At 49.8% G+C, this 141740-nt stretch overlaps 3 protein-coding genes across 4 annotated transcripts; all 3 read right to left on the reverse strand.

The window, feature by feature from the left end:
* Positions 1-2227: 2227 nt before the first annotated feature.
* Positions 2228-56595, reverse strand: Dnai2 (dynein axonemal intermediate chain 2). The gene is made up of 14 exons (XM_041636174.1): positions 56573-56595; positions 55964-56042; positions 29511-29710; positions 26902-27063; positions 25845-25966; positions 23768-23910; positions 21420-21533; positions 16110-16249; positions 14450-14572; positions 9037-9260; positions 7826-7961; positions 6836-6982; positions 5154-5381; positions 2228-2872 (listed from the first exon to the last, which is right to left on the reverse strand). Exons 3-14 carry the CDS (start codon positions 29691-29693, stop codon positions 2759-2761), a joined length of 1836 nt encoding a protein of 611 aa, XP_041492108.1. The 5' UTR covers positions 29694-29710; positions 55964-56042; positions 56573-56595; the 3' UTR covers positions 2228-2758.
* Positions 43448-93356, reverse strand: Ttyh2 (tweety family member 2). The gene is made up of 14 exons (XM_041636175.1): positions 93189-93356; positions 79621-79793; positions 75128-75239; positions 69168-69388; positions 65090-65185; positions 64591-64663; positions 59839-59908; positions 59536-59591; positions 58762-58854; positions 58480-58572; positions 57735-57877; positions 56766-56951; positions 55964-56042; positions 43448-45197 (listed from the first exon to the last, which is right to left on the reverse strand). The coding sequence occupies exons 1-14, from the start codon at positions 93315-93317 to the stop codon at positions 45123-45125; spliced, it is 1599 nt and encodes a 532-aa protein (XP_041492109.1). The 5' UTR covers positions 93318-93356; the 3' UTR covers positions 43448-45122.
* Positions 93357-97729: 4373 nt separating this feature from the next.
* Positions 97730-102138, reverse strand: Rpl38 (ribosomal protein L38). 2 transcript variants are annotated; one of them, XM_041635984.1, is made up of 5 exons: positions 102027-102138; positions 101819-101852; positions 101667-101727; positions 98105-98227; positions 97730-97797 (listed from the first exon to the last, which is right to left on the reverse strand). In XM_041635984.1, the coding sequence occupies exons 2-5, from the start codon at positions 101819-101821 to the stop codon at positions 97772-97774; spliced, it is 213 nt and encodes a 70-aa protein (XP_041491918.1). In that variant the 5' UTR covers positions 101822-101852; positions 102027-102138; the 3' UTR covers positions 97730-97771. The 2 variants fall into 2 exon arrangements, with proteins under 2 accessions (XP_041491918.1, XP_041491919.1); XM_041635985.1 differs by having other exon boundaries at positions 101986-102037.
* Positions 102139-141740: the final 39602 nt, after the last annotated feature.

Below are 141740 nucleotides of genomic sequence, written 5' to 3' on the forward strand. Positions count from 1 at the left end.
TCAATCCCCTGTTCCCAAGTCAGGATCAGGCGGTTCTTCCTTGACTCTTTTCACTCTACAAAGGTTTACCACCACAGAGGGAAGCAAACAATAGCTGTCAGGTGCATGAGGCCAATGAAGGACATTGCAATAAGGCTGGTAACAGGGACACCATATGCATAGAGCTCTCCCAGCCCCTTGCCCAGCACTGTCTGCAGGTTCTTTTCTTCCCACAGTCCGTTCTGGAATGCCATCTTATCCACAGTGGCACCTTCTGTACCACAGGAAAGGATTTTCAGGCTCTAGCAGGTGACTGGCTTTTGCAAGCACAAAACAAAGACTATTCCAGAAGAGCCAAAGAATGTTCTTCTGCTTTGATCTCAGAGTGGCAGCCCCTCACAGGGACAATCAGTGCCCAAGTCAACAAATAGCCTCATTGTCCCCCTCCCCAAGAGCTCTCCATTTGATTGATTTTGCTTTCCAAATTGGGATTCTGCACCCTGACTCCATCTCATTTTGCTTGTTTGTGTGAGAGGGTCTCTTATAGACCAGGTGGCCTTGAACCTGATGTGTAGCTCAGGCTGACTGTGAATGTCTGATTCTTCTGCTTCTGCTTCCTGAGTACAGGGACTGCTGGTGCGCCCCCTACCCCTTGGTTTTCTGCAGCGCTGGGCAGGCACTACCCCAGCTTTCTACTGACATATTGGACAAAACCACTTTTTTTCTGGTAGGAGTCTAGAGTCCTGGGAACTCTAGAATGCTGAGCAGTGTAGCACCCAGGCCTTTCTATGTGAAATGCCAGGAATAACTCACTTACCAGGGGTGTTAATCAAAATGTTCCAGATGTGGACAAATGTCCCAGTGCAGCAAAATCCACCCTACAAAGAACCACACCTTTGAGAAGAAAGTACCTTAGGGCAGCAAGGGTGGTCCCTGTGTCTCCTTCTGTGAGGAACCTTCTGCTTCCTGCAGTACATTTTGCCTGCGGAATGGGTGCAGCAGCTGGCAGGGAGCAGGGCCCCAGCTGAGCCCACTCTTGAGGTTGGAGGATGGCGCTCAGAGTTCAGAGTGTGTGATATACACTCTGATCATGAACAACCCTGAGCTGAACGCTATTGTTTGCTTTTACGAGACCCAGAAGTTCTTCCTTCTCTCTGTCACCTGCCACATTGGTGATGCGTGGGTGAAAGATGGTGAGTGAGGACCTCCCTGGACTCCTGTGAAGATTTAACCCTCAATAAATATGAACAGCGATTACTGACTTCAAAGTCTAGCCAAATGCAGCAACTTAGTGTCCCCTCACTGTTTTGGGCAAAAGCAATGGCCCGGGTCTTCCCTCCACAAACTATTCAAACGCTAGTCTGTGGAGGTCAGAGGTCAACTTTGAGTGCCACTCATTTGATTTTGAAACAAGGTTTTTCACTGAGCCTGGAGCTCACGGATTTGAGGTTGGCCAGGAAGCGAGCCCCAGGGATCTGCATCTGCCCGCCTCTGCCTGCCTCCACCTTCCTAGTGCTGGAATCACAAGTACTTGACAACATGCCTGACTTTGGTACGTGGGTCCTCATGCCTGCACAGCAAGATTTGTAATGACTGAGCTAGCGAGAGCTAGCTAGCTCCCTGGCCTTTCTTTCTGCCTTTCTTTTTTGTTGTTGTTTTTGTTTGTTTCTGTGTGTAGTCCTGGCTGTCCTGGAGCTCTTGCACTCACAGAGATCCATTCTGCCTCCGCCTTCCAGATGCTGGGATTAAAGGTGCATGTCACCATGCCCAGGCCATAATAGTCCTACTGCAGGTACTTTGAATCTCTGTTGATGGTCACAGAATCCATGACCCTCTGGGACTTGTATGGGTACAGAGCTGGCTCAGAGGTGCCTTCTACCCACCTACTACTGTATGTAGCCATGGTTCTGGGGCCCAGCCCAGTACCTAACCCCAAAGGGCCTACTATTCTTCATAGTACCTGGCACACAGTCAACTGACTGCCTGATGCCCTTGTCTCTGCTCCATGCCTCAGAAGCTGTGACCAGGTAGCTCTCCTAGAGCCTCGGGTTCCTCTTTGGTAAAATAAGGACTGATCAACACAAACCTTCTTCTTTGGAAGAACTATATGAGGTCAATAAGGGGCCCCGAGTGTAGAAATTCATAACAGACATTGACTGCTGTTATCACTGATTTAATTTTTATAAAAAGCATAGCAATAAAAAGCATGAATGTACAAGGAGAGCCAGGTCCATCTACCTATTTTCTCATAGACCACCTTCACGTGGCTGCGTGTCAAGATACCCCCTGGAGTTGCCTGGAGAGGCATTGGAGAAGGGGACAAAACTTCTGTTCCTATTTGAAAGTAGGTGAGGGGGATGGAGAGGGAGAAAGAAACATGCCACTCTATAGGTGCTCTTGGGGCCCCTGTACCATGGGGGCAAGCTCAGCTGAGCTCTGGAAGCTTCTAGAGAAAGGCACCAGTAACTCTTAATTGGGGAACCTGGGATAAGCAGAATCTAGGGCTATATCTAGAGTCTAACTGAAGGCTATGTGCCCTGAGCTGGAGTGAGCCACAGGGTAGCTGAAGCCGGAGGAGCTAGCCCTATCCCTTCCCCCCACTAAAAAGGGGTGCATGCAGGGCTCCGCCCCAGTATGGGGCAGTGACTGTCTCTGATCTGTCCCCATCAAGAATTGTCGAAGAAAGAAAGAAACTCAGCTTTTCCTTGTCAGAGGAGGTGGCATCAAGAAGAAGGTTCGCAAAGGACACAAAGGGACAGCGCTTTGGGCAGATGCTGCCCTAGGTGAACACCTCCTCCTCTCTCTCTTCACCAGCTTCTTCGAGTGCTTCCTCCTCCTCGGCATTTTCTTCCAACAGTTCCTCTTCGCCCTCTGTCTCTACACTTGGCTTTTTCTTTCAAAGCAGAAACAGAAATGTTGGTGAGGGGCAGGCCCTCCCTATTCCCCAGAGGTAAAACCCCGAAGGCCAAGGGCAGGGAGCTGCTGGGAGCCCAGAGAGGAAGTCCCTAGGCATTGATGGTGCCCGCTCCAAACTGGCCCAGCCAGTGCTCAGAGCCATGGGATGGAGAAGGCAGGCAAGACCTTGGGAATCTAAGAGCCAGGCTTCTGCCACTTGCAGAGTAGGTTACCTTGAGCCTCCTTCACATGGGGCACCTTGCTACCCTCACCTGTGATGTAGGCATGACACCCTGATGGCTGGCCTTAGAGATAAGGGTGAATGGAGATAGCGTATAGAGACACCTCCGTCATGGGTAGCCCCTCCCCGCTTTCATTCTTCTGAGACCAACTCTTGCAGTATAACAGCCTGGCCTCAAATTCTGGATTTTCCCTCCCCGGGTCCCCGCAGTGCTTGGGTTACAGGATGGATTATTTTTCTTAGCTCCCGAGTGATGCTCTCTGACCCCCCAGAGTTTCAGACTAACTGTGGAGACTTAAGAGAGGAGGAGGTATGGGGTGGGCAAAAGAGGAGCTGAGTCTGCGAACCTCAACACCTTCTCCAGTTCAGCATCATCGAAAATGTTTAAGCTTTGTAAGTAAAGCTTTTCAGGATGTAGGACACCAAGCACAAGCCTCTTGACTGCCTGGCACTGTAACCTTTGCTTTCTGAAGGATGGGGTGGACCGGAAGTGATAGATGAGAAGAGGGACAGAGAGGCGGGACTCTAGTCCAGCCTGTGCTGTAAATGGGTGCTCCCCTCCCGCTCACATGCATGGCTCGCAGCCAAGGGCTAGCGGTATACAAATGACATCATGAAATCACTCCCTGTCCTCCAGAAGTGGGAGGGAGACAGAGAAAGTGGCGCCGAGGAAAATGAGGTACTGAAGAGATGGCTCAGTGCTTAAGAACACTTGCTCCTCTCGCACAGAATCTGTATTCCGTTCCTAGCATCCATGTCAGATGGCTCATAACTACCTCTAACTCCATCTCCAGGGGATCCCACACCCTCCTCCTGTGATATCGCCCTCCTGCCTGGATCTACATCCAGTACAGGTGTGACAGGTGTCATGATCCCACCTGGTTTGTGGTTTGATATTGAAGATGGAACCCAGGAATTTAGGAATGCCAGGAGAGCATTCTAACAACTGAGCTATATCCCAGGCCCTTCTAAATAGTTGTTATATTTATCTAGTGTGTGCATGTGTATGTGTGTGTGCTCAGTCACATGCGTGATCATGCACATGACCTGAGTTCCACAATATCCTGGTTGTAGTTAGAGGACAGCTTGTGGGAGCTGGTTCTTCCCTTCCACCACGTGGGACAGCTCAGATCATCACCAGCCTTGTAGTTAGTGCCCTTACCCATTAAGCCATCTTGTTAGCTCCACTAAAACATTCATTATATTTGTTTGTTTTTAGCGTGTAGGTGTGTTTTGCTTGCATGGATGTCAGAATACCACATGCATGTCTGGTGTCCACAGGGGCCTGGGGAAGGCATCGGATCCCCTGGAGCTTGAGTTGAGTTAGACAGTTGCCTGGGGTCCTCTGGAAGAGCAGTCAGTGCTCTTAACCACTGAGCCATCTCTCCAGCCCCTCCCCCTAAATGCTTTTTAGACACAAGGGCTCCACACTTTGTCTTTGGACCCCAGGACACAACTTAGAAGAGCAGGCACGGGCGTGGCTGGGCTTAATTGCGTTCCTGACATCTGGCCCTTGTCGCCTTTCTATCTGGACTCTTAAGAACAACGCCGCAGAGGGAGAAGACCCTTTTCCCCTGTGTCCCCAGAAGGTAACCAGGCGCCATCTTCACAGTGCTTTCTTCTCTTTCTAGATGGCAACTGAGGCACTGGGAAGGAAGATGAGAGGCCAGAGGACAAAGGCAGAAAATGCTGTGGGCTGGGGCCGGGGGTGGGGGCAGTCACAGGCCACACTCCTGTCGCCTAGTTGGGTTAAGCCAGAACAGTGCACAGACTCTCAGGGTCCTGATTCAGGGGGCACCTTGCATGTTGAAGACGAGCCCTATCATGGCAAAGAAGAGGACAGCAGGAGGCAGGAAGCTCTCTCTGGTGTCTCCTGGGAGACAAATCTCAGACAATAGGACTAAGTCCACCCTCTTACCAGTGGACACTCAAGATTCATCCAGGAAAGTTACTGGCTCCAGGTCACCCAGGAGGTCAGAAGTCGGGCAGAACTCTGTCGCAAACCCCAGCCCACCCATATCCCTGCTGAGGTACTTACAGGCTTCGGTTTCTTCTTCAATGCCTCCACCTCCTTTCTCCTCAGCTCTGAGAAGATGACGTCGAAGAATTCCTCTTCGGCTTTGACAACTAGCTCTTCAAGGTTCAGGGCCATCTCCTCATCCTTCTGGTCATCATCCTTGCCCTCTGCCTTGCCTTTCTCCTTCAGCCGCATCTCACGGTGTCTGGCCTCCAGGATCTTTTCCCGCCGGGTCTCACGTTCAAACATCTGGGGCAGAAGTTGGAGAGATGGCTCAGAGTTTAAGAACACTGACTGCTCTTTCAGAGGACCCTCTTTCAATTCCTAGCACCCACATGACAAGTCACAATTGTCTGTGAACTACTGTTCCAGGGGACCTGACACCATCACACAAATGCACATAAAATAAAATTAAATAAATTATTTAAAAAATATCTCCGTGTAATTATTTGGGGAGCTGATGGTCTTAGAAGAAAGTTTGACAGCATGGACTACTTGGCAAAACATTGTCTAAAAATAAAATCTCTGCCGGAGCTGAGAGATTTATTATGTATTGAACTATTCCCTATGAAATTAAAAAGACATCAGCAATAGTTACACATCAAGAAAATTTGTAACTGAAAATACATCTCAGATTATGTGAACTTTGCACACTTGCTTTTGTTTATTTGTACTCATGCACTGGAAAAAAACAAATGAACAACTAAACCAGATCTGGTGGCGCACGCCTTTAATCCCAGCACTCGGGAGGCAGAGGCAGGTGGATATCTCTGTGAGTTCGAGGCCAGCCTGGTTGACAGAGGCCAAGCCAAGGCTACAAAGACACTGACTGCCTCGAAACAAACAATTACACATTTGCTTATATGGCTAGAGACGTTGATCAGCTGTTAGAGTGCCTGCCTACCAGAGATCCAGCTGAATAAATGTTATGGTGGCATATACCAGCAACTCTGCGATTCTGGAGGCAAAGGCGGGTGAATCAGAAATTCAAAGGCATCCTTGAGCAGGGACACTGAGTTACTCAGTTCCAAGGCACCCCCAGATACACAGGCTACAGTGAAGAATGTCCTTTGGAGTAGAAAAGATGATGATTTTGGTCCTCAGCTCAGGAGCGAGGGCTCAGCCTCAGGCACTGCCAGGAGGCAAGCCAAACCTCAGCATCAAGAATTTCAATCCCCACTGGACGGTGGTGGCATATGCCTTTAATCCCAGCACTCGGGAAGCAGAGGCAGGTGGATCTCTGTGAGTTCGAGGCCAGCCTGGTCTACAAGAGCTAGTTCCAGGACAGCTAGAGAAACCCTGTCTCGAAAAAAAATTTCAATCCCAGTGTCCCCCCCATACTGTTGGGGAATGAGCCTAGGGTAGGGAGAGGGGTAGTGCTGGATCTCAGTGGCTCTGTCATCAGGCAGGTCACTTCCTTTGTCGTCTTTGTGGATGACTAAAGCCTTCAGCGGATTGGCTCTGCTGCCAAGAAGTCCCTTTGTTCTACCATCAAACCACTTTGATTTACAGCCGAGAAGCTAAAGCCTGGGCATGCCGGGTGACCTGGCCAAGACTACTGAATGCTAGCAGCGGAGCTAGGGCAGACTGACAGTTTGGTGACACCATGCTGCCCTCACCAACCACAGCAACCCGTTTTTTCTGCCTTGGTCTCTACAAGCAGGTCAGGACGTGTACAGAGTGGGCCCTGTCCTGGCACTCACGGAAGATGCTATGTTCTTCTCGTTCCTCTGCAGGGTGGAGAGACTGCTGGAGACCTCCAGCAGAGTGGTCGTTCCAAGCTGGGAGCCACAGGCGATGAGACACCCCGTGTCCTGGACCCGGAGGCAGAAGAGGGCCTCATCACACACCTGTTGAAGGGGGTCAGCAGAACCAGGTAGGGTGGGAAAGAAAACCGAAGTCACACACACCCTATTATCTGGGCCTGTTGGAACACCCCTAGCAATACACCCTTCCACGGTGGATGAGGTTCATGCCAAGACCATGGTCTCCAGCCTCATTGTTGGTCTAGCTCTATTCCTGCTGTGGATTGCTACGCTCCCTGGCCTTCCATGGCCCCAGCCAGTGGGGCTCAGCTGCAATCTGCTAATACAGGATGATGGGGGAGCCGCAGAGAAACTGAGTATAGAGGTCTGAGTATAGGGATCACCACTGGGGAGGGCAGAGAATGTTTTTCTCTTAAGATCGCCCCTGTTTTACTGTTTGAGTCACGCAGCCCAGGTTGGTCTTGAATTCACTACTTAGACAAGAATGACCTTGAACTTCCGATCCTATGGCTGCACCACCTTACCTGGTTTCTGCAGTGCTAGAGGCAGAACCCAGGCCCTTGTGCACACTAGACAAAGAGTCCTACCTACGGAATAAACTTGTTTCTTGTGGTCCTGGCATGGAACTCAGACTTGACGGAGGCAAAGCAAGTACCTTGTCACTGACTGGCACCTCTAATCCTTCCCTCCTGGTTAAATTCCCTGGGGTGATTCTTCAACATCAGCACAGCTGTAAGTCCCCTGGCCCCTCCCTTCTGCAGGAACCCATGGTCCCAAGGCCAGAGTGCATCTGGGCAGAAATCACATTACCCAGAGAGACACTGTCCAAGTGCCTCTACCAAGGAGCAGCAGCAACAAGACACACATACATGCCCCCCAACCCTGGACCCCTCTAGGGAGGACCCCAGTGGGAGGGGGACATGTGACCTTCAGGCTGAGGGCAGGGTCACACTGCTTGAACACCAGGTCCCAGATATCCAGGGTCCCATCCATCTTGGTAGTGAAGAAAACTGCTGGTCTCACAGGGCTCCAGGCTCCATCAGAGAGGTAAGCCATGTGGTACCTGTAGGAGCCAGGGTCGGAGTCAGAGCCTGTGGTCGGGGAGGGCTGAGGCTGCTTACAGCTCCTCTCACTGGGGCTCTCCCAGGACCCAGGGCCTCTGAGTCCTTCTGGGCAGGAAGTTCTTTCTTGGGCCTGACCTCTAGAATGCCAGCCTCACTCATCTGTGGGTCTCAGGCTGAACTTTGCAGGGACCTGGGGGTGTGGCTGTTCCCCATGGGCTGGCTGAACCTCAGTGTTTCTCACTATGTCAGACCTGCTGGAACTGGGATCCGCCATGGGGTCCCAGGAAGGACACTCCCAGAAAAGTCCACAATTCTGAGATGGGAGTTGGCTCTATTTCCTCCTGGTCCTTGTTTGGATCTTCAAAAGCTTGTTTGGTGAACAGGAAATACTTTGAATAATTTTAAAGATATATATTTTTATGTGTGTGTTTGCATGTGTGCAGGTGCATTCATGTCACGGCAGACATGTGGAGGGCAGAGGACAACTTGCAGGGGTCAGTTTTCTCCTTCCCCTAAGAGGATTCTGGGAAGGAAACACAGGCTGTCTGGCTTGGTAGCAAGTACCTTCATCCACTGTGGCGTCTGACCAGGCCAAACAAAGATTCATTCCTCAAAGTGGATTAAAGCGGGTGGAATATTTTTAAAATTCTCTCCTCTCTCTCTCTCTCTCTCTCTCTCTCTCTCTCTCTCTCTCTCTCTCTGAGTTTTCTTCTGAACCCATTCTCCCTCCCCCAAAGAGGTACAGCTGAGGTTAAATTGTTGGGAATATTATCTTAAGGTGTGTTGTTTTGTTTATGGTGCTTTGTTTAACTCTGTGAAGCTGTGATTCTTTGCCTGTCTAAAACGCCTGATGGTCTAGTAAAGAGCTGAATGGCCAATAGCGAGACAGGAGGAAGGACAGGCAGGGCTGGCAGGCAGAGAGGATAAATAGAAGGAGAACCGAGGAAGAGGTGCAAGAGAATAAGGAGAGGAGGACTTCAGGGGTGAGTGCTGGGATAACAAGCACGAGCTACCATACCAAGTGTCTGAAGTGGCCCCCTGTGTCCCCTCTGCTCCTCTGTGACCCTCTCTTACCTGGTCCACATGATAGACGACTCCCGACTGTCCTCAGACCATATGCGGGCTGTCCAGTCACCAACAGTCAAGAAGTTCTTTGGGTAGAAGGGGTTCCTCTGGAGGGCGTAGATGGGGCCGTGGTGGCCTGAGAAAGTACAAACGATCTTCTCGGCTGCTGTCTTGGCCTTGCGGTTGCAGGAGATAACGATGCCCTGCTCAGTGCCCACCATGAACTTGGTTGGCTGTGGAGGGGACAAACAAAAGACAAAGGTGTTATGAGACATGGGCTCTAGGCTGGACCCACGTGACCTGCTGCCTGTTTCAGCTCTGTTCAGGCTGAGTCCCATCCCGCTTCCCAGCCTCTTCGGGACTATTCCTGGCTTAATAAGGGCTTCCTTGGCTCGTCTGGTCTCTAGAGGGTCATTAGGAGGCCCCTCCACAGGCATCAATGCACGAGAGAGAGAGAGAGAGAGAGAGAGAGAGAGAGAGAATATGTGTGTGTTGAAAGTGCTTTTGTGTGTGTAGGCATAAAGAGTCCAAAGGAAGCTTTGGCTCTCTCTCTCTCTCTCTCTCTCTCTCTCTCTCTCTCATTCTTTTGAGGCAGGGTCTCTCACTGAACTTAGAGTTCTTGTTTTATAGATGGGCTGGCAGCCAGAAGGCCCCAGTCTCTCTCCTGTCTCCGTTTCCCCCCAGCACTGGAGTTAAAGGATAGTAGGTTGCCATGAAGCCACCTCCCCAGTCCCACTAAGCATTCTGTTGTAAGGATTTTGGATATTTGTTTATGTGTAGAATGAAGAAGGCCCAGCATGGACACAGCGTGGCTCTGATCATGCAGAAGCCTTCTCTGACACCACAGGGACATTGTCTACTCTGGATATCACTGTGAACTCAGACAGGTGCCAGACATCACTCAGAAAGCCACCAAGTGGTCAGTGATGCAAGTCCCCCACCTCCGTCTGTGAACTCCAGGAGCTGTCTTTCTGTTCAGGGTGCCTCCTCCCTCCCACCAAGCCTGGAAACTTGCCTGGGATCATTTGGGGGTAAAGTTCTGTCTCCAAACAAACAAACAAACAAACAAAACAACCAACCAATCAGGGACCGGAGATGTGACCAACAGCATTCGCTGCCAAACCTGCCAGCCTGAGCTTGGTGCCCAGGACCATCAGTGCAAGGAGAGAACCAGCTCCTGCAAGCTAAGTTGTCTCTGAGCCCTAATTCCACAGGTACATTACACATACGTGCACCAGGGCATGGGTGCGTGTGCAAGCACAGACACACAGACACAGACACACTCACTCACAGAGAAAGTTAAAGTGAACTTGTAAAAATAAAATTAAAAACAAAATAAGAAAAGGGCCAGGAAAGCAGCTCAGTTGGTAGGGAGGTTGGCTGGCAGGCGTGGAACCCCAGTTCCAACCTTGCACAGTGGGCGTGTGGTGCATTCCTGCAATTCTGCAGTCAGGAGGGGAGGCAGAGCAGAAGTTTCAGGTTACCCCCAAATACTTAGCTTGAGGCCAGCCTGGACTAAATGAGACCCTGCTTTAAAAAAGGAAAAGGAAAGGAGAGGGGAGGGGAGGGGAGGGGGAAAGGAGAGGGGAGGGGAGGGGAGGGGAGGGGGAAAGGAGAGGGGAGGGGAGGGGAGGGGGAAAGGAGGGAGGGAGGAAGAAAAGAAGGCAGGCAGACAATTGCTGTATGACCCTTCTCCTTCCATGTCCCCATAGTAGGCCAGGCCATCGAGGTAGAAAGAGTGATGAGGTCTTAGGGAGAAGGAAGTGGGGAGCTGTTGTTCTCACAGGCACGGGGTTTCAGTTTTGTTTTGTGTTTGTCCTGGCAGGAGAGTTATTAGTTATTGGGGAAGAAATCATATGCTTCATTGAACATTTGAAAAATCAGAATGAGTGCTAGGTAAAGAGGCTTGATGGGATTTTTTTCCCCCTTCCTTCCTTCCTTCCTTCCTCTTTCTTTTTCTTTTTCTTTTTCTTTTTTTTTTTTGGAATAGGGCCTCACTGTACAGCCCTAGCTGTCCCAGAACTTGCTGTGTAGACCAGAATAGCCTTGAACTCCCAGGAATCTGCCTGCCTGTGCTGGGATTAAGGCATAAACCACCAAGCCCAGCTTCACCAGAAATTAAAAAAAAATACCAACTCCTTTGAGGACGAGCCATGTTAAAGGTGAGTCAGCAGAACCCAAACAGCTACAAGGAAGTACAATCATATTTATCAGTAACATAGGAGGCAGGGCTCCTGCCCACCCAGGCTCTGTCTGTTCTGTCCCAATGGTAAATAAAATGTCATATCTTGATAAAGAACTTCAGCTTTGAGAGATGGGGAAATTCTGGAGTCCATGGTGGGGATGGGCTGTATGACACTGGATGGGGCACACCGGATTGGCCTTTCAAGGTGGATAAACCAGACCACACCTGTGGGGCACACCGGATTGGCCTTTCAAGGTGGACAAACCAGACCACACCTGGGGGGGCTCACCTGTAACCCGGCACTAAGTGGTGGAGGCAGGGGTATCACAAGTTCAAGGTCATGGGTCTGGGAGATGGCTCAATGCCCTAACTGTCAAACTGGACACCTTGAGTTCATCCCCTCACGCGGTAAAGGGGAGAACTGCCTCCCACAGGTTGTCCTCAGGCATTCACAAGAACGACTCCCACCAAAAATAAATACTTAAAATGTAATATCTCACTCTCTTCTTTAAGTTCAAGGTTGTTTATGGCAAAATAGTAGATTCAAGTCAAGCCTGGAATACAAGGGACTTGTCCAAAATAACTAGTTAAGAGGGGTTGGAGTGATGGCTCAGCAGTTAAGAGCCCTTGTTGCTCTTGCAAAAGACCCAAGTTCGACTTCTGGCATGGACACGGTGGCTCACAAACATCTATGACACTAGTTTCGGGGTACCCTCTTCAGGTATGAGATTTGTATGTGGCACACACAAATGCAGGCAGAAAACTCACACACAAAAATGAATCTTTAAAATAAATGAAGAATAATAAAGAGTTAAGAGAGGAGGAGCTGGCAGTGGTGGCACCCGCTTTTAATCCCTGCACTCAGGAGGCAGAAGTAGGTGAATCTCTGAGTTCAAGGCCAGCCAGGGCTACACAGAGAAACCCTGTCTTGAAAGAGTCGGGGGTGTAGGGGGCGAGAGTGTAGGTGGTAATTTTATGAGTTTTTACAAAGAATTTTAAAACATGCGTAGAATAGAAGATGGCTTAGTGTTAAAATGTTGAGCCCAGGTTCAGTAATCAGGAGAGTCAGAGAGAGAGAGGGAGAGGGAGAGAGAGAGAGAGAGAGAGAGAGAGAGAGAAGAAGAAGAGGAGGAGGAGGAGGAGGAGGAGGAGGAGAGAAGAGAGAGAGAGAGAGAGAGAGAGAGAGAGAGAAGAAAAGAGAGAAGAGAGAGAGAGAGAGAACAAACTAAGCTACTAAGTTGGGCATCGGATAAAAAGACCAAATTTGGGGGGTTCTGAAAAGCAAGTTAGTAAGCCAGCTACAGGGCACCTGTAAGTGGCTAGGTACAAGCCACCCAGCCTGTTTGCCTCAGACGTGACATTGGGATGGAGATAGGATCAGAGCTGGGGGGCTCAGGTTCCAGCTTTACCATGTGCCAGGTCACTCGGTTTACTGTCACCAAGAGTCCTCTTGACTATGGGGAAGCGGGGATAAAATCAAGATCTCAAAGGAGCATGGCGGCTGCCCTTGTCTGGCAAAGGCTGCGTACTCAGGGACGAGCATGGAGAAGAGGGGACATTGCACATAGCATGTGGCCTAGAAATCCCAGCTTTGGGACACAGTGTCTTACTGAACCCTCCCAGACAGGCTCTGAGTTCAGGGCCTCTTCCTATGCCATGGTGCAGGGCAGTAGGTTTGCCTTCCGCCTTATCACCCCAGCCTTGAGCTCTGGCCAGTGTCTGAGGATCCCCAGGGCAGGTGTGAGAGCCACACAAGGTCCTAGGAGTGATGTGACAGGAGCCTAAGCAAACAGTGACACCCCCAAGGCACAGGTGGGGGGACAACAAACCTGAACCTCAGCAAGATGTAGAGGAGGAACCAGTCCACGCCAACAACCACCTGGAAACGTGGTTTTCCTGCCTTATTTATTGAGTGTTCATTCTCACGACTGCTCTGTTAAACTTCAAGCTTTGTGCTTTTATTTTATTGGTTTTAGGTTTTGTATGTTTGAGACATGGTCTTATTGTGTACTTCTGGCTGACCTAGAACTCTCAAATTTTCAAAGATTCTTCTGCTTCTGGCTTCAACTTTGAGTTTTTATTTTATTTTTTTTAGTATTATTATTTAGTATTATTTTTTCTCTGTGTAGCCTTGACTGTCCTGGAACTTGCTCTGTAGATCAGGCTGGCTCGAACTCACAGAGATCCACCTGCCTCTGCCTCCTCGGTGCTGAGATGAAAGGTGTGTGCCACCACCACCACCTAGTGAGTTTTTATACTTTTTATTTTTTATGATTTATTTGACTTTATTTTATGTGCAATGGTGTGAAGGTGTCAGTTTGCCTAGGAACTGGATTTACAGGCAGCTGTGAGTTGCCATGTGCGTGCTGGGAATTGAACCCGGGTCCTCTGGAAGATCAGTCAGTGATCTTAACCGCTGAGCCATCTCTCCAGCACCTGGCGAGTTTTTAAATTTGTATTTATCATCATCATCAAGATGTATGTGGGGGAGGGGCATGTGTGAACGTGCGTACCATGACATCCTATGTATACATAGAGGTCAGAGAACAACATCCAGGAGTCGGTTTCCTTCCGTAGCGGGATCCAGGAATTGAACTTGGGCCCTCAGGTTTGTGCATTAAATGCCTTTACCCACAGAACCCTCTTCGCCAGCCTCTTGTTTCTGTTTTGTTGTTGTTTTGCCTTTTTTTTTTAAAAAAAAAAAAACAGGACCTCAAATTTGCTATGCATGACCTTGAACCCCCAATCTTTCTGCCTCCAGCTCACAAGTGCTGGGATTACAGGCATGTAACACCATTCCCTGCTTCTGGGGTTTCCATACCGTCTCTTGTCACTTGAGAATTGCCAACCCTGTCTGTGCTGTGGTTTCCCAGGCTCCTGGGCTACTCCTTCCTTCCCCAACACTTCTTTCTTCCCCTGAAGAAGGGAAGCGACCAGCCTAGGGCCTCAAATGACGTCGAAGCAGTGTGTTTACTGCTCCTGGCCAGCGACCTTCCCCTGAAACTGTGCTTTTCTGGTTTTAAAGCTTGCCTCTGCTCAGAAAGGCCAATCTCAAACCAGTGAGAGAGGCGGTCTTCGTGGTGGTGCTCTGCTGCCCCCTGCTGGAATATATCGGTAAAGTCTTCACATGGAGCAAGGCTGACTCAGAAGGGGCCTCCTCCCTAATCTCCTACACCAGCCCGGTCAGCCCACAGTCCCACAAGTGAAGATGAGAAAGACAGAGCAAGAAACACCCACCAAAGTAGACTCGAACTCCAAGGAGATGGCTCCCAGGGCGTTCTCCAGCTGTTCCTTTCTGGAGATGTCCATGATGACCACCTCGGTGGGCTCGCTGATCTTACGGATGTCCCACCACATGACCTGGCATGGAAAGGCGACTGAGACCTTGAGGACCCTGACTTGTGCCTCCCATCCAGGGCCTCAAAGGATGTGGGGCCAACGAGGACAGACATATTTGTTAAGACACACAAAAGCAAACTCTATTCAATTCAGACGCCGGTACAAGACCTGTTCCCGCCCCCTCCCCCATATAACAATATCTAGCAAGATGAAAATGGGACCCAGGCATGGTGATATGTGCCTGTAATCCCAACATCCAGGAGGTGGAGGCAGTAAGCTCAGCAGTTTGTGGCCAACCTGGGCTACATGGGACCCAATCTCAAAACAAAACAAAAACAACCAAAGCAGGGCTAGAGAGACAGCTCAGAGGTTAAGAGCACTGGCTGCTCTCCCAGAGGTCCTGAGTTCAGTTCCCAGCAACCACATGGTAGCTTGCAATCATCTGTAATGAAATCTGGTGCCCTCTTCTGACCTGCAAGTATACATGTAGGCAGAACACTATATACATTTTAAAAAAACAAAACAAAAATCACCACCAACAACAACTAAAACAGGCTAGCATTCTCACGGCCAGCAATATATACTATAGCTTTGCCTGTGTACGTGTACGAAGATGTGGGCACAAACACATACTTCTCACTATTCCTTTTCTGACGCTAACAAGACTTAAAATCTTAAACAAATCACAATAAACCTACACTAAGCAGTCGTCGGGCACAGAATCACGCTTCATAAAATTTGAAGGGGCTGCTGAGGAGGCTCAGGGAACACAGCAGGGTGCAGACAGGTGTAAAGTGTGCAAGATGGGGGAGGAGGGCCAGGCAGTGGTGCTGGTGCACACCTTTAATTCCAGCGCTCGGGAGGCAGAGGCAGGTGGATCTCTTGAGTTCAAGACCAGCTTGGTCTACAGAGTGAGTTTCAGGACAGCCAGGGCCACATAGAGAAACCATGTCTCAAAAAAAAAAACAACAAAAAAAAAAACAAAAACAAACAAAAAAAGAAAGAAGAAAAAAGATGGGGAGGAAGAACAGAGAGATGGGTGTTTGACTACACAGAGAGCATCTCTCAGGGCAGACACAGAAAACTGACACAGGGAGGGAGGGGCTGGGAGGCTGTGGTTAGAGGAGACATCTCAGAGACTGCCCTTGCCTCTTTGGAATTGTTTACTATTCAGTGTTAAAGGGAGAGAATTTAGGGCTCAGCAGGTAAAGGTGCTTGCTCCAAGCCGAAGACCTGAGTTTGATCTCTGGTACCCACACAGGCACCTTGACACACACTATTGCCCCAAACAAGTTGTCTTTCTTTCTTTCTTTCTTTCTTTCTTTCCTTCCTTCCTTCCTTCCTTCCTCTCCTTTCCTTCCTTCCCCCCCCTTTCTTTTTTAAAAGGAGAGGGCAGGAGATGTAGCTCAGGTGTAGGACACCTCCCATGCACAAAGCCCTGGATTCCAGCCCCGGCGTTGCACAATCAAGCAACGAGGGAAAGCAGAATGCAAGGCACTGTTCTCTGGATGCTTCTCGTGGGCCCTCCTCTCCTCTCCAGGGTCCAGCCAGGTGGTACCTGCCCATCCGTGGATGCTGAGAAGCATTCGGTGCCTGTCTTTGACTGCAACCAGATGGTGCCATACACTGGGTCTCGGTGGCTGAACTCGATGGTGGACAGCTCTGCCACCAGGCTGCCCTTCCGGGTGTCCCAGCAGGCTGGCAGGGGAGAAGAGGAAGCTGTGAACTGAAGTTCCCAGAAAAGCAAACCGACCGAGCCTGCAGTAAGGCTTTTCTGTGACTGAGGAGAGTTGAAACTCTTGAGTTTGAGGTCAGCCTGGTCTCCATAGTGAGTTCCGGGACAGCCAGGGCTACATAGTGAGATTTTTGTCTCAAAATAAACAAGTAAGTCAGAAGAAAATGCCATCAGATAGCGTGTGAGGCCTGTAACAGGCTTCCTGGACTGTTGTAATCCTGTTATTGTCACTGATATTTGGCAGTGGGAGGTAGGTGTTCATTTGCTTTGGTTTTGGTTCCTTGAGACAGGCTGGACTCACTCTATAGCTAAGGATGGCTTTGAACTACTGAGTCTCCTGTTTGTCCCTCAGGAGTGCTAGGCTTACAGACTTGTGCTGTCACCCGTGGCTCCGCCACTGCCTCTGATAAAAACAGTGGTTAGTGGTTTTCCGTTGAGCCTCTAAGAACTTCGGGAAACCATTGTCACATTGTTACTTAGTATCTGGTGTAACCTGTCCATGTTTCCAGACCACGGTCATTCAAGTTTAACTCTAGAATTAGCTGTCTCTCATTTCCCTTTCAGGAGAGAGCTGTGTTTGGGGGTTGGTTGTGTGTGTGTGTGTGTGTGTGTGTGTGTGTGTGTGTGTGTGTGTGATGGGACTCCTTCCCCAGTAAGGAACTGAACTGGAGGAATGTTGTTTCTCTGAGTTTGAAATTTGAGAATCAGGGCTACATTCAAACATTCAAACCAGCCTATGCTCTATACTAGTCCCACACACTCTATGCAGAGACTCCTGGAGTTCAGGATTCATTCATTCCATTGTGTTCATGTTCTGAGACCTTTCTACGCCCTGGTGAAGCTCCCGGGTGTGGACCAGGTTTGGTGCAGCAGCGGGGATGGGAGGTACAGAAGGTGGGCTGGTCAGGGAAGATCAGCAGGGGAAGTTGGCGGAGAGCTAAGGTGGAGGGTAGGGCCAGTCAAACAAAGGGGGTGAGGAAAGAATCCAAGGCAGGGGAGACACAAGCAGAGGCCCTGAGGTCAGAATGTGAGCAGAGCACCCTGCTGCATGGACACCGTGCTGCAAGAAGCTCACGGAGGGGCGGCTGGAGAGATGGCTCTGTGCGCAAAGGGTATTATCACAAAGCCTGAAGACGTGGGTTTGATTCCCCGAACCCACCTGGGAGCTCACAACCATCTGTGAATCCAGTTCCAGGGGATCCGTTACCTTTTAACTAGACAGACACATGGTCCACAAAATAAATAAATCTAAAGAGAATTAATAATGAATGGTGATAAACAAAGGGCTTATGGGACAGCTCCTCAGGGAGAGGAGCCCATTACAGCCTGAAAACCTGAGTTTAGCCCCTGAGATCCGCACGGGAGTAAAGAACCACCTCGATCCAGTTGTCCTCTGATCTCTACAGGCATGCGTGATATACATGAATCCCTCTTAGTTGGATTTCTATTGCTGTGAAGAGACACTATGACCATGGCAACTCTTGTAAAAAAAAAAACAATGAACTGGGGTGGCCTGTTTATAGTTCAGAGGTTCAGTCCCTTATTATCATGGTGGGGAGCATGGTGGCATGCAGGCAGACATGGGGCTGGAGCTGAGCCTGCTGCATCTTGCAGGCAACAGGAAGTCAACTGAACACTGGGCAGTATTCTGAGCATAAGAAACCTCAAAGTCTTCCCGACAGTGACACTCTTCCCCCAACAAGGTCACACCTACTCCAACAAGGCCACACCTCCTAATGGTGCCACTCCCTGAGATTATGGGGGCCAATGATATCCAAACTACCACACCCTCCAACATAACACATTTTTAAAATGTAAATTAAAAGTTAGAAAAGAGGTTTGGAGACATGGCTCATTGGTTAAGAATGTTTGCTGTTCTTACAGAGGACCAGAGTTCTGTTCCCAGCTTCCACATTAGATGGCTCATGACTCCCTGCAACTCCTGCTGCAGAGGATTTGGTGCCTCTGACTTCCTGCAGGTGCCTGCACGCAGGTGTGCGTACCCACACAGAGACACACACATGAACCTCCTGCAGGTGCCTGCACGCAGGTGTGCATACCCACACAGAGACACACACATGGACCTCCTGCAGGTGCCTGCACGCAGGTGTGCGTACCCACACAGAGACAAACACACATGGACCTCCTGCAGGTGCCTGCACACAGGTGTGCATAACCACACAGAGACACACACATGGACAACATTTTAATGATAAGAACGACAGGGCTGGAAGATGGCCCAGTGGTTAGGAGCATTTGTTGCTCTAGCAGAGATGGATCTTGATGCCTAGAACCCACAATGGACAACTCACAATGCCTGTATCCAGCTCCAGGGGATCTGACACCCTCTTCTGGCCTCCTCTGACATCCCTCCCAACACACACACACACACACACCCCAAAAAACAAACAAACAAAAACTCCTAAAAGAAGTTTTAAAAAGAAAAGAAACAGGGCTGGAGAGATGACTCAGAGATTAAGAGCACTGGCTGCTCTTCCAGAGGACCTGGGTTCAATTCCCAGCACCTGCACAGCAGCTCACAAGTGTCTGAACTCCAGTTCGGGAAGATCCAACACCCTTACAAAGACATACATACAGGCAAAACACCAATGCACATAAAATTAAAAAGAAAGAAAAAAAGAAAGGAAACTCACAGGCACGCTCAGGTTTCTGCTGTGACCCCCCCCCCCCAAAAACCTCCTTTGTGCTTTGCCAACAAAGGGATATAGCCTGCCTGCTTCCTGCCTTGAAGTGTCTGGCTTACCCTTCCTCCTGGGGGCCATCAAGGGCCCACATACTTACTTAAGAGCCATTTCTGGGAAAGATGATTTTGTAAACCAAGGACCATACTTACTTGCCCATCATCAGTTTTGACCTAGTAGCCCCCAGGTCCAAGGCTGTTGACCCTGGCCTGGCCTGGCCCAGAAACGTTTCAAGACGAACTTGCTCTATAAAGCAGTGTTCCAGGATGCGCACTGTGATCCTGATGTCACAGCTGGAGTCTCCTTGCTATGGGAGCAGGACCCCCGGGGCTGAGCTGATCTGAGCCAGTATGAAAGGCCGCTGAAAGGGGTCATGAATAATGAGCGAGGAGGGTTGCTGAATAAGTCATGGCAGCAGCTTGGCTGCGGTGCTCATGGCTCAGACAATGGATAATATGGCAGGGAAACATATGGCTTTCTTTATGAAGCTACGGGGGAAGTTCTCACCCCGCTGGGTAACAGCTTTCCAGGTGGGGCTTGTTGGGAGAAAGAGCACAGAGCACCCAAACCCCTGTAGGAAATCCTTAAGTAAGCCTGATACATGTTCCAGATTGTGCCTCGGTTCGTCATTGGGACTTTAGGAAAAGGAACCCCCCCCCCCATAAATAAATAGACATCCCCAGGTGTTTAGGTGGGACCTAGCTGGAGGAAGTGTGTTGTAGTGGGGGACAGTCTTATTTAATGCCCAAACCCTTTGCTTCCTGGTGGGCCCACATGAGAAGCCCCTTTTGCAAGCTCCTCCCCAACCAACTCACTCCAGTTGCCATGCTCCCCCCACCCCTGCATGATGGACTGCTCCCTCGGGAATCTTTCTACCCTTCTCTCCCCTGGTCTCTCTCTTCTCTGGGATGCTGTATCACAGCAATAGGAACTGTAGCTAACACAGGAGGCGACGCTTCTGACGGCATGTGCAAACCCAGCGTCGCCCACGCTCATTCCACGTAATTTTCCAGACCCCTCTCCCTAGACGGGACTGACTCCACGATGGCCCTCACATTCCTCCATGACCGACCCTGAACCTTGAGTTTATTTGAGCTTTAAAACAACAACAACAAAAACTAGATTTGCTGGGGCAGTGATGGCTCACTCCTTTAGTCCCAGCAACCAGGAGGCAGAGGTAGGTGAATCTCTGAGTTCCAGGCCAGCCTGGTCTACAAAGCAAGTTCTAGGTGTTGTTCCCTTGCAACACTACAACTCCCAACATCCCTCTGGATGGTAAGCGCGGGACACATTTCCCAGAAGCCTTTGCATCCTCCGTTAAAAGCAAGGACAAGCCACGAGTTCGCCCCTTCCCTCCCCTTCTTAACCCTTCCCTTTGTCCCTTCCTTTCACTTTTCCTAGTGTGTTTTCCCTCCCCATTAAAAAGTGTACCTACCACGTGGTACCGCCGCGTGTCTGTGTCTTTTCCCTGCGTAATCGTCTTTACCCCATAGGACAAACGGGAATTAAGAACAACACTAGGACAACCCGTGCTACACAGAGAAACCTTGTCTTGAAAAACCAAAAACCAACCAACCAAGCAAAACCCCTACACTTATTTATTTATTTATTATGCATGTATACGTGAGTGGGTGCATATGTGTCGTGGCACACATGTGAAGGCCAAAGGACAACTGGTCTCCGTCCACCATGTGGGCGGCACAGGTCAGCCCAGGTCTTCAGGCTTAGGGGCAGGCACCCTGACCAATGGAGCCAACGGTTGCGGGATATTTGATCACACTGGGAGCCCCGAGATTGCATTATTTACTGGAAAAACCTGTTTGGAGTTGTGGTGTGGCTTGACCCTAGCACACACCCTTAGTCCAAGAGCTTTCTGCTTGAATATTGTAAACAGGATTAAATAAAGCCTGCTGTAGGTCAAGAGGGGAAGCAAGCAACCACTCAACCAGTTGACAGGAAGTGAACATGGGATTATCAAGAAAAAACCATAGTAAGAGGGAATCAAGAGGATGGATAGAGAGGTGTACAGGAAGTAAAAAGGGGACAGTCTGAGAAGTCTGGTAGGAGAAGGCGGGAGGCTTCCACTGAGAAAATGATGCTTTTTCCTCTCTGAAAAAGCGTTCATCCCAGCATTTGGCTCCCAAGTCTTTATTGGTAAAATCAATTAATTGAGATCTTGTTAAAGACAACAGTCTCCCTGACCTGAATTATAATTTCTCAAACCTTCTTACTGCCTGCTAGTTAGTGTTAGACTTACCTGAATGAGCATGACCGGCGGCTAGACCAAAGTGTCAGTAAACCTTGACTCCCAGGGGACTGCAGTGTTAGCTTCCCTGAATGGTCCGCCTGCTAAGTCCAGGCTGTGCCCTGGTGGCCTGTGGGTTAGCGACATCCTGCCTGGTTGCTGGTGGGGGCAGGGAGGTCTCCTTACCTATCTGCCCATTGTAGCAACCCCCTAGGAGCACGTGGGAATCCTTAGGGTTGTACTCCAGGGTGACGAGAGGAGAAGATGGTTTCAGGGCAATTTCAGGTCTGTTGGGGTTTTCTAAAACAAAGAAGGAGGAAAAAAATCCATTAGGCCAACACAGAGAAAGGGCAGGGCCGACCAGTTCAGCCGGTGGGCTCTTTGGTCTAAATCTTGGCTAGTGCCTTTATTTGGGGAGAGAGAATCAGGATTGGATGTGTGTTCGTATATTAAATTCCAGCTCTAGGAGCTGGAGAGATGGCTCAGAGGTTAAGAGCACTGATTGTTCTTCCAGAGGTCCTGAGTTCAATTCCCAGCAACCACATGGTGGCTCACAACCATCTGTAATGAAATTTGGTACCCTCTTCTGGCCTGCAGGCATACATGCAGACAGAACACTGTATACAAAATAAATAAATCTAAAAAAAAAAAAATTCCAGCTCTAATCCATTTCCCAGGTTTGGTATGAAATGAAATTTTTATCCTAAGGCGGAAGGAGTGGAGGAAGTCTGAGTGAGTGAAATCCTGAGTGTGTGTGTGCATGTGTGTGTGTGTGTGTGTGTGTGTGCTGTTGACACAGGCACAGTCATGCCAAGAACCCCAGGGAGGAAGACTTCACCCCCATCCCATGTGGCGGAGAGGGGGGAGGCTCAGAGGGAAATGGTACCACTTCTCTCAGCTGACTTAGAATGAGTGTGGACAGAGCGTGCAGAGAATATCTACCATAGCTTTCTCCTCGCCAGATGCTTACAAACTGAAGACAGCTCGTCTACGGAGATGGCTCCTACCGAGATTCCCTAAGCCTGCCTCCTTGGTTTGGCTGCACACAATGACCTTACCTCTTTGTTTATCTGTACATGCTAACCCCGTACCCTTGTTCAGCTGTGTGTAATAGCCCCACGTTTCTGTTCAGCTCTATACCACAAAGACCGTGCTTCCTCAATACTGTGACTTCTGCAGCCGAGAGTCCAGACCGCCCGCCTCAGCTTTCCAGTGTGTCTGTCTGTGTTTGTCTTTTCTTCGTTCCTTTGCTGCTTCAGCCAGCTCCAAGTCCCTGGGCCCATGGACTAATGGCACTGAGGTTTTATATAAAGTCTACTCTTGGGGCTGGAGAGATGGCTCAGTAGGTAAAGGTACTTGCTGCCTAAGCCTCAGTGACCCGAGTTCAGTCCTCGGAGACCAGAAAAAGGAGGAGGAAGAGAAATGACTGCACAAAGTGGTCGTCTGACCTCCACGTGTGCACCATGACACGTGTGTCCTCCCACAAACAATATCTACTCTTTTCAAAAAATCTACTCTGTCAGTTTCCTCCACCCAGGTTGGAGGACCAGGGTTGAAACTCCATGGAGTCACCTGGGTGAGGGCAGCGGTCAAAATTCGATGAGCTGCCTAAAGGAGCGGGTGCCAGTTCTGAGTTGTGCCTATACATTTGCTGACTGTAGAGAATGGTCTGTCACCATCTGCCATGAATAAAAGGCAAGTGTCAGGAAAGGCGGGATAGTTTCCCTCCGCTTGGGCCCCTACTTGGTCAAGTAGTAATCCTTTTGCTATGGGGATCCCATGGATCTGGGATCCCAATGGATCTGGGTCTTAAAGCCCCAGATTAACAATCTGGAGTTGGGCTGGGGAGTAGCAACCCTAACACTCACAAGGCTGTGCAATCCATGCCTGGTGCGGAAGGCAAATGTAGAGTGGACCGGAACTTTCTGGGTGTGGTTTGGGTCTGTGGAGATGTGCCTGTCTGCTCCCACATGGAGAAGAGACAAGAGCCCTCCTCCTGCCCCTGGTGCCCCCTGACAGTGTGTCTTGGACCCCCTTTGTTGGGGAATATTATTTTAAGGTGTGTTTCTTTTATTTATGCTGCATTTGTTTAACTCTATGAAACTGTGTTGCTTTGCTTCTCTCAAACACCTGATGATCCTAAATAAAGAGCCGAATGGCCAATAGCGAGGGAGTAGCAAGGACAGGCAGGCTGGCAGGCAGAGAGAATAAATAGGAAGAGAAGGAAGAGGAAGGAGCAAAAGAATAAGGAGAGGAGGACACTGGGGGCCACCCAGCAAGCCATAAGGTAGTCAGGATCATTTAAGAAAAGCTGGCAAGAAACAAGCCAAGCTAAGGCTGGCTGGGCATTCATAGCTAAGAATAAGCCCCTGGGTGTGGTTTATTTGGGAGCTGGGTTGTGGGCCCCTCAAAAAGCCAAAAGAATAAAACATCAGACAACACCCCTTGTTTTTTACTCTCGGCTCCCCAAGTTTTGCTGGCCTCTGACCTGGCCCCTCAGTCCTCCCTGGTCAGTAGAACCACCTCTTTCTCACCCAGGTCCCAGACGTAGGACTCATAGCTCATGCCCATGGGGGCCCGCTGGAAGTTCAAGCAGGAATAAGCCACTGCCAGCTTCTTGTTGCCATCGGGGTGCCAGGAGAGGTGTGTGGCTGTCCGCTTGATCTCCTGAGGGTCCCTGGAGGGAGAGCAGGCAAGGCAGAGGATTGGAGGGTAGGGTCCCCCCCGCCAAAATCTGTGTCTATCGGATTCCTTTTCAAAATAATCCAAGTAGATCTAAGCAAAGACATTCTCTTTGGAAATGATGTTGCCAGGTTAAAGTTGGACTCCTGCCTGTAATCCACAGCTCTAGAGTCCAGTTTAGGCTACAGAGTAGATAGGCCTGTCTCAGACAGACAGACAGACAGACTGACAGACAGACAGACAGATTAGACGAAGATGAAACCCACAAAAACCCCAAAGTTGACAAGACTCCCTTAAATGGAAAGTCAATCCCAATGGCTCCACCTAGAGGAAACAGCCAGGGATGCAAATGAGTGAGATACAGGCTAATAATATATCTATTTTTCAAGGCAAGATCTCACGTATCCCAGACTAGCCTTGAACTGAGGAGAACACTGAATTTTTGGTCCCCCCTTCAAGTTCTGAGAGAATAGGCATGCACCAGTGCACCCAGTTTATAAGGTACCGGGGATTGAACCCAGGGCTTTGTACGTGCATGCTAGGGCACACCAACACAGGTGGTGTCCTCAGCAAGACAGTGCCTGTGTAGCCCTGGCTGAATAACCCTGGTTGGCCTAAAAGTCACTGTGTAAATCAAATCAAAGATCCTCCTGCCTCTGCCTCCCAAATGCTGGTCTTAAAGGCATGTGCTACCATGCTGGCCTAGTTTGACACTTTTATCTAATGAAAGTTTTGACTGTGAGTCTGATTCCATGATTATCAGCATAAAAGAGGTAGGGAATCCAGCCACTTCACTACTTGGTCTTCGCCCAAATGAGTTCAAAACTCCTGTCCAGCTAGGCATGACAGCACACACCTACAACCCTGACCCCAGTCCTAACAAAACAAAAGGGGGATCTGGGGACATAGTTCACTTGATAGTCTCTGCCTGCATGCATGAAGCCGCGAGTTTGATCCCCACATAAAACATGGACTCTAATCCCAGCACTTCGGAGACAGACAGAGGGATCAGGAATTCAGGAGTAGTGTTGGCTACATAGTGAGTATAGACTAGCCTGAGATACAGGACACCCTGTCACAGAAATAAAGAAAAGGAAATAAAAAAGGGAAGGATGGAAGGAGAAGCGGGGAGGGAAAGAAAAGATTCAAAGAAACAAGACCGCTGGCGAGAGGAAGAAGGCAGACGAGGGCCACAGAGTGTACGGCATTGTGCGTCATGTGGACGTCGGTGGTGATGGAGAGATCGGTGGGTGCCAGGAGCTGGAGGGCAGGAGGGTGAATAGGGAAAGCAGTAAGGACTTGTTAGGCAGTGAGAACCTGCTCTGCACTGGAGCTTGGTCCAAATCCAGACTGCGAGGCTCAAGAGTGCCCCCTAATGGAAACCACGGCTTCTGCATGGTGGAGATTTGGTCGATTGGTTTGCTGGCTCTTGATTTTTTTTTTTTTTTTTAAGACAGATCTTATGCATCCCAGGATGAAGAAGTATCAGAGCCTGAGGATGGCCTTGAACTCCTCATCTTCCTGCGACTGGCCTAGAACTCTCTCATTCCTCCTGTCTCAGCCTATTGAGTGCTAGGACTACAGGAGTGTGAAGTATCACACAGGCTTGAGAGAAATTCCGGGTTTGCTGTGCAATTCGTGTGGGAGTGACGTGAGAGCTCTCTGCCCTCCTGCTCAGTTTTGCTGAGAGCCTAAAACCGTGTGAAAAGCTAAAGCCAATTACTTTTCTAAAGATTTGTTTATTTCATGTGTACCAGTGTTTTGCCTGCATGGATAGATGTGCCTCACACGCATGCCTGGTGCCTGTGTGGGCCAGAGAGGGTATCAGATTCCTGTAGAGAGCCTAAGTTTGGTTCCCAGCATCCTCATTGGGCAGGCCATCTGTCAATCAGCTCTAAGAGGACCCGGCACCCCTCCCTCTGGAGCTACCTGAAGACGTTGATGGTCTTGGCTGAAGGGGCCTCCTCAGTCACCTCCACAGCCTCCTCATCATCAAAATACTCCTCGTAGATGTCAATGGCGTTGTTCTGCTTGATGCAATGCTCCATAATCTGTGGAGAACCCAGAGTTCTTAGCTATAAGGAGAGTTCTGTCCCAGCCCAGCCCAGCAGGGCTATCCTGCAGCCCGAGATGGACAAATGTGGAGTGGTCCCTGCCCTTGTTTCTTGGGAGGGCATCACCTCTAAAGAGTTACAACTGGTTCTTGGGGACACACTCATACAAGCATGGCCCACAGAGCACTTACGTCAAGGACAAACCACTCCAGAGGCCCTCCCTGTCATTTCTGATGTTCAGCAAGGTCTAGCCCAAGCCCAACACCCTTCCTGGAAACTTCTTTGATTCCTTCAGCAGGAAATCCCCTCCTTATGCAGCAAATTGACAAGTCCCTGTCTCTGACAGGGTTTCTTTTGATAGTATCTGGTAAAGTCTGTGTGTCTGTCTGTCTTGAACTCCCGGAGTGAATTACAAACTCTTCGGCAGGAGGCATGTGAGCTTCAATTTGCAGCCTCTGCCGTGTCTGACTGAGATTTAAAATTAGTTTTTTGCATGAATGAGCATTATTGACTGATTGATAGGCTCTTTTGGGGTACCCTTTACCCAAGGGGCTCTTTGCATTTTATTTATTTATTACTATTATGATGTGTGCCTTGTTTTGGGGATATGTGCTCACCATTGCACATGTGTGGGGGTCAAAGGATACCTCAGAGGAGTTAGTTCTCTCCAGCTATCACGTGAGTTCTAGAGCTCCAACTCAAGTGGTCAGCCTTGGTGACAAGGGTTTTACCCACTGGACCATCTTGTCAGCCCTCTTCCAGCATTTTAGACTCTCTAAAACCTGCTTGGCTATAGGCCTTTAGGGCCAGCAATGGGGGTCCCCATTCCCTGGCTGGGAGCAATGGGAGCCTACAGGGGGCTATGCACAGCCTAGGCACAGTCCGAGGAAGGGGAGCTGGTGTCGGACAGCTGGAGCTGGGGGGAGCCTGACCGAGCCCAGCTGCATGACGGCATTGATGTAGTTCTCGTCTTTCTCCACTTTCTTCCGGAAGCGGATGGTCTGCTCCAGCTCCTGGGGGTTCACATCCTTGGGCCAGCCCCCCTCGATGTGATTAACCCCACAGCTCTCCATCTCAAACCTCTCCGTGTTGGCCTAAACAGAGAACCAGAGATGAGAAGATGTTGCAGGTCTAAGCAGTCATTTCTGCAAACCCAGATCCCGGGATAATGGCACCCTGAGCTCTTGAGGGGGTGCTGAGGAAGGCGTGCAGCACTCGGGAGGCAGAGGCAGGTGGATCTCTGGGAGTTCGAGGCCAGCCTGGTCTACAAGAGCTAGTTCCAGGACAGGCTCCAAAACCACAGAGAAACCCTGTCTCGAAACAAACGAACAAACCAACAAAGTGAGGCCCGATGTGGTCCAGCAGCACGATGTTGACAGCTTTGTGGGGGCAATGGTGTTCATGGAAAACCCAGTTCCATCTTTAGCTTTTATTTGTTGTTGTTCTTTTCGAGTCGGAGCTTCTCTGTAGCTTTGAAACTGGTCCTGGAACTTGCTCTGTAGACCAGGCTGACTTCGAACTCACAGAGATCCACCTGTCTCTGCCTCCCAAGTGCTGAGATTAGAGCGTGTGCCACCACTGCATCCATCTTTCTCTGGAACAGGTCCAGGAGCCCAGCCAACCATCCTGGGTCCTGGGAGCTATTGTATTAGCAATGATTAATCCCCCATCCTTTAGCATCACAGAGACTGCAAATCAACAGCAAGTCAGAGCACGGGCTTGCCCTGTGCATTCTGGGGAGCAGGCAGAACAGTTTTCTCAGCTAAAGTTGCCTTCCTGACTCCTCCCCCCCCTCCTCCCAGCCTTCCCAACCCCCATATCCTTTTATTTATTCATTCATTTTATATTTGAGGCAGGGTCTCATGTAGCCCAGGTGGACCTCAACCTGTGTAGCTTAAGGATGACTTTGAACTTCTGATCCTCCTGCCTCTGTTTCCAGAGTGCTGGGATTATAAGCATATATTGCCAAACTTGATTTTATTTTTTTATTATTTATTTGTGTGTTAGTTTGTTTGTTTTGAGACAGGTTCTCACTCACTATGTAGCCATAGCTGGCCTGGTACTCGAGGTGTGTCAGTCAAACTGGCCTTGCATTCAGAATCACCTGCCTCTGCCTTCTGAGTGCTGAGATTAAAGATGTGCACCACCACGCCTGGCTCACATTTGGGACGGAACCCAGGGCTCTCAACGCATGCTCAGCAAGAACTCTTCCAACTGAGGGTCATCTCCACACAGTGTGCTGCAGCCATCACCTCTCTGTGGCTCCACAACTTTTCAGGATCTAGCAGGGAAGGAATCCCCATGCCCATTAGCTGGTTGCTCCATCTCCTCTCTGCATTAAGCTGGCTCTCCTAGAGTGAGAGACTACAACTGGAGAGCCCTGGGCAGTGTGCTATTCCATGAGCACTGTCATTCTGGGTCTGGAAGCAGCGGTCAGGCTGGGAATGCGAGATGCTCATTCGCGTGAGTCATCAAGATCGCTCACGCCCACAAGACTATGAAGGTGTTTGGCCAAGTCATGTGAGACTTTCACTGGCTGACCCCAGGATGAGATGGGCTAGCTCTTTCCACATGATTCTCACTGTGACTGACAGGATCGGGGCTTGATCTCCTACTTCACAGGCACACAGTGTTCCTGGAACCCTGACCCATTCCAGTGAAATTTTTCTATGTAACACTTCCTTTATCTCAAGACCCCCTGAAAAGGGCCAAATGCCCAGAAAGACTCCAGTGACATCTTAGAGGTCTCAGAAGTCCTGGGAGGAACATTTCAGTTCTAGACATGTCCAATCTTTTTGATATTGTAATAGGACCCCCACCAACACTGTCATTTACAAAGTTCATATTCGGTAACCATACGGTCAACTCTCTTTCTCTCTGTCTCTCCTCCCCCTCTCTCTCCCTCCCCTCACCCCCTGGACAGAGAAATAGATATAATCTTTAAAAAACAGAATTGGGAGATAGAGGCAAGACAATCAGAAGCTCGAGGTTATTCTTGTCTTGGCAAGTTCAAGACCAAGCTGGGGTGCAGAGACCCTCTGCCACAGACATCAAAAAAAAATCACACGTACAAAAAAAAATCTAATAATGCTTTAAGTAGATTTGCCAGTTTGTGTTGGGCCACATTCACACCTGTTCTCAGCCATATCTGGACGTGAATAGGCACAGGAATCGACCCAGCCGTCCTAGGAGATGTCATATCAACAGTGATTAACCCTCCATCCTTAACCGGGCAATGGCGGTGTATGCCTTTAATTCCAGCACTTAGGAGGCAGAGGTAGGTGGATCTCTGTGAGTTCAAAGCCAGCTTGATCTACAGAGTTAGTTCCAGGATGGTCAAGGCTACACAAGAACCCCTGTCTCAAAAGAAAAGGAAAAAAAAATCCTCCATTCTTCAACATCACAAATACTGCATTCAGAGCGTGGGCTTGCCATGTGCATTCCGTGGACACACCTGCTCTGGCCCAAGTAGAGCTGGTGGTATCTATTGATGCTAGCACGGAGGTGAGTCTTGGGCCGGGTCTCTAGGGCAGGAACTCACCTCGTGTTCTGACATACTGGCCGAGCATTGGATGCCCGTGTCCACTGGGTTCCGCTCCACATACAGCGCGGCCAGCTCAGGGTTGGGCGAGATGTCGATGTTCAGCTCAGCCTGGCGGTCTGAGAAGTTGCACTGTTTCCCAAACTCGCTGCGCTTCTTGATGTACACGTAGACGATCTCCATGGTGATGGCTGCAGCGGCTGCGGCGGGAGAGAGGAGAGTCTGAGACTGGTGAGGTGTCCCACCCAGAGCCTGCTCATCTCCTCAGGTCCCACCAGAGGCAGGGCCGTGTTTTTGCATCTGGTTGGCAGGAAGCCAGGTTGGGGAATCCCAAGGGATCTTTCCAGAAGCTACACCTGTATTTTCTTCAAAAACAAAACAAAAACAAAAAACCCCAAAACATTAAGGGACTAAAGAGATGATTCAGTGGTTAAGAGCACTGGCTGCTCTTCCAGAGGACCCTGGGGTCCATTCCTGTACCCGTGTGGCTGCTCATAAGCACTTGTGACTCCGGTTCCAGGGGACCCAACATCGCCTTCTTCTGGCCTCCATGGGTAGTGCACACTCAGGCACCACCCTCTACCCCCACCCCCACAATCTTTTAAAAATAATCCCATTCAGTGGGACACTTTGAAGGTGGAGTCAGGAGGATCAGGAGTTTAAAGTCATCCTAGGCTACATAGCAAGTTCAAAACCAGTCTGGGCTACACGCGAACCTGTCTCAAAACAAAAAAGCAATAGAAGTAAAACAAACCAAAACCAAAACCAAAATCCCTCATCCGAAACCAGGTGTGATGGTTCACACTTGTGCTGTGTTGGCACTTGGAAGAAGGAAGGAAGCAAGAGGACCGCCGTGAGTTCAAAGACAGCCTATGATTCGAAAGCAGCCTGTCTAAAATGGGCCTGGAGAGATGACCAGTGGAGGATGGAGTTTGGTTCTTCAACTCTAACTCCAGCTGAGCCGGTGCCACCTTCTGGCCTCTGGAAACATGTGTGTATGTGCCAGCCTCTCCCCTCACACACACACACACACACACACACACACACACACACACACACACACAGAGCTAAATACATCTTATCTAAGACAGGGTCTCACTGGCCGGCCTGGAACTAACCACATAGACCAAGCTGCATTAAAACTTGCAGATTCACCAGCCTCTGCATCCCGAGTACTGAGATTTAAAAGCATGAGCCATCATGTCCAGAAAAACAAAATCTTTAAAGAAACAAAACAAATCAAGACAAAAATCTCCTCAAACAACAAGAATAGTTTAACTCACCTGAGTGCCAACGGTATGCTAAGTATAGATTACATTGTGTGGTCCTTGCTCTTGCCCTCCAAGGTGGGCGTTGAAAGCATCATTCACTTGAACATTCAAACCTTCAGATGACTTTCCTGGCATCACACAGCTGTCAAGTAAGTAGCCCAGGTAGTTTGCCTGGCTTCAGAGCAAACTGGCTTCTTACCCATGAAATTACCGACTTTCTGTTGAATCAATACACTTGCTGGGAGGCAGGAAGCAATATTGATGACTGTAACGTTGAGCCAAACCCACTACCACACTCAAGATTTGAATAACATGGTTCACAGATCAGAGAGACCTGAACCTCTTAAGAACCCCCAGCCACTGGCACAACTGTTCAGAAGGCTTATCCATGCCAGCATGCCAGATTAAAAGGCTCTACACTGCCTTTGGTGGCCACACGGGGAGGCACAGAATGCCTCCTGCATCCCTTTACCTGTGTGTGTCTGTGAGCCACTTTGAAAAGGGACAAAAAGCCAGGTGGCTTCTGGAACTGGACAGCCACTGATTTGTGATACTTGATCATGAGAATCAAGAACTGGGCCAGTGAGCTGTCTCGGCGGGTACAGGTAGTACAGGCCGCATGACCGGAGTTCAGTCCCCGGAGCCCATGGAGGAAGGGAGAGGACCATCTCCAACAGGTCACTCTCTGATCTCTACACATGCATGGGTATTGGAGAATGTTATTTTAAGGTGTGTGACTTTTGTTTATATGCTGCATTTGCTTAACTCTGTGAAGCCGTGATTCTTTGCCTGTCTAAAACACCGGATGGTCCTGATAAAGAGCTAAATGGCCAATAGCGAGGCAGGAGCAAGGATAGGTGGGGCTGGCAGCCAGAGAGGATAAATAGGAGAACGGAGGCTGAGGGGGAGCAAGGAGAGAACAAGGGGAGGAGGGCTTCAGGGGCCAGCCACTCGGCTAAGAGTGAAAGTAAGGTACAGAAGTAAGAAAAGGAAAAAGGGGGCTGGCGAGATGGCTCAGTGGTTAAGAGCATTGCCTGCTCTTCCAAAGGTCCTGAGTTCAATTCACAACCATCTGTAATGAGATCTGGTGCCCTCTTCTAGCCAGCAGGCATATATGCAGGCAGAATATTGTATACTAAATAAATAAATATTTAAAAAAGAAAGAAAGAAAAGGAAAAAGCCCAGAGTTTGCAAAAGGTAGTCAGGATAATTTAAGAAAAGCTGGCTAGAAACAAGCCAAGCTAAGGCTGGCCATTCCTAAGAATGAGCCTCCATGTGTCATTCATTTGGGAGGTGGGCCCCTCAAAAAGTCAAAAGAATAAATCATCACACAACACATGGTGCCTTGCACAAGCACACACACATACACACACACTCTAAATTAAAATAAATAATTGTAAAGCAGGCAGACAAGACCCTAGAGTCCTGAGCCGGGTTTCACCAGCAGTGTGCCCTTGGCTGGGTGACTGAGTCTTTCTAGGGCTGACCTGCAGCTGCCAAGGTGCCACCGGCACACATCACAATGTGAGGAAAGGTCTCCTTATCAAAGTGCCTGAGAACACAGAGAGACAATGCCAGCTGCCCTGTGCTCAGCACAGAGAGACCTTCTAACCCTGCACATTAGGAGGCTGAGTACAAGAGGCTGGCCATCCAGGGCATCATACAGTGGACACTGGACTTCGGCTTGAGCTATGTCCCCTGTCTGGTGTTGAAGGGGTGACTGGGTGGTTAACGGCACTCACTGCTCTGCAGAGGACTGGAGTTATGTTCCCAGGACCCACATGACGCACGACAGACAAGCGGGCCAACACACATACACATAAACAAAAATTAAACTTTCCCAGAGCCTGGGGAGATGGCTTAATGGTAAAGAGAACTTGCTTTTCTTTCAGAGGACCAGGGTTTGGCTCCCAGCACCCACATGGCAGCTCTCAACCATCTGTAACTCCAGTTCCAGGGGATCTGATGTCATCTTCTGACCTCTGTGGGTACCAGGCATATATGCAGGCAAAACATGCATACATATAAGATAAGCAATTTTAAAATGATGTTTTTAAAAATTAAAAGATTGAGCTTGGCGGTGGTGGCACACACCTTTACTCCCAGCACTTGCGAGGCAGAAGCAGGTGGATCTCTGAGTTCAAGACCAGCCTGGTCTATAGACTGGGTTCTAGGACAGCCAAGGCTACATAGAGAAACCCTGTCACAAAATCGCCCCCCACATTAAAAGATCCTATCTCAAAGACACAGATAAGGTGGGGAGAGGAAAGAGAGGAAGGGGAAAGGAGAGACAATTAAATGAATTATGCACTAGACATGCTGGTGTGTCTATACACTCAGCACTGAAGAAGCAGAGGCAGGAAGATTACTGCAAGTTCGAGGCCAGCCTAGTCTACAGAATGAGTGTCGGGTTAGTCAGGGCTACACAGTGAGACTTCAACTCAAAAAAAAAAAAAATTTTAATATCAATCAATAAACCAATCCAATCATGGGTAATGAAGGCAGTGACGTCCTGATGAAAAGAGACACATGACCGATGAGACAGAACCGAAAGCTCGGGACTAACCGTTCTTGTTTCCGGTCAGCTCATCTCTGACAAAGCATTAGGGGATGCAGCAGGGAGGGATGGTCTTTTCAGCAGACGGTGTTGGGACAACTGGGCATCCCCTAAGAAAAAGATCGGCAAGAGCCGTACCTCATACCATACGCAACAATGAACTCGAAACGGGCTGTGTGGTTTTAAATGGAAGAGCAGAAACTATAAGACCCCATGACTATAAAGGAGTTGGACCCAAAAGCTTTAGCTGCTGAGTCCTGGACACTGAGAGGCTGAGAGCTGGGCACGCCTATCTAGCAGCAGGTGCTGGGGTGGAAGGGAACAGCTGGGGCAGGGGACGAGGAAGGAGACGGGGTGGGGTTAACTCCCCAGTCTCTTGGCATCCATATAGTGCTCCTTGAAGGAGCATGACCTGCTAGGCATGGAGACACACGCCTGTAATCCCAGTACTTGGGAGGTAGAGGCAGAAGTTCAAGGCGAACGTCAGTGACACCATTCAAGGCCAACAAAACTGTAAAAGCTTGCTTCTAACCACTCCCAGAGCCAACACAAACCATACTTGTGGAGAAAGTAGATTGGAAAGTCTCCCTTAAGGGTGGGAGCAATGTCTCAGAGGGCAGCAGGGTGGTCAAGGCAGCAGTCTGCATACGGGTGCCCCATATCTTGGTTCTGTGTGGGTGAAATTAAAGTCTTGGGGGAAAAGAATGCAAAAGAAGGGGCTGGAGAGAGAGAGCTCAGCAGTTAAGAGCACTGTCTGCTGTTCCAGCCATCCTGAGTTCAATTCCCAGCGACCACATGGTGGCTCACAACCATCTGTAATGAGATCTGGTGCCCTCTTCTGACCTGCAGGCATACATGCAGACAGAACGCTGCATACATAATAAATAAATATTTTTTTTATTTTTTAAAAATATTTATTTATTATGTATACAATATTCTGTCTGTGTGTGTGTCTGCAGACCAGAAGAGGGCACCAGACCTAATTACAGATGGTTGTGAGCCACCATGTGGTTGCTGGGTATTGAACTCAGGATGGCTTAAACAGCAGACAGTGCTTCAGGACCTTTGGAAGAGCAGGCGATGCTCTTAACCACTGAGCCATCTCTCCGGCCCCAATAAATAATTTTTTTAAAAGAAGAATGCAAAAGAAGTCAATTAAATTCCCTGTCTTCCGCCAGTCCTGGCAAGCACCCGTGCCTCCCAGTCCTGGCAGCTGGAGCCGGGCAATTAGGGGCTGTCTCCCTCCGTCTCCGTTTGCTGTGGCACAGCTGACTCCTAAGGTGACAGAAGGACACTTCAGAGAATGAGAAAATCCTGGGAAGAAAAAACAAAAACAACAACAAAAACAAAAAACAAGAAACAGCCTCTTCAGCCCCAATCAGACTCTGACAGCTTTGCTCTGTCCTTGGTGTTTCCCAAGGCCAAGGCCTCTTGGAGAACGGAGGCTTTGTCCTGTGTCTGGAGGCAGACAGAGGGGACATTTAAAGGCTAGCCTGGTGACAGGAAGACAGCACATTCAAGGACCCTGCTCAGGCTCTTTCCTAACAAGCTAGCGAGGTGAAGATAAAAGACAAGGTCAGCCAAGGCTGCCACAACAGTCTTTCCCCTCTTTGGGGAGATAAATGCCGCAGGGTGGGGCTTCCCCAGGGTCTGAGCAGGGTGTGTGTGTGTAGCAGAGGGGACCAAGAGTATTACTGTTGCCTAGGAGTGTCAGGGGGAGATTGTCCCTATGGGAGTCTAAAGACCCAGAAGCATGAAGAATCATAGTCTACCCCCGACCCACCCCTACTGTGAAATATGGTCTACTCTACTACCGACCTACACCCAGCCCCAACAACTCCCAAACCCAGAATCACAAAGAACCTCTTTAGCCTGGTCCAAACACCAAAACATGCATGCATTTTCTGCACCCTCCTGGGGAGCGTCAAGGTGGATCCTTCGCCCAATAGCAAAATAAAACTTGCCTCATGCGAGGATGATGAACAGAAAGCATGGTATACAGCTGGGAGGTGAGCCCAGGGAATGGCAGGAAGCAGGGGTGTCAGTGCCGGAAAGAGGCCAGGAGGAGGGCCAGCCTTTGTCCCTTGGGGCAGCCCATCTGTGTGCCCAGAACAGAGGAGCCTTGCTTGAGGTAGGAACGCAGAAAGAGGGCTCTTTGCGTCATCCCCATGTCTCTGAGAACCTTCTGGACTCGGTTAGAAAAATGTTTTCATGACTCTAATGGGCATGCTAAGGCCAGCTCTCACACTGAGGGGCAAACAAAAGAATACATTTACATATGGTCCCTGTACCCGTGTGACCTCCCACCATCACTCCCTGACCTCACTAATCTTAAATTGATTTCATTTATAATGGGGGGGGGGGGGGATATGTGCACACAAGTGCAGTGAGGTGGAGGCCAGAAGTGTCAGATCCCCTGGAGCTGGAGCTGCTGAGCTGTGAGTCACCTGATGTGGGTGCTGGAAACCGAACTCCAGCCCTCTGCAAGAACAGTACTTGCTCTTAACTGCTGAGCCATTCCTCCAGGCCCCTCTCTTAATTTTTTGAGATAGGTTCTCACCCTTAGTCCAGCTGGCCTGGAAGCTACTAAGTAGTGTAGGCTGACCTCGGACTCTTGGCAATCCTCCTGCATTCGCCTTTCGAGTGCAGGGATCACAGGCGTGTGCCTTTCCCTCTCCATCCTCTTAATTGAAAGCCCCATCCTCCCCGGGCAGAACGTTTGCTTCATTCACCTGAAAGCCCGAAAGAAGTCCCGCCCACTCCGGGACACAGTCGGGGTTAGGGCCTGGTAGGATAGTAGTGCAGAAGGCAAAGTACTTGGGGGTTGCAGAAGTCCTGGAACTTGGAGAATATTCCGGGCAACGAGGATTAATGCAGCGGGAAGAGCGCTAGGGAGCGCTGGTCCTCATTCCAGCATCTCCTAGAAGCAATCTCCTAGGTTTGCGCTGTTGGTGATTATTACCCTTTGGGACTCTTCCCTCCTTTCGCCGGGTTTCTTTTCAGGCTTGGACGTCCTCCCGAGCTTAAGTACCTGATCTAGGCTCAGTTTATTCTGCCACAGCGCTCCCGGGAAGCACCCAAGCCACGTCCAGGTCTCCAGAGCAGTTCAAACGGCTGGGAGTTGTGGAGTTTCCCCGTTGCCTAGCAACCCCAGCCGGGGCCGACACGGGCCGTTCGGAAGGTGATCTGGAGCACGTGACAATGGTCATGCTGGTGGGAGGCAAAGCCCTTATCTCCTCCCTTATCTGGAGGGAAGTTAACCAACTTGTAAACAGCACTAGTGGTCCTAAGGACTTGGCCAAAACGCTTACCCAAGGCTGCAGTTATGTGTCCGGCGAAGTCCTCTGAAAACGCAAATCAAGTGGCCAGTGGGTGGGAAGCTCTGTGCCTGGGCTCGTGAAAGCCTGCTCTGTTCAGTCCTTACGGTGTCTGGTTTGTCACTGTTCTCTTCTGCTGCCATATCCCATGAACCACCACCCTTCTGAATATATCTCCAGAATGGAAATTCCTCGAGGGTCAGACTGAATATATGCATGGCTTAGCTGTGTGCTTGGCACATAGCGAACATGGTTCACTGCATGAATGAAGGAACCGATGGAAGTATGAATGACACAGTGAGACGCGTATTTCTCCTGAGCTTAAGACAATGCAGTGAGAAAATGCGGGAGGGGTTAGAAAACCATACCGAGGGCCGGCAAGATGGCTAAGTGAGCAGTAGGCGCTTGGCTCAAAAACCTGACAAAATGAGTTCAAATCCTAGAAGGCACATAGAAGCAGAAAAGGGGAATGGATTCCACAAAGGTGTCCTCTGACCTACACCTGCCAAGGTACACACCCACAATAATAATAATAATGATAAATCAGTAATTTAAAAAAATTAAAGAAGGGGGGGGTTTAGTCCTACATCTAGATTGGTGAGATGGTTTAGTGGGGAAAGAGGCTTGTCACCACAGCTGATGACCTGGGTTTGTGCCCCTGGACACACATGGTGATGGAGAGAGCTAACTTCCCCAAGCTGTCCTCTGACCCTCTGACCTCCATATTTGTGCATGCATGCTACATGAGTGTAATGAATGTACACACACACACACACACAGAGTGATTTGCGACAGACTAGCTCAGCTGGAGCACTGGGACTGACGGGACAGGGTCTCAGGAAGAGGTGGGTAAGGAGTTGTCAAATGACAGATACCAGACTTAAAGGAATTGTATCTGAATGTGTCTTTACTAGACATGAGGCTCATTTTTTATGTATAGAAAAGATTGTTTAACAAAACAGCATGTATTGTTTTTTATGTGGTATAGAATATTTTTAGAATTCTTCTATTAGATACATGAAAACAGATTTTTATCAGACAGACGTTTTTGGTGTGAATCTGTGGTCAGTCTTGCCAGACATGGCTTGGCATTAATTTTGATATAAGTCATTATCGAGGTTTTGAATTTATGGCATTTTGAGCTAAAAGCAAGTGGTTGAGGTTGACAGCCACACAGTCTACGGTCTTTTTAGAAGAACTTTATTTTTATATTTTTAACTTTTTTTTAACCATCCCCAGAACCAATCTTAAGAAGTTACAGGCATTTATTTTTCTTATTTTATCTTATTTTTGCTGAATTTGTCTTAATTTTAATAAGCATCAGATTAAACCTGGAAACCTTTTTATCTTGAATATTAACCCATCTTTTTTTTATTAGCATCAGATACTCTTGTATATGGCAATGACTCATTAGTAAACTCTATTTAACATAGTAAGTATTAAACATACTATTTTTTGGGGGGGGGATGGACCAGACTCTAGTTTTTAGGCCTGAAGTACAAGGGCTCCAGTGCAGGAAGCACAGCACACAGACACCTTCTCTGTGGGCATTCTTATTGAAGCTTGTGCCACATCTTACAGGAGAGACCACGCAGACTCCGCAGGAGGTGGCGTGACTTGAAGAGAAAGAAAGCTACAGAATCTCATATAACTTCCCAGAAGGCCCTAAGAGCTTTTGGAGCTGGGGACCCTAGACTGGTCATTTATTTATCGTGTACCTGGTGATGGTTTGAAAGAGACTGGCCCCCCACAGGCTCACAGATGTGCATGCTTAGTCCCCAGTTGGGCAAGCTGGCTGGAAAAGCTTAGGAGGTGTGGCCTTGTTGGAGGAGGTGTGTCACTAGTGGGGAGTGGGCTTGGAGGTTTTCAGTATCCACACCAGGCCCAGCGTCCCTCTCTTCCTGCTGCCTACGGATCAGGATGCAACTCTCCAGCATCATGTCTGCCCACATGCTGCCATGTTTCCTTCCGTGATGATTACGGACTAACCTCTGAAACCATAAGCAAACCCCCCGATTAATAATCGACCCATGACTTAAGACATATTCTTTCAGTATCGGGATTGAACAAGGCCTTGCCACCGAAAGGTCAGAGCTCTACCAGTGAACTGCATCCCCAACCTGAGTTTCCATTTCTGGGGTTTAACTTTCTACATCTTCACAGCAGGAGGACAGTGGCAGTTTTCCGGGGTATCGGGAAAATGCGCCATCAGACACCGAGGAGAGCCCAGCCCGCATTGCGGCCCGGCCAACGCTGTGCTTGCCGCTACAGGCTCCAGAGGATGAGGTGAACCTGAGGCCAGGCGTGGGCACTGGAGATTTGGATGAAGCCAGGCAAAGAATGAGTCACCAAGATGTGGGATATGGGGTTGGAACTGAGCCCTAGAAAGTGGTTTTGAGTTGCAGGGGATGGAGCGGGGAGTGAGTCCCGGAGTGGGGGTGGGGCATGATGGGAACCAGAGGAGCGAGCTGAGCAGTTCCAGGCTAGAGCAACGTGGCTGGCTGGGGTTGCAAGCCGGGGCCCCTCTGATGACGCGAGGATAGGGAAGCGGGGGTGGAGTGTAGATAAGAAAAGGGGGTGGGGGAAATTGGACTCAGTCGTTTTTATTATGACAATGATGTTATCCCCGGCTTCCCACCCCACACCACCCTCCCTTCCCCTCACTCAGACCTGTGTAGAGCCGACCAACACTGGCTCACTCACTCACTCTTAGCTCTTGAGCTCTTGGCAGGTCCAGCTCAACCACCATGGGAGGCCAGCATGAGGTCATATAATTAGACTATTCAGAAAGTCCTACTTTTTTTCTTTTTTCTTTTTTTTTCTCAGCTTCTCGAATTTCTACCCAATCACAGCGTAACTGGCCACAGAAATTCTTTGCTTAGATCAGCCCCCGCCCTGGACAAACTCCAGGCAGGTCCCTAGTCCATTACAACCCACCACTGGCTTCCTCCCCCACTTTCTCATTTTTAAAACAGGGTCTCACTTAACTGGGCTAGCTTTGAACTTCTGATCCTCCTGCTTCCACCTCCTAAGTGCTGTAAGTACAAGCCATCACACCAGGCCTTAGAACTCCTCTACAGAAAGATTTCTTAGTGGTTTATATCCGTGTATATTAATAGTCCAGGGTTAGGGCTTTCATTATACATATATGCATGCATGTATAAAAAATGTACTTTGATCATATCTACTCCCCATGACCTTCTGCTTTCACCATTTTTTGTTGTTTTGTTTTCTGTTTTTCTAATTTTAAAATGGAGTAAAACCATGATACCATACTTCTGTGGTACAGGCGAGAGAATGAGAACTTCAAGGTCAACCTTCCACACTAGATTTGAGGCCACGCTGGGCTGTATACGACTGTCTCAGAACAAACAGCAAACAAAACTAGACCAAGTTGGGTGCCTTTTAATCCCAGCACTCCTGACCAGGCTGGTCTGGTCTACATGGTGAGTTCCTGGTTAGCCAGGGCTATAGAGTGAAAACCAAAACCACCAGACACCACACACACACACACACACACACACACACACGCACGCACGTACACACACACTCACGCACACACACACAGAGAGAGAGAACTAGCTAAAAAGGAAGCACAAGATCATGGGAGCCTTGCCCACAAAAGCTAACCTGTATCCAAGCAATCAGAGCTGGTTCTGCTACATGGCAGAACCATGGAACCTGGAAACTCCACCCCAGGCCCATGACCACGTCTTCCCAGACACCCATACCACCCTAGAATTCAGAGAAAGGAAGGGGCCATCATAGAGTTAGGCTTTGTGGGTTAGGAGGCACAGATCAACGTTCTCACAGGGGCTGGCAAGGACGGTTCCTATCTGACTGGGCAGTGGGCACTGCTGGCCTCTTGAGCACGGTGTAGAGCGAGGAGGGAGTGCCGAGCTGAGAGTGTAGCTCAGTGGCAGAGCGGCCACCTAGCATGAGCAAGGCCCTGGGTTCCATCTGAAGCACTGGGGACAGTGGTTTAGGACATCTGTTCCCAGGGAAGCCTGAGCTCACTGAGGGCCTCGGTGGAGTCTGCTTTTTCCCCGGGGAGCAGGCTACATAGCCGTCCTCTTCCTCCAGCTGGCTCTTCCTGGGTGACAGTCAGACAAAGCTCAGCGGTGGACAGTGAAGGGTGACTTCTGACCACCACATACTTTCCCTTGGCGTGCAGCTAGTGTGCAGTTCTTTCCCGGGGCAGAGAGGTGACACAGGGCTGACGTGACCACCCTTGGGCTTGTGCTCTCAGAGTCACCTTTCTGTTTTTATTTTAAATAAGAGTACTAAAGTTTTGAGTTTATTTTATTTTATGTGTATGGGTGTACTGACCGCATTTCTGTCTGTGCGCCATGTGCAAGTAGTACCCACAGTGTGTCCAGGAGAGGGCGTTGGCACTCCTGGAACTGGAGTTAAAGAGGGTTGGGATCTACCATGCGGGTACTAGGAATTGAACCCAGTTCTTCTGGAAGAGCAGCCAGATGATGAGCGGCAGAGAGACGGAGCCTTCTCTCCAGTCCTGGCCTTCCTACTCCTCGCAGTCCTTCTGCAACTCAAGCTTCCTCTAGTTAGCAGAGACCATAAAGGCCCCCACAGCCTACGTCACACCTGGGTGCTGAGAAGCAATTTTCCCCCAAAATCAAACTAGTTATGGGAGTTCCCATACCGTTCTTACTCATCTTCTCACCCAAGGCTGTGGGTTCCCCAGGGCCGGCAGAGCCCAGGAAAAGCCACAAGAGCACGTGTCCACTTCTGGGTCGCTGAGCTCATCTGCATGTGACGCTCAGCTTCTCCCCTCAAGCACCCCCAAAGGTTCGAGCAGCTTGCCCAGGAGCTCCGCGTGTTCTAGGAAGTTGCGGAAGCTCAGCTGCAGGGGTGTGAAAGGTCACTCTGCCAGTGGGGAAGCACCAGACTGGGGGCTGCTGAGCCAGCAGAGACTTGGGCGGGGGTGGGGGGGGAATGGCTGCCCCAGAGGAATGGATCCAGTCATCCCTGTCCTGAGAAGCAACCTTTGAAGGCAAGGTGCTCGGGAGTACACAGCACAGACCCACGGATGGCGACTGGAGGAGCGCAGTCTGGGCAGCTCCTGCCTGACCAGAGTCACCCAGCATGGGGTCCAGGGCTCTGTGCGAGACACATGGTTCTGTCCTCAATCCAGATCCTGACTCTTTTTTTTTTTTTTTTTTTTTGGTTTTTCGAGACAGGGTTTCTCCAGATCCTGACTCTTAATGCACCTGTTAGAACTACTGTTTTATAGATTTTCTCTGATGAAAAATTTATATCAATACCAGGGAGGATTGCTGGCTCCCGATGAACACTCAATAAAGACTGCTTACTATAGCAGCCTGATGATCAACAGATGACCTTCAGAGAGAGCTTTGGAGAAAGCCCAGAGTAGAAACGGGGCTTAGCCCTGGTCTGTAAGAGGGGCTACAGGCAGAGATTAGGGAGGTGGCTCACATAAGAAGATAAGAGCTCTGTAGCTTTGGAGCCTGTCCTGGAACTAGCTCTGGTCTGGAACTAGACCAGGCTGGTCTCAAACTCACAAAGATCCTCCTGCCTCTGCCTCCCAAGTGCTGAGATTAAAGGCGTGCACCAACACCCAGCCAGATAAGAGCTTTTGCTTTGTAAGCACAAGGACCTGAGTTCAAATCCCCAGCACCCACCTTAAAAGCCAGGTGTGACATGCCTGTAACCTTAGTGCTGCAGTGGGGGAGACGGGAGTGTTTCTGGCTGACAGACTATTGAGAGACACCATCTCAAGGGGATACGTTGGGGAGGGGGTAGAGCAGAAGAGCCAATGTTTTTTGTTCTCTGGCGTATGTGCAACACACACACACACACACACGCAAGTAATGGCGCACACACACCCCATCACCACACAAACGAAAAAAAACAAAACAAAAATTAGGCAAAGGCCACAGATCCCTGTGACCTGAAATAGTCATTCAAAGCTTCCCCCCCCCTTTTTTTTTTTAAAAAAAAAAAGATTTCATAGCTAGATGTGGGAATACCTTTAGTTCTGGCATTTGGGAGACAGAAGTCGCCAAGTCTAGTGTGGTCTACAGAGTGAGTGCTAAGACAACCAGGGCTACACAGAGAAGCTCTCTTCCAAAACACAAAGCAAACAAAAAATGTTTTTATGCTGGGCATAGTAGCACACACCTTTTGGTTTCAGGTCTTGAACAGTAGAAGCAGGCAGATCTCATTGAGTTCTAGGCTAGCCTGGTCTACACAATGAGTTCCAGGTCGACCAATGCTACATAATGAGGCCTGTGTATGAATGTTTTCCTTCACGTATGTTTGAGTGCCCATGGAGACCAGAAGAGGGCATCAGGACTTCTGGAACTGAAGTGTCCGAGGATCATGGGTTGTCATGTGGGTGCTGGGAACAGAACCCGGGTTCTCAGCAAAAGTAACAAGTGCTCTTAACTACTGAGCCATCTCCACAGCTCCAAGATTTGCTTAGTTTCTATGTATGCGTATATATGTCTCTCTGTGTGTATATCGTATGTATGTGGTTATCCTGGAAGATCAGAGGGAGGGCAGTGGATCTCCTGGAGCTGGAGCGAGCTAGGAGGGCTATGAACTGCTTGACGTGGGTGTTGTTCAGATCCTCTGGAAGAGCTGCAAGCACTCTTCCCTGCTGAGCCATCTACCCAGCTCCTCACAGCCCCCCTCCTCGCCTCTCACTGAAATCTGACACTGCTGCTGGAGGAGCCTCTGTGGAGAGGGCTTGCACCCTTGCTAGTCCCCCAAAGCTTAGCAAGTAAGGGACGCCATCAACCGCACATCTTAAGAGAAGTGGTTTATTTCTTGGCTCAGGTGAGGGCGAAGCCGTTTCAATCAAAGGTTTGCCCACCCGACTCCTGTAGAACCCGGAGGAGTTTTAGTTTGATGTACATGCATTAAAAAAGTCCTTCCGTTGCTGCAGAGGAAACATTAGAAGCAAATGCCTTGAGGTCACAGCCCAAGATCTGCACAGGACACAGACAGGCGGCTCACAGTATGCACGGGTTAATAGGAGACACAGTGAGGCCGGCGCCTGGCGGCTTGGCTGGGAGCTGTCAGTGTGAAGACAGCGTGGCTCTTCTGAAAAGGAAATGGTCCTGTCACACACGATCACCCAGGCCCTGCTTGGGTGTGCAAGGCCACGGGGCTTTAGTGTGTCGTGTACTCTGTGTTGGCAGAAAGCTGGAAGCACCAAATAGCCTAACCTGGTCCCCCAGCAGGCAGGACAGGGATCATTAATTATTTTCTCCTAGCCAGGAAATGCCTATTCTTCAGGATAGAGAAAGCCCTCAGCCTTCTTAGTTATCACGTCTATCCCTTTACAGGGCCCCAGAATTTCCTTCTTCAGCCATCTGGGACATGTTGTCTCAGTGATCTTTATTAAAAAAAAAAAAATGACCTGGGCTTGATGGTACACCTTTAATCCCAGCACTTGGGGGCAGAGGCAGGTGGATCTCTGTGAGTTTAAGGCCAGCCTGGTCTACAGATTGAGTTCCAGGACAGCCAAGGGTACACAGAGAAATCACGTCTCAAAACCCCCCACCCCGCAAAATCTGCTTTAACCCCAGGACTGTGCAGGCAAAGGCAGGTGGATCTCTATGAGTTCTGGGCCAAGGCCCGCACCAAAACAAAAAACCCACAACCCACTTCCCAGCGTCTCCTGCAGATCTGGAGCACGGCTTATGTGAGAGCCAGAGTTGGAAACAGGTGAAGGGCCTGAGCCGGTCTGAGGTGCCTGTGAGGGAGGTATGACTCTTTGGATCATCAAAATGTTTTAAAATACTGGGAACAAGAGTTTGGCTGCTTTCAAAGTGTCCGTTCATACCTGAGACTGTCCCTGCCTGCAGCTGAGACCTGGCTCCAGAATGGAGGTGGCTGGTGGAGGTGAGAGAGGCAGAACGTGGCAGGCTTCCTCCCCTGTTCCTGCCCAAGACTGCCAGACTGCAGTGCCCAGCTTGAAGCCACCCATCCCCTCTGGGAAGTACTCGTAATGCTATCCTGTGGGCTAGGCAGAGTCTGCGTGGTCCCAGAACCGTGTGTTCTCCTAACACACTTCCAATTGTCACCTGCTGGGAACCGAGGACAGAGTAACTAACTGGAAGGTGTGGCCAGGGCTTAGGGCCACTCTAACAAGAGCCAGGGCCCTATGGCAGGACCTTGAGAGAATGGAGCTCTTCGGCAGGTGGTCCCCTCCTCACTGCCCCTCTCCTCTGCTGAAGGTGGGACTTAAAGGGGGAACTGAACCAGGCCCTGAGCCCTGGGGAGTCCCAGGATAGAGAGCTTGGCTGGAGGCTGGTCTTGTCCACCTGTGGCTCTGGTCAGGAGTACCAGCTGTGTCCCTGCTGCCACAGGAGCCTGCCCGTCTGGGAACTTTTCAGTTTCTGTTACAGAAACACAGCTGGGATCTGCATTTGCTGAAAACCAAGCTGGCAGGAGGCGGCAGGTACCCTGGAAGCTGCTACGATGGGAACTCGTAGTGTCTCAGGTGCTCATCTGCCACGGACATGTAAGTGGCCCGCATGCTGGGAGAGTACTGTGGAGGAGAGGAGGGGCAGTGAGAACAGGGTACAGTTCGCTACTGGGTCAAACTGAAATTATACAGCCTGCCTTTCTCTCTGGGGATGCTGGTTCCACACCCAAGGATTCAACTAACTTTGGATCAAATCAAAGCTACTGAAAAATCCTGTATTACGCATGTCTGTACTTTCTGGTTTTCTTCTATTGTTTCTGTTACTTATTTGCTTAGACAGGGTCTTACTTTGTAGACCAGGATACCTGGAACTCCCTATGTAGCCAGGTTAGGCTCTAACGCAAAAGGGTCTTTTGTTCTCAGCCTCCAGAGAGACATTATGTATGTGTGTCACCACACTCAGAGGCAATGACACCAGTTACATGGAAAATAGCACATCATTCTACATGAGGAGCTTGAGCATCGTCGGAGTTTGGTACCCTTGGGATTCCTGGAGCTGGTCCTCTGTGTACATAGAGGGGGCACTTGCACCATCGAAGATGCCGGGAACTTCTCAGGGGATGACAACCTGGCCAGGTACAGCAGTCAGACACGGTGTTTTTATCATAAGGTATCGTGAAGCTTGGGGGAATACCAGGGTGGCGTGAGAAGCTTCAGGTCTACTGATGCCTCAAGTCTGACATCTCTCGGGGGGGCCCCAGGCTTTAGCCTCTAGCCTAGCACATGCACACAGAGCAGGAATCCTCCTCTTCCCACCCCCACCCCCAGGCTGCACTCTCACTGAGGCACAGCACTGGGCTGTATCAGGTGCACTAGGGACATTCGGAACAGTTAGCAGCCGCAGACGGAGAGGCGCAGGTCCACAGATTCCAGGAACCAGGTCCGAACGCATCCCAAGTGTGCATAGTGGGTGTGTAGTTGCTATCTGCCCTTCTTTTCCCCTTGAGACAAGGTCTTTCATTAACCTAAAGCCTGCCCAGTAGGTGAGGTTGGCTGGCCAGTGAGCCCCAGGGATTCACCCATCTCTACTCTCCAGTGTTGAGATTACAGTAGAGACTCCACACCTAGCTCTCTTTTATGTAGGTATACATTTTTATATTTTTATGCTTTTTATAATTCTGGAGGCTCTAATTCAGGTTCTCACAAGGCATGCACTTTCCTGCCCAAACCGTCATCCAGTCCCGGTCTATACATTTTACCTTACCTGGGACTTGGCGGAGGTCTTCTAACCTCTCCTGGCCTCTATTTCCCCACTTGAAAAAAATGGACCTAAAATAATACAACAAGACCCCTGCTACAAGGGTCTTCAAATATCTAGGGGGCTTTAACATCCCCACACTCGGCCCACACCCACCAAGATTTGTTTTTCCCTGTATTAGGTAGGGTACAGAAAATAGAAAACCAAACTGTCAATAGCAGTTTTAAAGCGTGCTGCTCTGGGAATTCCAGAATTGAAGAAGCTGGGGCACGTGTGCAAACCCAGCAGACACTGTGGGAACACCAGAGACCTTGACAAGGGACCGAGAGGCAGCATTTCCGCTCCTTCTGTGAAAATGTTTAGACTGATTTTATCTGTAGGAGTGCTTTGCATTTGCGCGTGCATTTGCTCCACATGTGTACCTGGCCTGCAAAAGTCAGAAGAGGGCATTGAACCCCTGCAACTCGAGGAACAGGTGCTGTGAGCCTCCATGTGGGTTCTGAGAACTGAACCTGTTAAAGAGGAGGCAGTGATATTTGCTGCTGATCCACCTCTCTGGCCCTGGGACTCTGCCTCCATCTATCCATCCTTCCTTCCTTCCCTCCCTCCCTCCTTTCTTCCTTCTTGGTGATTTTTTTTTTTTTTTTTTTTTTTTTTTTTTTTTATTTTAATTTATTTATTTATTAAGAATTTCTGCCTCGTCCCCACAACCGCTTCCCGTTTCCCTCCCCCTCCCCCGATCAAGTCCCCCCCCCCCCTCATCTGCTCGAAGAGCAATCAGGGTTCCCTGACCTGTGGGAAGCCCAAGGACTGTCCACCTCTATCCAGGTCTCCTAAGGTGAGCATTCAAACTGCCTAGGCTCCCACAAAGCCAGTACGTGCAGTAGGATCAAAAACCCACTGCAATTGTTCTTGAGTTCTCAGTATTCCTCATTGTCCGCTATATTCAGCTAGTCTGGATTTATCCCATGCTTTTTCAGACCTAGGCCAGCTGGCCTTGGTGAGATCCCAATAGAACATCCCCATTGTCTTAGTGTGTGGGTGCACCCCTCGTGGTCCTGAGTTCCTTGCTCGTGCTCCGTCTCCTTCTGCTCCTGATTTGGACCTTGAGATTTCTGTCCGGTGCTCCCGTGTGGGTCTCTGTCTCTGTCTCCTTTCATCGCCTGATGAAGGTTAATATTCCTGAGGATGCCTATGTGTTTGTCTTTGGATTCACCTTATTTAGCTTCTCTAGGAACATGAATTATAGGCTCAATGTCCTTTATTTATGGCTAGAAACCAAATATGAGTGAGTACATCCCATGTTCCTCTTTTTGGGTCTGGCTTACCTCACTCAGGATAGTGTTTTCTATTTCCATCCATTTGTATGCAAAATTCAAGAAGTCCTTGTTTTTTACTGCTGAGTAATACTCTAATATGTATATATTCCATACTTTCTTCATCCATTCTTCCGTTGAAGGGCATCTAGGTTGTTTCCAGGTTCTGGCTATTACAAACAATGCTGCCATGAACATAGTTGAGCATATACTTTTGTTGTATGATAGGGCCTCTCTTGGGTATATTCCCAAGAGTGGTATTGCTGGATCCAGGGGTAGGTTGATCCCGAATTTCCTGAGAAACCGAAACACTGCTTTCCAGAGTGGTTGCACAAGTTTGCATTCCCACCAGCAATGGGTGAGTGTACCCCTTTCTCCACAACCTCTCCAGCAAAGGCTATCATTGGTGTTTTTGATTTTAGCCATTCTGACAGGTGTAAGGTGGTATCTTAAAGTTGTCTTGATTTGCATTTCCCTGATCGCTAAGGAAGTTGAGCATGACCTTAAGTGTCTTTTGGCCATTTGAAGTTCTTCTGTTGAGAATTCTCTGTTCAGATCAGTGCCCCATTTTATAATTGGGTTGATTAGCCTTTTACGGTCTAGTTTCTTGAGTTCTTTATATATTTTGGAGATCAAACCTTTGTCAGTTGCAGGGTTGGTGAAGATCTTCTCCCAGTCAGTGGGTTGTCTTTTTGTCTTAGTGACAGTGTCCTTTGCTTTACAGAAGCTTCTCAGCCTCAGGAAGTCCCATTTATTCAATGATGCCCTTAGTGTCTGTGCTGCTGGGGTTATACATAGGAAGTGGTCTCCTGTGCCCATGTGCTGTAGAGTACTTCCCACTTTCTCTTCTATCAGGTTCAGTGTGTTCGGACTGATATTGAGGTCTTTAATCCATTTGGATTTGAGTTTTGTGCATGGTGATAGATATGGATCTATTTTCATTCTTCTACAGATTGACATCCAGTTTTGCCAGCACCATTTGTTGAAGATGCTCTCTTTTTTCCATTGTATACTTTTAGCTCCTTTATCGAAGATCAGGTGTTCATAGGTTTGTGGGTTAATGTCAGGGTCTTCTATTCGATTCCATTGGTCGACTTCTCTGTTTTTATGCCAATACCAAGCTGTTTTCAATACTGTAGCTCTGTAATAGAGTTTGAAGTCAGGGATGGTAATGCCTCCAGACAATCCTTTATTGTATAAGATTGTTTTGGCTATCCTGGGTTTTTTGTTTTTCCATATAAAGTTGATTATTGTCTTCTCCAGATCTGTGAAGAATTTTGATGGGATTTTGATGGGGATTGCATTGAATCTATAGATTGCTTTTGGTAGAATTGCCATTTTTACTATGTTGGTCCTCCCAATCCAAGAGCAAGGGAGGTCTTTCCATTTTCTGGTGTCTTCTTCAATTTCTTTCTTCAAAGACTTATAGTTCTTGTCAAGTAGATCTTTCACTTCCTTGGTCAGGGTTACCCCAAGGTATTTTATGCTATTTGTGGCTATCGTGAAAGGTGATGCTTCTCTGATTTCCCTCTCTGCTTCCTTATCCTTGGTGTATAGGAAGGCAACTGATTTTTTGGAGTTGATCTTGTATCCTGCCACGTTACTAAAGCTGTTTATCAGCTGTAGGAGTTCTTTGGTAGAATTTTTGGGGTCGCTTATGTACACTATCATATCATCTGCAAATAACGAAAGCTTAACTTCTTCCTTTCCAATACGAATCCCCTTGATTTCCTTATGTTGTCTTATTGCTATTGCTAGAATTTCAAGCACTATATTGAAGAGGTATGGCGAGAGTGGACATCCTTGTCGTGTTCCTGATTTTAGTGGGATGGCTTTGAGTTTTTCTCCGTTCAATTTAATGTTAGCTGTTGGCTTGCTGTAAATAGCTTTTATTATATTTAGGTAGGACCCTTGTATCCCTATTCTCTCCAAGACCTTTATCATAAAGGGGTGTTGAATTTTGTCGAATGCTTTTTCCGCATCTAGTGAAATGATCATATGGTTTTTTTCTTTCAGTTTATTTATATGGTGGATTACATTGATAGATTTGCGTATGTTGAACCAGCCCTGCATCTCTGGGATGAAGCCTACTTGATCATAATGGATAATTTTTCTTATGTGTTCTTGGATTCGGTTTGCCATTATTTTATTGAAGATTTTTGCGTCGATGTTCATGAGTGAGATCGGTCTGTAATTCTCTTTCTTGGTTGGGTCTTTTTGTGGTTTTGGTATCAGGGTAACTGTAGCTTCATAAAAGGAATTTGGCAATGACTCTTCTGATTCTATATTGTGAAATACCTTAAGGAGTATAGGTATTAATTCTTCTTGGAAGTTCTGGTAGAATTCTGCATTGAAACCATCTGGTCCTGGGCTTTTTTTCGAAGGGAGATTTTTGATAACCATTTCTAATTCTTCGCGAGAAACCGGTCTATTTAGATCATTCACCTGGTCTTGGTTTAGCTTTGGTATATGATACTTATTTAAAAAAATGTCCATTTCTTTTGTATTTTCCAGTTTTGTGGCATACAGGCTTTTGTAGTAAGATCTAATGATTCTCTGAATTTCCTCTGTGTCTGTGGTTATGTCCCCCTTTTCATTTCTGATCTTATTTATTTGCGTGTTCTCTCTCTGTCGTTTAATTAGTTTGGATAGGGGTTTGTCGATCTTGTTGATTTTCTCCAAGAACCAGCTTTTTGTTTCATTGATTCTTTGGACTGTTTTCTGTGTTTCTATTTTGTTGATTTCAGCCCTCAGTTTTATTATTTCCAGTCTTCTACTTCTCCTGGGCGCGTCTGCTTCTTTTTTTTCTAGAGCTTTCAGGTGTGTTTTTAAGTCCCCAATGTATGCATTCTCCGTTTTCTTTAAGTGGGCACTTAGTGCTATGAACTTTCCTCTTAGCACTGCTTTCATTGTGTCCCATAGGTTTGAGTATGTTGTCCCTTTATTTTCATTAAATTCAAGGAAGACTTTAATTTCTTTCTTGATTTCTTCCTTGACCCAGGCGTGGTTCAGTAGTTGACTGTTCAGTTTCCATGAGTTTGTCGGTTTTTTGGGGGCAGCGTGGTTGTTGCCTTCTAACTTTAATCCGTGATGATCTGATAAGACACAGGTGGACACTGAGATTTTTTTGTATCTGTGGAGGTTTCCTTTGTTTCCGAGTATGTGGTCAATTTTTGAGAAGGTTCCATGAGCTGCAGAGAAGAAGGTATATTCTTTCCTATTTGGGTGGAATGTTCTATAGATGTCTGTTAAGTCCATTTGCTTCATTACCTCCAATAATTCTCTTAATTCTCTATTAGGTTTCTGTCTGATTGACCTGTCCCTTGGAGAGAGAGGTGTGTTGAAGTCTCCTACTACTAGTGTGTGTGGTTTGATGTCTGCCTTGAGTTCTAGTAATATTTCTTTTACATAAGTAGGTGCTTTTATATTGGGGGCGTATATATTCAGGATTGAGACGTCCTCCTGATGAATTGTTCCTGTTATGAGTATAAAGTGACCGTCTCGGTCTCTTCTGATTGATTTTAGTTTGAAGTCAGTTTTGTTAGAAATTAGTATGGCCACACCTGCTTTTTTCTTAGGACCATTTGCTTGAAACACCTTTTCCCAACCCTTTACTCTGAGTAGGTGCCTGTCTTTGTGGTTGAGATGTGTTTCTTGCAAACAGCAGAATGTTGGATCCTGTTTTCGTATCCAATCTTTTAGCCTGTGCCTTTTTATAGGTGAATTGAGCCCATTAATATTAAGTGATATTAATGACCAGTGGTTGTTTACTCCGGTTATTCTTATTGCTTTTGGTAGTAGAGATTGTGTGTCTCCTTTCTTTGAGATGTGCTCGTGAAGGGCCATTAGATGCCTGGGTTATTGTAGGCAGTGTTGGCAGTGGTGGATTCCTTGGGTTGCGATTTTCCTTCTATTACTTTCTGTAGGGCTGGATTTGTGGCTACGTATTGTTTAAATTTGTTCTTATCCTGGAATGTCTTGTTTTCTCCGTTGATAGTGAACGATAGCTTGGCTGGGTATAGTAGTTTGGGTTTGCATCCATGGTCTCTTAGCTTCTGCAGAACCTCTATCCAGGACCTTCTGGCTTTCATAGTTTCCATCGAGAAGTCAGGTGTAAGTCTGATCGGTTTACCTTTATAAGTTACTTGCCCTTTTTCTTTTGCAGCTCTTAATATTCTTTCTTTAACCTGTATATTTTGTGTTTTGATTATTATATGGCGAGGAGATGTTTTTCTTTGATCCAGTCTGTTTGGTGTTCTGTATGCTTCTTGAATATTTAAATGAATATCTTTCTTTAAGTTGGGAAAGTTTTCTTCCATAATTTTGTTGAAAATATTTTCTGAGCCTTTGAGCTGTGACTCTTCTCCTTCTTCTATTCCTATTATTCTTAGGTTTGGTTTTTTTATTGTGTCCCATAGTTCCTGAATGTTTTGTGTTGAGAATTTGTTGGCTTTGCTGTTTTCTTTGATCTGTTCGTTTATTTTCTCTATGGTGTCCTCAGCATCTGAGAGTCTTTCTTCTAGCTCTTGGATTCTATTGATTATGCTTGTTTCTGTAGACTCAGCTCGTTGGCCTAGATTTTCCATATCCAGCTGGTCCTCAGTTTGTATTTTCTTCTTTGCCTTCATTTCAGTTTTCAATTCTTGAACTGTTTCCATTACCTGTTTGATGGTTTTTTCTTGGTTTCCCAGGGTATCATGTACGTATTTACTCATTTCTTCAAACTTTTTGTTGTACTTCTCATCCATTTCTATAAGGGCATTTTTTACATGTTGTTTAAGGGACTCTATTATCTTCATAAAGTCGATTTTTTCCACTTCTTCTGTGTTAGGTTGTTCAAATACTTCTGTTGTAAGATCATTGGGTTCAGATGTTTTCATGTTGTTTTTCGGATTATTGGGTGAGTTCTTGCCTTGGCGCCTGCCCATCTCCTCCTATTGATCCTATCCAATGGATCCTTTAGAAACCGGATCAGGTTTCCCTGCTGGCCAAGGGCTCCGCTTACAAAATGCCCTCACTCTCTTTTGTGTTTCCTGCTGCAGGCCAAGAACCCTCTCACCCCTCCGAAGGATCTTCAGGACAGGACCAGGCTCCCCTTGTGCCAGTGACCTGGCCAACCAAAGGCCTACCTCTTTGATTCAATTGTAGTAGGGCGATCTGCTCTCCTTATTGCAGCCTGTCCCAGCTGCTTGGGTCTGGCCACCGCTCAGCCGCGTCTGGCGCCGCCGCCGTGCTGCCGCCGCCGCTGCGCCGCGTCTGGCGCCGCCGCCGCTGCGCCTCCGTGCGTCTGGCGCCGCCGCCGCTGCGCCTCCGTGCGTCTGGCGCCGCCGCCGCTGCGCCTCCGTGCGTCTGGCGCCGCCGCCGCTGCGCCTCCGTGCTGGTGATTTTTTTTTTGAGACAGGCTTTTAGGTTTCTCTGTGTAACAGTCCTGGCTGTTCCAGAATCTGCTTTGTGGACCAAGCTGGCCTCCAACTCAGAGATCTGCCTACCTCTGCCTCCCGAGTGCTGGGTGGGACTGAAGGTGCATGCCGCCACCACCCAGCCAGACATGTTACATTTCTTGACAAGCTCATGACTGCTGCTGGTCTGCTGACCCCAGGGACCTTTCTGAGGTCTAGGTCCCACACAACAGCAAGCATGCCACTTGGGGTAGGATGAGGAGTAGAAAGGACATGGAGCGCTTCTTCAGGTGGCCCAGGGCATCTCCATGAGGTGATCTTGTCTCTCAGACACACCTACAATATCTAATGATGCTCCAATTGTCACAGCAAGATTGAGGGTGGGATACTACGGACATCTAGCAAGCAGAAGCCAGATAAGCATCCCACAGCGCACAGGCCACCTTCAACACACAGGGCCATCCTGTCCATTAGAACACTGGGACCGCTGAGCAAGGCAGCCTGAGAGTGCTGGCTCTCCACTTTGGCTCCCAGGCCTCCAGCATCAGCTTTGCCTGGGTCCCAGCCCAGATTCCACAAGCCCACAGATTCCAGTGCACACACAAGCATGAGACCCACCCCCTGAAAGCAATAGTCCCCAAACTTGCCTGTTAAATTTGTTAGACTTCAAATCTCCCAGGCCACTTCCCTGGGAGGGTCTGTTTCAGCGAGTCTGAGGAGAACCCCCGTGCTGCTATTTGTTGTGAAATGTTAAAGATGTGTTGCATTCTTTTATGCTATGTTTGTTCGACTCCGTGAAGCTGTGCTATTTTGCCTGCCTAAAACACCTGATTGATCTAATATGGGCTAAACAGCCAATAGATGGACAGGAAAGAGGAACAGACGGGGCTGGCAGGCAGAGAGACTAAATAGAGAAGAGAGAGGAAAGGAGGATCAAGGAATGAGAGGAGGAGGAGAGAGGACTCCAGGGGTCAGCCACCCAGCTATACAGCCAGCCACGGGGTAAGAAGTAAAGAAACGTATATAGAACAGAGAACGATAAAAGGCCAGAGGCAAAGCCAGGTGGTGGTGGCGCACGCTCTTAACCCCAGCACTTGGAGGCAGAGGCAGGCGGATCTCTGTGAGTTCGAGGCCAGCCTGGTCTACAGAGTTCCAGGACAGCCTGAGCTACACAGAGAAATACTGTCTCGAAAAATCAAAAACCAAAAAACCAAAACAAAACACAAACACAAACTCTACAACTATTATTGTAAGAAAATGACAAGGGGTCACTGCTTTGGACCAGGAATCGAACCTGAGTCCTGCACTGGGCCAGACTGAAAATCAAGATGGAGTCACTCACGCTAAAGTGCCACATGACTGAGAACAGCCAGGATTCCTCGAAATGGGTCAGTTTCAAGCGGGGCGATCATGAGGTTCCCTCTGCTTTAATCCTTACCCAGCAGTAAGGACTACAATGATCTCTTTTACAAGACAGAACTTTGAAAAGACCAATCAGAATTTTGTTCCTTGTTTCTGCTCTCCTTGGTCCTTTGCTATCCGTAAAGCCCATCTCTTGGGGCTAAGGGTATAGCCTGGTGGTAGACAGAGGATGTGTGAAGTCCCGAGTTCTAGTTCTCAGCACCAATACCACCCCGTTCAGGGCTTACAAGAATACCGCTGTTTTATGGGATGGGAGAGCTTAGAGCTGAAGATAAAGACAGTGAAGATCTTGAACCCAGGAATCTTCACAGTCGCCCTGAGTTATTTTTGCTGGGGTCTAGGAAAGGGTCTGGAAACACAAGAGAGATTCTGTGGAGACAGAACTAAGGGGAAGACACTTTCCAGGCTGAGTCGTTGGTGGCCTTGCTTCCTCTCACTCACCCACTCCGGTGACTCTGGAGGGAGGTGGAGGCACAGGCAGAACCCTCTCCACCTCACAGCTTGGGCTGAGAGTTCAGAGACGGCACATGGGGTGGAGGGCAGCCAGTTGTGCTGTGTTTCCTGAGATGTGTTCCACATCCTCATCCTGCTGGTTTCCATGGACAACAGCATCAGTACCCATCTCTCCAGATATCCCCAGCAGGGACAGAGGGTGGGACTCTTCCTCTGAGGCTGGCTGAGATGGGACAGCTGGTAATCACCTTTGCCAAGGCAATGAGGGCTGTTCCGTCCTCCAGCCTTGCAAATAAGGTCAGCTGTTGTTTACCTTGGTTGAGGACGTGGCGAGTGGCCTGATTGTCTCAAACAGAAGGTAACCTAGAAATCCCTTTTATTTACAATCGCAGTATAGCGATTAATTCCTTTTTCCCGCAGTAGATTTTCCCAAATCATGTTTGGCTTAGATTAATAATAAAGACAGCCTGTGTCACTGGGGCCTGACAGCTGGAGGGAGAAAGAACCGTCTAGAAAGCTGACTAGCAGAAGGCAGGATGGGATTTTAAAGGTGCAGTCTCTAAGTCACTACTACATAAACCACGGGAGGCGCAAGCCTGTGAAGCCCGCACTTGGGGGTAGGGGCCGGAGCATCAGAAGTTCAAGGACAGCCTTGGCTATACAGTGAGCTATGAGTTAAGGGGCCCCCTGACTATGGCATGTATGAGAAATTTGCTTTTCCCTCTGAGTGAAAACAATGACCAGACAAGCATGTTACTCTAACTACAGGGTGGATTTATGATGGGCCAGTGGGACAAATGCTCTTTGCTGGTCCTCTTGATTGAGGACCGAGGCCATTTATCTTGAGGACAGCTGTGCAGGGTGAGATTGTTTTGTGTCTTTATGTCCCGTGGCACGTGAGGCAGCCTGCTTTGATACTTATTTGACAGCAAAGCTGTTGCCTTCTTTTCTATCTCTGTGGGGATCACGCACTGTGTTGACAGGTTTTATCTTTGATTATGTCCCTGATAGGGACTTTGCCACCATGGAAGGAATACTTACTGTGGGTGGAGGGGAACCTCTCCCGATGAGTGGCACGTTCTCGTATCGTGGGTTCCCACCAAAGAGGATGGCCTGGTTCCTGTGGGCCGAGAGGAGAGATCAGGTGTGTGTGCATGAACTTGTGCTCATGGAAGCCGAGGGTGGTGGTGGTGGCAGGTGGAGGTGGGTATGATGGAGGGATTGTGGGAAGGGCAATAAAGGGAAAAGAGCTGGGGGGGGGGGTGGCAGCTCACACCAGTAATCCCGGCACATGGGAAGGTTGAAGACAGTTTAGGCTACAGCGTGAGACTGCCTCAAAAATTTAAAATAAATAAATAAATAAATAAAATAGAAAGGAAAGAACGCTCTAGGGCAGTGGTCCTCAACCTTTCTGCTGTTGACACTTTTATATGGTTTCTCATGCTATGGTGACTCCCAACTGTAAAATTATTTCATTGCTACTCCATAACTCTAATTTTGCTATTGTTATGAATCGTAATGTAAATATCTGATACTCCACACGTTGAGAACCACTGCTCCAAGGGGACCAGGGAAGAGACCACCAATGAAGGACGGATGCCAGGAGCACTATGGCGTGGAGAAATTTAGCTTCTCAGGCCTGGGACTGACCTGAGGGCTTGTGGCAAAAGTCCACATCTTGACATCTGTAGCGTGCTTTTCTCCAGCATACATGGCTGTGGAGGGGTCTCCTATCAGGCAACCCGTGACCTCTGATGTGTGACCTCCCGCAAGTGTTTTTGGGGACCACTCTGTCTATAAACCCAACCTCACTCCGGGGCTGGGAGGGCTCTACTGTGCGTACATGTACTCGGAGACAGGGGCATTGGAGATGGTCTGGGTAGGAGGCTGAAGGCTGCACTGGCTGCCAAGGCCGCTGCTGTAGCTGCAGAAACTGTGTAGCTGCCCCCTCACTGGGTTGTGGGCTGCGATGCGCCGAGCTTGGGGGTTGAAAGGGTCATCGTCATCAATGTCGTCATAGTCTCTGTCCCTAGAACAAGATGTAGAAGTTGGTCAGCCATGAGGGATGAGGCTCAAGGTCCTATTATGCACCCCAATCTCTCTTCCTAAGATACTCGGGCCGTATACATCTTCTCTAGCAACTACAAAAGCATGGCCCTCAGGGGTACGACTTACTCCACCTGACTCCAGTTCCATGTCCACCTCTTCCAGGTAGTGTACCATACTGGCTGCAGACACGGCGGTGGGGAGGTGACCCACTCACCCTATCTTATCCATCCCTAAGGTCCTGAAATCTCGTTTTTGTCTCTCTCCATAAGGAGCCTACAGGTTCTATCTTTTTTTTTTTTTTTTTTTTTTTTTGGTTTTTTTCAAGACAGGGTTTCTCTGTGGCTTTGGAGCCTGTCCTGGAACTAGCTCTGTAGACCAGGCTGGCCTCGAACTCACAGAGATCCGCCTGCCTCTGCCTCCCGAGTGCTGGGATTAAAGGCGTGTGCCACCACCGCCCAGCTACAGGTTCTATCTTAACAATAACATCTTTGACCCTCCCTGCTATTTTCTGGGGCCTCCCTCTCATCACGTCACCTTGCAAAGTCTTGCCTAGGAAGCAGAGCAAGGGATACAGGGCAGTATCAGGAGGGTTGTCACCATCTTTGGCCCAGTTACTTTTGCGGGGATCTATTTTAATCCTTAGAGAAATCCATCCAGCCCGCCACACCCTCTGCTGCCCTCCTCTGTCTCAGGTACTAGCTCATCGGTGTCCCCTACATAGAAAGCCTCCATGCTGCAGGGGGCCACCTTTCTGGTACCCTACCTGTTGATGAAGTATTTCCAGGCTCGAGGTCCTGCACAGGTCAGGGTAGAGAAAGCCAGGGCAGCCAGGATGGAGAAGAGACCAAGGAACAGAAGGCCTTCAATGCCATCATAGCAGATACCAGTGAGGGCATCCAGGTAGTCCTAAGGAAACAGGGACATGCCATTGCAGAGGGATGGGTGGCAAAGCCTAGATTCTGAGCCCTTCCCTGGAAGCCCCTCTCCTTCCTGCCTTCACCTACCATCTTCTGGTTGCTCTCCACCCAAAGCACAGTTCACTGCTTTTTAGGGTCCCCACTCTAGAGCCACTTGAGGGACTCCTTGGGACAGACTGCTCTACAGGAATTTGCTGACCTCCCACTGTGTGCTGGACACTGGAGGCTGACTTCCAACTAGACAGATGAGCAGGTGACTAGTTGTAGAATTGGAAACAGGTTACATCCATAACCATTGCCGGAAGTCTAGGCAATGGTTAACTATACATTCATCATTTAGGTTAGGGAGTTCTAATATTCGAAAACTAACCTGCCCAACCTTCCTAGTTAATATCCTAAGTTCCTTTCTTTGTGCTCCCCTGCAGCCGTCAGAGAGAATCAAAAAGCTCCTTCCCACTATCTGGCTTCAGCCTCATTCCTGGGCCTGAAGGGAGGCCAGGAAGTCCTTTTCCTAGGTCTTTGCTGGCTTCTCTCTAGGAGAATGTGTCCTGCCGGTGTCTCCCACACCCTCCACGGTCAGTCACCTAGTACCTTGTGCAGCCCTCGGCAATCCAACATGGCAGTCAGCTGGTGCAGGCTGGTCTCAGAGGAGTTTAGCAGACTCTGGATGCCAAGAAGGTCTTTCTGCAGTAGGAGGAGGGAAGGGCTGAGCCACAGGGAGTGAGGGACGCACAGCTGGCAGAATGCCCTCCCCTACACAACCTGGCCAGGGTACAGGTAGGAGTGTGGCAGAGGAAAGGGCGGATGGGAGTGGGGGTTCAGCGAGGACTCCCCTCCTGCCGACACAGTCGCTATGTGTGGCAGTTCCCTTACCTTTGCTGTAGGGAAGAGGGGTACAGCAAACTGCAGCAGGCCTGCGACCTGGATCTGCATGGTGGTCAGTGAGCGCTGGAAGGCGGTCAGCGACTGGGTGGAGAGACCACAGCCTCCCGTGAGAATCCGTTCGCCCAGAAGTCCCACAGCTACAAGGAGGCGTTTCCTCCTGTAGCCACACCACCATCAGGCAAATATACAGGAGGAACAGGCTGTGCCCATTGTAAAGGGCTCTTGGACTCTGGATTCAGGGGACAGGCTTAAGAAGCTGGATTCCATTGGTTTTGGAACACTGGACTTTAAGTCATAGAAGGAAACTGTTCCCCAGCATGCAGATTTTGAGCCATTCGGCCAACCCAATCACTATGGTAGGATTATGCTCCTCCCCACATAAGGCGTCTTTCCTCACATCCCTCTCGCTTTTTATGAGTCCCACTGTCCTCTTGCTTCAAGCTACTCAACTGTGGTCCTCAGACTACATGGAGCTTGCCATGGAGCTTGTGAGAAAAACAGAACCTTGGGCTCTATCCCCACCGACACAGCACCAGCAGAATGACCAGCTCTCCAGGGAGGAGCACACTGGGAGCATAGGAGAAAGGTATCGAATGCAGTGACCAAGAGCAAAGCCCCCTTCAGAGAACGGCTAAGAGACGGACCACAGGGAAGAGATGCCCAGCTGTCCACCATCGTGGTACACGGCAGGGTTCAGGATCCAGAGAGAGGAAGGTGATAAGGGGGTGTGGGAAGGATGAGGGTGCACTTGGGGAGCTGTACCTGCTGGAAGGGGCTGCTTAGGCTCTGACTGCAATGCAGGTAGTAGCGGGTCACCTCTGCAAAGCAACAGCATCCGCGTCAGGAAGCCCACAGGACACCGGACCCTCTGCCTGCTCAGTGGTCCAGCCCCACTCCCTTCTTCCCTCCAGCTCCCAAAGAAGGCAGTTATCCAAGAAATGGTCTAGAAAAACCTAAGTCTGGGTAGGGAGACGCTTGGTGACTGCAGGAAGAGGTAGCTGGGTCCCATAGGCTTAGCCTGAGCTAATGAACGGCTCTAGGGACAGAGGCCCCAGAATACACTACCTGAACTGATCTGGCTCTGTGTGTTGTTCAAGATGTAGACGTCAGGAGCCACACAGAAGTCACTGGTGCCCTGGAGACAGGAGTGGGGAGAGGAAGGTCAGACCCTCAGGCACTGGGAGGAGCGAGCCTGACTCCCGCTACCCTGGTCACAAGATCTCTAACCCAGCCCGGGGCAGAACAGACGCTGGGAGTCTGATTATCAGGTTTGAGTCTTGCCTCTCCTTTCTGCCTGTCACTTTGGGCAAGTTACTTACTTTTTGTGTCTGAGTAGTCTCGCCTGTTGTGGAGACCTGATGACTCTATTCACCTCCCGTAGGACTATTAACCCAGGGGCAGCTGCAGGTGTGAGTTGGGGGGGAGGGGAGGGAGGGAGGGTTCCTTTCCCTCTCAGGCTTATTTGCTCTTCTCAACAAGCTCTGGACACTCTGGTGATCAACACCTGGAAGGTCCCCAACTTACAAAACGAAACAAAATCTAACGGTGTAGCTGTCTTGGAGTTCACTCTGTAGACCAGGCTGGCCTCAAACTCAGAGATCTGCTTGCCCTCTGCTTTTTTTTTTTTTTTTTTTTTTTGGTTTTTCGAGAACTAGCTCTGTAGACCAGGCTGGTTTCGAACTCACAGAGATCCGCCTGCCTCTGCCTCCCGAGTGCTGGGATTAAAGGTGTGCGCCACCACCGCCCGGCGCCCTCTGCTTTCTGAAGTGCTGGGATTAAAGATGTGTGTCACTATGCCTAGCTCTGACTTGCCATCTGACGGGTGAGGCCAGGAAAAAGTTTATCGTGGGGCCTTTGGGGACAGGTTTCCATTGCTGAGACCAGGGGCAGGGAGTCAGAGGAATAGAACTGGAGTTGGAGCGTTGGGCTGGCTAAGGGACCACTAGGGTCAGGGTGACTGCATGAAAGAGGAGTTGCGAGAGGATGCCATGTTCTGAGCCTAGAACTGACTTGGGGTGCAATGGGGAACTGGAGAAAAGGGGCGCTCCACCTCTCAGAGCAGCAGGGGCAAACTCTGGTTTCTGTGCCCCGTACTAAGGGGCTACCCACTTCTCTGGTGCATGATCCCCGAGCTTGGAAATCCTGCAGGTGGTCCTGCAACACGAGGAGTATACTCTGTCTAAATGCAGCATCACCCCTTACCCACTGAATCAATACTTGGCTTTTGAGCTCTTTCTAGATGCGGGCATGGCTTTAGGACTGAGGTCTGGTACCTGTCAGGGGTGTATGTTTATGTCTTGGTACTGAGTGTAGAAAATGTGGGGGGGGGCATTGGGGAGCAATAGGCTCCTCTAGATTCAAAACTTCTCCAGAGTACCCTGACCTTCATTCATCTCTTCCCCAACACAGACACGACCACCCTCCCCCCAACGTATGCGATCGCCCACATGCACTCAGGATCGCAGAGGATGGTTTTACACACAAACCACCAACATACATAATAAATCAGCGAGCCTATTATTATCAGAGCCGCAGCACCAGCAGGCCCGGCGGTGCACCCTCACCCCTTGGCTGGATTAGCAGAGATGGGGAGCCGGGTTGGGGTTGCTGTAGAGAATAATGGTAAATGGAGTCACACCTCAAGAAGCCTAGGGTCCAAAGATGGGGAACTAGGAACCCCTTTATGAGGCTTCACCTATGCTGAGACTTCGCTTCCTCTCTGCTTAAGCCAGGCCTGAGCTTTAGCCCGCATCTCCTGGGAAAGTGGGTTAAGATAGTGTGGGGTACATGGCTTACTGTGAGAATCCAGATCTACCAGTGAAGGTGATATAGACACGTGTGTGCACAGGCATACATGTGTATGCATGTATGTGTTCATACAGTATTCCTTCAATAGCCAATAGGATTGAAAGGCGTGGGTGACTAGGGTGTCGGGAAGAGGGTCACTTAGTGAGTGCAAGTAGGACGGGTAGGAGGAGTTGCCAGAGGCTAGCCCAGGTGAGCTAGGCCAGGTGATGGCTGAGCCTGCAGGAAGCTCCTGAGTGTCTGAAGGAGTCATGCCTGTGACCCTCAGAACTGTGGAAACTGTCTTAGAAGCCGAGATGGCTACCGCATGTCGAGTAATCCCTGCGTGCCGTCTGAGGCACCGACACTACTCTTCTCCCCATTTTACACAGGAGAGCACTGTGGCGTGGAGACTTTCCAGGGGTCCTGGGCTGGGAAGGGATGAAGGGATGACGAGGCTAAGACTAGGGGCTCTAGAAGCAATGCTACTGCCTCCGACCTAGGAGGTGGGCCTGCTGCCCCTCAGGCCTGCGTGCTCTGGGAGTGTTCTGTCTGTTACCGTTGCTGCGGTCAAAGCAGCTGTGGAGACTCCTCCTGCTCTCTTCCTTCTTGGCATTGCCTCTCCTCTGCCCAAAGAGCCCCCGGCACCTAAAAGCTTGTCTGTGGCTCTTACTGACTACATAGGGGTGGTCAGGAAGGCCAGCAGTGAGGGCCTAGGACCACGGGTCTGGAGGCTCTGAGCTTGGGTCCCCAGTTCTCAGCCTTCCCCCAACTCAGCGTGTCCTGGAATTCTTAGTGTCCACACTCTATCCTATGGATGCCCTGCCTGGTTGGCAGGTTGGGGGAAGGGCAACAGTGTGAATCTGGCCCCACTGCCCTCAAAAGAGGCCTCAGAGGGCAGGGCGACAGTAGAGGAACACAAAACTCTGCACAATGACCCCTTGACAGCTGGTGGCCTCCCCCCACACACCCGCAGCTCCTCCTTACCCCTTTTCCTATTAAAATGCCACAGCAGCCTCGGCTCTGTCAAAGACCCATTCAGAACCCTCGCACCCGCCTCTCCCGCACAAGGGCCTGACTAAAGGAATTAGGGAAATGGCATGGCTCCCAGCTCCCTGGCATTCCATGGCACCCGGCTGCAGATAAAACGACCAGTGGGTTCCTTGAACGGCGAGATGCCTGATGGGAGAAGCCCCTGTGGGAAGGGTGCCAGCTTCCAAGGGGCAGCTCACGGTGGCAAGCTGGATGCCATCGCTTCATCAAAAGGCAGAGGCTGCCAGAAGCAGGACCCAGTCCCGTAGGCTCAGCACGGAAAGCTTCCCTGTGCCTGCACTTGTCTCTGGAGCAGAGGCAGCCAGCCAGGCAGCTGTGCCCATCACTCTGGGCAGCGGAGCCCCTCCCCACAGTGTTTACAACCTCCCAGCTCCCAAGGCCGCTAGGATGCTTTGAACACAGCCTGGGCTCCAGCACTGTCTTTTCGGCACCAGGCCTTGGTGTGTGGTCGCCGCACAGAAAGGGGAGACAAGAGATGCCCACGTCTTGTTTTTGTTGGCTTTGAGACAGGACCTCATGTAACACGAACTAGTCTTACACTTACAAAACCCTGCCTTTAACCCCCTCGAGTGCTGAGATAACAAATGGACACCATCATGGCCAGTGGACCCAGTGCTGAGGATCGAACACAGCATGATCTGTGTCAGTAAGCTTACTAACTGGGCATTCTCAGCCCTCCCTCTCCCCTTTTACAGTAGTAGAGCTCAAACCTACAGCTTCTTAATAGGACAGAGTTCTGCCACTGAGCTATGTTTCCAGTCCCATCCCCCAACCTTAGATTTATTGTGTGTGTGTGTGTTTGTGTGTGTGTGTGTGTGTGTGTGTGTGTGTGTGTGTATGTATGTATGTACCACATGTGTGTCTGGTGTCCTGCTCAGAAGTCAGAAGAAGGCATTTAATAGTCTGGAACTGGAGTTATGGATGGCTGCAAGACACCACATGGGTGCTAGGAATGAAACTTGGGTCCCCTGCAAAGAGTAGCAGGTGCTTTTAGGAGTTGAGCTGTCTCTCTAGCCCCACAGCCTCCTGGCCCCTTTACAAGATGGGTCTTACTTAGCAAACTTAAATTCATTCTGTTGCTCACAGGCCTTTAATTTGCAGTCCTGCCTCGGTCTCCGGGGCATCTGGAGCCATAGACTTGTGTCACCAGAGCTGGCTCCTTAGCACTTCTACACAGGCCTCTATCAAAAGTGGCAGAGCCAGGTGGCACCAGGGGCCATTTATCTCATGGATATGACAGACCAGTGCCCAAGACCAGTGCTCTCAGCCACCCCTAGGGACACCTGGCAAGGTGTGATGTGGGTAAGGAAGAGCAGGGGCAGACCACAGGGTTGGCTTACAGCCCTCAGAGCAGAGCGGTTCCTTGAAATCGCCTAGTGAAGTGTCTTCTTCAGCATGTGTGCAGTTGTATGTGCATGCATGTTCACACAGACATGCAGCAACATACACACACATAGAGCGAGCAAGCACCTATAACTAGTGATTCATACCACATTATGATGATCTGCCTACATAGGAAATCCTTCACTTTTCCATAACATTTGAGGCATCACATACAGAAGCACACACGTGTATTTCAGAGCACATGTGAATGTAAGGGCAAAAGACTGCAGGGACAGAAGGTAGGAGATGCCACCTTCTTCGTACCCGGTGTCTGGCGGCAGGTAAAGGAACCCACCCAGCTTCCACCAGTTTAGCTTTTCACACTCGCACAAAAGCTACCCAGCCACCCACGCGTTCTCTACATGCCCAAACAAGCAGGGTGTCTTGTCTTGGCTCTGTCCCTGAAGCCCTGTAACTTTGGACAAACCCCTTCCTGTCTCTTAGCCAGGACCAAAGTGAGCCAAGTCTCTTTAGTTCAAGACTCTGGGATGGTAGGTAAGGGACTGAGTCCAAAGGTAGCCTGCAAGGGTCTTTGAATAGGACAGGACAGACAGACTGTCTTGGTCAGACCAGCCACCCACAATCTCCTCTACTTACCACTGCAGCAGCCATATCAGCAGCCAGAGAAGCCCAGCTGAGGATCAGGGTCAGCACCCCACAGCACAGCATGCTAGGAGAGAGGCAGACACTCTGGGATCTCAGCGGGGTGGACAGGGGGGAGTCTGCTGTCATCCTACCTGGATTCAGCATCCTCCCTCCCAGGCAGAGCCCTGCCTGGCCATGCATTGCCCTCCCACCCCACCCCATCTCCGTCATGCATCGACTCCCCCCACCCATCCCATCTCTGCTAACAGGTAGGAGAGGGCTGTGGATCCCAGTGGACCCCAGGGTTGAAGAGACCCAGCTGTGACCTTACAGAGACAGCTGGAGTGTGGAGCATGTGACACACGAGGAGCCCCTGCCTGCAAGGGAGCTGGTGCTGAGGAGGGTCATCCTGGCTGCTACCTCTCTCAGGACCTGCCTAGGCCCTCTTCTCCCTCTATAAGGGGCCTCCCGCCCAACTCTTTGCTTCAGGACCATAAACAGGGCTACTCACGAGGCTAGGAGACACTTGGAGCGCCTGGCTAGTCCCAGGCAGGTGACGAGGCAGATGACCAGGTCCAGAATGAAAAGAAGGAGGTAGGAGAGCCACCTAGGTGAAGGCAAAGAGAAGGTGAGGATCAATATAACAGAACCCCCCCCCATACACACACACACACACACACACACACACACACACACACACACCTGCTGCTGTTGGGAGGCCAGAACAGCAGCCAGGACCAGCGAGAGCACAGTCCAGAGGCTGTGGGCCTGAGGGGCTTGAAGCTGCATCCCAAATTCTCCTACCCCTTGCCTTAACCATCCAATGGAATACCTAGACCAGTACTGGGCACTAGAACTTTCCATCATGGTGGAAACAGTCTATATCTATACTGTCCACTCTATTCACCACTATTCACAGATGCCTGCTGGGAACCCAAGAACCTGAGGTGTGAATTATGCAAGCGAGAAAATGAAGCTAAAGGTGGTGGCAGACACCTGGAATCCAGCTCTGGGGAGTTCCAGGCTAGCCTGGGTTATAGAGCAAACTCAGCTTACAAAGCTATCACAAGATTTGAATGTCTCAGTTTACTTAATATTACTGTTTATTTATTTGAGACAGGGTTTCTCTGTATAACAGTCCTGGATGTCCTGGAACTAGTTCTGTAGACCAGGCTGGTCTCGAGCTCACAGAGATCCACCTGCCTCTGCCTCCCGAGTGCTGGATTTAAAGGCGTGCGCCGCCACTACCACCCAACAATATTACTATTTTCTCTGAGGCTGGGGAGCAGGTCCAGGGCCTCATAGATGCTAACAAGAGTTCTGCCATTGAGCTACACCCCAGCCGCCCAGCCAAATTTTAATTCTGACACACACGGTTGGAAGCGTTCATAGTGGACTGCACGGCTCTGTCTGCAGTTCCCTTCCTGCAATCGATCAGGCAGCTCCTGGATGCTCCGCTTTGTCTCTAGAACCTTCAGAGAGCAGATCTGGTAAGGCCTGACACTGCAGTCACAGATCAGGGAGAGCCTCTGAGAGGCCCCCTTCTTTGAGGGATGCCTGCCTGTCTTGCCCAAGGCCTCCCATCTTACACGTGGAGCCTGCATGGGATACACAGTGCAGTATAGTGATTCTTCTGCCTTCGCGGGCCAAGTGCTGGAATTACAGGCCTGAACCACCATACATTTTATGCGGTGCTGGAGATCGGACCTTGGATGTAAGCAGGGCATGATAGCGCTGACAGGAAGTGACAGAGGCTCTGAGGAAGATGGAGCAAGCTGGAGGTCCCCAGAGGCCAAGTAAGATTCTGTCTTTGTGAATGGAGGTTTGATGCCTAAAAGAAGGGGCTTAATTAAAACCCTCAACCCCCAGAGCAGCAGGTACCCCATGGCAGGTCTCTGGGGTCCCAGAAATGGGGCTATGGCTTGGGGACATGAATTGAGCTGGCCTGCCACTCAAGTTTTTTTTTTTTAAAGTCAGAGTTGAAAGGAACTTGGGATCCATCTAGTGTTAGCGCCCTATGCTACGGACTCACGGTGGCTAAGATTTCCAGAAGCTGCATGGGAACCCTATACTCTCCTTCCTTCTAGAGGCATAGCCCCACCCCCCAGCCCCAACACCCTCCAAAACATGGGTTCCAAGCTCCCAACCTAAATCTTGGGTTGCTCCTTCCTTCTCCTCTCCCATCTGCAGGAAATCCAGATGCAGAGGGGCTCCTGTCCCCTCCACAGCTGTGCTTTTGCAGCTCCTGCAACCACTGCCTGTGTAAGTGGTTCCTAGAAACAGCTCCCCGGGCGGATGCGTCTTCCCACGGGAGCCTCTGAGAACTGGGGGAGGGACTTCTCACCATAAACTTGGCTCTTGCCTGCTGAACTAATGCTGCCGGCTTCACCCCTCACCCCACCACATCCGGCATCGGTAAGCCAGTGTCCACATCTCAGCCCCAGGCAGTAACTCGGTTTGTTATCCCCTCCACGCTGGAGCTGGATGTGTCTCCCCAGTAAAGTGCTCCTGGGAGTAGAACTGTTGGGAAACCTTTCTGGGAAGCCTCCCAGAGAAGCCTGTGAGCTACAAACCCAAGCAGAGAAGGGGAAGTGACCCTCAGCATTCGAGAGCCCTGCTTGAACTACCCTTGCTCCTTAACCTGACCCAAATAAGGAGCCTCTTTTGATATATAAAATCTATACCCATTTTATCATGGTCTTTACTAAAACGTCCACAGGATTAGCCAGATGAACTCCAGGGAAAGAGTCAGGTTAGTAAGGACACCCCTATGAATATACTCCACTGGCTCTGATGTGGGGGCAGATTGTCTCCTCAGAGTTGGCAGCTCCTTTCGGTCCCCAAGGAGGAAGACATCTTGCCCATGTCTGAAAGGAGTAACCCCAGGAGCCCTGTCCATCTAGAATATCTCTGATATCAAGGAAATTCAAGGTCTGTGGGATGGGGGATGGGAGCATTGCCCAGATGGGTCCCTGATAGGCACATGGAGTTCAGGCCTGAGTGAGTGCTTCCCTTTGGGAAAGGGAGTCTGATGGGGGAGGCCTTGAACATTTCCTCTGGACTCAGCCCCCAGCTGCAGTCTCCCGGGTGGGGTTTTATGATATAATAGGACACAAATCCAGAAAACCAAGGCTATATTGTGCAATGCTGGGCAGAGGCTCTGCTCTTCGTCAGTGGCTTGAAGAGGTGCCAAGTCGTTTGGGTGAGGGTGGGATTTAAAGAGCTGACATTTGCCATGCAAGACCCACATATCTGTTCCACCCCATGTCTATGATACTGGACCCCTGACCCTTTGAGCACAATGACGTGCATGTCACACACGATGCACGCACATTATATGAGTCCATGCTACCATTTGGGTGAATGTCAACCCAGGACAGTGACAGCTGTCTCCTTCCTTGGCTCTCAACAGTGACCCTTCTGAGACTCTGTATTCAGAAGGAGGGCAGCCAGTCTGGGGCCTATGACCCAAGTTTAGTGACATCACTAGGGATGGGGTTACAGAGGGACATAAACAGATGCTGGAGGCCTAAGTTGCTGTGGCCATTAATCTAGATTGTCAACTTGGTGGAGCTTAGACTTCCCCAGGAGACAAATCTTTGGGCATGTCTGAGAAAGATTTTATTTTTGTGTGTGTGTATACATACACAACACATGTCATAATACATGTGTAGGTCACAAGGCAACTTGCAGAAGCCAATTTTCTTTCTGTCCTGTGAGGTCTTGGAATTGAACTCAGGTTATCAAGCTTGGTGCCAGAAGCCTCTACCAGCTGAACTATCTCAATGACCCAAGATTTTGTAGATTATATTAATTGAGGTGATATGCTGGTTGGCTTTATGACTGCTTGACACAAGCTAGAGTCACCAGAGAGGAAGGATCCTCAGTTGAGAATATGCCCACATAAGGTCAGACCGTAAGCAAGCCAGTAGGGCATTGTCTTTATTAGTGATTGGTGGGGGAGGGTCCATCTTATTGTGGGTGGTGCCATTTCAGGGTTGGTTGCCCAGCATTCTATTAGAAAGCAGGCTGAGCAAGCCACAGGGAGCAAGCCAGCAAGCAGAACCTCTCCATGGTCTCTGCATCAGCTCCTGCCTCCAGATCCTGCCCTGCTTGAGTTCCTGCCCTGATTTCCTTTGATGATGAACAGTGATGTGGAAGTGTAAGCAGAATAAGCCCTTTCCTCCCCAACTTGCTGTTTGGTCATGGTATTTCAACGCAGATATAGTAACCCCAACTAAGACAAGCAGGAAGAGCCATTGAATAAAAAGGATAAAGCAAGCACCAGCAGACATTGCTCCGCTTCCTGACTGTGGATGTGATGGGACCAGCTGCCTCATGCTCCTGCTGCCATGGTGATGGACCACGCTCAAGCCATGAGCCCAAATAAACTCCTCTTCCTTCCTTCAGTTGTTTGGGTCAAGATATTTAGTCACAGCCATGAGGAAGGGACATAATAGATGTGGTCATGGTGGGGTGGCTCCCCTTAGCCCTGTATTGCTGAGGTGCTACACAGTGAGGCTGCGGGGAGGGGCTGGCTCGGCATCCGTAGCCTTCCGTGTCCTCCCAGTGCCTCCCCAGTTTCTCACCTGTAGTGTTCCACATAGGCAGTCTGGTGGGACAGCTCAGTCAGCTGCGTGGTGACCTCCCTCCACACGGGCAGTCCTGAGAGCTGGTTGACGACATTGCCTGCCATCTGCTGTATGAACTTCAGGGTCTGGATGTAGTCACCGCGAGCAGCAAAGATCTCGCTGAGCGGAGCCAGGTGCTGTTCTAGGTCCACCTGCATCTTCTGGGTGTTTGCAGACACCTATGGGAGGTAAGGACGGGGCTAGGAGTCTGGCCCTGGGATAGCCACTGAGAAGAAGGTCTCTGCAGGAGGAAGTAGCACTTGGCCAGCTGGGCTTGAAAAGCTGTTCCACACTGACACAGACCCAGGGAGCTCATGAGACTGCTGCCCCAGGGGAATGCCAAGGACAGATGTTCCCCAGAGATCCATATTAAGGCCATGGCCATAGACCTGGTGATACTGGGAAGTGATAGTTAGGTGTGTGACGGTTCTTTAGGTCATGCGGGAGCGCCCTTCCTCAAAGGGGACACTGGAACTCTTTCTTCCCTTGCTTCTGCATACATCGAAGTGAACAGCTCTGCCCGTCATGTGGGCTCACCAAGACCTCTCAGATCAAAGGCTCCAAAGCAACGAGACCAACTAGCATGAGTGGAAACCACGCCGAACCCAAACCAGTCTTTGTCTTTCTTCCCTCTCGCTTTCCTTTTAAAAAAATATTTTATTTTTGAGACAGGGTCTCAGGAAGCACAGGCTGAATTCCAACTTGATATGAAGTTGAGAATGACCTTGAGTTCTTGATCCTCCTGCCTCCACCTACCAAGTGCTGGGATTATAGGTGTGCAGATCCTTTTCTTCATAAATTTGATGATCTCGGTGATTTGTTATAGTGCTGGAAAGCACACACAGCCTGGTTCCGTCTGGCCCTGTTCTAGTTTTCCCTGAGTTTTGGCTCTCCACTCCAAGTCTTTCTGCAGCCTCAGTTTCTCTAATCTGAAAACTCAAATCTTAGCCCGCGAGCAACAAGCTCTGTACAAATAACTCCAAACAGAAACCCCCAGACTCTAAAATCCCAAATACTTCAGGCCTCTTGAATTTCAGACAGGTGGGGCTCAACCTGGACTCCAAAAAGGGAACCAAACCAATTCATTTTTTTCTTCCCTGATTATTCTCCTAAAGTCTGAAATCACTTGCAGTGAGGAAACCAGAGACTTAGAGCCCCAGGCTGCCACTTTGTCCAATAGGATCCCCAGGCACCTGACAAGAGAAGGGGTTTGTCTCTGAGCTAGAATCAGCTTGTAAGGTCCCAACCGCAAGGCAAGGCAGAACAATGGGGCCTTGGAAACAGGGAACAGATACCGTCTCCTCCCAGCCTGGCCCTGGGGCAGGAGGAGGAAATCAGTGTCTTCTCTTGGGCTCATAGCCCCCCACTTCCCAGGATGTCTGTCTGGCTAGGTGGGTATAGAGGCACCCCCGTCCTTTGCTTTGGCCTTAAGTGAATCCCGGAGGAACATCTGCCTACACAGACCGAAACGAAAGGATGGTGGCAGTGGCTGTCCTTGCCAGCTCCCAAACAAGGGGCAAGGTGCAGCTTACCCTGCAAATGTCATACTCAGGGGCCACTAGGCTTGGGGTCACAGCCCCACAGCCATCTGAGCAGAGGCGGCATGTTTGCAGCTAAATGAGGAAGGACTCTGTTTCTGTTTTGTTTTCAGATAAGGTCTCCATAATTGTCCAGACTAGCCTGGAACTAGTTATGGAGTCTAGGTGGACTCGGATTTGAGATCCTCCTGCCCCAACTTCTGGCATGGCAGAGGGGCAGAGGAGGGCGCAGCCATGGAGCCCAGGAGAGCATTCTGAGCTCTGGAATCATGGGAACTTGACATTAACCTTGTGGCTCTTCATGCCTTTCCTACACTGTGACTTCCTGATTCTAGAAGAGAGAATGGCTCTCTGTTTCTCTGTGTGTCAATGCTTGCTTCTTCCGTTTCCTGGTTTCAGCTGGGCTCTTAAGAGAAGGCAAGAGATTAAGAGATACCGAGATAGAGACAGCTAACTGGGCAGGCTGACTCATGCCAGTAGAATTCTAGCACTTGGGAGGCTGAGGCAGGAGGATTGTCTTGAAGTCAAGGCCAATCTGCACTACAGACAAGCCCTTGTCTCAAAACAAAACAAAAAAGCCCTCCCAAAACAAACAAAAAGACAAATCAAAATTTTAAACTTTGTCTTAGACTTCTTCAAGCTCTCTACCCCCCCACTTGTGTGCATGCACACGTGTGTGTGTGTGTGTGTGTTGACAGAGATCTCATGCAGCCTACAATGACCTTGAACTCCTATCTTCTATCTATCTATCTATCTATCTATCTATCTATCTATCTATCCATCTAATCAATCTAGCATCTCTTCCCATGAAACAATACCAGAAGGAAAAATGAACTTGACAGATGTTTACTGGCTTGTGGCTTTGTTTCTTTTCTTTCTTTCTCTGCTACAAGGTTTTGCTATGTAGCCCAGGCTATCCTAGAACTCCTGATCTTCCTGCCTCAGCCTACTAGGCAATTAGATTACCGGCCTTAGACACCAACCCTGGCCTATTCTCTAATTGTGGCTTTGTTTGGTAGGTTGTTTTTTTAAGACAGAGTCTCTACAGAGTTCTGGCTGTCCTGGAACTTGCTGTGTAGACCAGGCATATGCCACCACACCTGGCTATTCTCTAAATTTTTAACTTCTCTATTTTTGCTTGGGGTTTCTGTTTATTTGGGGATTTGTTGTTTGTGAGAGGGATTTGTTTGTTTTCTGTTTGTTTTTGAGTCAGGATCACTGATAGTTCCGGTTGGCTTCAAACTCGGTGCGTAGCCAGGGAGGACCTTAAACTCCTTCTGCCTGCATCTCCTGAGTCCTGAGATTATAGTGTTCAGTGCCACACCCCAATTGTTGGATGTTTCGAGTCAAAGTCAGGGCCTTCTGCATCCTAGGCAAGCCAGCGCTACATGCCCATCCTTGGTTTGTCTGTTCTTAAGGTCACTCTTGACAGTACCAAACTGAAATGCCAGGCTTGATAGCCGAGTCTATAATCCCAGATTCAGGAGGAGTGGCCTTCCTGTAGCTTTGTGCTTGCTCACATGATTCCCAGTCCTTTAGGTTCAAAAAGACAGAGGTGTGATGCCCCCAAGATGGACTGTGGCTTTCTCTTGGGAACTGAGGATGAGGGGGACAGCTCAGCTCTTCTGCCAGTTGGGAACAAGGACCAGCTAGAACAGCTAGAAGGTCACTGTTTCAAAGAACAGGGGTGTGGTTTTCAAATTGTGGTCCCCAGGCCCGCAGCATCACCCAGAGGCTCATTACAAATGCAAATGCTCAGCCTGCCTGAGGTGAATTGGAGCCCCAGCAGGGTGGGGCCTGCTGCCACAAATCCTATCTACCTCTAGGTGATTCTGATTAAGTGCCAGGTTGAGAACCTGGGGGGGGGGGGGGGGGGGAGAGAGAGAGAGAGAGAGAGAGAGAGAGAGAGCGCGAGCGTGGAGTTGAGAGGACCACCAACTCAGGTTCAGGGAACTAGGGGGAGGGAAAGAACACAGGGCTGAGACCCAAGGCCTGGGCTCGGTGTTCTTGCTGTGAGATGCACTGTGGGCTGAGGACACCTGTTTGTGCCTCAGTTTCTCTACTGAGTCATTTCCCATAGGCTTACAGGTCCAGGATGATGGGGGATCCAAGAGAAGGGAATGCAGAGGGTCCTTCCCCGGCCTTTGTGTTTGGGGGCAGCCCTGGAAGGGCCTCTAGCTGACCATTAGGCTGCTACCTCTGGGCTCCAGCAGGGCCCAGCTTTAAGCCATCTGGGCTGTTAGGTGAATCTCCATCCTGACTCTGCCACCCACAGCCTCCCAAACCCCAGCATCTCTATCTCATAGAGATTGCCGTAATTATTGTAATGACACCATTATCTTAATCCCCCAGGGAGAGTGCAGTTTACCTGCACTTTCCTCGGTGGTAATTCACCTGATGCCATTTAGCCATTTACCTGCAATTTGGACCCCACCCCTTAGATGAGGGGGAAGGCCCTATAAGGATCTACCATCTCCCTGGAGCCCTGGGGCCTGAGACTGTTGGGCACCCACAGCCCCTTAAGTAGGAGGGACAGAAGCTTTTCATAGTTGGCAGCACCATCACAGAGCCCTGGGACAACTGTCCCACACTACAGTATCAGCCAAAGGGTCCAGCACAGGGTGAGGGAAGGTCTAGAGAGTGGGACTCACAGCCAAGTGTTCAAACCTGGCTCAGAAGGGTTGGGAGCCTAGGGCTTGTTGTTCCCACACAGCTACAAGTTTCTCCCCAGAGATAAAGACTGATTTTTCCCATCAGGGAAGATCACAGCTCTGGGGCTTCCCAGCACTCAGGCTTCTCCCCCTTCCAAGGTCATTGATGGCTAGAGAGAGGGATGCGGTACAGTGCCAAGGACAGGCAGAAGTTGTCCTTGGGGGCTTGATCCTCATCAGGACCAAGGTGAATAAGAGTGGCAGAGTTCCCAGGGGTCACTTCCCACAAATACTGGGCAGTGCACAAGAACAGCACAGTCTGTCTCTTTAAGGTGAGAGTTCCTATCCCAGCCCCCTCCCCGACCCCCAGGGGCTGATGGAAGGATTAGGACGGTGGAGGAGCTTAAAGGAGCCTGCCAGGAGGGGTGTAGACGAGGTTGTCCTCCCTAGAAAGATGCCCCGGGAGTGACTGATTCCTCTGGTTAGGGCTGGGTTTGGTGGTGGAAGCTGCTGACGCAAATGGGTCCTTTTGCTGGAACTTTTGATGTTCCAGAGGCAGCTGGTCTAGAGACAGTCAGGAGCCCAAGGACTAGTTCTATGTTTGGCCTTTCCCAACAGAGTCCTCAGGAGACAACACATGGAATCACCTAGAAAATCAGCAGGAAAGACTGGCACCCTGCAAAAGTGACAGGTAGGCAGGGACGGGGTGAAAGAGAGAAAACGGCTCCATCACTTGGGCTCAGCAGGTTAGCTCGTTCTTCTGAGCAAGCCAACTTCTCTTCTTCCACTGAGCTGGAAGCTTAGTCTTCCACCATAAGCTTCCAGCGAGACTGTTGTTGAACCCAGAGTCCCGAGACACACACAGTGATTATGGGGACTCTTCCCACCCCTTGCACACCCTCAAAATTTGAGGGTGGGGCAGGGGATTGTTCTTCCATTGTTTCCAAACTGTTTTTCTCCACTTAAATTTTTTGGGGGTTGGGGTGCAGGGTGTATGCCACCATGCTAGGTCCCCAGTTTCCCTTTTGATAGCTGGATCAGAACTTTGTACAAAGTACTTAGAACTAACATTTAAAAGTCCACATTCGGGACAGAAGGTGTAGCTCAAATAGAGAGCTTGCCTATCGTGTAGAAGCCTGGGGTTCAAACTCCCACACTGCATTCACCAGGCACGGTAGTGCACACTTGTATTCAAGCCCTGGTCATCACCGGAGACAGAGTTCGAGGTTAGACTCCTTCTCAAATAAACAAACCACCCATGCTCAGTAGGCGATGTGACAGCAATCCTAGCACTGCGTACACAGAGACAAAATGTCATGGAAAGTTCCAGGTGAGAATGGTCTATGCAGTGGGTTCCACGATAATAAGGGCTACATAGGGGGCCTCTTGCGTTGAAACCACCACCAATACCAACCACCACCACCACAACAAAAAACTCCAGAAACCTGTGTTCAAGGTCCCCTTTGAGGATGGGCAATTATTCAGATGCTCTACAGACCAACCAGGGGCTGATTGGTAAAGAGGCGCCCTGAAGTCTCCCTTGGCCAGGGTCATAGAAACTGTTTGCCTTTGGCAGGGTGACGGCTCAGAGGGCAGCCCAGCCCACGGCAGCCACCACACAGCTCTGAAGGGTGCAGCTGGGCTCCTGAGAGCCGACTGGCACCCTTGTTCTGGCCCCGCTGATCTCATGGGCTGTGTCTGTGCCCAGCCGCCTGCCCACCATCCTTACCAGCTCGTCAATTCCAGAGAAGGTGTGGTTCGCGTTGTCCAGGGAGTAGATCAGCTGGTACACCCCATCGTTGGTCTCACTGTTTCCATAGAAACCGACACCCACAGCAGCACTATAAGCAAAACCCCAAACAAAGGTGATGTAAGCGGAAGAGAATGCACTTAACTCCCTTTGTGCACACATGTGTGAGCCTGTGCACCAGGACGCCAGGAGAGGATGCTGATGTCTTCCTCCATTGCTCTCTGTATCATTCCCTTGGGAAAGAGTCACTGAGCCTGGAGTTCACTGAAAGGATTATGCTCGCAGCAAGTGAACTGTCTCTGATCCCCATCCCTAGCGCTGGGATTGCAGACGTGTGAGCTTTTTATGTGAGTGCTGGGAACCCAGACTCAGGTAGGTTCTCATGTTTGTACAGCAAGCACATCACCCACTGTCTCCTCGGTCCAAAAAGTGCTGTCAATCTCTCTTCCCTGTCCGTCCTTGTGCTGAGGGTTGAACCTGGGGCCTCAGGCATGCTAAGCTAACAAGCCACTACTGAGGTACAATCCCACCCTTGCATTTACCTTTTAAAAATCGATTCTATAGCTGGGTGTGGTGGCGCACGCTTTTAATCCCTGCACTCAGGAGGCAGAGGCAGGAGAATCTCTGAGTTCGAGACCAGCCTGGTCTAGGTAATGAGTTCCAGGACAGCTAGGGCTGTTACACAGAGAAACCCTGTCTTGAAAACGAAATGTTTTTAGGACTATAGAGATAGCCCAGTGGTTAAGAGCACTGGCTGCTCTTCCAGAGAGGACCTGGGTTCAGTTCTCAGCACCCACACAGCAATTCCAGGGGGATCTGACACCCTCTTCTGGTCTCCAAAGGTACTGTACACACACAGTGCCCAGATACACACGCAGGCAAACCATCCATACACGTAAAATCCCCTTAAAGTGTCTTCAAGGTCACAGCAAAATTGAGCATGTAGAATTCCTCTATGGTGTACAGTCCCCGAGGGTATCCTTTATGAAGAAGCATCCTTGCTACAACTGATAACCCAGTGGGAGCACAGGCCCAAGGCCCACAGTGTGCACGGTGGTCACTCTTGGTTGAAATGCCATGTCTAGACACACAGGGTCAGGTATTACCATCAGAGCAGCCCCTGCCCTAAAACTGCCCCGTGCTCTGCCTCTCTCTGTCACTTCTCCGACGTGGCCTTTCCTAGAAGGTTGTATAGCAGGAGTCACAGAATGCAGCCTCTTCTGATTGGCTCCTTTGCCTCAGTGACAGGCATGCAAGGTTCCCCAGTGTCTTTCACAGTTCAGCAAGCCATTTCCATTGTCCAAATGTTACACATTCACTCAACTCCTGAGTCTTTGACCTGGCTGCAGGTTTGGGAACTGAGAATAAAAGCCACTGCCAACAGCCGTAGTGTGGGCTTTTGATTTCAGCTGGGGAACCTTATTCTGGGAGTTGGATGAGGGGGTCTTGTCTGAGGGTGAAGGTTAAGGACCACCTCAAGTGACCTGGCAGAAGCCTGATTGTCCTGGCTGGCAACATACTTCTAAAAGGCACTAGACTGCAGGCAAGCCTGGGGTGTTATGATTTGGTGGCCCTGGTAGAGCCTTGAGATCTGATTTGATATGCTCAATGCCAAATTTCAGGTCCCTCCTGACCTGGCCAAGAACCATGGACTTCCCTATGTACCCCTGATCGAGTTCTCTACTATGAAGTTTTAGCTTCTGCCTGCCTCCCTCGTTAGCCCAGAACCTACTGGGTCTTGATTCACGCTTTGCAGTAGCAGGAACAAGCCTCCAATTCTGCCACAAACTGCATCCGATGTTTCAAAGTGGCTCCTTTGTCACCTCACCTCTTGCCTTCTGCTCTCTGAGATAGACACATGAGACAGGGACTCATGTTATCCCCAGCTTGGGTCTCACATTCCCCATATAGCTGAGGATGACCTTGAACTCCTGATCCCCTGTCTCCAAGCCTGGTTTCCAATATCACTCTGAGCAGAGTGTGGGGAACTGGTGTGTGTGTGTGTGTGTGTGTGTGTGTGTGGTGTGTGCTCTAGGACCCCCCCCTCTACTGGCCTGCCCCTCATGTTCTCACTGACCTATGGTCTGTAACAGCCCCTCCCAGAATTTCTCCTTAGGAATGGTCAGGCTCAGTTTCTCTTCTTTCCTATGGTGTCGTATTGATTTTAACCTAAAGCCAAACTTGAAATTCATCTGTGTGAAATTTCATGGTTGGCTTGAATCCAACATTCCAGCCTGAGTACATCATTTGCAATCTTAACTCTGTCATCCATCATATTCTATGTGGTCCTCTCTTCCAGGGATCACAGGACCAATCGAGCAGCCTCCTGAGCTCTCATCCAAAACACTACCTTGGGGGAAAATAAATGCAAGAGGGCACGCGCATGTGTGTGCGCGTACATGCGCGCGCGCACACACACACACACACACACACACACACACACACACACACACAGATGCTTATCCTTCCTTCCTTGAGACAGGTGTAGCCTGGCTGCCCTGGAACTCGATTTATAGACCAGGCTGGGCTTGAACTCACAGAGATCCATCTACCTCTGTCTCCCAAGTCCTGGGATTAAAGGCTGTACCACCATGCCTGGCTCCCATCAGTGGTCTTGGCATTCAAGCAGTAACACAACCCACTCTGAGTCGGCTTCGCGGCACCGTGGCCCTGTCCATCTTTCTCCACACCATCGCTGGTGTCAAGTTCGCAGGCAAAACATTCACACGTGGAAAGCATGCTTAAAAAATAAACTTAAAAGAACAAACAAAAAGAGGTGGAAGCAACGGCTGGCTTTTACTGCTGATGTCCTCTTGCCTGGAGCCTGCTGTAGAATGCTGTACAGAAGGAATCCTGCCACCATGGCCCCTTCTGTTTTGCGCTGTTCTCTTCTTCCTCCTCCTTGTTTTCAGTTCAGCTTATTCTGAAAACCCGTCTCCTGATTTTCTTTTCCATTTTATTTTATAAGCGTGGGTGTTTTGCCTGAGTGTATGTCTAGGCACCACATGTGTGCCTGGTGCCCATGGAGGCCCAACGAAGCATTGGAGCCCCTGGAACTGAAGTCACATACAGCTGCTTGTGAGCCACTATGTGGCTGTTGAGAAATTAACCTACACTCTCCAGAAGAGCAGCCGGGGCTCTTAACTGTTGAGCCGTCTTCTCATTCGGCCCCTTGGTGTTTTTCTTCACTACAGGTAATAATTGCTTATTGGACTAGACCACTTAGAGCCATTTTTATATGCTACAAAATACACATGGCCAAATTACGATGGTGCTATTTGGACGCTGGGTTACCCAGCATTCAATGCACTTTACTGGCATTTGTACCTGATAATAGGCTTATCCGGCAGTAACCCTACTGGAAACCTGGAGCACGGGTAGTGTTCTGTGGATCCAGGGATTGCTGCATTGGAGCAAGCACTGTTGGTGTGTGTCTTTGGGTCCCACCTCTCCCTAACCATTCTGTGATGTCCTACACCGGGTAGAGGGTTTTTAGCATCCCAGTTCTTCATGGGAGCTCTAGCTCGTCTCTGGTCAGATCACCTACCCATCTGGGCTGGAACTCTTTCCCACAGGCCCTGGCTCCAGCCACAGTTTCACTAGTCCCAGGTCTTAGTTTGCTGCTTTGAGGATGGTCTCTCATTTGGCTTCCGTGAGCCCCACACTCCCACCCACATGATATCATGAACATGTCACCACACTCCATCTTGGCCAAAAGGCAACAAAGAAACAGTGAATGAATACATTATAATAGAAATGAAGTGTTCAGGAGTAAGGGGTCCCTCCTGCAGACTAGAGCCTAGGACCGGCCCTTCCAACAAGCAGCAAGGGACTCTTACCTTAGAGGGTGGCCACACCCTTCAACATCTCAAGGGGGCGCTACACATTTGAAAAATTTCTACAGCTAGAGAAACAAGAAAAACACAGCAACTTCCCAACAGAGGTTGCACACATGGGCTGGGTGTTGGGTGGGTGGGGTGGGCTCTCCCACAGTGCTGGGAGCCTTCATTTCTCAGTCAGAGCCCAGGAGAAGATCTACTGAAGGGCATTAAAAGCTCCTGATCTCACAAGACAACGGAACTGATTGGGGCTACAGACCCAGGGCAGCTGTGGAAGGCGATGGGGATGCAGAGAAGAGAGATGCCCACTGTCATCTGGTCACCTCAGGGAGGGACCCAGGTAGTTGTCAGGCCTGGCCCTAGTCTGGTAGGGGAGATTTGGGGGGGGGCACTATGTAGACCCCCATCACCACACTAGGGATGTGTGGCCACAAAAGGGACAGTATTCATTTGGGGAGGCATTGGCTGGGTTGGTGAATGTGGCCAGTCACTGATGAGGGGCCACATGGACATGGGGCGTGTCCTGCTCACAGGCTGGCTTTCCCTTGCATGTGTCTGTTGGGTGCCCTCTGCCCACCTGGCCCCTAGCCAGCTGAGTTGAAACCACGGTGTGGCTGCGCACAGGACACTCACCAGCAGAGGAGCCCGGCCACCACGGCTGTCCAGGTGATGCAGCAGGGGTTGGACTGCTTGGTCTCCACTGTGTGGTCCCGCCGGCAGCAGCATGTACACACCAGGTAAACAGCGAGGAAGATGAGGTTCAGGCCCAGGCCGATGGCCGCTACCACCCCCAGGAAGAGCAGCGACTGTAAGAGAGGGAGGGGCCGTGTCAGCTTCTGGTCCAACAGCGGGGTGGGGAGTCCCGGGAGCCTACTGCATCTTTATGCTCAGCTCTCTAAATAAACAGCCTGTCCTCCATTGGTGCCAGCATGGGGATAATGGATGAACCGGAAGGGCTTGGCGATGAGAAGGGTTGGCAAGGGGTCCAGAATTGGCTAGGCAATTCAAATCTCTCTCGGTCTCTCTGTATCTCTCTCTCTCTCTCTCTCTCTGTCTCTCTGTGTGTGTTTCTAGATCAATTTGATAGAGGTGGGGAGATCCACCAGGAATGTGGGCGGGATCATCGGCTGGAGTTCCAGACTGAATATGAAAGAGAAAGCCAGTTGAAGCAGCAGCCTTTGGTCTCTCTTAAGTGCTCCGTGAAACTAAGCTACGGACACTAAGAATCACAGATGCTGCCATACCTCGGCCTCACCAGGCCAGACCAGTCTTTTTATATCAAAAGGCAATGTGCTTATCCCAAATGCTGGAGCTCTCCAGAGTTCTCAAAAGTCAGCTCAATGCTATAGGGTGGGTATAAAGGAGCCAGGGTGGATAATCTGTGGTGTCCTCCTTACTGTACCCTGCCAGGGACAGTCAACTGACATGCCAGTGTAGCAGTGAAGCCAGAACGTGGAGGGGTGTGGGGATACCTCTTCAGTTCCCCTTAGCAGCTCAGGGTTTTCAAAGGGAACCATTGCTGTCGGGAGGCCTAGGTGGCCCCCTCCACCGCTTCTTCCAATCCCTTGATTTGGCCAGATGGACGCCAGATGGCCCAGGGATCAGTGGCCGTCAGCCAGGGCTGGACCTGGCTCTAAGTCAGGCTCCTGAGCTGACAGCTTCCTGGCTTCCCATTCGGCCTCAGCCATGCCCTCATCCAGAGTGTCCCAGTGGGGGTTGCTCTCTCTAGAGCTTTCGCCAGGGAACCTGGGCGGGTGGTAGCAATCATGTGTGCAGGAGACCACAGCACTGAGGCTGGTGGCTGCAGGCTGGGTAGACTGTATGGAGATGAACTCTATGGGCAACTGCTCAGCTGCCCTGCATCCCTGGGAAGATGCTGGAAGCTCATAGGACCCCGAACTGGGCTGCCCTGATGCTAACACAGGGTGGACAGGCTTCTCATCCTTAGGGACAAATCTGGAAGTGATGAGGTCAACTGGGAGGACAAATGAGATGTCTCATTTCACTTAGCAAATGCCCACTTCCACCTGGGCAACAAACACTCAAGCATGGACGGTGGGGCAGCATCTCTGAGCGCAGCATCCTCCATAGTCCTCAAGCTGAGGCAGGCCTGGACCACTCACCTGCCCCTTAGAATGACCTCAAAACTCTGCTGTCCTGAGACAGTGGGAAGTCACTGCCCACTTTCCTGGAAGGCATTTTCCCCTGCAGAGGAGGCTGGGGCAAGGGAAGGGTGATTAAGGCTCCCTACACAAAGTCACCACCCTGCAACTTGCTCTCTGACAGAAGCAGGACACCTCCCTGGAGCTGGGGGACCCTGAAGGCCTACCCTGGGCCTAGCCCATCAAGAGTCGGAAGTAGGAGAAGTTGAGGATGTGGTCCAGGAGGTGAGTGGTTTGCCTAGCAAGCTGGAAGGCCAGAATTACACCCCCAGTGCTGCATAAAACTGGGCCTGGCGCTTCACAGAGGGGACTCTTTGACTTCCTGACAGACAACAACTCCCTTTGAAAATTCTGAGCTGCTAGGTGGGCCTGAAGAGGGAAGGATCAGAAGCTCAGTGTCGTCTTTGGTTACATACTTGATCTGAAGTCAGTCTGGGCCATATGAGACCCCCGTCTCAAAGGTCAACCACAGTAACAGTGTGTGGGGTTGAATGAAAACGGCCCCACTAGGCCCATAGGGAGTGGCACTACTAGGAGGTGTGGCCTTGTCGGAGGAAATGCATCACTGGGATGTGTGGGGGTGGGGCGGGGTGGGCTTTGAAGTTTCAGAAGTTCAAGCCAGGCCCAGTGTCACTCTCTCTTCCTGCTGCCTGTTGATCCAGATGTAGAATTCTTGGCTCCTTTCCCAGCACCATGTCTGCCTGTGTGCTGCCACGCTTCCTGCCATGATGATAAGGGACTAAACCTCTTAACTGTAAGCCAGCCCCAATCAAATGCTTTCCTTTATAAGAGTTGAAATGGTCATGGCGCCTCTTCGCAGCGATAAAACCCTAACTAGGACAAACAACAAAATCCCAAAGAACAGAACAAAACTAGAGCTGACCCCATGCCAACTATATCCCACTCAAGTTCAGAAGCAACAGATTAAAGTCAATGGATGATCCTTCTACCCCCCCACCCCACCCCATCCTGCCACACTCCCCCAGCAGTTTAGCTTCTTCTTGAAACTGAGTCACTCTTCAGGACACACAGAGCCTTGGGGGCGCAATGACCACTGTTGGTTTTTGTTTGTTTGTTCTAATGCACACTTGTGCTTTGCCATGGGTATTGGGTACCCTGGGAACTAGAAATACAGAAAATTGTGAGGTGACATGTGGGTGCTGGGAATTGAACCTGGGTCCTCTGGTAGAGCCGTCAGTGCTCTTAACAACTGAGCCATCTCTCCAGCCTCACCACTGTTGGTTTCTAAACTTAATTATTTTTTATTTTTAGGTAGGGTCTTTGTTGGAGGAAGCAGTTTGTCGGTTCCCAGTTGCTCAGTCCCGAAATAAACACACAGAAACTATATTATTTAAATCACTGATTGGCTCATTAGCTCTAGCTTCTTACTGGTTAACTCTTATATTTTTGATCCATCTCTATTAATCTGTGTATCACCACGTGGCTGTGGCTTACTGGATAAAGTTCTGTCCGTCTGTCTCCTACAGGACTACATGGCTTCTGACTCTGCCTCCTTTCTCCCAGCATTCAGTTTAGTTTTCTCCGTGCCCCAAGACAGTTTCTTTATTAACCAATGGTATTCACAGCATACAGAGGGGAATTCCATGTCAGGTCCCCACACTGTCCTTGAGCTCACTATGTAGCCCAGGTTTACCTTGTCCTGTTGGTGTCCCTCTCTTGTAAGTGCCAGGATGATGTGTTCCTGCCACATCCAGCTCTAGAAATGACACTCTGTGGCTGGACATGGTGGCACACATCTGTGCCCATCATCCTAGCAATCAAGGAGGTAAGGCTGGCCTGGACTTCAGAATGAGATCCTGTTTCCAAAAACTAAAAGTAAGGCCCACCCCACTTTTCTTACAGGCCCTGAAATCCCACCACCAAGAAACAGGCATCCCCATTGGACAACCTGCAAGCCACTGTGTGTCTATATGCACCGTGACCCAGCAGCTCTATTTCATAGAGAGGAGGGGTGTGTCATCCCCACAGGATCCACATACAAAAGTCCACAGTCACTCAGCTCAGCGGTAGTCAGTAAACACTGGAAACAGCACTCAACACACGCCTGGTGCTGTAGTCATATGATGGACTACTACACAGGCATGAGAGGGTACCAGCAACTACGTATGATACGGGTTAACCTAACAGAGGGGGGACGGGGCAACAGACCATACTCAGTGCTGTCAGAGGTGATCACCTGTGGCAACGGAGGTGGAGACGGATGCCACAGTGCCTTGGGTGGTCAAGGGTACACTTGGCCAGGATAATATATTACATACAAGGCGAGGGTTGCAGAGAGGATTTGGCGGTAAGAATACTTGCTGACAAGCATGGGGACTTGAGTTCGGATGCTGGCTTCCACCTAAAAGTCTGAATATGGTCACATACATGCACACACGCACATGCGCACGTGTGTACACATACATACACACAAAACCTATAACCCCAGATCTATAGAGAGAAGATAGGAAGGAGGCTTGTTGGCTCCCCCACCTTGTTCTAAACACAGTGAGAGGCCCTGTCTCATGGGAGTAGGGCTGAGTGTGATGGAGCCAGACACCCAATGTCTCCTTCTATCCTCCATGTGTGAAAAAGTATCCACCACCACACACAGAGACACAGTTTTTAAAATAAGAAAATTAGCCAGGTGGTGGTGGTGCACACCTTTAATCCCAGCACTCATGAGACAGAGGCAGGCGGATCTCTGTGAGTTCGAGGCCAGCCTGATCTACAAAGTGAGTTCCAGGACAGTCAAGGCTGCATAGAGAAACCCTGTCTTGGGAGACAGTGGGATTGATTAAGCTGAAGAGTTAAGAATAGACATGTTGTATTATGTTATAATGAATAAATATATAATTTACATTTTATTACATTTATTTATGTGGGGGGGTGCACACATTCCATGACTCTAGTGTGGGAGTCAGAGCACAACTGTAGGGTGTCAATTCTCACAATTCGCACTGTGGGTCATGGTACTGAATTCACGTCGTCATCAGGATTGGTGGCAAGTGTCTTTACTCTCTGAGCCATTTCTCTGGCCCCAGAAAGTATTTTCAATAATAATGCCTGGCGTTGCCAAGCTAATGGTCCAGCTGCCTTCACTCCCAGGAGGGTCTCCTCTGTGGTCCCCCCAAGCAGAAGGAACCATTGACTCTACCAGGTGTCCCCAGCCAGGAGGGAGACGAGCCACTGCCTTTCCAGTCTCTATAAACTTGACCCGCCAGCTCTCCACAGCTGGTTGCTGGATTTCTGGTTCCTGGAAATTATGAGCCGAGATTTCCTGCGGGGTCCTGAACTCCTGAGCCTAGATTTCCTGGACAGCTCCGGGTCTGGGCTCTGGCCAGGCAGTTAGCCTCAATTCGGTCAATAATAACAGGTCAGGGTAAAATGGCTGTGGATAGGAAGCCCAAATACAGGCGGGGTGGGGCTGTTAGTTGTTCACCCCATGAGCCCTGGGCAACTAAAGGATTAAAGCTGGAAACTGGGCTGTCCAATGGCCAAGGACCAAGGGACAGAAAGGAAAGGGAATTAGGAAAGAAAGACAGGGTGGGGAAGACAGAGGGAAGCACAGTCAACTTGGTGTCACCTGCTGCTCTAACAGGCCATTATGACTCTGTTCCTAATTAGTGCACGGACAGGACAGGGAGTAGGGAGGGAAGACGGGTGGATAATTCCACTCATACACACTCAAGCGATCGCCAGCGTCCACATCGCCCTGCGACTCCTACTGCCCCGCCTCCCACCCTCACACCACCACTGCTGCCGGCCCAGTACCATGCCCATCATCAAAGCTCCTTCAGTTCTTTCTGGTTTATCATCTGCAGTCAGCACCACCCCAGGACTCAGGTCAGGGGGACAGCAGCAGCCACTGTAGACAGACCCTGAGGGAGTATGGACAACTTGAGTGGTGTGCTAGCCTCTGGTCGAAGCAGGTGGCCTCTCCTCATGCTCTGTAGGGAGAACAGCACCTCAAAGCTAGGGAAGGGTTAATCCCTTGGGGAACTGGCGTGACTGCCTGATGACCATGACTCCAAGTTCAGATGGAATGAACAGGCTTCCTCATCCCGACCTTGGCTCATCTCCCACAGGGCTGGGTTCTGAAAGTCTGCATTTTCCTCCTCAGATCTGCCTCCAGCTGAGCCAGAGCATCCTGTTGTTCTCCCAGAATTCCACACTCTGTCTCTTCTATACTCAGTTGGGGCTTAAAAAAAAAAAAAACAAAAAACAGACAGGATCTATAGCCCAGGCTGGTTTCAAACTGCATATGAAGCCAAGAGTTATTTTTTGTTTGTGTTTATATCATCATCATCATCATCATTATTGTTATTTAGGCAAGATCTTTCTAAATCCTTGGCTGTCCTGGAATTTACTGTGTATGCCAAGCTGGTCTAGAACTCACAAAGATCCACTGGCCTCTGCTTTCTAAGTGCTGGGATTGAGGCATGTGTTTAACATATGCATATTTTTGGGTTGCTGGGGATGCAGTTCAGGGCTTCGTGCATGCGTGTTAGGTAAGAACTCCCAACTAAACTACATCTTCAACTTCTCACAGAGGACTCTCAGGGGAGTCTGTGAACTGAGACGTGGGAAAATCCAAGTCAAATTCTAACAACGAACACCTTCCTAACACATGGCCTGCAGAAGGCCTGGATGGGTGTGCTGTTCACAGACGCAACAGGAAGTACTGTGGACATGACATCATCAGGATCTGGCCTCTTCTGAGTGGCTGGTGGATGATGAGAGCAACAATTCCCCAGATGAGAAGGGAACTGAAGTAGCTTTAGAGACACAGCCTTGGTGTGGGAAGTCCTTCTGTATATGTGTTGCTTTTATTGGATAATAAATAAAGAAACTGCTTGAGCCTATTACAGGGCAGAACAGAGCTAGGAGGGGGTGTGGGGGGGAAACCAAACTGAATGCTGGGAAAAAGAAGGCAGAGTCAGGAGACACCATGTAGCTGTTGCCACTGGGAACAGACAATTCAGAATCTTGCGGGCCACAAGCCTTGTGGTAAAATATAAAATAACGGAAATGGGTTAAATTAAGATGTAAGAGCTAGCCAATAAGAAGCTAGAACTAATAGGCCAAGCAGTGATTTAATTAATACAGTTTCTGTGTGGTTATTTCAGGGCTGAGCAGCTAGGAACAAACGAGCGGCCTCCTACGACACAGTTCAACTTTCTAATTATCCTTAGCACTGCCACCTGGGTACCAAGCCAGTTGGGGTCTTCTCCCCACGCGGGGATTATGGCTACCTGCTCCTCACCCATGAGCTCTTTGGCCTTTTTGCTACTCTTCAGAGCAGGGATCAGATCATCTCTCACTTCCAGGATCTGGGATGGAGAGCTAGGCTACTCCGTTATAGACACAGCTCAGTAGAATTCCTGATCCCTGCCCTGTCAGCCTCTGCTGGGCCCACAGACATTTTCTCTGAACGGCTGGGGATGCAGAGGCTTCCTGAGGATTCAGACTTAAGTTCAATGGGGAGAGGTGTGGAGGCCAAAAAATGCAGGCCCATTTCCATCTTGTCTGTCCACGAGAGAGTGTGGAGACTGGCAGGTATAATTATAGCTCCTAACTCAGGAGGTGGTTGCATGGCTTTTTTGAAATTAATATAGCTCAATGCCATCACGATGAGTGGTCAGGATATGCAAATGTACTTCTGTTCCTTCTTTTGTAACTGTGAGGTCACCTAGAGAGGGCAGTCTTCAGCATATGTGACCTAGGGCATCTCAGCTACCTAGAGAACAGAATGCTAAGGATTTGATGTCTCACAGTGATAAGGCCATTGACTGTGTGAGTTAATCTTTTGTATTATGTTTAAATAAAGTCTTTTGTTACCTTCTCCCCTAGTTTACGTTGGGTACAGATTACGGCGTGAAGATACCAAGGTGACCTTTGCTAAGGCAAGGTGAAAAAAAAAAACCCTTGCACTGGATTATACAAAAGACCTGACCCTATATTAATTTGGGGATGGAGGATGTGTTTGTGCTTTTTTTCACAGGAAGAAAATAAACCTGGATGAGATGACTGCATTTACAGAAAAGGAGAGCCAGCCCCCATGACATGGTAGCTGCTAACGCCCCCACAGAGGAGTACCAGCCCTGATGACATCACAGCCGCTGATGACTCCATAGGGGAAGTGAAAAGAGATTCCTGAGCCCATGATCCTGACTTCTCATAACCACCATGCTGCAGGCCGAGGAAAGAGGTACCTGAGCCAATCATCCTGAAAACAACTGGCTGCAGTCTGACATCATCGTGGTGATGACCGGTGATTTCCAGCCTCTTGATGGACTTGCTACGCAGACCTCCTGAGTCCTGTTTACCATGGAGTTGGACCAGAAACACAGACTGAACATTTGACTGTTTACTCTTTTTTTCTGTTTTTTTTTTGTTTTTGTTTTTTTGGTTTTTTTTGTTTTTGTTTTTCGAGACAGGGTTTCTCTGTGGCTTTGGAGCCTGTCCTGGAACTAGCTCTGTAGACCAGGCTGGTCTCGAACTCACAGAGATCCGCCAGCCTCTGCCTCCCGAGTGCTGGGATTAAAGGCATGCGCCACCATCGCCCGGCTTTGTTTTGTTTTTTTGAGACAGGGTTTCTCTATAGTTTTGGAGCCTGTCCTGGAACTAGCTCTTGTAGACCAGGCTGGCCTTGAACTCAGAGATCCGCCTGCCTCTGCCTCCCAAGTGCTGGGATTAAAGGTGTGCACCACTACCACCCAGTCGAACGCTTTACTCTTTGGGACACAGAACTCATTTTGACAGTGTGATATTGTATCAGCTGTTGAAATATTGGACCTGAGAACTGAGACCTAAACTTTCCCCTCGGGGGAAAAAGGACTCATTACAAGGAGTGTGAAGCCCTCTTCAGTATGAGGAGGGTGGCCTAAGGGTGTGGCTGCTGCTCAGAGACTGGACAGTTACTTAAAAGCAGCAATGCTGCTGGACTCTCACACATCAGAAAAACTTTTCTTGTCTTTTGATTGCAATGGATTTAAGAGAATTGTGATAGGACAAATTGTGGGTTTATTGTTAATTTCCATTCTAGAATTATGGTATTGACCGGTTAATGTTTGTAGCTACTTTAGTTCCCCATAAGTTAAGTTTTGACATTTCCTATGAGCACTTGGATTTGACATATTTGATAAGAAATTTAGATTTTTTTTGTGTGTGTGTGTGTGGTTTTTCGACACAGGGTTTCTTTGTAGCTTTGGAGCCTGTCCTGGTACTAGCTCTTATAGACCAGGCTGGCCTTGAACTCACAGAAATCCGACTGCCTCTGCCTCCCAAGTGCTGGGATTAAAGGTATGAGCCACCACTGCATGGCAAGAAATGTAGATTTTGATACAGTAAAAAAATGGTTAAAAAGTGCTCTACACCAACTGAAAAGGACATTCCCAACCCTGATGATCCCCCTCTCTTTTAATTAGGAGACTGTAGTCATTAGCAGCATGATTATTCACAAAACACTACCTTATTACAGATGAACTCTCTTGACAAAAAAAAATTGTCTCTGAGACACGGAGCCCAAAAGTATTTTTCTCCCTTAATCCTATGTTTACAGAGGTAGGCAGTCAGTGACGGGTCTGATCCTCTCCCTGCCCCAGGCACCTAAGACTAAGACTTGGACTTGCATAATTAGGATGCTGTTTCAAAGGGCGAGCCTGGGAAATGGGGAAGTGTTCGCCTAAGGCGGATGATCATCTGTCCTGTTGCAGAAGCACAGGCGTTATTAAAATTAATAAAAAAGAGGAATTGGGGGCTGGAGAGATGGCTCAGAGGTTAAGAGCATTGCCTGCTCTTCCAAAGGTCCTGAGTTCAATTCCCAGCAACCACATAGCGGCTCACAACCATCTGTAATGGGGTCTGGTGCCCTCTGCTGGCCTTCAGGCATACACACAGACAGAATATTGTATACATAATAAGTAAATAAATAAATAAATAAATATTAAAAAAAAAAAAGAGGAATTGTAGAGACCAAAAAAATGCAGGCCCGTTTCCACCTTGTCTGCCAGTCAGAGAGTTTGGAGACTGACAGGCATAATCGCACCTCCTAACTCAGGAGATGGTTGCCTGGTTCTTTTGAAATTATGATAACTCAATGTGCCGGGTGGTGGTGGTGCGTGCCTTTAATCCCACCAGAGGCAGACAGGCTGGTCTCTGTAAGTTCAAGGCCAGCCTGGTCTACAAGAGCTAGTTCTAGGCCAGGCTCCAAAACTACTGAGAAACCCTGTCTCAAAAAACAAACAAACAAAAAAAGATAGCTCAATGCCCAATGCCATAATGATGAGTGGTCAGGATATGCAAATGTACTTCTGTTGTAACTATGAGGTCACCTATAGAGGGCGGTCTTCAGCATATGTGACCTAGATCACCTTAGCTACCTAGAGAACAGAATGCTAATGATTTGAAGTCTCAGAGTGAGAAGGCCATTGACTGTGTGAGTTAATCTCTTGTTATCATGTTAATAAAGCCTTTTGTTACCTTCTTCCCCAGTTTACATTGGGTATAAAAGCTGTGGTAAAATAAATGCAGGTGATTTCAGGATTTCAATAATCCCTGTAAAACCCTCCTGGTACTGTCTTATGATTCTTGTCTTATTGTTTGATGTGTGTTCGTATTCTTTACTTAAATTTCTTCAATTCCCACGCCTCTATCCCGGTAAGAAGTATACATGTTGAGGCCGGTCCTTGACAGAGAAGATGAGGAGGATCAGCATCTCAGAAGAATAGGGACTTCTAAGGTGCCCAAAGTCCCCAGGCAGACGCCAGGAGTGGTAACACACAACTGTAATTCCAGATCTTAGGGTGGGAGGCAGATGGATCACCAGCTGGAAGCTAGCCTCAATTACACTGGGGTACTCGCCTCAAAAATAAATTAATTGATAAGTGAATGAATAGGAGGGGCGAGTGGGGATGTAACTTGTTGGTAGAGTGCTTCCCTAGCACGTGGGAAACCTTGGGTTCAGACCCCAGCACTCCATAGACAGGGCATGGTGACACAGACCTGTAATCCCAGCACTGGGGAGGTAGAGGCCAGAGTATCAGAAGTTCAATATCTTTGCTGTGTGGTGAATTCAAGGCAAATCTGAACTACATAAAACCCTGTCTCCAATCAATCAATCAATCAATCAATCAAGAGCTGGCAAGATGGCTCTGCAATTAAGAGCACTTGTTGCTCTTTTATTTTTTTTAAATATTTTATGGTTTATTTAACTTTTTTTTTTATGTGCATTGGTACAAAGGTGTCAGATCCCCTGCAACTGGATCTTCAGACAGTTGTGAGCTGCCATGTGGGTGCTGGGAATTGAACCCGGGTCCTCTGAGAGAGCAGTCAGTACTCTTAACCACTGAGCCATCTTTCCAGCCCCGCACTTGTTGCTCTTGCAGAGGGCAGGGGTACAGTTTCCATCACCTTCAGGGTGGCTCCCATCTCATCTCTAACTCCAGTTCCAAGGGCATCTACTCCCCTCTTCTTGCCTCTTCTAGTCAGAAAGAAAAAAAAAATCCCAGGAAGCAAGCAGAGCCGGTCTTTCTCAGGAAAGTTCTAGATCACAGAACGTGCTTACCAAGTGGCCTGCTCATCAGATGGTCTGCTCCTCTATGCCCTGGTTTTCTTGCTAGGTCCCAGCACACAAAGAGTCATTCCTGGAGCCTAACTGGCCATTTCCAGCCTATCTACACACGTGTGTAAACACACACACTGATCCTAAAGTCCACACTGGGACTTTCCCATGCGTTTTCCAGTCTCCTCTGCTCAGGGCCTTTAGCTCTCTTCTTCTCTGTTTTATAGGGCAACAGTCCTTAGACACCCATCATCTCAAGACCGTTTGCCTAGTGATTGCATCACTGGGTCTGGCTATGTCTTCTGCAAACGCCTGCACTGTGCGTGTTCTGTAGAATAACTCATGGGATTACATGCATGTGAAGGGGGAATCTCATCTGCCTGTGCTCACACAGTCATACAACTGGAATCCCACCCAGGAATAGTAATGCCCCTGCCTCACACTATGTTGGCTTTAGAGATGCCTAAGTCACTGCTGCCCTGCTTATCATATCTTCCAGGTCCTGGCACAACACTCAGCCTCAAATTAAGTTTGCTGAACACCAAGATGACTTACGATAGAAGGCACCCAGTCTACACTGCGAGCTCATCAGCTGCCTGACTCCAGGGCTCAGTACGAAAGAGACCCGTAGTCAGACAACAAGGGAACCTATCAATATAGGAGTGGCCTTAAATAACACCCAATGCTAGACTTCTATGAAGGCTCACCACATTCATCTCACAGGGTTTTACTTCCACTCATTGCTGGACCAGGATGGAAGCAGGGGTGGGGTAGGTACAGTGGTAATGAGAAAGAACAAAAACCAAAGGTTTGGGCTTAGGGACTGGGACTCACGGGTATTGCTGCCATCTAGCCATAGACTGGGGGTGGGTGGAGTCAGGCTTGGGCTGTGGGGGTGACGGGAGTACCCACACCACCCCTCTCCCAGCTAGGGGTCTCCTTGACCCAACTGAGGGGCTAGATTTCTTCAAGGAGAGAGGAGAAAACTATGATTGGACCCAGAGCACAGTCTCTGGGACCTCTCCACACCCCCAACACAGCTGCTGTTCGGAAACCGTATCCGTCTCTTTTCAAGCCCTGGCCGAAGGAAGACTCCCTGGAGCTGTGCCGGTAGTCACTGGTCCGCAGGGAACACGCCTTCCTTCCAGGACCAGACAAGACGTTTGTGGGGGGGGGGGGAGGGGGAGAAAGGCGCCAGGTGGGGGGCGGATAGTGCTGCATTGCCTGGGGGTGACAGTACCCACCCCCAACAGCACAAAGGGGTTCCATCCTCGCAGAAGAGCAGGTGCTGACTGCCCAAGCCTGCAAGCAGCAGGGTCATTGAAAGTTATAATTAGACTCCCTGGTACTGGCTCGTGGGCAGTGCATACATAGCACAGGGATCAGGAGCCCCAAGCCTCAGAATGAGGACTGTCTGGGAGGGCAAATAAGCCACTCGTGGGTACAGGCTAGAGAGGCTCTGCTCGGTCAGACTGCCCCACAATGGCGATCAGGAGATGGTGCCTAGCCACTGCTGGTAGAGGTCAAAGTCCGACGTGGGCACAGAGCTCTGAACTGATAATGGCCCTCTTTCCAGGTTGCCCCAACCCCTGAATCTTTGACCTAGTGAGGGAACTGACTCAGGGGCCGCTGAGGCCGCTGTGGGTTTGACCGCGGCTGAGACGGGCTGAGAGAGACTGTAGCTGGGTCTGGAAAGGGGATCAGAAGCCTGGACCTGCCCACCAAACCCGCAGCGGGAAGGCCCTGTTTATCAGGGACAACTCAGAAGTACAGAGTGTAGCTGGCACAGGAACCAAGACCTTGGAATTTCAGAGCCTAGAGGGTGTAGGGATGCCAGGACAGACAGGACAGTTGCAGGATGTCTGAGACGAGGTGAAGCCCCCTTCCTTCCTTGACTCAAACAGGTTTGGGTTCTTGGCGTCCAAGAGGTTAGTGGTGACTAGTACCGCTGCCTTTGAGAAGGGAAGAGGCAGAGGTATTGGGAGCTGGGGCTGGGAAAGTGCTCTGGACTCTGGACGCTCAAGTCAGTCTCAGGTCATCAGGACCCGGAGAAAAAGCGTCTGGTGTTGTAGTCTTCGGAAGGGAACTTCGGGGAACCCCTGCTCACCCACCTCGGCAGCCAGTCACCCTGACTCAGATGCCCCACCCCCACCGTCAGTCTCCGGGTGGCTCAGCCCCCGCCTCCTGGGCGCAGCCTCCGCGCCTTTCCACTCTTCCTCTGGGCACTCTAACTCCCATCTTTCCAGCTCTCCGAACCCCGAGGTTCCCAGCCAGGACTAGCGTTCCGGACAAGGGCCTCAGGAGAGCGGAGGGCACTAAACTGAGGTCCGAGGGGGTCTGAGACGCGCGGAGACGCGGGCTGCTGAGGCAAGAGAGGTTGGAGCAGGGACCTGGGCGCGATCAGACCAGACCAGCTCTGGTTCCCTCTTTGAGGGTCCCTTTCAGTGGCTCAGATCTGCGACGCGTGGACTTACCTCCTGGTAAGTCTCGTCACCGGGGCTGAAGGTGCTGTCCACCCGCTGCAGGCGCAGGCCGAGGTGTGGGACTCTGTGCAGCCACACAACCCACCAGGGCGCGATGTACTCCACGCGCGCCGCCGGCATGGCTTGGAAAAGCTGCAGCCGGTCCGCTTCAAGTGCCACCGCCGCTACTACCGCCCGGCTCTGGACGCGATCGGGTCCCGCCCCGCCTCGGCCCCGCCCCAAGTCCAGCCCAAGGCTAGGACACGCCCCGCCCTGCACAAGGCTCTTACCCTAGGCCCTGGCTGATTTCTCCTTCAGGACCCCTTCCTGCACATACACACCCGCTCCAGAAATTAGACCCCAAAGCGTCCACTGATCCGATGGGCGAAAAAGGTGTGAAGAGAAGTGAACGTCAGTCCCTAAACTGTGAGGCCTTGCTAGCACAGCAAGATTGTGGACACTTAGCCAGGCGGTGGTGGCGCACACCTTTAATCCCAGCACTCGGGAGGCAGAGGCAGGCAGATCTCTGTGAGTTTGAGACCAGCCTGGTCTACAGAGCTAGTTCCAGGACAGGCTCCAAAGCCACAGAGAAACCCTGTCTCGAAAAAAAAAAAAAAAGATTGTGGACATTTGATGGTGTATGCCTTAGGATGGGAAGGCAAAAAAAGACCATGAGTTCAAAGGTCATCCTCAGATTGGTAGTGAGTTGAAGGCCAGCCTAGGCTATGTGAGTCCTATCTTAAAAAAGGAAAGAGAAAGAGAGAGAGAGAGAGAGAGAGAGGAAAAAGACCACAAAGTGGCCAGTGGACACATAATTAGTAATTTTGGCCTAGGAGGCTGGGTTAGTCCTAAATTCATCCTTCCATTATTTTCTTTTCTAGACCACATCTCACTACGTAGTGCTGGCTGCCCTGGAACGTAGACTAGGCTAACCTTGTAATCAGAGGCCTCTGCCTGGGATTAAAGGTGTGTGCCGCCCACACCCAGATTGTTTATTGCAGTTGGGGTTAGAACTCAGGGTTTTGGGTACATCTTGCATCTCTGTTTTTTGGTTACAATCTGGCACACACCTTTAATCCCAGCATTTGGGAGGCAGAGGTGGGCAGATCTCTGTGAGGCCAGCTTGGTCTACAAGAGCTAGTTCCAGAACAGACTCCAAAGCTACAGTACAGAGAAACTCTGTCTTGAAAGAAACAAAAAAAGAGGCAGGTAGTGGGCAGGTAAGGGTCAGCGGGACACCTGTGAGGTGGCCAAAGGGTCAAATCTGGGTCAAGCTTGGTTGGGAACAGTGGTGGGTAGTCAGCTGGAGGCCACTTGGCGCTGTAAGCCGAGGAGACCCCGGAGGGTCTAGCTCGGAGAGTCCACTAGGTGCTGCTCGTGTCCTGGAAATGGCGAAGGACACATGTACTGCTGGTGGGAGAACAGTTGTGGGATCTCGATCCCTTTAGCCAATGGCTTTTGGGGATTACGAACCCCATGGCCTGGTCTTGTCTGTGGATGTGACAGTTTAAAGACTGAGGGAAACGGTCCCACACTCTCTGGCTCCCACACTGGTTGGAGCGGTGCGGGTGGCTTGTTCTTCACCCCTGGGCAGAACAAGCGGCAAAGGCAGCCTGATCAGAGGTGATGTCTAACTCAGTCTGTGTCAGTTTGAGTGTTTATCCCTATTTTACACCTAAATTCTTGAGAACCATTAACAGACTCTCATGGCATCTTGAAACAGAGAACAGACGCCCTTGCTCCATCCTGCTCTGCCCGGCCACTTGGGGCCCCTCCTCACCATCGCTCCATCCTGTAGTTGCTGAATCTGGTTAAACATTTATTATGCAGTGCCCTGCTTGCATGTGTGCATGCAGGCCAGAAGAGGGCATCAAATCTCATTAAAGATGGCTGTGAGCCACCATGTGGTTGCTGGGAATTGCTTAACCTGAGCCACCTCTTCAGTCCCCAGTGCTTCAGAACCCTACATTGGCATGTTTGGGGGGCGGGGATGGAGTTTGGGGATGCCTCCTGAGGGGACTAAGTGAAAGGGGAGTTGTGTCTCAGGCGGATTCTGAGTGGCAGATGGGAATCTTGTGGGATCAAGGACCAGTAGGTAGGGGAGAAAGGGAATTAGGACAGGGAAAACCTGGAGCACAGACAATGACAGGATGAGCAGCTGCAGGGAGCAGCTGGAAATATTCTGTGCAATTGAGCAGAGGTTAAGATTCGTAGGTGGTGGTGGCGCATGCCTTTAATCCCAGCACTCGGGATCTCTGTGAGTTCGAGGCCAGCCTGGTGTACAAGAGCTAGTTCCAGGACAGGCACCAAAGCTACAGAGAAACCTTATCAAAAAAAACAAAACAAAACAAAACAAAAACCCCAAAGATTAGTAGATCTACACCCAGAAGGGTGAGTCTGTTTCTTTCCATCTTTATCCCTCCTACCCCTACCTTGAGGGTTTCTCAGTGACAGCCATGACTGTGCTAGAACTCACTCTGTAGATCAGGCTGACCTCAAACTCACAGATCTGCCTGCCTCTTGAGTTCTGGGATTAAAGGTGTGCACACCTGGCTTTTTTTTTTTTTTTAAATATTTATTTTGTATACAATATTCTGTCTGTGTGTATGCCTGAAGGCCAGAAGAGGGCACCAGACCCCATTACAGATGGTTGTGAGCCACCATGAGGTTGCTGGGAATTGAACACAGGACCTTTGGAAGAGCAGGCAATGTTCTTAACCTCTGAGCCATCTCTCCAGCCCCCCTGGCTCCCTTTTTCTAAGACAGGGTCTTGTTAGGTAGCCTAGGCTGACCTTGAGTATGTTACTCATCCTGATTGTTTCCCAGGTACTGAGATCACAAGTGTATTCTGATATATGTAAATTATAGAAACATCTGGCATGGTGACCTATGCCCATGGGCATGAGATTGCAGCACTCAGGAAGTGGAGGGTCACAAGCTCAAGGCAGCCCAGGCAATGTGGGAGGGCCTCAAAAGAAAGCCCCTTTACCCTGTCCCCCCCCCAAAAAATAGTACAATAGGAAGTAGAGAAAAGGGAACGGACAGGGAGTGAGGCTGGTTGAAGCAAGTAAGGGGCAAACACGCCTTCAGCCTCTGAACCTGATACAGCCAGCCCCTTCAGTCAGAAAATCCGGAGGTGCTGCCCAGTGTCCTGCATACCTGTCCTCAGTGGCCCCAGGATAATACTGTTCATGTCCCCAAATAGTAACTTTTATGATTTTGAGCCTGATGCAGAGTCAGAGGATTTGCACTGCAGCAGCCAAGTTCTGAGCTTTCCCTCAGGGTTATGGCATGGCCACCGTGTGGAGCTCAGGAGACCAGAGTCCGCTGAGCATCTAGCTGTTCCCGGTATACGGAGGCAGAGGTGAGGGGAAGCCAACCACTGCAGAGCTCAGGGCGACCTACACTGACAAACACTAGCTGGAACCTTAGCAGGGTGCACTGCCACCTGAGGGCACAAAGGCATCATTGAGTCTCTAGAGCCAGCCTGGACCACAGAAGCACCCTACGTGATTCAGGCTTGCCAGGGTAGGACGCACGGCATGAAAAGGCGCCTTCAGTGGACCACAATGCCAGACAAATCCTGTCAGGCTCCTAGGAGCCAGGGAGTCTTTGAGAAATATGCTGCAAACAAACAAAAAAGCCAAAGCTGTAAACTGTCCTAGAATCCGTTAACACCACGGGTTCTATCCCGTCCCACCCACTCCCGGGATAAACAAAGCCATCTTCCATGAGCTCACAGCGCCCGCAAACTCTCCAGCAAGCACATCACTTCCGTTATAACCTACTGAAGTATTCAATAGCCCTCTGCTGTACATTTTTTTTTTTTGGTTTTTCGAGACAGGGTTTCTCTGTGGCTTTGGAGCCTGTCCTGGAACTAGCTCTGTAGACCAGGTGTACATTTTAAAAGCAGAGAAAGAACCGACAACCTTAACGCATTAAATACGGTAGGCACTCACCTCACCTACAGCCCCTGAACTCAGGTGGAGACAGGAGGATGGGATTCATGCCAGCTTGGGATCTTATCTCCAACAGCCCCCCCCCCACCAGTTATGTGGCTCATTCACATTACTGTAATAGGGTGCCACCTGGTGGTGAACCCAGTGTGGTTGAAAGCCACTTTGCTGGACAGAACAGTTAACTTTGCCCTGTTTTTTGAAAATTCTTGAAAACTGTCTACCTACTCAAAAAAAAAAAAAGTGTCATTTTGCTTGCTTGCATGTATGTGCACCGTGTACAATGCAATGCCTGGAGGCATTGGAGCCCCACTTCTTCCTGCTCCCAGGCTGTTCATGGGAGACACCCTCCCACAGATTCTGTCCTGCATTCACCCCACTGACCCCCGACTTTCCTAAGTCTCACAGTGGGAACACTTCTTTCCAGTGCACCCAGGGGATATTCCAAGGGCGAACGTCCAAGGAGGACGGGCACACTGCTCAGCCTACAATCACTACAGAAGGTAGCCCGTCCCACAGACCACTTTCCAGCCCTGGGAGCATACACTGCCTTCTACCAGAGCGACATCACTTCCCATTAAAGACTGAGGACACATATGATTTTTTAGAGTTTTTAATAGTCAAACACAGAGGTCTGCTTCATTTCAGCTCCTTTACTGCCAAGCCTGGGGAAAGAAAGAAAGATGGTTGACACAAAGGGTCCCCGCAGACCTAGCCCACTGCATCGCACAGGCTCCTCCCTCTGCAAATTTGGGATTATCCCAGAGTAGGGGCTTGTGAGGATTAAATCAACTATAAACTGCCTAGGGCCAAGGAGGCTATTTTAGGGGGATCAGACAGAATCACAACCATGCCCCAGCACCGATCACAGCAAAGACAAACACCCCCCACAAAGTGGCTCTCCTAATCCTGGGGATGACTCGAAGCAGGGACCTGGCCACCTTCACCAATCACTGTCTCAGGCTTACTTACCAGGGGGCAGGGACTGTTTCAGTTTCTCGGCTTTCTCCTTGTCTGTGATGACCAGGGTGTAAAGGTACCTGCTGCAGCGAACCTTGAACTTCACATTATCCTTGTTCTTCTTGATCTTGACAGCTGCCAAAGAGACCAGAATGAAGGATGAAGCCGAGGGCCTGGAGAGATGGCTCAGCAGTTAAGAGTACTGGCTACTCTTCCAGAGGTCCTGAGTTCAATTCCCAAATACAAACCATGGCGGCTTTTACCATCTGTAATGAGATGTGGTGCCCTCTTCTGCCGTGTAAGCATGCATAATAAATAAATCTTAAAAAAGAACCGGTAGAGAACCACACAGGTCATGTGCCTTACATTCCTGAGGGTGGTACAGAACGAATGACCACAACTGGTCAGACAGCCGAACAAGCCCCCACCTCCTCGTTCTTTCCCTGACTTCAAACGCTGACCATACTGGAAAACTACATTTTCCTCTGTATACCTATTGGGTCTTGGAGCTTACTCAATTCATTGCGCATGCACACGAAATCCACACTTGGCACCCTAAAAACAGCATCTCGGAACACTCTAAAATAACCTACGACAACCCTTTAAAGGGATAGTCTGTAAAGGAGGCGAAGGGGCCATCTGCTGGAATTAACACCCTTCTAGCAGCCCACTTCTGGAAACCAAGCACTCTGCACACAGGAATACTGTGGACACGCAGAGCCCCCTTTAGGGTACTCTATTTCAGTGTGCAGGGAAGCTTTTCCTGAATTTTTGTGGAATGTGGCTCTTAAAAAATTCTTTCGGGGTGGTGGTGCACTCCCTTAATCCCAGACTTAGGAGGCAGAGGCAGGTGGATCTCTTGAGTTTGAGGCTAGTCTGATCTACAGAATAAATTCCAAGACAGGAAGAGCCCTGTAGAGAAACCCTGTCTCTAACTACCTGCCCCCCAACCCTTATTAACTTTGTAATTATATGTAAATGTGTGTATCTGTGTAAGGCAGGGGCATGCGAATGCAGGTGCCTGGAGTCCAAGGATGCTGGGAACCAAACTGCAAGAACATTAAGGGCCATTAACTCCCACCCCCCTTTTCTCTGTGTAACAGCTGACTGTCCTGGAATTTAGACATCTTCAGAGATCTGCCTCTATTGGGATTAAAAGCATGTACCACCACCTGGTCAAGGCTCTTAACTCTTAATCCATCTCCCCAGTCCCAGTTTCCTGGTCCTGTACTGCACAATAATCTTGTGACTTCAGCTCAGACAAGTTCCAGCTGCACTCAAATCCAAACCATACTGGTTGTGTTTCAAAGTGGAGACATTTCCAAATGCACAGCACGCATCTGCTTCCTAGAGTGGGCCATTCTGGGTACCTGTCAAATCCCCGGCTCCAAGTTCCTTGCAAACCTTTCAGATACTACCTACAACTCCCAGCTATAAAAGCCACGAAGCGCCTCATGCTTCAAAGACTAGTGGCACAGGATCAGCGTGCATTCTCAACTCCATCTGTCAGTAACTGCTCCCGGGACAGGGCATTTCACAGGAAGCACTGGGGCTCAGAGCCTGCTCAAGGCACTAGCTACGCCGACTTTTATACCAGGTCCAGACACCAAGACCACAGCATTCTTTGCTGCACTGCCTCTGGCAGCTACTGCAGCCCCAAAATTTAAGTTAAACAGTATTTCTGGATGTGACCGAGTTTTTCAGACAGGGTCTCATGTAGCTGGGCAGGTCCTGAATCCACTGTGTGGCTGAGGAGAACCTTGAATGCTCCTGATCCTTCTGCACCTGCCAAAAGTGCTGAGGTTACTTACAGGGGTGCTCGACCATGCCATTTACCCAGTGCTGGGAAGTGAACCCAGGGCCTCAGGAGTGCTAAGTAGATGCTTGCAGACCCTCTGGCCCCCGGCATTATTTTAAGGCCAGCCATACCATGCATGATACAGCAATTCCACTTCTGAGTCAATACCCAAAAGAAATAAATGCAGAACCAGGCTGAAATTGTGCAAGCAGCCCCATGTCCATGAACTCAGTGTGGTCCCCTCACAGTGGGAATGCTGATCTGTAATACCAACCAACACTTGGGAGGCAGAGGCAGTTCAAGCTCAAAGAAGAGACACCAGTGAGACAGTTGAGTGGATTAAGGTATCTGCCGCCAAATCCAGGGGCTTGAATTTAGTTCCTGAGACCCACCCAGTAGGGGAACCAACTCCTGCAAGTTGTCTCCTGACCTCCACCAGTGCATACGTACGTAATAAAGAGAAATGCAAAACGGACATAACAAATCCTCACACTTGGGAGGCTGAGAAAGGACCTCTGAGCTCTAGATCTGAGGTCAGCCTGGGCTACAAAATGAACACTCAGGGCCCACACAGCCTGTTCCTAAAAACAAAACCCACCAGAAATCAGGCTCAAAAACAGACCTCTAAACACTTAATTCAATTTCTTAACACGTGCAGGAACTTGATGGGTCTGCTGAGATGTCCTCAACAACCCAGAGGCAAAACCTCAAACCTGGTCCTGTGCTCACGGAAGGAAAACAACATCACCTACGACAGAGCTGGGACACAGAAGGTAGTGTCCAGATGGAAAACACAAGCAAACACTGGCTGATACCCGGCGGGAGACATCCTTCCCACCAGTGGGAAGGACTGGTGGCCACCAGCCCACACAGCAGCAGATCAAAGGCAACGGACTGTTTGGAATAAGAGGGAACACCTACGACCTCTGCAGCCCATTCAAAAGGCTCTTCCTGTCCAACATAACAGGACAACTGTTCTGCTTCCATTCCCGATCTGGATCTTTTAAAGAGGTATCTGAGAGGAAAAGGAAGCCACACGGGGTTATCTCACACAGCAGAAAAATACTCCTTTCTTCCTGTTATGTGAGATAATGCCACCCAGGATCTTTTATTAGACACATCCTCCCAAACATCCTTTATATGGGCAATCCCCTCCTTGTGTATAAAAGAACAATACAAAACCAGCAGGAGCTGACAAACTGCTTACTTCAGTTACCCGTTCTTGAGACAATGTAGCCTTGGAGAACCTTGAATTTTCCCGTCCTTTTATCTCTGCCTCCCAATCGCCTGCGCAAGCGGTCTGGCTTCCTGCACGCTGGACTAGCCGTCCACTACGCCCCCATCCCCGACTTTGGATCCCTCCATGTAGGCCAAACATGGTCGTGGATGCTCAATCCTCTGACCTCTGCCTCCGGCGATTGTACCGGCACGGGCCACTTTACACTGGCTCAGGCTTCAGATTCATTACCTTTCCCCTTTATTTGAAAACTGAGGGGCTGTTACACGTGGATGACGCTTCTGTTTTGGGACAAGGCCTCACTAGGCAGCCCTGTCTGGCCTCTAACTCACAGATACCCTCCTGTCTCTACCTCGTGGGTTCGGCAAGGTACTTAAAGAGAGCGCGCGCTGAGATCACGTGTGTGGTTGGTCCACCGTGCAGAACAGGCGTTGCAGACCATATATATCCCCACGCTTTCCTGGGAGAATCTGCTTTCTAGAGGCGCCCGATCCCCCTCCTCCTCCCCGCCATCCTGAGCCTTCTGGAAACCCACTCACATTTGGCATCCTTCCGCCGGGCCGTCAGCAGGAAGTCCTTGATTTCCTCAATTTTCCGAGGCTGCAACACAGGAGAAACAGAGAGTGAGCTCGGGGGACACCAGCATCCTGGGGACGCTCAAACCCGCCCGGGTCCCTCGTCCCGGACTCACCATGGCGACGGGCGCTCGGCGCTGGAGACCGTACCTGTGAGGAGCAGACCTCCGCGTTAACCGGCTGCGAGCCTGCCTCCCCACCCCGCTCCGCCGCACTTCCTCCTCCTCCCTCACGCGCTCCCCGCAGACCCGAGCTCCCCAAGCCCTACCCGGCTGCGGATTACCTCGGATTTAACCCCCGTCCCCGACTACCCCAAAGACTCACAGCGGCCAGAACCGAAGGGAACGGAAAAAGAGCGAAGCTTCCGCTTCCGGGCGGTTAAGCCCGCCCAACAGAGGAAATTGAGTACAGTGTCTGCAAAGGGCCAAGATCCATGTACGCGTTCATACTTTACATTTCATCAGCCCTGCCCTCTTGTGGTTCAGATTAGTTCAGATTAGTAGTTCCGTTTCTTTCCTTTTTTTTTTTTTGTTTTTTTTTTTTTGTTTTTTCGAGACAGGGTTTCTCTGTGGTTTTGGAGCCTGTCCTGGAACTAGCTCTTGTAGACCAGGCTGGTCTCGAACTCACAGAGATCCGCCTGCCTCTGCCTCCCGAGTGCTGGGATTAAAGGCGTGCGCCACCACCGCCCGGCAGTAGTTCCGTTTCTTAAAGTAATGGATAGCCGGCTGCGTGCTCCACTCCTCACCTCCCTCCTCATCCTCTCTCCATCCGCCGCCCCCCTTATTCCGTCTGCAGGTCACCCACCTTTCAATTTTTTTTTTTTGTGGCCGGGTGGTGGCGGTGCACGCCTTTAATCCCAGGACTCGGGAGGCAGAGACAAGCGGATCTCTGTAAATTCGAGGCCAGCCTGGTCTACAGAGCCAGTTTCAGGACAGGCTCCAAAGCTACAGAGAAACCCTGTCTCGGAGATACCCTGTCTCGAAAATGTGTATTTGTAGCTCTATGTGTAGCTCTGGCTGTGCTGGAACTTGTTCTGTAGACCAGGCTGGCCTCGAACCCACAGAGATCCACCTACTTCTGCCTCCCGAGGGCCGGGATTAAAGCCGTGCGCCACCACCGCCCAGTCTTTCTTTTTTTTTAAACATTTTATTTTTATTTTATGTCTGTTTCGATTGTACATCTGTGCATCACACGCATGCAGTGTCCCTGGAGGCCAGAAGAGGGCATCATCGGATCCCTGGAACTGGAGTTACAAACAACTGTGAACTGCCCCATAGGGGCTGGGAATAGAAAGCAGGTGTTCTGGAACCGTAGCCAGTGCCCCCAGGGCTAGTGATTGACTTTTTGTTTGTTTTTGAGACGGGGTAACAGGGATGGCAGAGATTAAGACATTCCGAAGAGACTTTCGCTTGTGTCTTTCACTTGAACAGGCAGGGCAGAATTTCTGCAATCACCGGGGTAACTGAAAGTAGCCCCCTTATTGCATCTTGAGACCCTTGCCCAAGCCAAGAATTGCACCTACACTGGCCAGATTCTTCAGCCCAGCTCCCACCACCCATCATGTCTTGAGATATGTAAGGAAGTGGCAGCTCTGGGAAGGCTGCATTCCCTTTGCCCCCTGGGTTTCTCTTGCTCCCTTCTCCTCCGGGCACTAACTTCCTTAGCAGACAGTTAGCCCTGATTCTTATAATATTAACAATAACTTAGAGGGTAGGCTTTGGGAAACTTTGGCTATTGATTTTATTTTTTCCACTTTTATTTTATTTCCAACTCTGTACAAATGTCTCCATTTTATTATGTTTGTATCCCCCCAATTTAATAATCTCACAACAGAATGTAATTGCCTTGTACTTATTACTGTGGAGCGGCCCCCTCAGAGGAGGAAGCGCACTTGCCAGGAGTTTTATTTGGGACTCAGTACCTCTCTCTCTCCTCCCTCCCTCCCTCCCTCCCTCCCTCCCTTTGGATGAAGGAATCCTGGTGGAGTTCCTGCCTCCCGGTGATACAGGGCAGAAAAACTATAATTGCACAAGAGTCTTTTTCAAGAATAGAACTGTGTTTCAGAACTGTAAACCTGTCTGTTTGGGAAGCTGGTGGGTTTTGGGTGAGATGCCTGAGGGCCAGATATAATCTGAGAATCATGCCTGCTTGGTCCTGATCCAGGGCACCCACAATTCTGTGCCCAGCTTTGCCGCCAACCTTTTTCCTGGGCAGAGGCCTTTATGGTCTTTTCTGTCTCCCTGCTCCTCAAGAAACTGTCTTCTCAGTCAAACCCAGGGTCTCTTAACTTGCTGGTTGTTTCTGGTCTGCAGGCATTTCTTTGCCGTCCCTTCATAGCCTGTCCCGTCTCTACTTGGGACAGACCTTAGCTCTGATGTCACAACTTGCCACTTCTGTATAATCCTTGTGGCAGTGGTGTGGGTCACCTGTTTTTTTAAGACAGGCTCTCTTTATTTTGCACTAGCTCTCTGGAACTCACTCTGTAGACCGTGCTGACGTTGAGCTCACAGAGATCTCCTGAGTCTGCCTTCTGAGTGCAGGGCGGGGGGATTAAAGGCGGTGTTACCACCACCACCCAGCCTTTTTTGGGGGAGGGAGGACAGGATATCTTGTAGCCTAGGCTGGGCTCCCTGTGTAGCAGAGGATGACCTGCTTGAGTTTCTGAGCTTCCTGCCACTGCTTCCACAGTGCTGGCAGTACAGGTGCAAGCCATTATGGCTGATGCTAATGATTGAATTCCGGACTCCTGCGTGCTGGGCGAGCGCTCTACCAACTGGCAGGGCTAAGTGCTTCTTGTACTGTGCAGAGTTTGTTGGAGGGCAAGAATAGGGTAGAACTTTCTGTAGGCAGCTCTTGAATGTGATTCTCATGTATACAGTAAGTGCTTAATGCTGACTTTGGCAGATTCTCAAGCAGGACGTGACATTTGAAAGCATTCACTGTAGGAAGGGGCAGAAAGAGGGAAGGTGAGGTCATTAAGAAGTAGACAGAAGCCGGGCAATGGTGGCGCACGCCTTTAATCCCAGCACTCGGGAGGCAGAGGCAGGCAGATCTCTGTGAGTTTGAGACCAGCCTGGTCTACAGAGCTAGTTCCAGGACAGGCTCCAAAGCCACAGAGAAACCCTGTCTCAAAAAACCAAAAAAAAAAAAAAAAAAAAAAAAGAAGTAGACAGGAAGGGTCAGGCACACAGTAGGGACACACAATATGTTTTAAGTGACTAACTGGTGCCTCAGTTTCTGCTGGACCAATCCTATGGTGACGATGTGGGCAGGAGGAGGGGCTGCGCTTCCCACTGGCAGCCGTCCCGGAGAGACAGATGCTGGCCCACTTGAGTTTTGTGATTTAAGAAGAACGTAGATGCATAGTAACAAACAGGAAGACAAATTTGTTCAAGGACCGAGATCTTCTCCAGATCCCCAGGGGAAACAAATAACAAAATACACCATGGCTACTGAAGGGCAGAACTGGTGCCCAGAGGGGGGACTTCTCAGGTTCCATGACAGAGCCTCAGGTGTCAGGATGTGGCATAGGACTCAGAAGGGAAAGGGCTGGAGCCACTCCCTTGTGCAAGACCTGTGCCCAAGCCGGGCGGTGGTGGCGCACGCCTTTAATCCCAGCACTTGGGAGGCAGAGGCAGGCGGATCTCTGTGAGTTCGAAACCAGCCTGGTCTACAAGAGCTAGTTCCAGGACAGGCTCCAAAACCACAGAGAAACCCTGTCTCGAAAAACCAAAAAAAAAAAAAAAGAACTGTGCCCATAGCTCCCGTGCTTTTCAAACATGGGTGTGATGGGAGCCGTTAATGGGGGATCCTGCAGGAGAGGAGGGCTCGGGCTTGACAGCTGCCCAGAGTGGGGTCCACTTTGCTTGTCAGGGCCACTCTGTGAAGCCTGGATGGTAGACAACAGTCCCAGGCTGGAAGCTAAGGCACCCTGGAGAACCAGAAACGCTGGTAGAAGGGCCTGGGAGGGGCTTTCAGGCAGGGCTGTTGGGGGCTGGAGCTGGGTATGAGTCAGACCTGGGGACTATTTTCTGGTCTTACACCCTTCTTGCCTTCATCTGCCTGCTGGGCTTGGATCTGGCCCTCGAAGGTCCTGCTGTAGGGCAAAGCAGGGACCAAGAGCCCATCCCCCAACCCCTGGCATGGGACCCCTGAAGGCCAATCCATTTGGATTTTTCTTGTCAGTGTTCATAGGCACCAGAGTGGGGCAGAGACCTGGCACCCCGCTCAGGTGGGCAGAGAGGTAGTGTCTTTTATAGTGTGATCTGAAGGAGCCGAGAAGACTGCCTGGCATCTGGCTGGGAAAAAGTGCTTGATGGAAGGGCTGCCAGCGGGAAGGACAGAGGGAATGGTTAGCCTGCAGTCAGGAGAACCTGGGGTTCCCTGGGAATGTGTGGTCAAAGCGGAATTGATTCTCCCGATTCCCACTTGTGCTAGAGAAATCTCACGAGTCCTGGCTTCTGATTACTAAGCCTGTGTGTGTGTGTGTGTGTGTGTGTGTGTGTGTGTGGTGTGTGGTGGGGAGAGGCAAGGTCCCCAGGCATCCTGGCTCCCTCTCTGGCTGTCTGGGCTGTGGGTACAGTGTCCCCTCGTCATCACAGGAGGGTGCTGAGGCTGCAACTGGAGACTGACCGGCAAGGAATCTGCCCTCTGGCTCAAAACCCAATTCTCAGGCTTATGAATTGTGGATGTGACTGGTGCGGCATTTCATGCCCCGAGCAGTGCTTGCTTCACCCGGCACACTTAGTCTCCAGGAAACCCCCGGGAGGCCTGTGCCTTGGGTCGCCCGCATAGCTGGCCTTTAAGCCTGTCCTGTGGGAGCTGTCCGTAAACCTCCCCGACGCTCAGGGTGGGGAGAGCTTGGGGTTCTCCATGAGTTTGGCGGCTACCTGGAAGAGCGGATGGGGATCAGAAACGAGAGGAGGATGGGGAGGAGATAGGGGCTGTGCTTTTAGAGATCTACAATGGGAAGCCTAAATGGGGTGCTGCGTACACCCCTTCCCATCCCTTGCAGAGTCTTCAAGACACATAGGGGGCCATGGGAAGCAGGCACGCCCCAGCTGTTGAGCCAAGTGTCAGAAAAAAATGGCTAGAAAAAATATATACATTCCAGGCTGTCCTCAAACTTACTGTGTAGCAGAGGGCACCCTCGAAATTCTCATCCCCTGGCCCACCTCCTGAGTACTGGGATTGCAGACAGACAACACCACACCAAGTTTATACAGTGCTGGGAATCAAACCCAGGGCTTCACGCATGCTAGGCAAGCACTTTACCAACTGAGCCACAGCTTCAGCCTGGAATTCAGCATGTCCGATGACCATTTCCTGACTAGATCCTTGTCTCTGGGGCTGAGGGTGAGGCTGTCTGGAACGCTGGGGGATTTTCGCAGCATACCTCGTCTGCCCAGTTGATGTTGGATCTCCACAATCCGGAAGAATAAGAATGCCCACGCACACTGCCAGATGTTCCTGCAGGGCCGAATCGGGTCTGGTTGGAAGTCTCCAGGGCTAGCGGGACAAAGCCAAGGGAATATTTTTTATTTTCAAGAAGACTCCATTCTGAACCCCGCCCCCCCTTGTGCTACTAGGGCTGGAACCCAGACCCTGGCATATGCTCGGCAGACACCCTGCTGCTAATGGTTGGTGACACCCCAGTCCCTGGACCAGGTTGTTTATTTCTGAGCCCAGGCCACTATTATTGTTTTGTTTTGTATTTGAGTCAGGGTCTGGTTAAGTAGCCCTGACTCAATCTGGCACTGGCTATGTACTTCAAGCTGTTTTTCAGACTCCCAGCAATCCTCCTACCTCAGCATCTTAGGTGCTGGGATAACCACCATGCCTGACTTCAGAACCAGGTCTTTGCACTCTGCTGCCCTTTCTTGTATTTACTTCTTTTTCTTTTGTTATTTTGTTTTGAGATAGAGTTTCTCTGTAAAATGGTCCTGGCTGTCCTGGAACTCCCTTTGTAGGTGAGGCTGGCCCCAAACTCACAGAGATCTGCCTGGCTCTGCTTCCGGAGTGCTGGGATTAATGGTGTGTGCCACCACTGCCCGGCTCTTCTATTTACACATAGCCTAGGAGGTCAAAGACTTTCTCCGGGAGATCAGAAGGTTGCTGCACTGAGTTTGGCCTCTGCCCTGGGCCCGCATCAGAGTTGCTCTTAGCCCAGTGCATGACTAGATTAACTTCCACGCGGAAGTCTGTGCCTGTATGGGACAGGTAGATGGGAGGAGGCAAAAATATGCCCCAAATTCACTGTGAAGGCACCTGAGAGGGAACATTTCCCCAAGCCAAGTCAGGTCCTGTACCAGTCGCCTCCCTGCTGTGTATTTAGCCTGTGTTCCCACCTCAGGAAACCCAGAGACTAGCAGCGAAGGCAGAGATGAACCAGGGGTCACATGGGAGAATTCTTCATACCATATGGGCCAGAAGCACCCTTCGTGGGATGATTCATCCAGGCTGGGGATTTTTAGACCTGGGAGGGTCGCTTTGTCCTGAGAATCCACCCAGCTCCTTCCTTCCAGAATGCAGCATCCGCCATGCCTGAGTACATATAGCCAAGGAGCAATCAGAGTGACTTTAATCCAGGCGGGAAGAGGACACTCTGCTCCTGGAGACAGGCGGTCCGAGTTTCCACTAGAGTTTGGCTAGTTAGTCTCCAGAAATCTGTGCCCGTGGGTTCTTTCAAGGAGGGCTGTACATACCTGCCCTGTGCCAGCCCGTTCCAGACACTTGTGGGTTAAGTGTTATATTGCAATATCCTTGCTTTTGAGAGGTCAGGAGACCCAAGGGACACGGGCCTCTTCAGGACAGCAGGTGGCGCTGTGGCTGTTCGCAAGGTGAGTGAGTCCTAGGCAGGTGCTGGAGGAGGTAGGCTACAGAGTGAGCCCCCTCCTTTGCCTGGCCTTGGTGAGGCAGCAGGGACCCTGGGAAGCCCCAGGAGTCTCCTCCACCGGGGGTGCAGAGTCGGCATTGACAGATGAAGCTTCCTCAATTCCCCTGCCTCGCTGCCCAGGCTTCTTTCCCCCTTAAAACTGCATCCCCAGCATCCTATCTCCTCCTGTAAAAAGGACAGATTGGACTGGTCTCCCAGCAGCAAGGAAAGTAATATCGGGGCCGAGGAGAATCCATCTTGAGCACAAGGGACAGGCACCCCTCCTATATATCAACATGTGCCAGGGTGGGGGGGACGTTGGAGAGGAAAGAGAAAGGGCACCATCCCCTCAGAGAGCAGGGCAGGGGCCGGCCTATCAGTGTGTATATATCTTGCATTATGCAGTGTGGGAGAGAAAATCAATAGAGCTGTCAGCAGTTAATGCATTCAGTTCTGCCACCGTCCCCACCCCGGGATGCTCCAGACGGATGCTTCAAATTAAACAACAGGGAAGGGAGAAGGGCGCAGGAGGCCAGGAGACATACACCCTGACAGGCCGGAGCAAAGCAGAGGCACAACTGAGGGGCCCAGGAAATTAAAGTCCATCAATCACAAGGTGTAGAGAGCATCTTCTGGCATGAGTGACAGGAAGACGTCCAGCGTCCCATCAGTTGCAGGTTGCAGGTCCCTCTGCCTGGCAGGAGTCCCTGGGAGAGGCTGATGGAGGCTGGTCAGTGGCTTGTCATCCTCTGATTGGGAGGGGAGTGCTTCTTGCTTTGCTGGAGCGTGCATACATGTGCCAGGATATAGGGGTGGGCAGGATTTCTGTGTGTCTGTGTGGGGGCACTCGGCTCCTGATGCTTCGGAAGAGCTCTTGTTCCCCAAGGTTTAGGCTTATCCTGTGGCTCGCAGGCATGGGTCTCAGAGCACCCCCTCTCTGCTGGGTCAGGCCATCCTGTTCCCCTCTCTGCCTCGTCTGCCTCAGCCCATGGGTCAGGACTGCTAGTTGTCTGCTCTTCCTTCACCCGGGAGGCCCTCCACCAGTGAGCACACCCCAGCTCTGCTTCGGGCCCTCCCCCAAACCTCTCACTACTGGGCACTATGGGGAGGTTCGGGTGGTCCTGTCTTCTTACTGTGCTCTTATAGACCGGAAGGCAAGTGGGACCTTAGTCTAGGCTACTCCTGAGAGAGAGCCTAGGTTACTCCCCAGATTTCTTACAGTCCTCAAGGAAGTGGGACCTCAGCCCAGGTTACTCCCTAGGGAGAGAGCTGGGGAGGGATCACTCTTGGTTCACTCTCTTACCCCCCCCCCCCTTTACCATTTCTTGCCAGAGGGTCACATTAATGAAACCCAAAAGAGTCATGGAGTGTTGACTTGGGCTAGAACAGTGTGTTGCTGGTCCCAAGGCAGAGATAACAACCCCCTCCCCAGGCTTAAGCTGGCTCTCTGAGGTACTGTACTTTATTTGAGTTCTTACTAGCCCTTGCTCCTCCATCTCCCCTTCCCCCATCTCCCTCTTCCCCATTTCCCCTCCTTCTCCCATCCCTCTCCCTCCCATCCCTCTCTCCCAGGCTGGTTTTTCAGTTCTTGGTAGATATCACAGACAGAGGAGAGCTCTGGCTGGCTCTCTGGCTCCTAGGGGGCACAGCACAGCCTGCTGCCTCCTGCACAGCTACGCTGCCCTCTTCATCCAGAGAAAGACAGGCCCAGTGTTGCTTCCTTGCACAACAGTGCCCAAGACAGGTTCTACCAATTACCACTGGTGACCGAGTTTCCAAAAGCAATTACCAGAGCGCTGCAATGTCTCCAAGGTGTGGAGCTGAGAGAGAGAGAGAGAGAGAGAGAGAGAGAGAGAGAGAGAGAGAGAGAGCGCTGGGGTACCCAGCTGGAAACGGAGGCTGCAGGGTGTATGAGCAGCATAAATAGAAGCAGAGCAGGCCCGTGCACAGAGACCTGCCTCTGAGCGTGTGTTCAGCAACAGGGGTGCTGCAGGGAGAACCCAGCCTGGGAAGAAGGAGACACAGTAGGAATACAGCCCTGCTAGCCAAGACCCCACAGTTTATGTGGCTTCTCTCTTCCTGTGCTCAGGAGGAGAAAAACAATCCACATGAATCCAGACTTGTCTTGATGGGATGCGGGATGGGGCATCTGTATCTGCTTGCCAGTCAGGGCCCACTTCACTGCCAGTGGTCTCCATGGTAAGCAGGTGTCATTGCCACCTGTTCTACAAAGAACATCAGCCCTGCCCTGTTCCTGGGTCACAGAAATTGCAAAGCCTTTGGAGAATCAAGGAGTGACCCTGACCTGTCCTCTAGAGTCCAGTCCAAGTGAGGGCTATGTCTCTGCCCCACCTTCTCCTCTACTTGCCTTCAGAAGCACTCAGTGGTTAGGTCTAGGTGGCTCCTATCCATCCCTATGGCCTGTGTCTTCAGGAGACAGTATGAGGACTGAGGAGAGGCAGGGATAGAAGGCAGTGGAGGGCAGTGGAGGAGGGAGAATGCTAGATGCTGGCCAGACAAGTCTCTGTCAACTCTTTCCTACATTCTTGCGCGGAGCCCCCCCCTCTCAGAAGTCTCTGACAGGCCGCCTGCTATTAATGGCTCAAGACTGCTGCAGTTGACTGGTAATAATGACCCTGGGCGAAATATTCAGCCAGGCTTCCACAGAGAATGGCTGCAGTCAGTTGTACAATTGGCTTCAGCTTTGGAGAAGGGGGGCGAGGTAGGGTTTGAAGAGGGGTTGAGTATGCAAGTCTGCCTGGAGTCACATCAGACCTGGCAGGAAGCTTGCTGGGACAGAAAGGACAGAAGGGACAGAATGGACAGAAAAGGGAGGCGTTTACATGTGGCACTGAAGTGGGGTGTATACAGACAAGCCAGAGTGGCTGCTGGCTGACTTTCTAGTCCCAGGGAAATGAGAAGGACTTTCTGCCCTGCTTCATGTGGCACTTAGGTGGCCGCTTCCTACCTCCCTTTCCACATAGTCTCACTTCTCCTTTAGCTGTTTTGACTTGATAGAAGAAGAGGGATAAGGGGGAGAAGAAAGAATAAGAAGAGGAAGAGGAAGAAGAGGAAGAAGAGGAAGAAGAGGAAGAAGAAGAAGAAGAAGAAGAAGAAGAAGAAGAAGAAGAAGAAGAAGAAGAAGAAGAAGAAGGAGAAAATGATGACTAAATGGCTCCTAAGGTAGGAGAGGGATGTGGACTGAAGTTTCTGGAAAAAAGCTACAGCCATAGAAAACATCTTCCAAGGCTGGCTGACTGTGGAGGACTGGAATGTTACAGGTTTAGAGTCAGATTCATCTTAAACTTTCTACAGAGCCATTTATTGCCCACCTCTGTGTATGATCTGATTGTGAATGCTTGGTTATAATTTCAGAATATATGAACAGACCCACTATTTCCACCAACCCAAAGGCCAAGAATGTCATCAAATAGTGTCTGAGGCTCAAGTAGACACTGAAACTTACTTTATTTTACTTATGTGCGTGTGTATGTCTGTGTGTGTGTCTCTCTCTCTGTTTATGACTGTGTCTGTGTGAGTATGTATGTCTGTGTCTATATGAGTATATTCTCTGTGTAAGTGTATATGTCTGTGTCTATATGAGTATATTCTCTGTGTGAGTGTATATGTCTGTGTCTACATGAGTATATTCTCTGTGTGAGTGTATATGTCTGTGTCTATATGAGTGTGTGCCTGTGTCTGTGTGCATGCCTGTGTCTGTGTAAGTGTATATGTCTGTGTCTACATGAGTATATTCTCTGTGTGAGTGTATATGTCTGTGTCTATATGAGTGTGTGCCTGTGTCTCTGTGTGTGTATGCCCCCCGTGTATATGCTATGTCTGTGTATACGAGTGTATGCCTGTGTCTATGTGTGTCTGACTGTGTCTGTGTGACTGTATGCATGTGTGTATGCATGAATGCACATGGAGACAAAAGAGGACATCAGATCCCCTGTAGCTGGAGTTACAGGCACTGTGTTCTGCCCAGTGTGTGCGCTGGGATCTGAACTCAGGTTCTCATGATTAAGCAGCAAGCACCCTTAACCACTGAGCCATCTCTCCTTCTCCCCAAGTGTCTTGGTTCACGACTCTTTACAGAGCATGATATTTGGGGTAGCTGAAATCTGTGCTCCCAGGCCATGGTTATTCATATTTGGTTCCAGAACGAACTGGCTCTTATTTCCTTTGAGGAAAGAGATACATATTTTTGATTGACAGGAGGTTGAGGGGTTCTGCTTGGGCATAGAATCTTATGTAGTGGAGTCCTGGCAGGGCTTAACAGGTGACTGGAGGCCCTCCAGACAGAAGGAGGAACCATGAGAAAGCACAAAGCCAGCATATGGAAGTGTAGCCCTGAGAGACAGAAGCCTGGAAATGCATCTCAGGGGCCTTCAGCTTCAGTGGGTGTTGGCAGCTGCTTGAGGTCTGCTGTGGTGGCTTCCATTTCCACTTCCTTTTCTTCCTCCTCCCCCTCCTCATGAGATACAGGGTCTCATGTATCACAGACTGGCAGGAAACTCCCCATGTAGTCGAGGGTAATCTTGATCTTGCCTCTACCTCTTAAGTACTATGGTTATAGCTATGTGCCACTAAGCCAAGTTTATGCAGTGCTGGGGATCGAACCCTGTGCTTCAGGCAAGCGAGGCAATCACTATACTAACTGAGCTACATCCCCAGCCCTGAGTCCAGCTTGTGATAGAAGCCTTTACCTGCAACACTAGAGGATCCCTGTGGCATGAACACTCAGTGTTGGGAAGCTCTCAGGAACTGGTGGGAGCCACAGTGAGCTTGGGGCTGTGTGGGAGAGATGGGAGCAGAGGATGGAGAGGCAAGGAAGGCGCTGAAACACCGCATTTAAGACTGAGCTTTAATAAGGGAACAACAGTCTGGGCTCTGAGTGGATGACTTTGGGGATCGCATGAGTCAGCAGCTCTTGTTGTTGGTTGCCTGGCTGTCCCCTCCCTGCCCTGTAAGCTGGTCCTCTGAAGAACTGGGAGACTGTTTGGGTCTGGCAGTGACACTGAGCCCAGTGCTCAGAAAGTAGGATGCATGATTATTTTTTTAATAAAGAAAGCAGAAAAATAAAGAAGGCGAAGATGCAGTCCCGCTCACCCCCAGCCAATTGCACCTCGAGGCTATCCCTCATCTTAATGAGCCCATCCAAATCTCGTTTGCTAATGAGGAATTTAATGGTCACAGACTGACAAGCGAGACTGGGAGGGAGACGGGAAGGTCGTTACAAAAATGAAACGTGTAGCCGAGTGCCACACCACCTCCATCCTGCCTGCTCACCCCTGAGGGTCAGCACAGAGCAGGTGACAGCTACAGGGGCGTCAGCACCACGGACAGGGCAAAGCCTCCCTCCTTATTCTGCGCTCCCAGAGTCCTTTCCTTTTCATTTGCTCCTGGAGTTTGTTTTTCCTTGACTCAGGTGGGGGACGCCCTCCTCAAGTCACAAGCAGAGCCCCAGGAAGGGCAGGGCTCACATCTGGCACGGTGACCTTTGTGTAGGCTCGCAGCATCTGGACAGTGTTTCTTTGGGACCTTCCTGCTGGGTTGGGAGTGACTCGCTTGCAGCATCTGTGTCGTTCTTGACCAATTTTGAATGTTGACCATAAGCCCAGGGCTGTGCAAGGCACAGAAGAGAATTTCCAAGGGATGAATGAATGAATGAATTGAAGTAGTGAATAAATAAGTGGAAGAATGAGAGAGAAGACGTGGGCTCAGTATCTCAGGCTGGTCTTGAAGTAGCTAAGGATGACCTTGAACTCCTGATCCTCCTGTCTCTACCTTCCAAGAGCTGGGGCTGCAGGCATGCACCACTAGTTTATACAGTGCTGGGACCCAAACCCAGAGCTTTGAATATACTCCGCAAACATTTTGCCAAGTAAGCTACCTCTTTAGCCCCAAATACTGGGTTTGGAAAAGCATTCAAAAGCTAAAGAATGATGTCCAAACTACTGAAAGAGAAATCAAGTGTTCAGATCCAAAAGAAATACCCTCTGGTGGTTAGCGTTACCACTTGACAGGGTCGAGAATCCGGTAGAAAGCAAGCCTCCGGGCGTAGCTGTGAGAGATTTTCTAGATTAATGTTCACCTCTGAGGATGCATGTGAGGAGTTCTCTAGATCACAGCGGATGTGAGAAGACATCTCAGTTGTGGGGGAGACCATTCCCTGGATGGGGACTCTGGAGAGAGCCCACACCAGATGACATGCCAACACGAATGAGGCAAATGTTCCAAGGTCACCTCTAGATGAAGAGCGAAGGCAATCAGTGGTTGCCAGGAAAGGGAGAATCAGTTTTCTCAGGGACAAGTGCCTTGATAGGCTATTTAATCTCAGGAAGTCAGCTCTAAACACACTTATACAGGAACATGAATTGGACTCTGTAGGCTCTGTGTGTCTCTCTGTGTGTAACAATAATAATTACCGAAGAAGAGATCCTAAATTCTAGTGGAGGTGGGGGGGGCATGGGAGAAATTGAAGGGGGTGGACCCATGGTGTAATCAGGATGGATCCAGCCTCAACCTCCTCCATCTCTGCTTGCTCTTCTTCTGGGTTGGGGCATGGCATGAGGGCTCTCTCTGGGGGCTGGTGCCATGCTCTTGGGTTTTCCAGCCTCCAGAGCTGTGAGTGAAATAACCTTCCATTGTTAACAATTTTCCCAGTTGGGGAGAGTCTGTTATAGCAACAACAACAACAAAAATGTCTTCTGAGTCTAGTAAATAAAACATAGCAAAGAGAGAGGGGTTTGTGCAAGTGTCATTCAGGACCCTAAACGGTGAACTTCAAATGAGTCAGAGGGACGCGATCCTGGGTGGGCCAGGCTACATCAGGTGAGGTATTTAAAGAGCTTGAAACCAGAGTCTGGTAATGGAGCTAGCTGCCTCCAGTTTACAGCCTTAAATGGGTGAATTGGCCAACCTGAAGGAGTGTCCTTGAACCTGAGGCAAGACCCAGCCATGGTTGAGACACAGAGCTCAGTCTTGTGTGGGGGAACCTGGGACAGAGACACTGCTCCTCTCTCAACAGCCCTCAGATCCTGGGGAAACTCTGAGCTAATAAATGTGGGTCATTTTAAGCTGCCAAGTGGACGGCAATCAGTTACATAGCAAGAAATACTCCCTACAGAAGGTCAGCCCTGCCCGTGGACTTCCTTGCTGTAGCCCAGCCCCACTGCCCACCCCTCTCAAGGCTGGGATCCTGTGGTGATGAGCCAAGGAGAAAGAAAATTAAAAACCAAGATGAAGTGATTCCAGACTGTAATCTCAGCAAACAGTGGCACTTAGATTTCCCATTATTGATCCCCTCGGTGAATATGCTCCAATCTCGTAATTACAGGGGGACTTTTTCAATTTGGACTGAATTGTTCCCCCTCCCCCACCTTTTATTCTTTAAACTTCAGCTAGCATAGATCCTATACATCTGCGGGGTCTGAGTAAACAGTGCTAATCATTTGAATTGAAAACCGATCTCAATGGTGGGGAGGCGCTCCCTCTTATCTCACTGGAGCAGGGGGACAGCTCTCTGAGGCTGGCTGAAGAGATTGTCTCCGCCTGCAGTATCTCAGGCTCCCTGGACGCTGGACCACTGACACCTGACCTGTGCTGAGCTGGGTCAGCACGGCCTTTGGAGCTGCCGGCTCCATCTAGGCCAGCTTGCCCCTGAGAGCCATGTCCTTCAGTTACCCTTTTGATGAGCCAGGATAGTTCTCATGCTTGAACCGGTTGCTGGAGAGGTGGCTAATTTTGTGACGGTCTCCGCAGACCCCTGGATGACATTCTGATTGATGCAGCTGGGGAGGTTTCCTGTGGGTAGAGACCCAGGGGCGATGCTCAGTGTGTCATAAGACAAAGAAGAGGGTTGGTGAGATGGTAAAGTCTCCTGTCACCAAGCTGACAACCGAGTTTCGTCCTCAGGCTCACAGGTGATTCCTGAAAGTTGTCTTCTGTTCTTCACGTGTGCCATAGTGTACGCATGGGCATACATGTGCGTGCACACACACATACACAATATTTAAGAAAAATAAATAAAAATGTGCACGACGGGCCTCCAAATGGAGAACGTTATGACTCCAAATGTCAAGAGAGATGGACTTGGTGGCACATGTAATTCCAGCATGGAAGAGGTTAAGGCAGGAGGCTGCTTCAAGTCTGAGGTCAGCCTCGTCTACTATGTGGTGAGTTCTAAACCAGTCAGGGTCGCAAAGAGAGACTTTCCTGAAACCAAACAACTGGGCTGGTGAGTAAAGGTGTTTGCTGCCAACTCTGATGGCCTGAATTTGATCCATAGGCTCCACACATTAGAAGGAGAGAAATGACTACATTTTTCATGGCGTATGTGGGAACACACACACACACACACACACACACACACACACACACTTTTAAAAATAAAATAAAAATTTAACCAACTATAAACAAAACCAGAAACAGTCAATAAATAATGCGGAGGCCTCAGAAACTCCGAGCTGACCTAAGCCCTTCTTACATCACTATTGTTGCTATTGAAACGGGTCTCACTAGGGAGCCCAGACCGGCCTTGAACTCTGTAATCTTCCTGTCTCGTGTACTCTCACACTGTGAGGTCTCTGCCAACCTAACTGCCCTCAGCCTCCTCCAGCTGCATCCGCTTCCCAGGCTGGCTTCCCTGTCCAGATCCGCTCCCTACCTGCCAGCCTGGGGCACGTTCGTGAGAGATGGTTCCACAGAAGTAATGACTGTTGTGGGCATACGGGAGACATTTACCTCTCGCCAAAGAGGATTTCCCCAGCATGCCCATTAAACTCCAGCATTTAACCAGGAACTACAAATCTCAGCCCTGGGGAGACCCCGGCACTTTGTAACCTGGGAAGGAAGGCAGCCACGAGCTCATGCCGGTTCACCTTGCATCACTCTCTCTCTCTGGGTTTTAGCAGGGAAAGGTGGGTCACAGGTGGCTGTTTCTGGCCTGTGACAAGTCCAAGGGAGTTCGGTTTTAGGAAATCTGATTGTCTGTGTCTTGCACCCAGTCCACACCCACCCGTCCGTCCATCACCCACTGTGGGAGTTAGACTGAAAATGACTCCCATAGGCTTATGCGTTTGAATGCTTGGTCTTCAGTTGGTAAGACTGCTTGAGAAGGATTAGGAAGCATGGCTTTTTGGAGGAGGCGTGCCACTAGGGGCAGGCTTTGAGGTTTCAAAAGCCCTCACCACTTCTACTCAGCTCTCTCTGCCTTCTTCTTGTGGATCAAGCTATGTGCTCTCAGCTGTTCCTGTTACTCCAGCTTCATGGACTCTAACCCTCTGAAACCATAAGGACAATTAAACACTTTCTTTTATAAGTTGTCTTGGTTTTGGTGTTTTGCTTTGGTAATAAGAAAGTAATACACCTGCCCACTAACCATGCATACAGCATCCATCCCTTACCCATCCGTCCATCTATTGCCTGCCTACCCATCCATCCATCCATCCATCCATCCACCCATCGACCCACCCACCCACCCACCCATCATCCATCCATCCATCCATCCACCCATCCACCCACCCACCCATCATCCATCCATCCATCCATCCACCCATCCACCCACCCACCCACCCATCATCCATCCATCCATCCATCCATCCTTCCATTCATGCACCCACACATCTATTCTTCTGTTCATCTACCCACCCTGTGCCCTTTACCGATCCACTGCTTGCCCACCATCCATTCATGCACCCATCTATTATCTGTGTGATTACTCATCTCTCCTTTCATATGCCTATTTATCAATGTGCCCTTCCACTTATCCACCTATCACACCCACTGACCCATCACCTGCTTACCCACCCATCTGCCTGCCCATCACCCATCCGTCCACTCTGTATCTTGTCATCCATCCTACCTACCCACATCAATCTATCCATTTCTCCACCCATTCATCCTTTATCCACCTGTAATAGCAATCTACCCATCTCTACCTACCCATATTTTCACTCACCCATCCACCTACCCATCTATCTATCTACCTATGCACACACTCTCCCACCATCTTCCATTCAAAAACATCCATCCATCCACCCATCCATCCATCCATCCATCCACTCACCTACCCTCCCATTTACTCACCTACACACCCATCAGGGCATCCACGTACTCATTGGCTCATTCATCCATCCACCCTACCCATCATATAGGTGGTACTGACTAGGTTGACTGACTAGTAGACAGTCTGCTGGATGCCAAAGAGCCTGGCCCGCTCATGTTCCTATCTGATTTGGGGGTCACAGGAATTCCCTCTTCTAGTGCAGTGATTTGATTTGTCTGGCTCTGAAAACTTGACTATGGCTGTTGGAATCCAGGGGCAATATCAAACCAAAGCCACAGTGTAGATGAGAAGAAAGGAATCTTCTACTCAGGGTGCATGGATTAGTGAGGTCGCTCAAAATGGGCAGTCCCGCTCACACCAGAGAAAGTGATGCTGGTGTTAAGGAATTTGGGCCAATTAAGGGTATAGAAGACATGTAGACCTATTGGCTTGTCCTCTTCATTGTGGTAAGTTTCCTTCTTACTCTCCCCCTCTCTCCCTCTCTTTCTAAGATAGGATCTCACGAAGCCCAGGATGGTCCATACTTCCAGATCCTCCCATCTCTATTTCTTGAGTCCTGGGATTATGCTCAGCTTAATGTGCTGGGGGTTGAACCCAGGGGTTCATGCATGCCAGGTAAATTTGCAAACTGAGCTGCAGCCCCAGCCCCCTGCTTGCTTTCTTGTTTCTTTCCTTCTGCTTTCCATAGACCTGTCATTGAGGTTGAGAGCTCTTGGCAGTGATCACACATTCTGTTGGTCTAACACAGCTGTAGTTTATGCCTGGTGCCTGGCCTGAGAGTTCCTCTACCACTTGGAAAGCTGCCCTGGTTTGAATCCTAGACTATACAGGGACCCAATGATCTCTTCCCTCCCTCCTTCCTTCCTTCCTTCCTTCCCTCTCTCCTTTCATCCCTCCCTCCCTCTTCCCTCCCTCCCTATTTCCCTCCCTCCTTCCTTCTTTCCTTTCTTCCTTCCTTCCTTTCCCTTTGGTTTTTTGAGACAGCGTTTCTCTGGATAGCTCTGGGTGTCCTAGAACTCACTCTGTAGACCAGGCTGGCCTCTAACTCAAGAGAACTGCCTGCCTCTGCCTCCCAAATGCTGGGATTAAAGGAGTGCATCACCACTGGCCGGTAGCTCTGGACATTTCCATTGCCTGGAAGAGCCCCTGCCTGAAGGAGACTGCAGCGATTGAGAAAGGGGGAGAAGTGAGACACTGATCATGTGATTGGAAGACCCCAGTGGGTCCCAAATTCAGACGCAAAATGTCAGAGGGCTTCCTGGAGGAGGTGATTAGGGCAGAGACTCGGAATAAGGAAGATTTGTCAGTCAACAGAGTCAAGGAGAGACCCTGAGGACACCAGGGGACAGCATGAACCCTCAGTGTGGCTGGGGAGGGTGAGGTTGCAGAGACCGGGCTGAGACAGGCTTGTGGATCACACTCGGGCTGTGCTCTATTCTGGACAAGGATGGTCCAGGCTGTTCGGTGTGGTCCGGAGCTGGTGCCAATCTGGGTTCTGCTCACCATCTGCTGACTAAGCAGAGAGGGGACACGTTCAGCGACTCCCATAACTGCACAAAGTAATTCCGTGTCTGTTCATTTAATAAGGATGAAAAGCTGCGCTGTGTATGTTCTTGAGACAGTGGCTCAGGATGGGGCCCAGGCTGGCTTCTGAACTAGCAATTTCCCTGTCTCAGCCTCCTACGTGCTGGGATTGCAGGTGCAAAGCCACCATGTGTGACTTGAATTTCATTGTCCTTTAGCAATTTATTCTTATGAAATTTTTCATAGTATAGTTCTGGAAAGTGTGTTTATGAAAAAATTGAATGTAGAATTCCCTCTCACAACCTGCTGCCACACAGCTGGGTTACATAGTACCCTGTCTTAGATTAAAGGGTAGGGAGATCAGAGGTGGCTCTGCAGTTAAGAGCAGTGGCTGCTCTTCCAGAGGATTGGGGTTCCACTCTGAGCACCCACATGGCAGCTCACACCAGAGGATCTGATGCCCCCTCTTGGCTTCTATGGTCATTATGCATATGACACACAGACATACACGTGAGGGGGACCCCCCCCCAAATAAAAATAAACTTCAAAAATATTTACACTAAGTGGAAATAAGGCCAGGCATAATGGTTCATGTCTTGTAATCTTAGCACCTGGGAGACTGTGGCAGGAGACTTGCTGGCCAACTGGGTGAGAGAGCAAGATCCTGTCTCAAGCTGGGCGGTGGTGGTGCACGCCTCTAATCCCAGCACTCAGGAGGCAGAGGCAGAGGCAGGCAGAGGCAGGCAGATCTCTGTGAGTTTGAGGCCAGTCTGGTCTACAGAGTGAGTTCCAGGATAGGCTCCATAGTTACTGAGAAACCCTGTCTGGAAAAAAAGAAAAAAAAAAGATCTTGTCTTAAACAAAACAAAAACCATGGCAATATAACCAAACCCAAACCCAACCAAACATAACCAAAAGCCAGACACCAATCTAAAAGGTACACTAAATGAAAAATGACTAACTGTGATATAGTCACAGATAGAATATTATTGGACTGCAGAAAGGGATGGAATTCTGGCTCTTGCTGCAACACACAGGAAGCTTGGGAGTAAGTAGAAGAAGCTATCTATTGTCCGACCCCACTTCCTGGCCATATCCAGATGGGCAAACCTGTGGAAACAGAGAGTGGCTCACGGTTGCCGTTGGCCGGGGCATAGGTGGAGTTCATCTCTGAGCGATGAAATGTTTTGAAATTAATGGTGATGGTCTCCAACCTTGTGAACATACAGTAACTCACAGGGCTGCACATCTTAAGATGGTTGGTGCGTTTGCCAAGAGCAGTGGCATACCCTTATGGAGTCTCTGCCCTGGGGAGGTGGAGGTAGGAGGGTTGTGAGTTCAAGGTCAGCCTGGGCTCCGTAGCAAGACCTCATCTCAGGAAAAGAGAAAAGAGAAAGAGAGAAAAGGGAGAATACTTCGTGGCGTATGAAATTTATGTGTCTGTAAATTTGTGGAGTTGAGGGCCATACACAAGTAGGCATGGTGTCACTGAGCAATAACCCTAGCCTGAATCTTGTCTTTTTTTTTTCCTTTTTAAATAGTGTTATATAGCCCAGGCTGGACTCAAACTCAAACGTAGCCAAGGATGACCTTGAACTCCTGATCTTTCTGCTTTCACCTCTGGCGTGCTGGGATTTATAAAGCAACTGATTTATAAAGCTTTGGGAACAGGATCCAGTTCTTGTGCATGCCAGGGAAGCACGTTACTAACTCTGCTACATTCTCAGGCCCTGAATTACATGTTAACCCCATCATCATCATCATCATCATCACCACCACCATCATCATCATCATCATCATCACCACCACCATCATCATCATCATCACCACCACCACCATCATCATCATCTCATCATCACCATCATCATCATCACCACCATCATCATCATCATCATCACCACCACCACCATCATCATCATCATCATCACCACCACCACCACCACCACCACCATCATCATCATCACCACCACCACCATCATCATCATCATCACCACCACCACCACCATCATCATCATCACCACCACCATCATCACCACCGCCACCACCATCATCATCATCAGCAGCAACAACAACAACAATAACAACAACAGCAACAACAAGAACTTCTGTTGAGGAGACAGCTCAGTGGAAAAGTATTCACCTAGCAAGCACGAAGCCCTGGGTTTGATCCCCAGCACTGTAAAAGAAAAAAAATTATTGATCTGCTTTGAATCAGAAGTGAAGACTCCACTGTCTGCTACCAGAGAAAGCCAAAGAAACACAGATGCAGGTCGTTTTTCAGGCAAGGATGCTGCCCCAGGAAAGAGGAATGGCAGCTCACCCTGGTGCTGTGCTGAGTGGCGGGAATTCTAGGGTTCGGCCCTATTCCTAGCCAGCCCACTGCACAGGGACATGCACAACCCTCTGTTTTGCTTTGTAGGGGGGTGTGTGGAGGTGGGGGGCGGAGTCTGGCTCAAGATGATCTAATGGGAATTGATGACTCTAGAAATCTGTACTCGGAGACACGGGACAGTCAGGGCTATTACACAGAGAAACCCTGTCCTGAAGAAATAGAAACAGACAGACCAGCAATTCCTTCAGGTAAAACCTTCAGCGCCTCTTTTCTATGGTTGAGGCTCCATTTCCTAAACTGGAGGTGCTGGAGGAGGGGAGGGGAGGGGTGTGGGGGTGGTCAGCTGACATGGTCTTCAGGAGTTACCGGTTGGCTACCGTGTAGATAGTAGGGCCCCTGTGAGAGAACTTGAGGCCTTTACACATTGTCTCTGATATTTCTAGGCTTGATGCTTGGCTCCAAGGCCTGGGGTAATGGGTGGGGCCCCAGATTCCGATCCCAGTGTGGGGAAAGAGAAAGCCAGCCAGCTCCTTTCAGGGTGCCAGGCAATGCTGAGGTCCTGAGAAGCTTGGCGGCCTCTGAGCAGGAAGAGCAAGTACTTGCTACAGACTTCTAGAAGAGAGTGGGTTTTGGACAGATCCCGGGTGGGAAGAGAAGAAAGCCGTCCAGTGGGGTACAGTAGAGGCTGGGGGCACGGGCAGACTGGGATATCCCCACCATCATTTAACTTCCATTTTGCGACTGGTGGCATCACTCACTCGAATGCAGATCATAAAAATTACAATTGATGTTTCAATTAGTCATAATTTACGGAGTGATTACATTTAATTTCTCTTTTATTGTATTTTAATGGCTTCAAATTTCTTGTTGATGAGATTCAGCCCCATGATCTGAAGTCACAGGGCACAGGGTGGGGAGAGGGCTCAGGTTCTCACCCGGGCAGGTGGGCACAGCACAGTTCTGGGTTTCCTCGCTACTGCTGGGGTCTCCCCATCTAGCCCCGAAGCCTCGTGACCTTTGCTGTCTGGAATGGGGCGATAGGCATGAAGTAGAAACTGCGGGATATGAGGGCAGCGGGAGGGGTTTGGGGCTCTGCTGCCCCCATCTGTCTCGATGGTCTTGCTAATGGGGAAGGAGATTTGCGTCTTAGAATCTGGGGGAATGAGGCAGAGAGAAGGAGGGGGGTGAGGGGCAGGAAACAGGCTCAGAATCAAGATGAACTTAGGCAGAACTCTGCATGTGAACTCACATGCAGAAAGAGACTGCCCAGGAGGACGAAAACTGTGCCTATGGGCTGCAGGGGAGATGGCTCAGTGGTTAAGAGAACCGGCTGCTCTTCAGAGGCTCCAGGTTCAATTCCCAGCACGTACAACTGTGTAACTCCAGAGTATCGGAAGCCGCCTTCTGGCCTTCAAGGATACCGACCAAGCATGCATGCCCGTGGAGCACGTATGTACATGAAGCAAAACACCCATACACATTAAGTAAAAAACAACAACAAACCAAACTCCAAACCAACTAACCCCAAAACTCTGCCTTTCTTCTCCAGCGCAGCTGGGTGGCTCAGTTACCTGCTGCTCTTAATAAATACCAGCGGGATGCAGAGAGCACAGGCACTCTTGGCCTCAAGCCCACGGAATGTTCTGGATGGCAGCTCTTCCACAGCCTTTCTTTTTGAAGTTCCGGTTATTTAGAGAAAGTTCCTAGGAGACCCACCTCTCTTCTTCCTGAAGCTGGGAAATGGCTGGAGGTGGTAGGAGGGGCTCTTAGCTGCTGGCTGCTGAGGAAGGCCCCATACTGTGCAGCGTACAATAGTCGCCTGGCAGCCAGGCTCCGTGCTTGGACCCCAGCCCTGCTGTATATCCAGCCGGGCCGTAGAGGAAGAGTGACTTACGGGTAATGGGAGGCAGCCCTCAGGGCGGCTGGCCCTGCTGCCACTAGGGAGCGCTCACCATGCTGCGGACTTTGAAGGGGGCTTCAAAGAGTCTCCGGGAAGGTTCCTACAGCCCCTGAAAAGCAAGCTGGACTCCATTAGCTCAGTGAACAAGGGGTGGAAGTGGGGCTTCCCCAGGTGGCAGGCAAGAGTCAGTACATCAAAGTCCCGAGATTCGGACCCGCCGCCGGCAGAAAGGACTGCTGGACTCTTGCTGTTTAAGGTTCTGGGGTGGGATGCTTCTGGGCCAGTGAGCAGGCACCTGGACGCCCATGTTCTTTGTCCACTGCAGGCTCTCGGGGCTGATGCACAGACGGAGGGAGGGCCCGATCTTGCCCTCTGCCCCTTCCTCTATGCATGCAGTCAAGTCAGCCAAGGTGGCAGATTGCTTGCCAGTGTGGCCTCATCCTGAAAACCCGCAATAGAGAAGGGGAGGCATCTCAGAGGAGAGGTTCAGGAGGCAGAAGAAAAGCCTGGAAGGTGACTGCACTTCCTAACATCAGACAATTAAATTAGATAAGGAAAGTGAGGGATCCTATCTTCCTGACCCTGTCATAGTCTTAGGCAAAACCAAAAAAAAAAAAAAAAAAAAATCAGCTTGCTCTCGTGTGAGTGCCCCATGGTCCGGGACCACTGGCTTCTTGGCGGTTCCCAGAGTGACCATGGAACAGTCCAGGTTTCACTAATTAATCAATTATGAAAAGGTCATGTCCACGGAGGGACTCATCTATTTTTGAGACAGAGGGTCTTTGTTGTCAAAGCTTTCCCGGAACCCATTCTAGCCTGGGTTGGCCTCGAACTACCAGCAACCATTCTGCTTCAGCCTCGAAAAATGCAAAAACTATAGGCTCGAGATACCACACTTGTAGGATTCCTTTACTTATTTGGAAATTATCTGAATGGGATAGACCTGAGTCTGCTCTAAGCGGCATGGTGGTGCATGCCTTTAGTCCTAGCACTCGGGAGGCAGAGGCAGGTGGATCTCTGTGAGTTTGAGGTTAGCCTGGATCGCAGTGTGAGTTCCAGGACTGTCAGGGCTGTTACACATAGAAACCATGTTTTGAAATCTGCCACTACCAAAGGAAAAAAAAAAGATAGATCTCAGCACTAGGCAACAGCAGGGAGGCAGTACCTGAGTTGGGGTCACAAGCTTGACGCAAGTGCTGCTGTGGGAAGCGACCTGGGGTCCCCACCAGCTGTCTTCCAGCCCTACCCACCTTTTGAGCAGCTGACAAGCTGGGCATGTGCTGGCCTCATGCCCTTACTAGTGCTTCCAGGAAATGACCGCCAACAGGCTAGCCAGAAGAGTCAGAAATGGATTGTCTGTTCTAGAGGTCTGAGGTCCAACATTCAGCTGTCGGCAGGTCTGAGCGCCTCGCCACCCTTCTCCCGTGGCTGGTGGTGGTGGGGGCGGACCCTTCTTTGCTTTCCTAGTTTTTGGTGGCCTTGACTCGTGGTTGTGTTGCTCAGGTCTCTGCCTCCATGGAAACATGGCCACGTTCCTTCCCGTTGCCCTGGCACCTGACTCACAAGGACTGCAAGTGGATCTAGTGCCATGCTAACTCTTGATGAGCTTGCCTTGACCCACATCCAAAATACACCTGCAAAACCCTGCTTTCAAATGCAAGTCCATTCTGAGGACTCGAGTAAACATGACTTTGGGGGGCACTGTTTACCTGCTCCCTTCTGCATCTTTCCTTTCTTCCTGGCAATGCATCCTCTCTCTTTTGGGAAACTATCCCTCCCCCAATCCACTATAGTGCTTTTTCTTGTCCAACTGGCTACAGGGTCAGACTCAGATTCAGAAACTCTCTGAGCAGATGCATCTCTGTCCCGGGCTGTAGGTGTGGGCCTGAGATGGCCCAGTCAGATTTCTCTCCTGGGGGTTTGGATAGTTACTAGGGCAGTTGAAGCAGAAAGAGCAAGCGAGAGAGAGAGAGAGAGCCAATTCAAGCGAGCAAAGAACATCGAAGGAGCTTGCTATAGGGTCTCATCGTAGAATCTGTGGCCATCTCCCCCCTTGCCTGGAGAAAGAAACTGGGGGGCTGGGTGTGGTGGTGCACACCTTTAATCCCAGCACAGAAGCAGGCAGATCTCTATGAGTTCGAGGCCAGCCTGGTCTACATAGTGAGTTCCAGGATAGCCAGAGCTACATAGTGAGCAAACCTGTCTTGAACAAAAACAACAACAACAAAAAAGCAAGCTAACAGCAGGAGGAGGCAGTCTGTAGTGGTAGTGGGTAGACAGGAGCAGAAAAATGGAGGGGATGGGAAACCCAGGCCCATCGGGGGCCAGCATCATCTTTTACTATCCAGTTGAAGAGCCATGAAGGGAAACCCAAGGTGTGGTTCTGTTTCTTGCCACAGAGACTAGGTCTATCTAACCACCTAGGGACTGGATGAGCAGCCATCAGTGTATGAGGAGGGGCGGGGTGATTGGCCATCAGGCATATAATTAGAAGGGATTTCCACTCTAGGTAGATCCCGTACGAGATTAACGACTTCAATAAGCACACATTCGGCACCTCCCGTGTGCTGGGTCCCAGGGATGTAGGACTGCGGGGATAAAAGACAATATCGAGGCAAAGTAGGTCAGCCGGAGACGAGGAGGCTCACGAGATGGACTCTGCTCTGGAGGCGTCAGCTGGGAGGGTGGCATGGAACCCAGTGCAGCGTGGGAGGCAGCTCCCCCGTTTACACAGCAGGTGCTTGGAAGCATTTGTTGAATAAATGAATTTAGATTATTTTATGGTTCACTTGCTTATGTCTGCCAGTGACTCACGCTGTGCGCATCCTTCCCTTCGCAAAACCCTTCACACACACGCACAGACGCGCACGCATGCAAACACACACACACACACACACACACACGCGCGCGCGCGCCCCACTGCTGAACGCCCAGTACGACGCCTGGCACCTGGAGCGCTGAGTAAGCAGCTGGGGCCCACACTCCAGCATGGCTGTCAGATGGGTGACTGGCAGCTGGAGGAAAACAGCCTTGCTCACTTTACCGTCTGCCCCTCCCTGCCGTGGTGGTTCGGAGCGCTGTGTGGCCTCTGGCACACGGGCTTGGATTCAGCTCCTAATGACTCACTTTGTGGATTATCCATGGCCTGTTTCATTCATGACGTCTCTCTTTTTGCTGGCAAACGTCTGGGACACATTTAGCAAAGACCAGGCACACGTGGCCATTTTAACAGGGGTTTGTGACTCTCATAGTCCCTGGGGTGCCTGAGGGGGGACTTTTCAGAAGGAGTGGGATGTAAACTTCAAAGGGAAGCATGAAACGGGGGTGGGGGTGCTTCGGTGTCTAGAAACTCCTGGGGCATGAGAGGGGTCAGCTCTTGCCCCAGTGGTCCCTTTTCTTGGAAGGGGAGGTCGTTGCTGCAGGTCCCTCATGCAACCACTAGGTGTCAGTGTTTCTTAACAGATGGCGCTGGTAACGGACTCCGACAAGGCACGTTTTAGCTGATGTTACCTGGGGTAAGTGTGACTGCGACTTGGCACCTATTTTAAAGGTGGAAACTGAAGCCTAGGTAAGGGTTCTCCCGCGTATTATGCAGTGAGTCGTCTGAAAGCCCCTGGAATTTAGAGTCAGTTTTTCTTGATTCAGTCCAACTGCAAACGTGTGTGTGTGTGTGTCTGTGAGAGAGAGAGAGAGAGAGAGAGAGAGAGAGAGAGAGAGAGAGAGAGAGAGAGAGAAAAGGAGGGAGAGAGGGAGGGAGGAGGGGGGTGCTGATGGGAACACTGTCCTTCACTTCCTGGCTTCCTCTTCTCTCTGTTTTGACATGAATAGATGGATAGATAGATGGGGAGAGGGAAGGAGGGAGGAAGGGAATTGAAGGGAAAGGAAAGACAATGTCAGATGTGGAGGGAAGGGGAGAGGAGAAAGCACCCAAGCTGGGGAGTACCCACCTGCCGCTAAATCGAAGTATGGATCCTATAAGAGTCCCTGGCACTCACTTCTATGCTCCCCTGTGCCCTGAGCTTCATTCCTGATAGGATCTTAGGTGCCCCAGAGGCAACCAGAAAATGTGCCAAGTGGAGATGGTAGAGTTTGGAGGCAGAAGAGGGACATCAGGGTGTGGAGGACAGATGGGGTTCCCCATATGCTCACTCAGAGGATGAAGAACAGGAGACCCCATATTTCCTACCAGTTCTGGGGGTGAGGCTGAGCTAGGGATCTTCAAATGTGAGTCAGCAGTTGGCTCCTGAGCCCCCCCCCCGCTCCCCCCCCCCCCCCCCCCCCCGGGCAGTTAGAGATGTCTCCACTCAGGGTGGTGACAGCTCCTCACCTCCACGGGAGTGCAGTGGTGGCAGATCACAAGCCTAGGCGTTGACACAGAGATAAGAGAGGTCATTGGCTGGCTCCCTCGCTTCCCTACACAGTCTCAAGTTCCATCATTAGAGACTATGATTTATCTAGGTCAGGCCCCAGCTCCCCCTAGGAATTTTACATGGTTTCTTGCATGTAATAGACTGTTCAGTAAATATTTGTCAACCGAAGTCTCCATTAAAATGAAAATACCCCGAGGAGGGATAAACCATTTCCATTCGCTAACACTTCTCTGTGAATTAGCCGAGCACACTAACTAGTGCCCCGATAAGGTTTCCAAGGGCCAGCAGTTCCAACAGGAAGTGCCTGGGCAATGGAAAGATGCCGGGCTCGGGCAAGTGGCTGGGGGAAGGGACTTGAGCAGGAGCGAGGACAGCTAGCCGTGTTAAAGGTCAACACAAGGACACTGGAGTGCTTGCTGCCAGTGAAGGTGACGGCCGCTCCCTGTGGAAATTCTCAAGGGATTTCTGTAGTCTCTGGGGAAAGATTCTGGGTCCTCACTGAGGCTGAGCACAAAACGGCTTTCCAATCTGCACGCCTCTCGGATTCCCAGCCCCGGGTCTGGACCCTCGGATGCCTCTGCCCGGCCGGTTCTCAGAACCTAATAACAAAGCCACATGCCCTTCCGTCTGCCCCTTTGATTGCTCACCTGTGCCTGGTCCCAGCCCACACTTTGCCGGGTTAATGCTGATGAGTTATTCAACCTGAATGGACCTACCAGCGAGCCCGTGGCAAAGGGGAGACGTGATTGGCAGCATGTTCTAACGTCGCCGGGACGAAACAGAAGAGAAAGGGAGACTGAAGTTGAGAGCTGTCACGTGACACAGTCCTTCTTCGACTACCTGGCGTCCATCCACACACGTTTGAACCTTACCTAATGAAAGCAAGAACACACGCCTGTGTTAACCTTTGTTCTAATTTCATCCCGTTGTAACGGACCATGACTAGAAGCAACTTGTAGGAGTAAAGGGTTCGTTTGGATTACATCTCCATCACTGAGGGAAGTCGAGGTAGGAACTCAAGGAAGGAACCTGAAGGCAGGACTCAGAGGAAAGCTGCTCGCTGGCTTGCTCACTCCAAGCTCATGTTTAACTGGATTTTAAAATTATTATTAATTTTAAGCAGTGTAGACCAGCTTGCCTTGAACTTATAGAGATCTATCTACATTTGCCTCCCCAGTGCTGGGATAAAAGGCAATCATGCCCCATACTGTCTTTCTAATGTCGTCTAGAACCACCTGCATAGAGAATGGTGCTGCCCACAGTGGGCTGACCCTCCAGAAGTAAATTAACAATCAAGATGATTCCCTACAGACATAATTCTGGAAATTCTTCAGTTGAGACTCCCTTCTAGAAGATTCTAGACTGTGTTGACAGTTAGAGGGACCTAGGTGTGCTGAATGGTCTTTTGTCAACTTGACACAAGTTAAAGTCATCTGAGAGAAAGCTTCCATAAGATCAGGTGGTAGGCCAGCCTGTAGGGGGAGGGCCCAGCCCACTGTGAGTGGTGCCATCCCTGGGCTGGTGGTCTTGGGTTGAGCAAGCCATGTGGAGCAAGCCAGTAAGGAAAATAAACCCTTTCTTCCCCAAGCTTGCTCTGCACAGTGGCTTAACACAACAATAGCAACCCTAAGACACTAGGACACTTTGTAAGGGACACTTAATGTCCCTTCAGAAAGGAGAGATACAAAATCCTAACAGTCTTTTTTATTTATCTTTTTTGTTTCAAGATTTATTATGTTATTTATACAGTGTTCTGCCTGCATGTGTGCAGGCCAGGAGAGGGCACCAGATCTCCTTACAGGTGATTGTGAGCCACCATGTGGTTGCTGGGAATTGAACTCAGGACCTCTGGAAGAGCAGCCAGTGCTCTTAATCGCTGAGCCATCTCTCCAGCCCCATCTACTTATCTTTGGGTGACAGCCATGGCACTCATGTCTGTGTGTTGCTGAGTATTTCTCAAGTTTATCTGTAGTCCTGTAGGAATATTCTGTAGCTTGAAGACCAAATTGTAAAAGAAGCCAGCGCCAATAATCTTGGTATAAGATAAAAAGGAAAAAGAGCCAGAAATTAGTCAATATACCTAGCAAACCAGGAAGAATGGAGTCATGGTTGCTTTTATGTGTGTGTGTGTGTGTGTGTGTGTGTGTGTGTATGTGTGTGTGTGTGTGTGTGCACATTCACATGTATGAATGTGGGCATGCCTGTTTCTGGACGTGCCGTGGAGATCAGAGGACAATCTTGGGTGCTGGCCCTTGTCATGTTTACAACAGGATTTTTGTGCTGTTTGCTGTGTACATCAAGCTAGCTGGCCCATGAGATTCTGGACTTTCTTTTGCTTCTACCTCCCACCTCCCACCTCACTGAAGGAGTTCTGGAATTACAGATGCTCATGCCATGTGTCTGGCTTTTATGTGGTTATGAGCACTTGAACTCAAGTCTTAACTTTTGCATGGCAAACACTTTACTCACGGAGCCATCTCTTCAGCCCACTTTTTTTTTTTTCTTTTCGAGACAGGGTTTCTCTGTGGTTTTGGAGCCTGTCCTGGAACTAGCTCTTGTAGACCAGGCTGGTCTCGAACTCACAGAGATCCGCCTGCCTCTGCCTCCCAAGTGCTGGGACTAAAGGCGTGTGCCACCACCACCCGGCTTCAGCCACTTTTTTTTAAATTAATTTTTTATAGGGTGAGCATTTTATCTGCATGTATATCTGTGTATCATTTGCAGGCCTGGTGTCTGCAAAGGCCAGAGAAGGTGTCAGATCTCTTAGAACTGCAGTTACAAATGGTTGTGATCCGCCATCTGGGTGCTGGGGATTGAACCCAGATCCTCTGGAAGAGCAGCCAGTGGTCTTGACTGCTGAGTCATCTCCTCTCTCTGGTCCCCATGCTCTTGTTTCTGAGAGGCTGTAGCCGACGCCTTTAGCTTCCGTATCTCTCGCTGCACATCTCTGGTGAATCACTTGGATATGGATGTGTTCATGGTTCATAGAAGAGTTCCTTGAACTCTTTGACCCCACATGTAGCTGTGACCCTACTTCCTTTGTAATAGAAGAGAAATTCTTTTCTTTGTTTACCGAGTCTAAATGTCCAGGGCCAGTCTCAGCTTCCAGTTTGGAGCAACCACTATTTGGTCTCTGATCGAACCATTGGTCCCTAAAACAATGGTTCCTTGCTTGGATCTTTTATTTTTTTCTTTAAAAACTATTTATTTTATATACATGAACGTTTTTGCCTACATGTATGTATGTGCACCGTGTGTGTGCTTGGTGTTCACAGAGGCCAGTAGGGGGCTTTAGATACCTTGGAACTGGAGCTGCTCTGTGGGCGCTGGGGGTCTTTTTTCCAGTCTCCTTTTGGAATATACCCCTGGTAACCTCCTTAGTGCACAGCAGGTTATGTTGATTTTTGAGTGTTTGGACGCCCGAGAGTTTGGTTTTTCTTCAGTGGCTGTTTGCCTGGAACATTTCCAGCAGCATCTATTCCTGGCTTATCTGCCATCTTCTGGGACCCAGGTCTCCTGTTGGGAAGCTGTGCCTTTTTTTCCTTCTTTGTAGGACATTTCTTTCTTTCTCTGGAGAATCTGAGAAATCCCCGGCAGATTCGTGCCTTCCAAGAATAAATTCCGCTGTGCTTGTTTTTAAGCAGAGTTACTTACAAGTTCCCCTTTGTTAGCCGAGTGTTTCGTTTCACTTTAAATCGGGGAGCCCCAACTTTGAAAAGAGGATTTATTTATTCTTTTATTTATTTTTATGTTTCCGTGTCTGTGCCTGTATGAGTTTGTGCACCACATGTGTGTAGGAACCATAGAGAGGAGAAGAGGGCACCAGACGCCCTGAAAGTGGAGGCTGGACCCGGGTCTTCTGCAAGAACAGCCAGTGCTGTTAACTCCTGAGACCTCCCAGTCTTTCTTTCTTTCTTTCTTTCTTTCTTTCTTTCTTTCTTTCTTTCGACAAGGTCTCACTATACATCCCTGGCTAGTCTGGAACCCACCCGCCTCTGCCTCTCAAGTGCTGGGATTAAAGGTGTGTGCCACCATGTCAAGCTTCCCATAGCAACTTTTTTATTCAGTGGTTTATTTCTCTGGTTTTTTTTTTTTTTGGTGGGGGGAAGAGTAGTTTGGAGATAGGATTCTCTGTGTTGATAGCCTTAGCAGTCCTGGAACTAGCTCTTGTAGACCAGGCTGGCCTTGAACTCACAGAGGTCCACCTGCCTCTGCCTCCTGAGTGCTGGGAATAAAGGCGTGCGCCACCACAGCCCAGCTATTCCTCTATTTTGTGTCTCTTTCTAAAATGCTTCTTAGCCTGATGACAGATCTCCTGGATTAGTCTGCGAAGTCTTTTCTTCTCTTATATTGGGCCATGATTTTTATCTTTCCCTTTTTGCTCTACGTTTCAGAGATTTCCTTAACTTTCTCTTATAATCCTAACTATACCTTATATGTCTTATCTGTGTATTTCAGCATCTACATGATAAAATTTAAATTCTAATTGCTTTCTTTTTGTTGTTGTTCTCTGGCCATTCATTTTTCATTGAGGTCTGTTCTTTTTTCATGGGTGCAAGAGTTTTCCACATTTCTTTGGTGATTAGATTGGATTGCCATTCCCCATCCTCCCTAGGTTGGAATCCAGGGCCTCATAGATGCTAATCACTGAACTAGATAGATCCCCAGCCCCCATTTTCTGACACTTTTTCCTCTTCTGTTTTCATGCCTGTGGTGCTGCATTGATGGGTATGGTGGCGGATGTAGTGGCCTTCCATTTTAATGTGTGTGTGTTATATGAATGTGCGTGCATGTTTGCATGTGTGTATTTGTGTATGTGCACACGGAGGCCCGAAGTCATCCTCAATCAGTCTTATTAAAGCAGGGGTCTGTCAATCAAACCTGGAGCTTGCTAGCTCAAAGTTTTAACCCCAGCAACGGGGAGGCAGATGCAGATGGATCTCTGTGAGTTTAAGGCCAGCCATGGGCCACACAGTGAGATGTCTCAAAAAACAAAAATAAAATGAAAAAGAAACTGAATGAAGTCTTTCTTTTGTTTCTTTTTTGTTTTTAAATTTATTTATATATTTATGTACATGGTATGTGTATGCATGTATGTCTACACACCAGAAGAGGACATTGGCTTACAAGGGACTACAGTTATAGACAGTTATGAGCTGCCATGTGGGTGCTGGGAATTGAACTCAGAACCTCTGGAAGAGAAGCTGGTGCTCTTAACCACTGAGCCATCTCTCCAGCCCCTTTCTTCTGTTTCTACAACAAAATCCTTGAGACTTTTTTTTTTTTGTGGGAGACAGAGTCTTGCTATGTACCTCAGTCTGTGCTTGAGTCTGCCATCCTCCTGCCTCAGCCTTCCAAGTGCTGGGATGATGGGCATGTGTCACCATGCCATTCTTGTTGGGTTTGTACCAACTCACTCTCACAGGGGTTGGTGAGCAGCGCATGAACCTCTGAACCCCTTCTGAGGGTGGTGCCCCCATAATGACCTCCCAGCTTGTGGAGGTCTCAGCACCCCTCCACATCCCCACACTGAGGACCAAGCTTCCAGCCTATGGCCCTCTGGGGACACGATTGAACCACAACGAAGCAGCAGCGTTCTCGGCTGCCATTCTTAGAAGCTGCTTTGGGTTTCTTGTACCACTCTGTGTTGTTTGCTTTTTCCACTGAATGGAAATGCAGCTGAGAGCTCTGGAGCCCCACGCAGGACTTGTTCCCCTTCTGGCTCTGCTCTAGCAAGACTGGCTGGGTGGTGGCTACGCAGCTAAGACACAGGAGGCACACATGGCTGAGGGCAAGGAACCGGTGCTCATGTTGGCAGCTCCTATCCACACGCAGTCCTGCCACGCTGCCCTACCCTGGAGGCTCTCTGAATGGCAGGCTGCTCATGTAGGCAGGAGCAGTACAGGAGGGTGATGAATCGAAAATTTGTTCCACAGACTTGCAATTAACCCCTGGCTTGTGCAAACCTCCCACCACAGGCTGTAACTTACAGTCCTGGGCCCTGGCCTTCCTCTGTTGTCCTCTCTGGAGGTTCAGCAGCTGCCTCAAACAAGTCCCTCTTCTCTGTCACTTTTAACTAAAGATTTACTTATTTTTATTTTGTATGTATGTGCGTAGTGCCAGCAGAGGCCAGAAGAGGGTGTTGGATACTCAAGAGTTGGAGTTACAGGCAGTTGTGAGCTGCCCCTACATGGGAGCTGGAAATTGAATCCAGTCCTCTGCAAGAGTAGCAAGTGCCCCTAACTGCTGAGCCATCTTTCCTGCTCCCCCATCTCCACCTAGTTGATGTGGGAGTCCCCTCTGTGTGTTGCTTTTCTTGGTTAATTAATAAAGAAACTGCCTTGGCCTGTTGATAGGGCAGAACTTAGGTAGGCAGGGAAGACAGAACTGAATGCTGAGGGAAGGAAAGAGCCAGAGAGACGCCATGGATCCACCGGAGACAGACGCTGGGAATTTTACCCAGTAAGCCACTGCCACGTGGCAATATATAGATTAATAGAAATGGGTTAACTTAATATAAGAGTCTGCCAGTAAGAAGCTAGAGCTAATGGGCCAAGCAGTGTTTTAATTAATACAGTTTCTGTGTGGTTATTTCAGGGCTAAGCTAGCTGGGTGCCGGGATGGACAAGCAGCCTGGCTCTCCTTGCAACACCTAGTCTTTTGAGATTAAGTTTCACTGTGCTGCCCAGGCTGTCCTTGAACTCAGTTCAACCTTGTGAGATCCCTGCAAGCCTCCTCCCACCCCATCCCCTTCATTAGCTCTCTCCCATCTCTGTTTCCTGCCGGGCGTTTTTCTGTCTGTTCGTCCACCAGCCACTGTCCTCTGTAACAAGTCAGTAGCTCGTTATTCCCAGTTGCCCCTTGACTAAGAAGTGTGATGGGCACTGTTTTAGATAGAGACTAAATGAAGAAATACCCATGCGGGGCTGGGAATGGAGCCCGGCCACAAGTTCAATTCCTACCAATGAATAAAGCAAACATGGTGGTGCCTGCCTGCAAGAGGAAGGCAGAGGCAGAAGACTCAGGATTTCAAAGTCATCTTTGGTTATAGGGTGAGTTGGAAGCCAGCCTGATTTACAACAGGCAGCCACTCCCCTCTCTCTCTGTGCCAGAAATGAGATTCTTATGCTGATAAAAGTGATTTGTTTTTTTTTGGGAGGGGGTGAGCAGTACACCATGAATAAAACTGAGAAGCACCAATGGCAGTATATTCTCTGCTGAGATATCAGTTAGTCAGTCTGAGGCCCCATTTTTACATACAGCACTCAGGGAAGGCTTCCTGGAGGAGAAGCCTGAGTGTTAAAGAAGGCCATTTAATCAAGGAGTAACTTCCTCTGATTTATAGGTTTCACGTCCTCAGTCGGCTGCTGAAGAGAGAGCAGGTGGATGGGCAATCGAGAAGCCAGGAGAGCAGTTAGGGACGTCTGGGGAAGAGCAGGCAGCTCAGGTGTGGTGGAGAGGGATGGAGGGAAGTGGATGAATTCGCCTTTGATTGATGACAGCGACTGCCCGCCGGCTGATGGATTGGATACCAGGGACGGGGAAAGAGGAATCTCCGCTAACTCCTCACCGTTTTGGCTGCTGTGCAAGGTTACGCAACCCGATGTGGCTCTAATAGCACCTGAAAGTCACTGCTGCAGGTGTCTGGTTGCGAGAGAGGGAGCCATTTATTGAGTTCTGGAAAAGTTAGGCTGGGGAGACTGAACTCTCTCTGCCATGTTTGCCACAACTGCAAGGAGGAGCCGCGCTGGACACGGGAGTCTTGAGGTCTGGGGGAGCAAGACTTGAGAGTCACGGTCGTGGGTGATGCGTGAAGCCACAGAAATGGGTGTGGCCCTTGGGATGACACTGTTGGAGAAGGTTGATGGATCCAGGAGAACCAGTGAAGGAGACAGGACAATACAAGCCAATATAGTTAGAGGTAGGATAAGGACTCAGAGTTAAGAAGGAATTTCAAGAGGACAAAGGGTGGGAGGGGCCAGAGAGATGGTTCAGTGGCTAAAAGCACTGCTGGCTCTCACAGAAGGCCATCACCCACTTGTGGCTCACAACGGGCTGTAATTCCAGTTCCAGATGATCTGCTGCCCCCTTCTGTCCTCTGCAGGTACTGCATGCACATGGTGCACATAAACACACACAGGCAACCCTCATACACATAAACTAAAACAATAATAATAAAAAGAAGACAAAGGGGCACAGTGACTTTGAATGCTGTGGAAAGATAACAAAGGCAAGAATGGAAAGTTACTCTTGACCCTGGAGAGCAGTGTTTCCCAACCTTCCTAATGCTGTGACCCTTCAATACAGGTCCTCATGGGGTGACCCCCAACGATGAAATCTTTTGTTGCTACTTCATAACTGCAATTTGCTACTGTTAGGAATCATAATGCAAATATCTGCATTTCCCATTGGTTTTAGGTGACCTAGGAGAAAGGGTCATTTGATCCCCAAAGGGGTTGCGACCCACAGGTTGAGCTCTAGAGTCAGGGGAATGGTGTGGAGGGCACTGTGAGCTAAGACTGACTCACCTAGATCAGGAAGCAGAGAGTCCGAGGCAGGAGGCAGCCATACTGATCACAACAGCTGCAGAGAACAGTTTAACTAGAGGAGTGAGTGGTAGTGTAACATCCGTGGTGGGTACCATTATTGCGAGATGGACTTACTCCCGTTTGTTAACTTCCTGTCCTCACCCCCTCTATCTGGGGCAGAACCTTACCCACGGATGATGGGGATTACCGGTCCAGGACTTGTCTGAATAGTCATGCATGATGGTCTTAGTTGATTGGTCTCTTTGTGTCACCTGACTCTCTGACCCAGATGCCTCCTAGAAATTTGGAGCTGGCATAGGGGAGGTTAAATATATGTTCTTTTCCAGGAAGCCATGTTTTCCTTATTCTTTCCTTTCCCCTTTTCCTCTGCACCCTCTTTGCTTCCCCTGATTCTCTACCCTTCCCTCCATCTCCCTCTTCCCTCCTTTCCTCTCTGTTTGTGGTACTGGGAATCAGGCTTCCTCATATATGCTAGAGAAGCACCCAATCCCTGAGCTCTGTCCTTGGCCCCAAAGAGCTCACCCTTCCCACATAGACCCTTAATCCCTGCGTCTGGCTTTCTCCAGCATGGCTGGGAAGTAGCCATGCTGGTATGGACACACACAGCTGAAGGGGAATGAACCAAGTCCTATTTTCTCTAGTCCTGCACACACCTATCTGTCTCCTGATATTCTCCGACAATAAATTTCCCTCTTCATTTCAACCCAGCTTCTGTGTGTCTCATCACTTGTGTCCCGGAGTCCTAATTAATCCTGTATTATTAACCCATCTTCCTGTGAAAATGGTGCCATTTTAGAGAGATGATGTCACCTGTCCATGGTCATTCAGCTGCTGCTGGTGGGTTTTGGACAGAAGCCAGGCGTGCCTGCTACAAATCCCAAGGTCTCCCACACTGCCCACCTCCGAGTCCTCCTTCGAACATGCTGGGGACAGTGATTTCTTCCTTGTCTGACCCCTGCCACTTGGATTCACATACATCTCCGAGCTCGCGACAGCACCAATTTCAAACATTGGCCTGTCACCTCTGTAAGAGTGCTTGAATTTCTCAGACCTTTGTCCTGAATGGGCTTAGGAAATATGGTCTCCATTACTGCTTTGGTGGCATTATGGCTCAAGTGTTCACTGTCTCGTTAGGGGAGAGTGAAGGTTTCACAGCGCAGGCACAGGAGGGGCGGGTAGAGGGGCATGGGACCCAGGAAGAGGGAAATGGAGCTACAGGGAGTGGAGAAGCAATGGGAGATGGCAGGGATATAGGTTAAGAGAGAACTAGAAGTCGAGAAGGAAGGATTCTAGACACACAGATCCTCAAGGCAAGGCAATCAGCAGCCATCTTTAAATGGGTCACGTGGATTCTCTTGAATGGCCCCTTCCTGGCTTCTCACCATCCTCAGGTTCCAAGTTCCGCCCTTGGTCCAGAAGGTCCTGATGGTTGGTCCCTTCCTCATGGGCTTCTCTCCTGCCCTCGAGACTCGGGTTTCATTGGACTTTGCTCTCCCCTGTACCTCTGATAGGCCTGAAGGCGGTTCCTGCCTTCTGCCCATCAACATCCACAGTTCAGTGTGGCTCCACCCTGGCTGCTCAGGAAGCTCAACTTTAGCCTGGATTCTCCCCATAGTAGGTGCAGAGAGGAATGGATGTTTTCTTTAGCAATGTGATGCTCAGACGTGGGAGTAAAGAAGGAGGAAGCAGGAAAGGAGGGGAAAGCAGTCTATGGCATTGGCTATCATTGAGCCACATGTGAGCCGCCACACCCAGTTCCTACTGCGGGCTTTTAAAGAAAATTCCTTGACTGGGGCTGGTGGTGTATAAATGCAGTCTAGCCCTTGGGAGCTGAGATAGGAGGTTTATTACCAGCCAGAGGCCAGTTAGGGCAACGTAGTGAGACTGTATCTCAAAAAAAAAAAAAATTAAAGAAAATAAAAGAAAAAGATTGCCTGATTGCTATGTGAGGGACAGACTTCAGGAGGAAGGGAAATTATCTGTCTGTCTGTCTCTCTCTCATCTATCTATGGAGTCAGTGTTTCCCTGTATAGCCCTGGCTGTCTCAGAGATCTGCCTGCCTCAGCCTCCCAAGTGCTGGGATTAAAGGTGTGTGCCATCACCGCCCAGCTCTGCTCTGTGTGGGGGTTTGAATGAGAAAGGCCCCCATATACTTATTGTGGTAGCTTGAATGTTGTTGACCCCCGTAATCTCATAGGGAGTGGCGCTATTAGGTTGTGGCTTTGTTGGAGTAGGTGTGGCCTTGGGGGAAGTGTGTCACTGTGGGGAGGACTTTGAGGTCTCGTACATGCCCAAGCCACACCCAGTGTCGCCATTGACTTCCCATTGCCTGCAAGATATAGGACTCGGCTTCTCCAGCACCACGTCTGCCTGCATGCCACCATGCTCCCCACCAAGATGATAATGAACTGAACCCCTAAACTGTAAGTGAGCCACCCCAGTTAAATGCTTACCTTTAGAAGAGTTGCCTTTGTCCCGATTTCTCTTCACAGCAATAGAAACCTTAACTAAGACATTCGCATTTTTGAGTATTTGTTCCCCAGTTGGTGGAACAATTTGGGAACAGTGGAAGTGGCCTTGCTGGATGAGGCGTGTCACTGCGAGGTGGGGTGGGGGTGGACTTTGAGGTTTCAAAAGCCCATGTCATTCCTGGTTATCACTCTCTGCCTCGTGCTTGTGGATCAAGATGTGAGCTCTCAGCTACTGCTCCAGCACCATGCCTGCCTGCTTGCTGGCATGCTCCCTGACATAATGGTCATAGACTTATCCTTCCAATACTGTAAGCCCGAAATAAACTCTTTCTTCTATAAGCTGCCTTGGTCGTGGTGTCTTATCATAGCAAGAGAAAAGTAGCTGGGACCACAGCTAGGGGTCAGGGGACAGGGGACAGTGGGCAGGTTCATCAGCGGCTAAAGGAGGATGGAAATTCAGAATGATTTCAGACTAGAGTTAGATACTGCTCATGGATTAGATGCAGTGACCGAGGAAAATGTGGGATTGGGTCGGTAAACAGTGTGGATATAGGGTTTGCATAGGGGTGACCTCCATGGGCTGAGAGACTTCTCGAGTTGACTGTATAGCCACAAATCCCATTGTGTAGCAGGATTCCAATCCTTGTGTATTAAAGGAATGAGTGGAAACAGCAGGGAGAGAGAGAGAGAGAGACAGAGAGACAGACAGAGAGAGACAGAGAGACACACAGAGAGAAAGAGACAGAGAGAGACAGAGAGACAGAGACAGACACCTATTGCCTGGGACTGTTAGAGAGCAACTGGACACAGGGTGGCTTTGCCCCAGATTCAGTGCTCTTTGCCTTCTGAGCACAAGTTTATCTATTCTACAGTGGAGAGTGAATGTGTAATGCTTGCTAATCAATAAATCCTGCGAACGGCGCAGCATGGCCATGAAAGACGTTTGTATGTGCTCATGTCTAGGAGCCTATAGGTGATCTGTTACGTGCCCGTCATGTTGGAGGGACAAACCTTCCATCCAGGGTCTCTGAGGGGCAAGTACGAGTGAGCACCTGCCAGTCTGAGTGGCTGGTGCATCGTGGCCAGAGAGAAACTTGTTTGAGACTGGACACAGGATGCTTGTAGCCTGCCTAGTGTATCTGGGCTAATACACAGGGAACACTGCCTGCTTCGGGGCTTCCCAGACACAAGGAAAGAACCCCTTTAATCCTACTGGCTGCTGTCCCATCCTCTGATTGAGCCTTTATTCTTCTGCCCCCCCCCCCCCCCCAAGCTATAGCCGTCTCTTCCTTCCCTTTCTGGAAATGAGGCTTCCTGGGTCTGGATGTAGAGAGTGTTATACATCCACCCTAGGGTTTGTGTAGACTCTACAAGTCCTGTGGAGTCCATGGTTTTCCCTTTCTGTGTTTCCATGTGACTCCCTCCAGCCCTAAGCAACATAGCCAGCTGCAGCAACTTCTTCCACACTCTGTACCCTCTGGTGGGGTTTCACCCAGCTCTGTGCTTTGCTGGAGACTATGTTCCTAGCTTCAGAGTGTCCCTAGGCCATGTGACTAGCAACAGAACTTTGGCAAACACAGGACCACATGGTTTGGCTCTCTCTTCTGGGCTCCTGGGCTCTCCTTTTAGGAGAGCATTCAGGTAGAGTCTAGACTAAAGAGGACATACAGATGCATAGAGCAGCCTTAAACCCAGATGGAGCCAAAACTCAGCAACTTTTATTCAGAAGTAGTGCCACCCAAGCCCATGACCTCAAAGAAAGAAAATACCCGTTACTTTAAGCCACCAAGTTTTGGGGTGGTTTGTTACACAGCAGTACTGCTACTGTAGCTAACAAATACACCAGCACTGAAGATATCCACGGACACTTACAAGCATCTTGTCAGACATTGCACAGGATTTCAGCATTGGGCAGTTGTTAGCACAAAGACATCATTAAGGTCTTT

Source organism: Microtus oregoni, unplaced genomic scaffold, assembly GCF_018167655.1.
Source record: "Microtus oregoni isolate MIOR12 unplaced genomic scaffold, Mior012 000048F_ref0000485, whole genome shotgun sequence".
NCBI lineage: Eukaryota > Metazoa > Chordata > Mammalia > Rodentia > Cricetidae > Microtus > Microtus oregoni.

What these genes read in the sequence shown, in the direction of transcription:
- Dnai2 (XM_041636174.1), bottom strand. Translation starts at nt 29,693, where the DNA reads ATGGAGATCGTCTACGTGTACATCAAGAAGCGCAGCGAGTTTGGGAAA. An exon ending in AAGACCATCAACGTCTTCAG is followed by an intron (nt 23,911 to 25,844) that starts GTAGCTCCAGAG and finishes CTCTCCCTCCAG; the next exon opens with GGACCCTCAGGAGATCAAGC. An exon ending in TTGCTACAATGGGCAGATAG is followed by an intron (nt 16,250 to 21,419) that starts GTAAGGAGACCT and finishes CTCCCCTGCCAG; the next exon opens with CCTGCTGGGACACCCGGAAG.
- Ttyh2 (XM_041636175.1), bottom strand. Translation starts at nt 93,317, where the DNA reads ATGCCGGCGGCGCGCGTGGAGTACATCGCGCCCTGGTGGGTTGTGTGG. An exon ending in GTGACGAGACTTACCAGGAG is followed by an intron (nt 79,794 to 93,188) that starts GTAAGTCCACGC and finishes CCTCTCTTACAG; the next exon opens with TCGCTGCTCTTCCTGGGGGT. An exon ending in GCCTATGTGGAACACTACAG is followed by an intron (nt 65,186 to 69,167) that starts GTGAGAAACTGG and finishes GCCTTCACCTAG; the next exon opens with GTGGCTCTCCTACCTCCTTC.
- Rpl38 (XM_041635984.1), bottom strand. An exon ending in CCGGCGGAAGGATGCCAAAT is followed by an intron (nt 98,228 to 101,666) that starts GTGAGTGGGTTT and finishes TCTCTTTGGCAG; the next exon opens with CTGTCAAGATCAAGAAGAAC. An exon ending in GAAACAGTCCCTGCCCCCTG is followed by an intron (nt 97,798 to 98,104) that starts GTAAGTAAGCCT and finishes TTCTTTCCCCAG; the next exon opens with GCTTGGCAGTAAAGGAGCTG.